The following is a 144179-nucleotide window of genomic DNA, read 5'->3' as shown; positions in this document are numbered from 1 at the left end:
ATGTAATAGGAGGCAAACGGGCGGGAGGCTATCCTGATGACAAGCTAGTGCCAGAGGGTTGGCAAGTGCGTTGCCGGCCTTTTAAGAACTGGTGCGCTCTTTCCTCGAAGGACCCTTAGTTTTGACCCTCGAATTGGTTACTTCAGTGGCAGTGGGTTCAACATCGTGGTGGTGCGCGGCAAGAGATGCCACAAGAAAAGCTCCTCAATTGAGTGTGGAACGACGAACATAGAGGTGATACGGAGGATATTTTGTATTCTGCCTTGACGTCCGAAAATGAAACTAAGCTGCAGGTGGTGCGATGGTAAATGCGGTAGAAGATACAGATAGACTTGTTATGTTCTTCAGAGAGTCTTAAAACTGTTTATGAATAAAGGCCTGTGTACATTCTGTTTGATAGTTGGTTTCTGACAAAAACAATTTGCCCATCTTCAATAAACACTAGAAAATAGATTTTTTTGTACATATTACAATGCTGCGGCATTTCTCTTATATATTACTCAAACTGAAAACAATATAAACCTAGTAAACTCTAGAATATCTCTGAAACTTAAATTTTAAAAGTGTAACGTCTTAAAACCTCTTTGTAACTCGTTAAATGCCATCTATCTATGTCCAGTAAGAAGACAATATATTATTACTCCTGTAAAAGTTGAAATGCTTTTGCAGGCTTGAATTTGCAGTCTATATATCTTAGGTTGCCTGAATAATCGCTCTGTTGGAGCCGTCTGCAATTAACAGAGATTTATAATTGCAGGCGCGTGCTAACGAATGTCGGAACGTTACTTTAAACTGGATTTTAGAAGTTTAAGTCAATCGGGTAATTGAGGTTTTGTAGTGGAATGATAGTGTTTATTAATTTAAAAGTTTATTGGGCTATACTTCTGACTTAGCGCGAACTAAGATATGATATTGACAGAAACATTTAATGAGGTAATTCGTAAGAAGACCAGCGTCTACATTGTGGGGGCTGTCGCAACATATACGTGGCGGTAACCAGGCAACATAGCGTGCATGGACCAGAACAAATAGACCAACAGGCTCCTTGAATGGAGACTTCGGCAGAACAAAAGACCGCGTGGCGACACATGAGCTAGTGGACTGACGACATCGTCAAAGAAGTTGGTTCCCAGTACTGCAGTACAATGGACCAAATGAAGAGGCTGATGATGATGATGGTTCGAGTTCAGACTTAGCGCGAACTATGACGTGATATTGGCTAATGCAATACTCCTATACATTACTTACATACCTAAGTCATATATATTGCTAAGTGTTGACTCTTAAATTGCCCATATGGCACTACCAGTCTTGAAAAGGTAATTTTTTTATGTTATAGGTGCGTTGCCGGCTTTACAGGAATTGAAGAAGAAGAAGACTCTGAGTTGAAGTGGTTCGGAAATACAGTTGGTTCCACATAGCGGTGAAACAAAAAGTTGTGGAACGATGGATGTCGAGGTGACGTGCCTTGACGTATGAAACTCAGCTACAGGTATTAGACCGAACAACTCCTATGAACACCATCCATGATAAATGCTATAGAAGATATGGAGAATATTTAGAAACTATGATATTAACAGAAGTATTATAATATCTGGTATAACAACGAGCAAAGTAAAGAAAATAGTGAATTGCATGTGTTTTTCAGATATTTTTTATAGGCGAGGCATACAAGACAACTTCAATCACTTAAATAGCTTAACGAGATAGTTAGTTTATTACCAAGTAAATTTATTCTAACATAATATGAATATAACTGCTGACTAAAACCTTTATCATCTATATTAATATAAGTACACAAACCTTTTGAATAAAGTAATAACTACTTGCCTAAATTTCAAATATAATTATATTTGAGTAGGCCGAAACAATAGCATTTCGTAAACATCCATCATTCTAATCTGAAAACAAATTAAATAAATGTTTATCGTCTAACAATAGCGAATCCTAAAATGGCTATTTGGTGCTAGACAGTTATTCAATACGTCAAATAAGGTTAGATTTCGCAAGAGATGGCGCCATAGTGCTGACGAATTGGATATTAAAGGTAGACTGTTATGGACAAGACTAAGTACAGAGCACACTTAGAGTTCAATCAATGGAACACACAACTTATACTTTTAAAAATCAAAACAAATTGGAGAATCACGTCAATTTATATACCCGTAATTAGTTAATATAGGCAAAGACGAAAAATGATGATGAAATGAAATCGTTAAACAAAGCTGTAATTTTTTAAACATTCACTTTAATTAATATCAGTATGATATGTGTGATTACGTTTCTCTTGTAGTTGCTCATCACAAAATATCCAACTCAAGATTCATTAGAACTCAGTATATTCTAGATATGATAGAACAATCCTTATGAATATTTATAAATCAGAATCTCTTATATAACAAATAAATCAGTGGCGCTACAACCTTTTTAGGTCTGGGTCTCAGAATGCTGTATTCTATTTCATGATCTATTGTCATTCTAATAGGCAAGTAGGTTCCTGACACGCACTATCGACTTTTTGGGTCTAAGGCAAGTGCGGTTTCCTCACGATGTTTTCTGTCAAATTTCTAGAGAATTTAAATGCGCACATAGGAAGAATGTCTATTGGTGCACAGCCGGGGATCGACCTCACTGATGAGGATCGCACGCTGAAGCTATTAGGCACACACTGCTCTCAGAAACAGAATCTCTTTCTGATATTCTCTTTCTGAGATTCTCTTTTCGAGATTCTAGAGCAACTACGAGAAAAACGAATTCACTTTCGAAATTGCTAAAAATACTTTATCAATATTTGGATATACATAAATCATGAAAAAATCGTTTAAAACACAAAGTATGTTTTAAATTATATAAATATGTACTTTCTATTTTAATATCATATCCATACTATAACCGTCTGCATAAACAACTTAAACCTACTTAAATCTGCGTAGGAGTCGAGATTTGGAACAAAACGAGTCGTACTATAAGTTATTGCGTAATTACTCTTCTGTTTATCTTTTACTATAAAATAAAGATCATATTGCTTACGAAATACAGTTAAAATATTGATTAAGTATTTGAAATTTACTATGTTTTTACTAAACGTGGTATTTTGATATTTGAGGCCATTCATATGTAAGCACTATACCCCCTATAGTGATTTGATGAGCTTTGATTTTTATATTTAGTGATTACGTCAACAGTAATTATTTACTTTTTTTACACATATTACGCGCACATTGTCTGTGCTTGAAAACGAATGTCATTTTCGAGCATTCCGACAAAAAAATAAATACGTATATGTACTATTATTTATGAGCTTTACTTACTTTTGATGACAGGAGGAGGAGTGGGGGGGGGGGCATAAAATCTAAATCTGCTTAGGTAATACTCGAAGGGACCCTTTCTCGAAAATATAGTAACGGTATTAGCAGTTAAAAAGTAATATAAAATTACAATATGGTTGAAATATTCAAGCTTACAAATAAATAAATATAAATAAATTTGAAAATTCATTTTCAACGAAAGTGGTACATTTATATCGATTAATTATAAAAATCCACACAAACAGCCTTATAAAAATAGGCATGCAAATGTCATATTCATTTTCCTAATAATAAGTTAAGTTATTGATGTCAAACTTATGGTGTAAATACTCACCAGGCTATAAAGGCACCGTGCCTTTAAAAATTCAATCACCTTCCGCTTGAAAGCATTACACGGCAGTAACTTGTTAATAACCTTTGTTCCTGTTGCAAATTAATTTATTATGTTTGTTCGAAAGGTATGAATAATCGAAAAACTACAGTCTAAAAGAAAACCTTCTTTAACCGGATTAAAGCTATTTGTATTATTATAAACTTATAATTATTTTACAACTTGTTTTCGTTCAATTGTAAAAGCTATGTTAACCAAAGACAATACTAACTACAGTCCACTTTCTAAGAAGAAGTTTGTCGTTTCGTTAATAGTTTCTCTTCTTACATGTCTTCTTTACTTATATGAGTTCCTCGATAAGTGATATTATGTAACATCGTGTTCAAATACCGCCTCAATGGCTCTATGCCGTCTATCAACAGAAACAGCCAGAGCTAATGAAATAGATTTCGTGGCGAAACGAAAACTATTTCAAGTTGATGGGCAAAATATCTCGTTCAAATACATCGTCCAAGGCTTTACCGGGTTAAAGGCCATTACATCAAAAACAAAAGTCACTCTTCGAGAGTTAAAACAATGTTTTATTGAAGTGAGAAGGAAGGTATTTTATCATTTAACCTTTCGAATTGTACAAAAACTTTGTCTTCAACTTTTGTTATCGATTCCACTCACATCCGAGTACTATTCTTTGATCTATTTTAAGTGCTAGATGTGACAGCAGGTATATTAGAAGTTATATTACAACCAAACTTTTTAAATTTGTTTTATTTTCTTATTAATAATTTGTATTATAACTGTGTTAAGAATATTGTAAATACTGTATTTTTGTGCTCCTATTTCACCATGCCTCCTGCTGATCTGACAATCTGAGACAAATCTTTGATTTTAATTTATTTTATTGTTATTTATTTACTTCAGATGTCATGTGTAACATGGTGTAATGGTTGCAGCTCCTTACAAACGTTGTGTAATACAAAAAAAAATGGCGATTAAAAAGAGTAGCGGAGAGTTTATTGCCAGTTCTTCTCTTCCGTTCTACGCCCTTGATTTGAGAACTGGCAGTAAATGTCAAATTAGAAGCATTTAATGTATATTACTTTTTTATTGACCTTTATAAGTGTACATTGTGTTACATAAATGATTTTTGACTTTGACTTTGATTGAATATTAAGGATGTTTGATTTTTGACTTATGCTGTTTTACGTTTAGCACCTGCATAGGTGCTTAATTAACAATTCAAGTGTTTCAACAAATAACAAATACACTATTTAACCAATTTATTAGTTTTTATTTATGTATCGTCATTTTTATACATTAAATTCGTTTGTTTATGGTATTCTCCAGTATATAATTATTAAGTTTATTTCTATATTAGACATTCGACTAACGAGAAGGGATTAAAAAGATAAGAAACAGTTTCATCTTATTGCCATTTATAATTTACCAATTTTACTACTTAAAACAAACTATAAAGATAGATATTTGTAGTATTTGGTTACAGTGTCAGGTGCACGTTTCTGTCTAATTTCATCTAGTAACTATAAGTCGTCGTTACCGATTTCTCGAAACCGAAAAGTTTCCCCTCCAACCAATTAATTATATCGTATAATGAGCAAGTTCTGTACGTGATTTGACGTTTTCTTTTGAAATAAATTATTACTTTACCCTTCGTCGTATTTCCTCTTAATTAGTGAAATGAATCTAATACATTAACTCTTATTCAAATCGTAGCATTGATAAATCGATCTGTCAGGTTAAGCTTAGATTATTAGTTGACAGCTAGAGCAAATCGTAGGGAAGTAATGAAAAGTATTGTAAAATAAATTAATGAGTACGTCCAATAAATAGTAAATGAGTTTTTGTGAATAATTTCCTATATTTTCTGAATGCAATAATCCCTTTTTAGAGGATGTGTTCTTTCTACAGTTGTGGTTTAAAGTATCGATAAACATTTTTTTTTGTAGATAAGGGATAAATTCTTCACACGAAATCATTATCAGGAGGTTTGCCAATATGAGGATATAAACGTCAAATGTCTAAGTAAATCTTCGATTTTCGAACATAAGAATAGTGTTAATGTACAAAAATTATATTGTCTGTGGTCAACGAAAGAGCAGTGTTGGTATTGGCTTCAGCTTGTCCAACCTTTCTATGTGCGAATTTAAAACATTGTCAGGAAATGGAATGGAAATGAGTATGTCTCTCGCGAATTTGATAGACATTGTCTTACATACTTTACATACTTGAACAAACAACATTCAAGAATATCTGTCCAGCCGTTTAAGAGTTTAATTACGAACAAATTCACAGAAGATTTATGTATATACCAGCCATTTATTTGCTCTATCGCAAAAAAACCTAGTTACCCAGTGCAGAGCCAAGTGCCGGGCTGATTGTGAATCTAAACCATCCAGGGCGCCATGTAAACGCATATAAAAAATAATTCCAATCGGTCCAGCCGTTTGAGAAGAATTCAGTGACATACACACGTATTGTAAAATTATATATAAAGGTTGGAGTGGCCCTTGAATATTAATATGTTGCCGTTATTTTATGTTTTGCTTACTTAATATGGCAATGATGATGTGTATCGACAGTTAGCAAATGCGTGGGATTTGACCCCAATGTATTCAAAGTTTCTGAGAACAATTCAAGGTCAGATATAACTGCATTTAAATTTTGTATTCACATCGTTCATGAAATGGATGTGGTATAAGATCTAAAATTAAAAAAAAAACAAAAGCATTGTACAATAATTAAATTAGATAAAGGTAAATAGTAATAATGAAGTCTATTTCTTGTTTGACACTAGCGTAGAGATACAAATGTACATTAAATAAAAGCAAAGTCGTTACCTAACACAAGGAAAATAACACATATTTTGTCCCTGTATAGGGTATAAACATATTATACTACTGCACCCGAGAGTCGTTGTACCAATTCTTAAAATGTCGGCAACGCACTCGCCAGCTCTCTGGCATGAAGAGTGTGGGCGGCGCTATCACTTAACATCAGATGAGCCTGCTGCCAATAAGTGTAACTTTAAAAAACGTGTACCTTGAAAAAAATAATAATCTAATTGTAAAACAATTTTTTTAATTGGTCCAGTTAGAACATTTATATGCAAAATAAAATTAATACATAAAGTAAATTATTCGTAAATTCAAAATATACATGTCATGATAGGACAGGCGAGGACAGGTTTATTTAAAAAAAATATACACTAAATCTACAAAGTAATATAGGTTTATCGAATACTTTGAAATTCTAAAAATAGTAATTTCTACACCATATCCAATATTCGCAGGCCAAAGCCAAGAATTCCTTACGAATATGGGTCCAAGTCTCGCTCTGCTTACCCCCCGTGGGAGCATCAAAACTGACGCGAAATATAACGCTATTATACGACAATAGCACATTGTCTAGTCAGCGTTATAAAGACAGAGCAAAGGAACACGTGTGGCTTATATGCGAGCAATTATTGGAATTAAATTGAGAATGAAGCTTTGTGTTTAATATTAAACACTATAAAAAATCTATAAGGTATATATATGGTCCTTCGATTTATTAGTCAGTGGGAAAGAAATCTCGGATTCAAGTAAAGTTACTTATATAATTTTTTTGTCAAAAAAAAAACAAATTGGTTTTGTTTTGTTATTAATTCATGGTTAGATCTTGTTTTGTGTATTTTAGTATGCGCCGTAAAAAGCCTCTTCCAGAACTTTCCGCTTGGATTCATTGCCATTAATTTCACGCCAGAAGTTTCTATTATGTCGCCAGGCCATCGTTTTTGTGGTACTGTAGATCAACGCATGGTATCTGGTAGATTTACGCTAAGTCTGGGTAAAACCGTGTTGCGCAGGCATTTGTGCGTTTTCCTATATCCCCTAGGTGAAGAAGAGCGTGTCCAGAATGCTTCACCATCATGTTCTTTCTTGAGCCACGCTCTTAACTTTGGACCACGTCAAAACAATGGCTCGTGCCTCGTATCATAACACGGGCCTAAAAATTTAGTTAAATATATTGTTAATATATAAGAAATGTATTAAAATGTCAATCAAAACAACATAGATTAAACGCTGTACTTCATTTGATCTGTAGAACGAAAAAAGTTATGCGAAGATTTATCACGAAATTCTTATCCTTTGCTTAAAAGTAGATTATGTGTTGACCGACCTTTATATAATTTTAATTTTGTCGAACGAGTAATAAGGTTGTATTTTTAAGCATCTAATATGAATTTATAAATCAATAAAGATTTATAGGACCACACAATGCTGTAGAGCTGATATTATTTGTCATTCGTTATTGCTATAGATTTGTTTATTGAAAATGTCAAACGATTTCGTTAGTAAGCATTGACAAAACATTCTCGATTCCAACTATCTATATTATGAAATAAAATTCTCGTTATTTTTCTATGTCGAATCATTTTATTTATATTGTGGAACTTCTATTAGGAATTCTTTTTGTGTGTTTTGTGACATTTATTATATATAGCTTTTATAATATTACTCTAAAGGAGAAGGGGCCAAAGTCCAGAGGCCAATGAGAGCTAAGCCAAGAGGAAAAAAGTCTTAAGGGAAAACTAAAATCTTTTGAAATATTTTTCAGTGTTATAAAATTTAACTAAAATTTGTGTTCTTTCAAATTATTTATTCACAATAGGTGTCCATAGGCGGCGACTTTCTAGGCATGCTATCCGTTAATGAAATAATATATGTTATAATTAGAAAACAAAACAATTACTCCACAGAATCAAAAGTATATATACATAGATATATATTAGTAGATAGATGTCTCTTGCAGAGGGAGATCAGCTTCATCATCAATAAAGGGCAATGATGTGGCACTAGTTTTCAGTGTAACATGAACAACTTTTCTTCCACAAATTCTCAATCGTCAAATAAATTTTGATTTTTATTACATTTACGACTATACAAATACGACTTTTGGTGCTTGAAAAAAAAGCATAACTCTACTTACAAGCCTTCTAGCAGTGTAAGTTTCCATGGGCTATCACCCAGATAAGCCTACTGTCCTATATTTAGGACAGTAGAAATAAAAAAAATATCAGAATACCCTCTTTATCTAAGATTATTTAGTCTTATGATTTGCAGTAAGAAACGTGTCAGCTTTATTAGAAAAAATAAAAAGACAGTTATTTTAACAGTTTTTACCTTATATTTTACCTTATAAGTGTGTAATAAAAGTGCGTTGCAGACATGGCAAATGACAGGTATGTATAAAAAGTTATATTTTACTCGTGAGTTGTTTTTTTCTGTGTTAATATCTAGTTGATAACCTTAACTTTTGTACTAAATAAATATTCTAGCAAAATAATATAAATAAATTACGTATAACTTGTTACAAATACTAGCGTACTATATATAGGACAGTAGGATAATATACATGATTTTAGTACAATAATACAACTTTTTCTTTACAGACCGTTAGCTGCGCATGAAATTTTAGATGCTTTAGAAAATGTTTCTGATAATGAAGAAGATTATAGAGAACGACTGATATGTATTCTACCTCCTCCTGTTGATCCTGACTGTCTCACTGACGAAGATTCGGGTGAAGAAGATAATGTAACTTTGAATAATTTGCCACGAAACATTCTGCTTCAACCGGCTGAAGTAATGATTCAAGGGCAGATTATGGTGAGTGATACAGAAGAAGAACCTTCTGATTCTACAGGTCGAACTAAACGTAGGCGTACCTACGCATGGAGAAAATGGGACTTGGCAAAAAATCCCGTGAATTGGCCAGATGTTCAAGGCGCTTGCCAAGATAAGCGCCCAATTGAGTGGTTTGAAAACTTCTTAGATGAAGATGTTATTTCGTTGTTGGTGTCAGAGAGCAATAAATATGCTGTCAAAAAGAATTTGCCTGGAGACATAACCACTGAAGATATGAAATGTTTCATCGGCATATTGTTGGTTAGTGGTTATTCATGGCTCCCCCGTAGAAGAATGTATTGGGAAAACTCCCCTGATACAAAGAATGAATTGATCAGCTCGGCTATGACTAGGGATAGATTTGACTTTATTTTTCGCCATCTTCATGTCAATGATAATCTGGATTTGCAAGACAAATACACAAAAGTACGCCCCCTAGTTACACTTCTAAATAAAAGGTTCTTAGAGTTTTCTCCTCTTGAAGAGCATTACAGTGTCTGTAGTGGTCTGATGAAAATATTTCACATTACCGAATTGGTATACGAGGTAAGAAATGGTACATGCCGTTGCTCACACACATGATTGATCTTGCCGAACATAATGCATGGCAGTTATATAAAATAAATCATGGAAAACTGGATCATCTTGGCTTTCGCAGAAGGGTAGCAATTGCTTTGATTGAATCAAACAGAAAAAATGCCAAAAGAGGGCCTAGCCGACCCTCCCATCATGAACGTGCTGATAGTCGTAAAGACCAAATGAATCATCTGGTTATTTCTCAATCGAAGCAAACACACTGTCGTCAATGTCACAAAAAATGTTTGACACGTTGCAAGAAATGTGATGTTGGAGTGTGTGTCAAGTGTTTTGAAACATATCATTCATAAATAGTGTTAATCTAGTAAATTACATATAACAATGGGTAATATAATCAATAGTTATCTAATAAACTACACTTTTTGATTACATTCTGTTTTGTCATAAATGGTCTTTTAATTCCTCTTATTATCCTACTGTCCTACATATAGGACGGCTGTTTCCCTGAAAGCCTTACACTTAATTTTTTTCTCATAATTTTTTTTATGTTGCATAAGATCTAATAAACTAAATAATGTAACTTTTTTCAAAATTTTCAGAAAATTTTAGTTTCAGGCTTATCTGGGTTAACATCAGACGAGCCTCTTGCCCATTTGTCTGGTTCTATAAAAAAGGTTAATTATCATATGTAAATCTGTCTGTGTCTGTATTAGGAATACTAATGTAATGTGTAAATTTGCTATTCTTTACACAAAGCAAACTGTAGCTTAGTACTTGCAATTGTAAAGCGCACTAAGTATGGTAATGGTACCGAACAATTACTCCATCTGTCTGGTAGAATCACATAACCGTTCGTTCTCAATTACACTACCGTGTAGTGTATAATGTCATCTGAGCACGCAAGACAAATACCTAAGAGAGCGTATACACTATACGTGAAAGCTTTACTGTAGTTTCGTCAAGTATTGGTAAACGTAAAATTCAAATTTTTGGACACCCGAAAATTACCCAAATATTATAATACAGTTCGTGATTTTAGTGCAGTTAAGCCTACAAAGCATTTTTCCAATGTAATAAGGCGGTTGATTATTCGTTGCATATGTTTTTGTTTAATTATTATAGTATGTGATTATAATATTAAAAAATATCTACAACCTTTTTAGGTCTTCGCCTCAGATTTCTATATCTGTTTCATGATCATTTACTAAACTAATAGGCAAGTAGGTGATTAGCCTTCTGTGCCTGCCGCTCGCCGTCGACTTTTTCGGTCTAAGGCAAGCTGGTTTCCTCACGATTTTTTCCTTCACCGTTCGAGCTAATGTTAAATGCGCACATAGAAAGAAAATCCATTAGTGCACAGCCGGCGATCGAACCTACGACCTCAGGGATGAGATTCGCACGCTGAAACCACTAGGCCAACACTGCTCTAGCTCTAACACAGACCAAAATATACGAGTTAATGTACGTTTAATCGATACATGAATTGAGTAAGAAAAATAAAATATTGTACATTTATATTAACTATAACGGCGGCGGAGGGTAGGTATAACAATTTAACTGTTAATATACGTGTTCGCCTCAAGTATGGTGTCGGCAAGGAGAGCTTTAACATCTGAGTTCCTCAGTGGAATAATTAGTGTATCATAAGTTTTAATGTTTTACTACCCTAAGTGCCCCTCAAGTAATTTTAGTCAGTTTATGGCTTTCTTTGATAGATGTAGATAGTTGGATTAAAATGTTTTTTATTGTTAACCAAATAATAAACAAATCGATTTAATTATTATTACTTAATTATATGTAAAAATTAGTTTAATGTTAAACTTTATATTTAGTAAATCTTTCTCAATAAATAACACAAATGAATTTATTTCCATGATCAGAACCAGGGATTTTTGTTACCTGTTTATGGATTAAAAAAATATAAACTATAAACTGTTCTTACGGCATATTTAAGTGGGCGTTTATGACGTATTAAAAATTAAAGTGTACAGACCCACTTACAACTATTATGGGATTCTAAGGTAAAACACTATTCAAAGTCAAGTATTTACCAATTACTTAATAAACCACGATTGATAAAGGATAGTAAGTATATTGATTTAGATATTTAAGTTTCTGCTAAACGAAATCGTAAGAACTTTTTATTTAAAGTTTTTAAATAACATTTTATGAAGTCCATTTTCAGAGAGTTCATTAAAATGTCTAAGTGATACCGACGCTTCAAGGCTCTCTCAATGCCAGAGGGCTCGCGAATGCGTTGCTGGCCTTTTAAGAATTGAAACGCAACAGGTTCCACATAGTGGTGGTGCGCGGCAAAAACTGCCTTCAACGCTCAGTTGTGGAAGGATCCTATTCTTCCCACCATCTTCTAAATATATAAAATCCTCCTCCAAAAAGATTGAATTTTGAGATGTTTTTCTATTGTTTTGTAACTGAAACTATATTTATAAAATGTTGTTTTCTATAAACTCATACCTGCTAATTATATTGTATGGTCTGTAAATCAATATATGTGAAAGTAAAAAAAAAACATTTTCTAATAAGAAATAGTGATTTCAGACTAAAATGACAATCATTATTGGTACGAGCAATATATTTATTTCTTGACAAAAACAACTGGATGACGCGCTTTTTACTTTTATCGGCAGATACCTACGGTTTTTTGCTTGTAGAAACCAGGCGACAATGTTTCAACCTTCCTTGTTTCCAACTTTGAACGTATAATTGACAAACGTCAAACTCAATGCTCCAAAAAGTAATTTGTCACGCACAGGCGACAAGCTTGTCTATTTCCAACGCTCGTCTGATATGTCATAGACAATAAACAGATTGTCTATGGATACGGTATGTAGATGAATGTGTTAAGATTTTGTGTTTAATGTATGGCAATCTAAATATTACTCAAGTATATATCCGTCATAAAATACTACATACAATTTGGTCATAAATTATAATTTATAAACGAATGTTATCACATCACATCAACTTTATCTTATAAAATGTCAAGTGCGACCATAAATAAATATTTTTGGAAAATTACTAAATAAAAACCACCTCGAACATTGTAACATTTATTTAATTTTTTTTCTTGAACAATATTGACGTTCAGAAGTTCAGTTCAGCCTTCATAATTTTACAATATGAATAAATTAATAACATAAACCAATTGCGAGCTGTCTGTAAACTACCACATCTACATTTAGCAAGTCCCCAATACGATGGTATCACGGTACACTCCGTTAACGCGTATTAGCCTCCTTGATCGATACAGCGGTAACGGGCTCCATATGTCATAGGACTATACACATCTATGCGTATTCTTACTGTTGATTTTTAGGAACAAAAGAGAAAATATATACATAGATTTTTTTACAGTTGTCATACAATTAGCTGGAAGCCATTTTAACAGTCTTAAATTACACGTCTTAAGTTGCTCTAGTGGGTGATCAACCTCCTGTGTCTGACTCACGCTGTCGACTTTTTGTGTCCAAGGTAAGCCGGTTTCCTCACTCCTAATAGACTTAAAGTCTATTGGTGTACAGTTAGGGATCGAAGCGACGACCTCAGGGTTGAGAGTTGCACGCTTAATTCACTTGGGCAAAACTATTTTTACTCAGCTATATTAAAATAACACATAGTAAAGATGATAGCGGACAAATTTTGCCGATAAATACGCGAGCTAATTTTGAGACAGCTCTTAATTAATTTTCCAAATCAAACTGAATAAGATAATTATCTTAATATTATAAAGGGCTTGATAACAATGTGATATTGTGACATTAGCACGCAGATCACGATCGCCTTTATAATATCAGACAAACATAATTTACTTGATAATTAATATTCAGCCTGAGGCAAAACGTTTAATATTTAAGGCTTAATAATTGTATTTAGGCTAAATAAACGTCCGCTGTATTAAGGCTTTTGAAGAGAAATTTCTATAAATTACTTAGATACTGTTGCATTGTAATATAAATTACTTATTAAAAATACACAAAACCATCATCAGAATGCACAAAAAAGTATTAATAAAAACAAAAAATACATGTCGAATTGATAAAATCGAATTTTGTGAGGTCAGTAAAAATGTATTCTTTGCAGTCGTGTTATAACTTATACAGGTATTAATTTTTTTTGTTTTAATTTTCAGTCACTAAAAATAAACAAATACTACACAAATGTCGAATAATATACTCTTATAAAACTAACACGATAACATAATTAAGATTAAGAAAAAAAACTGCGGTGGTTCGATTATCTCTAAGACTCAAATATGAAAAGACAAAAACCATTTGCGCTCAAACCTTTTAAGACTGAACCGTTTAAGTCATATTCTCTATTTATTTCGTGACAAAAATTATAATTTTTTTATAAAAAGATGTTTAAAACAAATTTTAGAAGATTTCTGGCTTTTCATCTGGCTGCACGTTAAGCGAGGAAATCACCAGCTCTGGAGTCACCAGTACTATTTACCAGGCGCTAACTTAAATCTTTAATTAGCACTTAAACTCTACGGCCCAGGATCTCTACTCCAAAGGGAACAAAATCGAAGTTGGAGGAAAGCCTCTTATATTTGAGCCGTCGTGCGTGTGAGGTGAAACGGGGAAAACGTGTCCACACAAGTATTATCCCATACTAAAGCCCGTCCCATCATACAAGGGATCAACCACATCCCATGCGCATGCTTGCCATATTTTTATTATTACTACGTAGGTATTTAAGAAAATTGTAAATACCGTATATTTGATTGTTGATTACTAATCAATACCTATATTTGTGATCATTTGCAAGTATCAACCTTCTGTTCCTTATACACGCCGTCGACTTATTAGATCTGAGTTAAGCTAAAAAAAATTTGGCCTACAAAAAGTTTTTAGGTAGACCTAAAGAAAACTTTTTGTACATATAAATAATAGTAGAACTTTTTCTTATGTGTAGAGTCCCCGTTAAAGTTATTAAAAGTGTCATGTTTTAATTATTTCAACAGATTGTGATAGCGCCGGTCTAATGCATACTTCCTTATTAATTTAAATATAACTGTAAAAATCCAGTTTAATATACCTGATTTAAGCAAGAAACTGCTTTCAATGTGAAGTATTGTGGCCCGAATTAGATTTATGATTACTAAAAAAAGTGTCGAAGATTTCCTTATTAAATATTGTCTTGCTGCCCAAGAGTTTAATTTAATTACTATTTTAAATATCGAATATCATTGTTTTACTCCTATAAAACCCCCTCCCGGACTTTTTATAATAAACTAAATCTGTCTATAAAATCTTGAATAATCATTATTCTTACCACCAAATAAGGTACTTTATTTAGAAAGTTCGAAAATGTCGAATATCTCAAAAACCGAGAGACTTTTACCAAATACTACATTTTTTGAACCCGCACAATGTCTTCTACGCACTATATTATTCATTAATAACGCCACACCATGTATATAAACGTTCTCTGTACCTGTTATTAAAGGAATGGTTTTGTGTGTATTTCAGGTGTGGTTTTTATTTACAATTAGTTTTTTGTATTTAAGACAGGTGTATAGGACGTGAGAGAAGTTGTTGTCAGACGTCAAGGCAGAATACAAAATATGGTATTTTGTATTGTCTGTCATATCGACGTACGTTATTTCACAACTGAACGTTTCCTAAGGCTGTATTTGCCACGATCCAGCTCCCCACTGAAATTGCCGAACCAATTCGACTTCGGGTTCTTCAAGAAAAGAGCGGACCAATTCGTACCGGCTCGCATTTGCGAGCATTCTGGCAATGTGAGTGTCCATGGGCGGTGGTTACACTTATGAGCCTTCAGCCTGTATGCCTCTTGTTACATAAAACATACGTGTGTCGGATCCGCTAATATATTATAACAATAATAATAAAATAAGGCTTTATTTTAAAGTGTGCACCTTTTTATCAAAATCGTATTAATTTTTTTTTTTTGGGCTCCAAGTTGTCAGTAACGTTTCTTTATTATTAATTATGATAATAATTAAAACAATAACGATAATATGCGGTCAAGTAATAAAAAGGCGTATCATTAACAAACAGCAAAGCGTACTTACTAATATTATTTACGCATGGCAATTAAAATGGAGTTACTGCGACTTGCCCCAAGCTCTATAATTAATATGCCACGTATTTTGATACATATTTCGTAATACATTTGTTTACGATAGGGAAATAGATGGAAGCCTTTTACTCAACTTTAAATCACAAGTGGAGTATCTTAGAGGGCGGTTTCAACTGTCAAATCAGTGGCTAATTTTTTACCTTGCAAGAAGATATCCAAATATCGAAAAAAATGGTTATCTGTGAGAGTACGGTGGATGTCTTGAATATTGAATAATACCGTGGAGACGTTTTGCCTTGTTATATTCCAACATAATTGTCTAAATCTATTTTAAAAAATATTAAAAGGCACTCGCGAACCCTCCGGCATCGATAGTGTCCATGGGCGGCGGTATCATTTAACATCAGATGAGCCTCCTGCCCGTATGCCCCCAGCTCTATAAAAAAATACTATTTATTTTTACCCTATGAAATCCATTAATTCCGGCAACACTGAGGCATTTGAGGCGGCTGTCTGCAAAACGCATTTAAAAAGCAATTATTGTTTTAAACAATATAAGGCGTTAAAATAAAAATAAGCAAAAAAGATCGGAAACTAAATATCTTAAAACTATGATTGATACAGGAAGGCTGAACTTATTTAAGGGAATGAATATATTCACGAGAAAAGCGTGTTAACTAGCAAAAGCGGACAGTCGCTAGTTTACTATGTGAATTTGTTAATATTTCGTTTCTATGAATAGACAGAGACATTACGCCAATATTAAATTTAAGCTGTATACATACTTCAAATAGATAGTAATATAAATTGTATAAGCAAGGTATGTGCCGGGGACTGCCCGGATTGTCAGGAAATATTATGGTGGAGTAAATTGACAGTTGATTGTTATTTTACTGTTACTTTAACAATCATAATTTAATCTGATTCGATTTGTGTTGTTATTATTTAATTGTCTCAAAGTACGAGTATTTTTACAACCAATTGGGCCGAGGAACTGCCTCGGGTAAGTCGACACGCCACCTTGACTTTGGACAGTGCGTTCAGGGAACGCAGGGTAGTCCTGATTGAGAATTCAGTGGTGATGACACATCGAACCGAGTTGGATCTATGTGATTTGTGGTGGAGTACATTGTGATTAAAAGTGAGATCGGTGCCTCGAAGCCGCAGCTTCTTTTAACTAAAGCTAAAAGTATTATTTGTAATGTTAAAAGGAATCAATCTAAATCAAAAACTGTGTGATTCTTGTATGTATTTTAATTTACTTTACTTTACGCTCATGATGCCCACTAAGCCCGCTACTGACGATATCTATACAGATGGACGGACGATAGCACTCCGACATATAATTTACTTACCTATAGTAGTAATATTTAACAACATATAACTACCATACATTCAGTCTTGTATGTATGTCGAGACAGCACTTCAATACATATTTTTAGCTTGTAATGTTTAGTACATAGTAACGTGATCCGAGCCCTGACTCTTTCTGAGTGAGCCTTTCACTCTTATGTGTTAAACATATTTGTACCGGAATCACACTCACCATTTTCATACAAATTTGGGTTTCGTTAGTGGTCACGACTATTTAAAAGTGATTTTGTCTACAGTACACTTTACGACATAGACAAGGCTGCTACTCGTGTATGGTGACAAATGAGTTAAAGTAACAATAGTGTTTATTACTATGGTTAGTATTATGGTATTTCCATTTAAAAATAATGGTTACCATAACAACTAATATTTTTTGTCAACGTTTTCTAATAGTGGAGCTATAAAGCTTGTAATTTAGTTTCAAATATTTATAAAATCGCTCTCGCTTCAGCGTTGATGTTACCTAAACTTATTTATCACGGAACATTGAATATTAACGCGCACTAATGTGCATCGTTTAACAAAACCATTTCCTTAATTATCTGTTAAGCGCACTTTTTAATTACCCGTTAAACACCACTTATAACACGGATTTAAAATATAATTTATTTTGCGTCGAACAGTTGTGATTTAAAAAATTTCTTTGAAGAAAATCATAAAAAAAGAAGAAAACACGACACAACATTCTTTTTCATTATTTTAAAGGTGTCAAGACCAATGTTCCATTTTTAAAAGTACCGCCAAATCTGCCTAATATCTCTTTTCCCCGCCGGCTAATAACCTTAAAATATGTGCGGTATACCATTGTTATTTGAGTGTAACTCGGGCCTCCCTTATATACGTGATTCGCGTACCAAATAATAATTATTTACTCACCCCTAGGGCCCAGTGTATGGATAATGTAGTAACTCAAAATTTAATTTTATTACTAGCCAATGGTGAGTAATATTGAGTTAGATGATAACTAGTTTAAAATAAATTGGCTTAGTAACTTAATTTCTACATCACTTGGATAGGAGCTTTTTAAATCTCAAATAAACTTCAGAATTATTATATTAAAGTAAGATTAAGAATTATGAGATCAATGACATTGTCATCCTAAAAGAATTGCAATAATACACATTTACCAAATTTATTGATACCCCTCCTAGTATATTTTGTTTATTCCTTCAAAGACATTCGAAGTCAATTGAAGTCATAAAGGCTGATCTCCGAATTATTTTTACACTACGGGGAACCTTTTAGACGTTATTAAAATACACTGACTCTTGAACCCATTACATTAAAGAATATTAACCCTCAGTAATCCTTATAGCAATCAATATGCGATGTTTTAAATTTGGTAGTATTTTTTAAATATTATATAACGCTATTATTATTTCTTTGCTTGTAAAGAGAGCTTGTGATAGACTATTTATTCACTGTTATCGTATAAATACTGTGGACATAGGGTTCACCTGGTGCAGTTGTTAGCTGACTAGACAGTACACTTTCATTAGCTTCAAAAGACTTTGTGTCAACACATTTTTTACTCATTTATGAGTAATTTTTGGTGAACTTTCATTGCAACACTCGAAACAGCCCGTCTCCTTTTCTGTAGTTTAACCGTTCTGAATTTTGAAAGCATGAAATGTATGAAATGAATGAAAATACATTAATAAAATCCTATTTATCAAAATGTTAGTAATTTTAGTTTATCTATTTGAGGCAACATAAAATAATAAACATAAACAACGACAAACTATTCAACTTGTCGCTCGATCCTTCTCTCACACGCTGACTTCTAAGTGGTGTCTGCTATAAGCTAAAAAAACAAACGCAAAGTAAAACGAGTGTTAAAACCCTGATCTGGGAATCACCTTTCTGTATCTGTTTGGTAATTATTTCTTATTCGTTATAGATAAGTAGGTGATCATCCTTTGGTACACATGCAGACGTTTAGGGTCTAAGTATGGCTTTTTGCTCATGATGTTTTCCTCCGTCGTTCGAGCGAGTGATCTTCGCAAATAGAAAGTTCATTGAGATGAGAGCCGCACACCACAATGCTTAGCTCACGTCAGTCGGTGCTTAGTTTACTGTGCTAGTGCTAGTTGGAGTCATAGAGAGCTGATCATGAGCTTGCTATGAAGAAAAAGACTACAGAAAATAGTAAGTCAGATGTCCGAAATGTATCTGTCTGCGCATGCGCTGATTACCTCCTTATCTAAACAATATCGAAACAGATGCAGAAATGTGTCTACCAGTTTCGGGTTGATGGGACTTCACAGCCTGGACTTCAAGTATATCTTAGTATTGCAAAACTCCATTATTAGTATAAACACTTACCCTCACAAAACTGTCATTTCGCGCCCATTCTTGTGCCATTTGAAAACAGAGAACGAATGGAGCTGTCATACCCTGTTTAATATTTTATGTAAATTAGTTTTGTATGTAGTATTTTATTGATCTTGTGGTTTAATTTATGTGCAAAATAATTTACCTACTAGTGATTTATTAAACTGGACAAAAACAATGAAAAGTGTAGGACTCAGTAGTCTGCCCTGTACAAGGTGATTCACGATGAAAATTTGCAGTGCAAGAAATGAAAATTGTTACTCTTTCAAACGTTCAGAACTCTAAAAGGTTACTTTTGTCTTCGTATACCATAGAACTTCGTATCTGTGCAATTAAAAATACAACCTGTTGTTTGTAGGATAAAGGCCGCAGGCTAAGACTAGTATTCTCTGTAGATATAATAAAAATTCGCCGCGAGGTTTATTGGTGCCTTTCATTTGGTGCCGCTCGTTATTATTTTATCAATATATTATGGAACAAGTTGTGTGATAAAGGTGGAAGTGGCTTTGTTTAATTAAGTTGAGTTATTATATATGTTTTCAAATTTTGAGAATTAATTAAATTAAAATTATTATGGATTAAAATTAAATTAATCCAAAATAAATGTAGTTGATATGAAAAAAGGTCTGAATATAATTATTGATTTGTATTTAAAAAGTATGTTTTAATAAATTTATAGTTACTGTGACTCAACAGAGTGTGGGTGTGTGCTCCAGGCACTTAAATATTACCGACGTAACTACTTAACTATTTGTAAAAACCTTCGCCATACTAGTTTAGCTCTACCAGAACGGAAGCTATAGTGAATTCGGTCCAGTACCCAACAATCAGAGAGCCAAACACATAATCTTATATGTCGCGTTGCTATGTTTTATATTATTTACGACTCGATTATTTAATATTTATTGCATGTGAAAATATTAACATGCGTGGCTTAAGCGGCTTAAAAATAATACGCAGTTTTATAAAAAAAAACATTAGCTTTATACAGTCGAAGCGCACCCTTACTATAACTTTCGATAGTGAAATTTTGTATACAATTAACTCTCAATATCCATAGCCTTAATGTCGCAACCTTGTTTTTATATACAAAATAAATTAATTATTGAGCTCGAGATCTCTCTCGGATGTCGCTGCAAGTTACAAAGTAAGAGCGCTTAGTATTTACAATTAAAAAGACGAAATACCCGAGATTGTAGATTTTTAAAATAGATAAAATTTTCACCTATACTTTTACATAAAGTCGTACTTTTGATAATGTTATGCTTTTTTTATACTTTATATTTTGACTTAGAAAATCTATCGAATATAATGGTTTGTCACTTACTTTTTTTAGATAAAGGACTGGACAGATGTTTAGCCACTATCCCACCTGGTGTTCAGTGAGATGCGGCCTATTGGAGGGCACGCCTGTCCAGAAGATACCTATGAAATGCCGCTTGAATAAACCCAACCCGACTAGGGAAGATGGCAAGAGAAACAATGGAACTGCCATTCTTTCTTCCTTACATTATTTCTTTGCTGTTTTTATGAGAAACGACGTTTCAATTCCTGCAGTGCGACACCAGGTCAAAAACGAAGGCTTTAAACTTCAGCGTCCTTTTAGATGAGCGTTGTTTGACGGAATCAGGTTGTGTAGTTCCATGGAACATTCTCCGGAGTGCAGTCTATGGAAGACTGAAAGGTAAACTGAATGGTGTATCAGTCTTCAAAGCTACAACTATACAGTTTTTATATGTATTAATTATTATTACATTCCGCCTTTATGGCTTAGTGGTACATTCTTAGATTTCCTTCCATAAAGTAATTGTTGTGGAGGCTGATCAACAAGGTATAAGACTACTGGTCTTAGAATTTTTTTTTATATACATGTGTCGTCACTACGACATCATGGAACATTACGATCTACCCTAACTTAAGATTAATAAGTAATTTAAGTCTAACCTAATTTACTAAAAAGGATTTTTATCATAAGTAAGTGTCCAATAACACTACTTATAGTCTCTATTAAAGGGAAGACACTCTGTTCTTGTTTTCATTCACTGTTTAGCACTTAAAATTAAAGTACACTAATGCATTAGTTCAAAAGGCTTTGTCCTATTCAATCTTCTCACTAGGCCCGTGGTGTCAAGGAGTTGAATAGCCTCGAAATTCACGTGATGGTGGAGCATATTCGTGTGCTCCAGTAGTCTTTTTTATTAATGTGGCGACGTCCTTTACATTAAGGTCCCGGTGGAGGTCGTAATTGCAAATGTACTAGGGAGCAGTTTTAGAAATAGATAAATAATATTCAATACTTCTTTCACTTCTATGTATTCTTCTTCTTCTATATCTAATTTAAATCATTAGCTGAGAAGCCATACACATAACTTTGCAGTAGTAATAAAATGCTTTTTATACGTTTTTGGTTTTCAACGTAGTTGTAGAGTAATTTATGGAATTCGATACGAGTATTTGTGCGGAATATCAATGGCTTCAAATTGATTAAACTGTTTGCTGAGTCGACGTAACGAGGCCGATTTCCTTAAAGCTCGCGATTGTAATGTACCTTGACTTTGTCATGTTTTTTGTAAAAGCTTATCCATTATCAAAAGTTTACAATTATATTGATAATCTTTTTATATGACACCTCATCTAAGACAAGACGGTTCACGCTTTACTTTACCATACGAGGACTTAATTGTGGGTGCAGAATTGTGTGGTTCGAATGCACGACAGCAGCGTTATAACACTTTGGGCTAAAAATTAAAAAAGGTAAAATGTTAACTTTTATAGGATAGTCATGGATGTAGGACGAGGAGTATGCTCTTTTTTGAAACAATTGGAGTTCGTATCTCCAAGGGTAGACGCTCCCGCTGGGAGTCAATTCAACAGTTGGCTAGTTCACATAAGAAAATGTCGTTAACCCAACAAACCACCAAATATTATTTTAATAACACAAAACCAAACAACATAAGCGTGAGGTATAAAACAAAAAGGGAACTAAAGAAATGAGCATGAATCCAGTGAAGAAATTAAACAGTACTGAGGAATTACACATTTAAATTTTCATACATCAAAGTGAAACAAGTCTAAATGTTTGAACGTCAGTATAAAAATAATGGTTTCACACAAAGTTCACATTTAGGGTCTACGAATGAGAAGAACTGGCAAAAACTCTCCATCACTGTTTTAAATGGCCAAGGTTGTTTTTTACAAAATGTTTGTAAGCATTAAAGGTTAATTGTTATTTTATTAATACTTTTATTGCTCGTATAATGCAATAAATATGAAGATGTTGAGACTACATTTATTTATACATATTTAGAAATGTAATGTATGTTTATTACAAAGATAGTATATCACCAACACAAATATAGAGTATTTACAATATTCTTAACCTACATAGTAATAATAATTTAAAATATGTATTTGATAATAAATACTACATTAATTAAGCAACGTAAAAACAACATTCTTTGAAAACTAAAAACTTTAAAAAAATATAATTTTTAAAGTAAAATTAATATATCATAATAGGAGTCCCTTCAGGCAAGGTTCCGAAGGTACTGGCAGCGAATAGCTAGACTAATTCTTTGTCCGAGATAGGTGCCAGGTCTTTGGTCTTCTGTGATGTCGAAATAACCTTTTTGCTATTTCCTTGCTATAAATCCATCCGCTAGGACCCCACGGACTAAGGGTCTCAACACCGAATGAGACAAAATCATATTCGGAACCTAGACCACTGTATTACCACTTAAGCTTTTTCAGCCGCTTCACAAGCTGCACCAGCTTTGCGTTTCTGTAACTCACTCTTCAAACTCTAACATCGGATTTCACTCTCAAATCATTCGTGAAGGTGTCATGTTACAATTTGGTATTCTGATAAACAATAACCACGACAAAAGCGCCAAAATGAGATTGTCTACATTTAGAACTATAATTTGACACTTATGCTTGCCTTCCACTGCGAGCGGAACGGACCCATTACGGACTCCGCTACACTCATTAAGATGATTTTCATACATGCTGTCTCTCGCTTTGGTGGAAGGCGGACATTATGCTCAAAAATTGTTGGTATTTGGCATTCTGATACCATTTGATTTGACATCTAAGTGAATTAAAATCGGCAGTGAAGTTGACTTCAAATTAAAAGTTGCTCTTTCCTCGGTGAAATCGTGATTTACCAGAGTGTTAGCCATTTTAAGCAACGTTAAATCTGTTTTATGTGAAAATATTCTAACATAGGGCAATCTATATGTATCTTGGGGAAAGTTTATAAAATAATATTTATAAATACAGCATTTGTTACGAAAATTAGTAAAATAGAGGTTTTTATTGTAGAAGGCCCCGTGTCCAATATAACTTTCTATTTCTGGAAATTATATGGTATTGACGAAACCTCAAACATTTGCTGCTTTATGAGCTGCTGAGATGAACGAAGAGTCTATTAAATACATATATTTCAAAATTATTTTTATTTTACAACCAATTTTTCGATGTAGTCTTGATCATGTTTCGTCTCCAGCAGAATTAAGTCGAGCAGAAAACAATAAATAAGTTAATATAAGTTTTTGTAAAATATTAGTATTTTTATATGTATGTATACTAAAATTATAAATGTAATAATTTCAGAGTTCCAAATGTTCAAAATTCCGTATTTTTCTGCCTTTGAAGGATATCACATTTGTATCAATGACAAGGCCCCTGGATATAGAAAGACACAATAGTGGATACATTTTCAAATTATTGAATTTCGACTACCCTTCAATTTATAATAAATGATATCACAGCCCAATTTCGATTCCTAACTATTACTTTTTATAAACTTATTAGAAAATATATTAAATAAAAATATTTTTGTCTACAAAATAAAGTAGAGGTTATTGATTAGCTTTATGTGAGGCTGGGTGTGAATTAGTTTTTTTTTTATACTGAAGTTTGAGTTTGTATTACTGAAAGTTATTTTGTAGTGTGTTAAAAGTTTATTATAATTGACGAATGTAATCCTCCTTTGAACTCTCGTCATAGCACGCCTCTTCTTCTATCACATCCGGATAACTCATCGTTCTAGCACAAAGTGACCATCGCTAACATAGTTTTAGCTTATGTTTTAGTGGACAGACAACTTTAGTTTAGTTAAGCTTAGTTTAGTTCGCTAAATTTAGTTTAGTTTAGTTTTCACTTAGTTTAGTTGGCGGTGGACGATCGGCTTAAGACATTCCATTTCTCGATCATAGCAAGTACTAACTACGCAGAAACAAAATCATTGGTTCACAGCCGAGATTCGAGAGCACGAAATGACCAACAATGCTGTAACACTAGAAATACCGTTTGCCCAAAACCGGAATTCAAAAAATCCTTTTAATCCTGTATCTCAATCGATATCAAAGCTACTACGCAACAGGTTAACATCATATTTTAATGTCGATACGAATCTTGAATTTATCTGAATAGCAACTTCAAATGAAAACGATCTCAACCTGATTTACAATAAAGATTAAATTCATAATTCAACCGAAAGTATAAGATTGTATCACCATTGTTTTCAAGAACGAACTCTGTCCGTGGCCCAGGAGTGATAGAAACAGTTGAAATAATGTAGCTCGTTGCAAGTGATATTCTTGTGTTTTGTTTATAAACATGCACAAAGACATCATGTAACACTTAGCCTAAAATAAGACTAATCAGTAATTTAAAACTAAGCTAATTTATTAATGGTGTGGTGTGGTTCAAGATAGGCGCTAATTAAAGATTTAAGTTGATCTGGTAGATAGTACCGGTGACTCCAGAGCTGATGCTTTCCTCGCTCAATGGCAACAATATACAGCGAGGAAATTCTGCCAGCGTTAAAGGTACACTGTCGCAGACACCAAACTCCTTAAATTTGCTTTAATTTTCGATTTTAACTATTATTATTGTTACTATGTACGTTAAGAATATTGTAAGTACAAAGTACACTTAATACACAATTTAGTAAAAAGTATATTTAACATTAGAAAGTGTCTAACAACACTTAGTCTCTATTAAGGAGAAGACACTTTGTTCTTGTGGACTATTTTTCCCACTTACCACTGTTAATGTACTACTTAAAACTAACGTGCACTCACACTAATTCACTAATTCGAATTTGTCCTTTACAATCTTCTCATGCCAATGTCAAGAAGTTGCAATTGTAGCTTTTAACAAATGTGCGAGACGATTGATAAAATAACCAAACGCTTAAAAATGATTACAAAATATATTTTTTTTTGTTCTAATATTTATAGTGAAATTTATATACTGTAACTATTTTCTTAATTTATTCGTATGCCAACTGTACAACTTAATCTGTGATCAACCTTTTTGTAGCAATTATTAGCCTCATTAATGATTAGATTAATGATATCGGAGAAGCCTTTGAAGCAATTCTATCATTAAATTACAATGTTTATTGTGAAGCGTTATTAATTTCTAAAAGGCACAATGATAAGAATTAATTTCTTATAATTAAATATGAATGAAAAGCATGTAATTATTCTTGTTAATTTAAATTTGGTATATTTTTAGATATGATTTAAGCTTGGGTACCGTGGGTTGATATTGATGACGTCATTGGGAAACTCTTTTGTTTTAATGCAGTGTATTAACAATTGCGGATTTTGTCAATATTTTACTACTCTTATTATTAGAGGCTATTGTATTGTACGTACGTTGTAACGTGTTCTATTTTAAATTGAATAAAGGCCTTTCTTGGCGTAGGTCATTTGATATATAAGTTGGGTTGCAAACGCTGTTAACGGGGCCACAGATTAAGGGCAACTATTACCCTGCCTCCTCTGCCCATAGGGAACAGATAAGGCCGTTGAGTTTTGCCCAATTGCGGGGTCTGATGCCACTTCTTACCAACAAAAAAAGGTCATACGATATACCTATTAGCGCTTTGCAAATCGAAATTGTCTATCTGCTTAAAAAAGTAAATTTTCTCGAGTAACCCACACAATAATGTTTTGAAGTCTTGTATACCTGAAATATACGGAAACGTGTCGCCGTAAAAAGATCATAAAAGCGGGCCATCTCCAAAAGTGAAATATTGAGGGGGAATTTGTCCACATTGTTGTGCTGCGTCCACACTAATTTTGTGTTTATATAGTTGTGAACTGAAACTTCAGAGTAGATCTAACTCTTTTGTTTGAGTGATTGATTCCGAAAGATCTTCTAATTAAATAAAAGTTTAGGGCAGCAGGCCCCTTAAAGTGACAAGATCTACAGCAATGAAGAATACGACTGAGAAAATAATGCAAGACAGCCTCGTGTTTCGTCATTGCCTTCGTCGACGTTTCAATGTGGTTCTAATGCATTCAAATATCCGTTTACATTAAAGTCGGGATTGCTATTAAAAGCTACAGTAAGTCAGCAGGTCTAGCCTAAATATCATTTGATGCAACGTTTATCGAGGTACCCGCTACCCGTCATAGTCAATATTAGACAAGACTGAGAGAGACTTATGTTATTGTTCGCTACAAAACAGAGCAAAGCGGTTGGTTTAAGATCAAAAGTGAATGCTTTTTATATTCTAACAAACCACTAACAATCATACCCTGACTCTGATGACTTCTTTTGAACTTTCAAAATAACCAATCCCCAAGTGTGGAGACAGCCGTACTTCACATACAGTTTGCGTTATTAAATTTTAAGTTTTGTCATATTTTTACCACAAGTGCAATCGCGAGAAGCGTGTCTTCGTCGATATAAGTTTCACATACTACTGTTAATTGTTTGCTCAGTGATAAGGACAGATTGGCAAACGGAAGCTCAGCTGATGTGATACCGCCACTCTTGGGAACTCAATGCCACACTGGCGAGTCCGTTACTAGACTTTCAAGAATTGGTACGGTCTTCTCTTCTAGGACCCTAAGGCGAATTGGTTCGGAAATACCAAAAAATAAATACATGAATAGATAAAATAAATTATTATACCTATTATATTATACAAAGTATCAGCCGAAAAGAATATCAGATGAGTCGTGGTAAGAAGGGCCGGGCGGGCTTCGTAGTATCTAAATGGTATTGAACCACGATGATGTTAGAATTGAGCCCCCTAAATTTGACAAAGTCCACGGTGAGCGTAGAAGTGGCTGCCTATGGTAAATATGCGGAAAGCAGTTTCAAACTTTAAAAGTTTTTGAGGGCAGGGAGAATCCGAGTGGTAATTTTGGAGCTCTATGGATCTGTAGTGAACCCAGATTCTCACTTAAGATGGGCAGGGAATGATGCGGCTAGCGGGAAGCATTCCGAATCCTCCCTTTGCAGCCTCGTAACCCGTTTGCATTGCACTTCGTCGTTATATCACCAGACCCCGATGCCAAAGAAGAACCATCACCCTCCACGGACCTATTAACTAAAAAACTTCTTTCTTTAAAAATTATCTAAAATGTTTGGTTAAATCCAAACACAACTATAAAGTTTCTAAACAATAAACGTATCGCGACAACTCAAGCGGCATTTATTGAACGGCAATACGTCCAATCCGAAATAGATACGAAATCCGACATAATAGCCTGATACAACCTCGCATACATATTGAAAACTAGCTAAAAACATCACACACCAACATCACCTCTATTCCATGTTATTAAAGACGTTTATTGTCTACATATTTTCGCCTGGTAATTATAATACGTTGTTTAGAATTGCGTATAGATTTTGTAGCAAAATGCAATTTCCAATGTTGAAATCGTTAGAGTCAGTGCGTAAGTAATGGATGCGGTATTTTTTGGTTCAATGGACAGCGTACATTGGCGTATTAGAATTAAATTTCGTAAATACAGTTTTCCATACGTCTCGGCTGTTAAAGACTTGCTTTCATCTAAATCTAGAACTTCAAGTGTGGTTTTTTCATAAGTGGAGCATTAAGACGTCTTAATACAATTATAATAGGAAACAAAAATTATAAAATACTAACCTACTAGCGTAGATGAAATCTAATCTGAGTTTGAATGTGTAAGTGTGTATTGCATGGCAGGCAACACTTGTCACATGTGAAGAAAAAAGTTTTTGATTTTGAATATTGGAATGCCTATTTAAATTTTATATAAAACTAGCGGACCCGACAGACGTTTTCTTGTCTTAAATTTGAATATTGATTTCGAATTGGTATACTTAACAAAACTAATTGTTTATCATTCTAATGCTTTATTGTATATCACAACATTCTTTGTTTGTTTTTCTGGCGCGTATATAAATAGTTTTGTTGGTATTCCGACACGGGAACAGGCGGCATATAATTGGCCATGTGAAAAAAATGCATTTACAAGATCAATGCCACAAACAATTAGCGACTGTAATTATTTTTTAGGCATTTAAACCTACCATCTTCCCGATTACAAATACATGCATCAAGCCCACTAGTCATGTCAATCAAAATTTATAATAAACTACCTGAGACACTAAGAAATGAAAAAAAAGATACATATATTTACAAACAAACTAAAAAAACTTCTTATACGTAAATGTTATTATAGCGTTAATGAGTACCTAGAAGATAAAAATACAGCTTAATTTCATGATTATTAATCCCTAAATATTCAAAATTAAATAAATAAAAAAAATGTTATTCTATGAAATTGGTACTAGCCTGGAGTGTGAAGTTTTATGTGCTATTTTGTTGCTATTAGTTATGTTATATAGGTTTTGTAATGCCTTCTTTTGCTGTGTCCTAACAGGGTCCATAATATTGTACCTAGCTTTAAGCCTCATAAACATCTTTTGTAACGTTATGGAATGCAAATAAATACATGAATACATGAACAATATAATAACTTCGATCGAAGCATTTGATTTAAACTATATTTAAAACATACTTTCTCTTTGGCGATATTTGCAGAAGGTATTCTGTCAATGTTATGTAAAATGCCATAAGGTTACATCAACAAAGTTTGAATTGTAAAAGCGCTAACGCGTAACAGAAGTCAGGATTACTTAATGAGATGGTAAAGTATTCTTAAATTTTCTAAATTTCCGCGCTATTTTCTAATTTTTTCCTTTCATAAGAACCTTCTCCTGACAAACGCAACAAAAAATAATTAACAAAATCAGTCCAGCCGTTTACGCGTGATGCCGTGACCTCGGGAAATAGGGATTAATTTTTATATCATAACATATATAATTGTTTTCTGTTATGAAAATGGACTTCTCTTCTAGAAGCGAACAGTGAAACATCCTAGGATTTTATAAACATAAATTATTGTAATAGTGTTTGGAATATATAATATATTAAACATGAAGACAGTATTTTAAAAATAGCGTTTGAGCGCTCCAGAGCCCAGTCCCCTAAAATTGGAACCGTCCAACATAATCTGTTTTATTATTTAATACAACACAATGCTTTTATTTAATATATGACAAATAAACTCATCATAAACTCATCTCATGTCCGGTACGTTCCTAACACGTAAAAAGGCCAATTAAATATATTTATTTTCCAAAATCTGCGAAACATTAGTAGTAGTAGCTTATACCTTAAGCTACTACTCCTACCAGGCATATAAATAATAGAATAAACCAAAGATTGAGACATACGAAATATAGAATGTGATAATGTTTATTAAACGAATATTTAATTCGTCAAGTAAACATTCAAACTTATTATTATAATTGCATTTACATTATCGACCCACGACGTAAATTGTACTTCCTATCTCCTAGTCCACGTATTCAAAAAAATATTTATTTATTTATATATTCACGCCTTATCACCGACTGGTTACGGATTTGTCGAACGAACCACTCGTTCCATTCACTTTCATGACATTCGCCATACTTGGTTAAGAAATATTTCAAAATATGGAACACATAAACTACAATTATTTAATAAATAATAATAAAGCAAACGTCTCCATATAACCGCAAGTGTGGCGTCTGATACAACAGAAATAAAGGAATGTTGATATACTTTCCGATCGACTGCATATCGACGAGTTTCAACACTATCGTATTACATACTGCATTGATCTGTGGTCAAACTATTGACGATATTCCGTTATGGTATCGATTAAAAACTAGTCTTTGAACTAAAATTAAACATTTAAATAGTCCTGAATTGTTTCTAAGCTAGCTTTTTTATCGTTAATAATATTGAGAAAATAAAAAGATAATTTGTGATTGTTAGTTTAAACTATTTTAAAGTGACTTCACTTTCTGATGAATAAGGGTGCATTTTTTAACCCTTTGTTTTTTTCCTGATGGACAGGGTCGCACGTCGTCCACTATTAGTTTTATAAATGCCGATTTTGCCAATTATCCTAAAGTGTTAAATGCGCACATAGTGTTAGTTAGCACTATGGTGCATATCCGTGATAAATCGGTATTAACGTTAAACTATGTAATAAGATTAATTCAGTTTCAGAAATATACATTTTATATTGCAACAGTTTACGCTTATCCATTAACATTAAAAAGTTATGTATTGAAATTTACCAATAAATAGTCTCCCTTATGTACAAAAAAAACTATTTATGCAGGAAACATTTACTTAGCCGATTTCCAAGTAAAAATAACAAAGTATGCATTACGCAATGGGTTAGGGACAGCAACGTATGTATAGAAATATGATATGCTTATTGTAACTGTTTTCTAAGAAATTCAGTGCACAATATCCTCAGATGTCCAGTAAGTAATTGAATTCTTGAAAACATCTTCAGAAGTATGTTCATAAATATATCCCTATTGTTTTATATTCCTGTAAATATTATTATAAGTTTGCACGATTAAAGAATATATCTCAGAACCGCTTGAACTAGCTAAGGAAGCTTAGGTAAGTATATTTTTTGATGGAACACCATATCCAGCATGATAACAGACCTACGGGAATCATATGTGCGCGAACTGTGTAAGCCCTTAGCTAGAGGGATGTACGTAGAGGCAAATCTTTCCTACACAGTAATGTGATGTAAATAAACGTTTAACAAATCAAGACAAAGCGTTTCGCACCTCACATGGCGCAGATCCTGACTGGCCACGGGGCTTTTGGACACTATTTACACAGACTCCAACTGAAGACGAGCCCCGTTTGTGACTGTGTCGACAGAACCGACCAAACGGTGCTTCATTTACATGTTGACTGTGCAACATTCGGAAGGGCCAGGTGTGATCTGGAGCTCGAGACTGACATGAGGGTATCCCGGGATGGGCTATTCGACATGTTGCTTAAGCACAGATCGCAGCTGGAAAAATTCTGCACGAGAGGTAACGCGGGTGGCGGCAGTCAGCGGGCTCCGACTCACCCATAAATATCATGACGATATTTCTGGAGTAGTTGTTGCCCGGGCCTGGCGTGAGACGCCAAACGCCTTAGTTAATAATGTCCCTTTTTAAGAAATACGACTTCGACACTCTCTCGCTACTCGGTCACATATCTGACTGACTGCGTGCCCGATAGGCTAGTACGTAGGAGTCCTTAAAAAAAAAGAACGTTTATGTTTAAAAATCAAATAAAACTTAGCTGTCGAACGTCACCATAGAACCAATTCGGCTTAGCATCCTCCAAGAAAACAGCGTACCGATTACTACAAGACCGGCAATGCATTTGCCGGCAACGCCCTCTGGCAATGAGAGAGTTCATGGTGAACCCGTTTGCCTTATTCTATAAAAAAAAACATTAGCTTTTTTTATAAATTTATATTTTATATAAAATTTCGTATAGTTCTATTTGTCTCACAGCATAGGGCTTCCTATCCACTGATTCATGTACCACTTTTAGTAAAATACATTGCGTTTACAATAACATATCGTAATGCCTCAAGTGAGTAGTTCCGAACGGCTACAACTCAACTATTCTCAAACAGAATGTTTAACCTTTTCAATCGTTAGAAAGAAAACCTCGGGGGTTCTTTGTAAACATTTTCTTAAGAAACATCCTATCTGTCTTAAAATGCAAGCCTTTGGGGAAAGGGAAATATCGATTTGTTGGTAAACTATTGCAATGTTTCACGTATGATACGATTTGTCAAAAAACATGATTTTAGTTAGATTGTGATTAATTTAAACTTTATTTGCGATACGGAGTCCATAATGCTAAGTAGGTGAAAATCTGTTAGGTTTTTTAATTCGTAGTTTCATAATCGGACGTCAAGGAATTTCCGTACCCGTACCCTCGACATTTTTTAAAGCATTTTTGTATGAAAGAAGTTTGTATCGAGAATATCTACGTGGGGTTTCCATGTTTTTCTTTCTTAGTTCAATCATCGATACGGCTGTTTTAAAGATTTAACAGTGATAAAAAATATATAAAGTTACATATTTTCTTTGATTTCTGAAGAATAATGTTGCTAAGGAAAACGTCTTAGTCAAATTGGCTTCTAAAAATATAAGACAAACGAACGAAATGTAAATTTCCAAATACATGTCATTGAACATTCTCCAGCAGAGGTACTCCGTAACTTACAAACGTAGTCTGTCACTTTCTCGATGTATTTAACTCATATAGCTAACTCAATATCTGGCAAGTACAAGGTTTGACGATTTGATTTTAATGGGATAACTATTGCTATTAGGAGTAACAACGTTATTATTATATGCATATCATTGAATACTCTTGTCATTAATAAAACAAGTCAACTAAGTCAGTCATATGTAAGAGATAGACATTGTATTAGAATAGTATTATTTTATTGCTTACAGGCATATAAAACTATGTTGCTAACAAAGGCAATGCCAGTCAATTGTCAAAGTAGAAGTAGGAACAGGGAATTATGAAATTTTGTATAAAGCAAGTGCAAACTTTGACGTGGTCTTGACCTTACAATAAATAAGACTTGTTAATATAGTAACTGTAAGGTAAATGCAATAAAAATTTATAATAAAAAATGATGTTCGATTCTCTCTTTTTTATAAACGGAGGCTCATCTGATCTTAAGTGATATCGCATCCCATGTATACTCACACTGCCAGACGGCTCGCAAGTGCGATGCCGTTGACGGCCTTTTCTTGAAGGACCCTAAGTCCAATTGGTTCGGAAATACTTCAGTGGGCAGCTGGTTCCACATAGTGGCGGTGCGCGGCGAAAACTGCTTTAAGAAACACTCAGTTGTGAATGAATTGGTACTATATTCCGGTGCCTCCCAATTCGTGAGGTCCTGGACTGAGTAGAAGTTGCTGTATCATAATGATATAACGACTGTTTTGACACTTATCTAATAAATGTGCTAAACTCTTTGTTAAGATTTGTGTACTGGATAGGGACATAAATAGAGAACAATTGAAAATCAAATCCTACAATACTACTACTTATTAAGTATGAGCGATACTAAGTATAGCTCATACTTAATAAGTTTCTAAGGCCGCCAGTTGCGCTAGTTTTTATTTAAAGTATGCCGTGTTTGATACTTTTTATTGCTCATAAGCTTCTATTTTAATACCCATCAACAAACCTTTTTGTAAATAAATAAATTCTATATTATTTAGATAAAAAGATAATAGAACATTGCTAAAATATTTTGTGCTTTAGGTAACGCAGATCGTTTAGTACAAAATTTGCTTTTATAATGCTGCTGTTAATCGTTCAATGTCAAGTGGTTTTTAATATATTAAATTAATTTTAAATCTATAATCAAAACATATTTATGGACACTTTAGAAAAAGTTCAAATTGAATTCTCTAAATTCGTTTTTATAACATCTTATAATATAAAGGTTAAGAGAACCTGATGAGATCTTCAAAATTAATAAAAAAACATTATGTCTTGTATTAAGTATAATACAAAGGTGTTCAAAACTTCGTAAAATAAATCTCTGTACAAACACAGAGACAATCTGTCTTCCAGTTTAACGAACTGTGACCTATTCAATATCCCACCCTAAATGCCATTTCCACAGTTCATAGAATTTTGTTAAATTCTATGATAGAATAAAAGTATCTAAATAATACAAAACATAATAATGAATGGTTGGTCATAGGATATGATTCAAAAAAGATACGCTTAGACTGTCTTCTATATGTACAAACTTCTATCTTTTCCGTCACAAATTAAATTGCCAGGGATTTTGGGGAAGTCATAGTTCACGCTGTGTCGTTTCTAAATCGTGCCCTTAATGTTTACAAGATAGTTTTTCGGATCAAAAAGTTCAAGAACCGTATTAGGTATATTATGACTGATAGGACAGGACTTATATACAATGTTTGAGACTAATAATAATCAAGAAGACTTTTAAACCTTGAATATATTTTTAAAGCACCGCGTGTTCTATAGTCTCACTATAATGCTATGTTCTGTGGCAATGCTTAAGATAAATCCAGATTCTAGACAAAGCCAACGATGATAGCAGGTCTTTGTGTCACTCGTTGATTAAAGTTTCAATGGAGGTCAGCGAATGGCCTGACTTAGTTAGTGGTTTATAAATCTATTATAAATATACTTAAAATGGCACATTGTTTTAGAAACAATTAACAGTAACTCCCACGATGAACTCCGAATTTCCAGGGTTTGATTCCCCGATGGCAATAATTATTGATTTATATTGATAAGCATAGACAGCTATATTCTAAGTATCTTAGTGGCCTTTGACCTTTGGTCTTTCGGACCATTTGTTTTCTTTTTGACACACGCAGTCCACTTTTTGAGTTTCTCCTACTCACGATAACACAACGCTCATAAAGACATAAAAGAGACAAAGATGCAATCTAACACTCAAGTCACTAGGCCAAAACTGCTCAATTATTGTTATTATAATATTTAATTGAATTATAAGATATCAATGGTGTTTCAAATATATAGATTTGCTAAAAATATTTTTCCTACCTTTTAACACGGCCATTGTGTTGAATATTATTTTTATGAGTGGTTGTATCACTGCTTAAAAAACATAACGCTTCATTAAAACATATGCTGTCATAAATACTTGTTACATCAACATGAAACGCATCTTAGCAAAAATTTAAACAAATTATCACTCCATTTTCCTTTTAAAGGGGTTTTTAACTAAGTTTTTTTCATGAAGTTATCAAAATAAGAACAAATCATTAAAGAGAATAATCAACAGTTAATAACAACAGTATGTACACTACACAGGGTTGCACCTTATTAGTGATTTGTTCAATACTTACTAGTTCAATATTTAATAACCCAGAAGATTGGGAATTCGGTTTCAAGAAACAAAAATTCTTGCAAAGAACGCCTATCAAAACGATACTTCTTTCGGCCGTTCACATAGACATCTTGAATTGTTGCCATTTATTGAGAACATTATTTTTTCTGAATAAAGTTTATTGCAAATATACGACAGTATTGGTAAAACTAGAAGAGTTACAGGTACATATAAAACCGAGCAATAGCAATCATAAAGACGTATGTCCCGTAAACATTAAAACTCCCATAGCAAATTCCCCAATGTAGGGGAAAATGTCGTAAGGTGAAACATTCGTTGTCAGCGGCGCCATTTTGAATTCATCGCGCGCAAAACGCCCGCCATTTTTGTATACGAGTATTGCTATCCTAATGCGAGCATAAATGTCAAATTGCAATGGTTGCCTGCAAAAATAACGGTCTCAACCATACGTGATCTGAACGAGTAATTAGTTTTTATTTTATATCGTTTTACCTAACATATATTCGCTCGCTACTGGCCATAAAAGGCTTATTATCTAATCCTATTCGTTTTCTAAACAGTTTTTTTTAATATTTTTTTTTAGTTTATAATACAAAGGGGTATATTTTGTATAAACTTACAGATTACATAACTGAGTAAAATGGGAAGGCTGCTCTTCCCCCGAGCTAAAAATCTGATCCTTTCTCAGTCTAACCAGAGACAGTAGCCTTAGCAGTTCGACTAACTTTGTTAGCGTGATTCAGGGAATGACGTCTTTGTACTGATTGCAGCCTCGTATTTCGCTACATTTCCATTGTACACCCATGTTCACCCGATGGCCTAAAACTTTCATTCAATATATCGAAATTGACAGCACCACGCCAATTAGTTTCTGCTATGACAATAGCATCATAATGAAACTTAAAATATGTAGTTGTGGATTTTTTTTATAGTAATTGGTTATGTATGTTCGTATTTTGTTGAAGTGAAACTTCTTTATCGGTGTCGAAAAAATAAGGGTCACATTTTTCTGTTACGCGTCACATTTTGCCGTTACGCGCCATATGTTTGTTGTCCCTACCACGGTTGATTCGATGAGATTCGTAGCCATTAATAACAAAAATCTATAATAACGATAACAATGATCAATGAAATTTTGTAATAATATTACAATTAATGAAATTTTGTAATAATATTAGTAGTAATAATGTAAAATGAAATAATTATATTATTCGTATTCATGTCTATTATAATAAAAGCCTTTTGTTAAACTTTATCTAATTTAACTTTATTTAACCAGTTTCTGTAAAGTTGGATATAGTTGATAAATTTTTCGAAAAATAAGGTCATAAAGAAGTTTCACTTCTTTCGCGTGTACACTAGTACATAGTTTTTTATAGTAAGTGGTTATGTATGTTTGTATTTTGTTTTCGCTATAATGTAAGTGCTTGCTTTTATTTCGACCCCTGATTGATAATTGTTACTATATTATTACATTCAGGTGAAGCATGCCGTAATGGTTGCAGCTTCGTACAAATTCACTAGTACATAGTTTTTTATAGTAAGTGGTTATGTATATTTGTATTTTGTTTTCCCTATAATGTAAGTGCTTGCTTTTATTTCGACCCCTGATTGCTAATTGTTATTTTATAATTACATTCAGGTGAAGCATGCTGTAATGGTTGCAGCTTCGTACAAATTCCTTATAAACCAAAGCTTTATAAGTGGCGAAGACTTTTTTAGATCCAGGCCAGTTCTTAGATCGTTAATTTTTTCTAAAATTCACATTATACCTTTATAAGTGTACATAGTTACCAAAATGATTTAATATATTTTAATACATAATTTTATATACAGTTGTATAATAAGTGAGCATTTATGTATATAATATCACAAGGACGAAACTAATTTGCATGGGAACAATCTTTAGTCCTCTCTAAGTGAAGGGATAAATTCTGAGCCGCGCCTATACCCCGTTTCCTTTTACAGGCCTAGAATATGCTAGTTGCTACACCTTTGGTACAGTTGTGGACACAATTATTGAATCTATTATTTGTGACGCTGTTAAATGTAGTTAACGGTTCATATCATTTCTACGCTGCGTTATTGCGAGTGCGGCCATTTAATAGTAGCTGTTGTTCGATATAAATTTAAACAGGCCATGATTATACGTGTATAATTTATAATTTGGTACTGTATTTAAATAATTCAATAATTTATAACTACTACAAACAATGTAGAATATTATGTATGTATGTATCATACGTAATTGATTTAATTTCTAACTTCGACTAAATAAATCGTCTTAAAATAATAAATATTAACAAGAGTTATGTAATCCAACATTGATTAAGTTACATATATTTTAGTTAAAAATTAGAAGCGTTAACAAATGTCTCTTCAATCGCACACTTAAATATAAGCCCTTTAGTTTTTTCCACACTTATCAATTCTATTTTAACAGTCTCGTTAAGTCTAAGTGTCATTTAGATTTATGAACCCTTAGATAAGCTAAGTTTGTTTTTGTCAGTGTTGAAATTGCTCTACCCCTAATTTTCAGTTAGTTATAAGCTCATATTTTATTTGAAATCATCTCCATACAAAAACCGCCACCAAACATAATTCATGTACCATGTCACCCATCAAATATTCCTCTTCTTACTGTAATCTTGAAAGGCTGATACCGTGGAGTATTTATTCACCACATCATAGCCACATTTGGTTTCTAGAAGAAGCTAGGCTGGCTTAATTATCCAGGAGTTATATAGCCCAAATAGGCGTCTAAGTACAGAAACTGAGTCTAAACTACAGTAATCATGACATCATAAATACAAGAATAAGTCACGTAAAAAAAACTCTTGTATATTTTATGTCCCAGATCAAACTTTCTATTCCATATTATTTTAAAATTTACGCCTATATACTGTCTTTATTGGTAGCATTTCAATGAAACTTTTGTCAATAACATGCCATACTGCATGATTTGTATCGTCGTTTCATGTAAAAACAGCAAAAGAGTGGAACTCGTTGCCACCTTCCATCTTTCTTAGATAAACATATGGGTTCAATAAAGCGGCGGTTTTAACATTTCCTGAACAGACCCCAACAGGCCACATCACAATTAACATCAGGCGGGATATGGACTAGTTATGTATTTAAAAAACCTTCGTAACACTATACGTACAAACTTCTGAATTAATAAACAATACCAATCGTTCTACAAAACATGTACCCAAGTGTAATCCTACAATGTTCGCAGCTCGGTACATTCAAAGAGATTTGCGAGATAAAATGCGATAGTAATATTATTTGCATTTACCTATACAGATTTAAGTTACGTGAGCGATGTTAGGTTTCTATTAGATTTATATATAATACAGCGATATTAATGGAATAAAATAAAGCTAAGTATACCTCAAACTCAAAATAACTTTCTTCATCTAGACTCGAGTACACTTGTGAACGTTAACAGAAAAGATGTTAAATTGATTTTAAATTTACATTTACTTTTCGCAAGTCAAGGGCACACGACGGGCAAGAAGAATTGGCACGAAACTCTCCCTCCTTTTGAATAGCTAAGTTTTGACTCATACCAATTGTTTGTAAGGCACAGTAGCCATATATATTTGAACAAGAGCAAATCAAACCTAAGGATTGGGATCATTTAAATAATCGTTAAATTTATAAAAAGCTTTATTAATTAATTTACATTTAACAACAGTTTTGAGTTTATTCGGTGATAATTCTCTAATTTCGCTTGGGAGTTTGTTGTAAAAACGAATAAAATTTCCATATAAGGAGTCGTTTATCTCCTGGGGTCTGGTTGCTCCTACGCATAGATTTCTTCTGTTTCGAGTATTATACTGATGAAAGTCACCATTTGTTTTAAAATTGTCTATATTTTTTTGCACATACAACAAGGCTTCAAGATTATATTGACCAGATGGTGTCATAATATTTAATTCCTTAAACTTAATCCGTACCGACTCCCTTGGGGAAACACAACAAATACCCTGAACAGTTCGCTTCTGCAGCACAAATATGGATTGAACCTTGGCAGCAGCACCCGACAGTAGAATACCTGATCAGTTAACTGTCGGATTTTCTTTATGGATTATGCTGCAGAGCTCAGCCAATTTAAAAATTTCTATGGGTCTTATGGATTTAGCTAACAATATACCCGGCTTTATGACGTTACTCTGGAGCATAAAGCAGCTGAAAGCTAACAATTAGCGGGTAGCACAGAACAGGGTGTGCTGGGAATTTCACTTTGGAGGCCATGACGCTTTTTAGGTCGCAACGCCGGCTGCGTGTGAGTTAGTGAGGAATTTGGAGCAAATGAATTTGTATAAAATCAGTCTTAACACTGATTTATCGTTCATCTTTTACTGGTGACATACATTATACATACTAAACATATAGCCATATACGGAAGACATAATACGTACAAAAGGATTCAAACATTTACGAAAGAAATAAATCAATCATTATTAAATATATTTAACTAAATAAGACCTAATTTGGCGGTGTTTTGTGATGGTGTGAAAGTTAGGGTATGTATGGGTTTGCCCATAATGAATTACAGCAATACAGCACAGCAAGCTGGTAGCAAGGAACACAAATGTGCAAGTTTTCTAGTAACGAATTCAATTAATTTTATCTGAGATGAAATTAATGTTAATTAACTAACCTTCGTTCGGCTATGCCGTATAAAACCGGTAGGCTTTTAAGGATTTGTGGAATAAAATATTTACACCTGTTTTACTTATTTAATACAATAATCAATTGTAACATATTACAAATATGAATTTTAGGCGGGCCTCTGAAACTCTTCATCAATGGTAATGTAGCAACTAGGTTTATGGTACGCTTGATATGCAGTTATAAAAAGATCCCACATATCTCTAAAAGGGGCATATTCATCAGTCAATCTTCGATGTTCATGCGTAGACTTATCGTCAAACCTGATGCAGTCTGTCTGCGAGAATAACGTTCCTCGTCCTTCGTCGATTCGACTACTCATGATGGCTGGAGCGGCGCACACAGAACAAATATACAAATAACACAATCGTGCGCCGCGCGAGCTACAGGTCGACTGAGTACCGTACGACGACACATTCAAAATTATACTACCGCTTTTTTGAGTCCGCGTCGTCGTTTTGACGAATTGGCCTAATGGTTTGAGTGTGCGACTCTCATCCCTGAGGTCGTAGGTTCGATCCCCAGCCGTACACCATAGTACCTTCTTTCTATGTCATTTAACATTCGCTCGAACGGTGAAAACATCGTGAGGAAACCGAGCTTGCCTTAGACCCAAAAAGTCGACGGCGTGCGTCTGGCACAGAAGGCTGATCACCTACTTTCCTATTAGATTAACAAAAGATCATGAAACATACAGAAATCTGACATCTCACACCAGGTTGAAGCGCTATTGATTTATTTTATTTTTATTGGAAGTATTGACCAATACGTTAGGAATAAGGATTATATTGTTAGTAAAAGTTATTTAATAAGACTTAGTTTTCATAAAGTTCTTATATCAAATGTAAAAATATAATATGATCGTTCTGCTTTAAGTAAAATCGAGGGAATGAATCTTTTATTTCTATGAGAACGAGGTTCTACTATTTTGATAAGTATAGCAATTGTCAATTGTGTGTATTGCCATATCCTGTATGGCAATGTGACGTAATAAATGGATATGTTCCTCGCGGATAGAGAGAGACAAAAAGCTGTTGATTGAAACAACCTGAATACAGTATTTGCAGCATTTAATACAAAATATATTTTTATTAGTAAACAGTTTTTTTCTTAACTATTAATATGCAGTTTATATTTATATTACGATGGTAAAAGGGTATCATCTTTAACCACCACAACGTCATACGCAACTATATTATCCATTTATTGCGCACCCTATATAATGCCAGTAAAATTTGTTTAACTCAAAATTTTAAAAATTCTACCTAATATGAACCTATAACATAAATTCTGTAATCACACACTCTTTAAATTGTATCAATAAACGATACAAAACTTATACAAGATAAAGTTTATTTTTAAACCGGCTTCAATCCTGTTCCGCAGGCTCTTACGCGTGGTGAGTGACAGGGATAGACATAGGACATCAGGCTATATATGAAAGGGACAGACAAAGTCGCGTGGCTGTAAAAACGGAAGATGCTTATTAAAGAGAATTGCAATTCCATCTGGTTATTCAAGATCTTTGAATAAAATTGTTGTTATGTGATGATTTACTTGGGAATATAAATTTGTGTGTTTTTATGGGACGGATGGCACTCCGCAGGGTGGTTAGTCGCCTATGGACACTTGAAATGCTAGGGGCTAGCGGGTACCTTTCGGGGCGGGGGTGGTCTGCACTTTTCTTTAAGATCGTTTAAAGGCAGCCAGTTTCCCAGATTTCCAGGTGTTGAGGCAAAATTAATCCTGCCTTGTCAGATGATGCAATACAAGAAAAAACAATTGGATTTTTATTTATTTTGTAATTTTCCACCTTAAATAAATTATATATAACAGAACAACTATAGTAAGCATGGAACTTAATATATTCAAACATTTACAAAACGAAAAAAAATATTAAATACATTTAACTAATAACTAATTCGGACGTGTTTGTGCGAAACTGAGAGTTACATTAGTGTGTGTATGTGCTCTTAATTCTCAGCCTTATACCAGTAATCCAAGAATTAACCGTGAAGTGTCAAATTATTTTAATCACAAAACAAATTCTAATGAAATTAGGATCTACAAACACCTACCGTGTTTTATGTATGTTAATGTTACAATAAACTTTCTTTTGTTTTAATGAATAGCTTGTCACTTGTCATATAATTCGTATGTCTTTCGCACTGCCAGAAGGCTCGCAAGCGCGTTCCCGACCTTGAAGGACTAAGTCCAATTTGTTCGGAAAACTACAGCGGGCAGCATTTGCCATAAGAAACGGCCAGTTGTCAAACGGATGTGACGTTGACGGACGTCAAGGTGACACGGCTGGTATTTTGTATTGACGTCCCACGGTGAAACACATCTTTGATATTTAAAGAAAACATTTTTTTACCGGATGAAAGCTATGTATTATTATAAATTTATAATTATTTTACATAATACAGCGTGCGTGGTCATGGCGACGGTTTATAATAATACATAGCTTCAATCCGGTAAAAAGTGTTTTCTTTAAATGTGTAAAAGCTATGTTACCTGTATTTTGCTCGCCAGTTATCTACCATTATAAAATCTAACAATTTGTTTAATAACTCAGGCAATCTCAAAACTTCCACCTACGTCGAGAGTTCTGTCCTGATGCAATCAATAGTTATTAAATGCTATTACTACTCTCGGCTAAACATACAGTCTGGTCTAGTAATACTATGAGAATATCAACCTAACATGGAATTAACTGTACGGAGAAAATAGACTGAATCGCCATCTTTGTCACACGGTGGGTTTCAACGGGTTTATTTCCAAGGAAAAATGCGTCAATTGTGAATCGCGCAGAAAAATCCATTCATTACGTAATTTTCTTTAACACATATTTTTATGATACTTAGTTATATCAATGAGTGTAATAATTTATACAATAAGAAATAATAAATCAATGGCGATCAACCTTTTTAGGTCTGGGCCTCAGATGTATCTGTTTCTGTTTCATGAACATTTGTCAATATGATAGGCAAGTTGGTGATCAGCCTCCTGGTCCTGACACATGCCGTCGACTTATGGGTTGTTTCCCTTCACCGTTTGAGCTAATGCTAATGTTAAATACGCACAAAAAATGAAACTGCATTGGTGCACAGCCGGATATCGAACCTACGAACTCACGCATGAGAATCGGACGCTGAAGCCAACACTGCTTTTATTATGGAGGTAACTTTGTAAAGATCTTAGGATAAGATGTAGTCGAGACTTAGCGCAAAGTAATCTGCGAACCGCTATAAGATTTCCGTATGTCAAATACAATTAATTTTGACCTATGGAAATCATACTTAGAGATATGTCTATCTTCGCTCCTAATATATAGAGATAACATTAATATCAAATATTTTAAGAATTTAAAATTATGGGGCTTTATAGACACACATTACGTGTGCCGACTCAATCAGTTACTTTCCAACTAATTATTTATTTAAATTATGACTTTATTTAAAAGTAAATAAAATAATATTTTAAATCTATGTACTTGTTCAATATATACACTGCAATATAATTTTCAGTATTCAAACATGTTATTAAATTTTTTATTAAATAATGTTTCAATTCATAAGTTGTTGTCTTACGTCCGAGTTCAACCATTCTTAATTACTACATCTTAGATTTTTTGAACAACACAGCAGTCAAATATCGGTTTAAGAGTAAAAGTTTACAATAATTTTACTTTTTTCGCAAGCGACGAATCTTATGGAGTTCGGAATTCAAAACACTGATTAAAACTTTTCCACTTCACAGAGCAGAGCATTAATGCTATGCAATAAAAAAACGTTAAAATTAATTCAAACTGTTCCAAGTCTGCTTAATGTATAGGAAAAATTTCTAATGCCTTGTACATTGATAACACGACGCGTCTACCTTGTTTTTGAAACTCTGCAGTGTGGTGCGAGCGAGACGGCGATATACAGCTTTCACACGCGTGATAGAGAGATAAATATTATTGCACCGGTAGTAAGGAGTGAAAGAGATCAATAATGAGAGGCACGAGGAGTTGAAAAGGGATTTCAGATTAAGGTCGTTTTCCAGACAAAGATTAGTTTGGTGTGAAAATCATAGATATGCTATGTCATGTCTTAATTGGTGGCAAAGAGTTATAATTTTATCGAATAATTTTGATTTCGTGCTGTTTATTAAAACAGCAATAATGAAGTCACCATTAGTAATAGATATTTACAGTTTACAAGACTATTAAAAGGTATTTGTTTAATTTTTTAGTACAAAAAATTATAATCGAAATATTATTATATATTTTGCTATTACTATTAATTACTTCTTAATTTTAAGTAAGAAATACCATCTTAGTCCTTTTTTTCTAAGTTTAATATACCTACTGAGTTAGTTTGCTATGTAATACACACTTATATGACAAGAAAAAAAATTACAAATTCTATCTTAACCTAACTATCGTAGACAATTTCATACAAAGTGACAAGATATCAAAACTCTTAGTGGTGGTTCTGTACATTATCGATTCTATGACAGTCAGCCTGGCCAGGGCAAGCGAAGCCTACACTACACCCTCAGTTACCGGCTGGGCGCAAAACATACGGTTGTGTTACATTTCGCGCCCTTTCGACGATCCGCGGCATTTTGAATTTTAAATTTCGAACGTGCGTCAACATACGAATGACGAATTATTATCTGTGGCTCTGTGAATTATTATTAAAACATTTTTGGTGAGAAAAAAATTATGGATATTGAAACTTTTTGCGGAAAGTGTTTTTTCTGTTAGCGCGTTGTGTTTTCTTTGTAAAGTGCGTAATGTTTATGGATTTTACTGACTTCTAGGTCGAGGTGAGTTTGCTTTTTAATACAGAAAGAGCTTTACAATATTTGCCAATATTCCGTTACAACGTAGAAACTTTTTGCATGCGTTAATATTATTTAAAATACAATAACGAAACTAGGAATCATTACAAATTATTTTTTTTTAAATAATAAAGAATTGAAATACCGAACTTAACTGTATGTTATAAAACGTGTCTATACAATATTAGCAATAGTAAATCATTAAGTAGTTTTATCACACTCTAGAATAATTAACAAATATAAGTGACATCGATAGTTAAACTTCTTTAAAAAATATCTCTTATAAAAATGAAATAAATATTATATTATTTTTCAATTATTACTATAAATTTTCGTTAAATATATAATATAAGCAATAATTATAAGTTGAGCCGCAGACAATTTCGATATTTTGTAGTACTGATGTTTATATATGTATACGTACACTTTCTGTTCAAACTTTTAAAATATACGGTATGGGGAAATCAAAAATTTATTGTGTACTGCTATAGTTACTTCAACGAAGGTTAATTATATTCATAAACACAGGGACCAAAGTTTTTAAATTAAAATATTCTATTTTTAAATCTAAATCCTTGAATCTATTGAATTAACTATGAAATTTAAATTAAATTAAGTTGTTTATTTTTAAATCTAAAATCTTTATTTATTTATTTTCTCCCATATACGATTTGCAACGATAATAAATACATGTATTTAGCTTTTACACTACTTTCGAAATATATGTTATCTCTGTTAGGTAGTTCGAACTAAGCTTTTAGGCTCAAACAGTTCATATCACTTAAGCCCATCTTATCACTATGCAAAGGACAACACACTTGATTGATGTCGTAACAAAGCTCTCACTGAGGATGAAGATTCCATTCCCATCCGGGGTAAATATTTGTCTAGTGGTGATGAATTGTAAACCACATATACGTAACAAGTTTTTTTTTAATTTTTTATCTTTGGTACTTGTATAGAAAATACTATCGACCACAGAGTAATTGAGTAACTTAACTATTTACTTAACATCATATAGGGGAATACGGTACATATGTTACAACACAGAAATAGTAGACATAGTAATGCACATTATACAATTAGCAACAATTATACCAATGTCTGTAGAATTATGTTACGTAGAAGTATTAATCTGTGTTACCATATAATATTCACACACACACAAATGTACACGCAGACAATTCATGCAAAACCTTATCTCCTAAAATGTTACTTATGGAAGAGCTGGCCCAATTATTGTATATATTTATAGTTTCTATATAATATAACTATTGATACAATATTACATTATATGCTTCCAATTGCTAAACGTATTTAAATATAATACAAATTTCCTTACATACAGTGTTGTATTCCTATTCAAAGAATTTATTGAAGTGAAACTTCTATATCGGCGTTGGAAAAAAATTACCGTCACATTTTTTTGATTCCAAACTATTAATAACAAAAATATATAATAACGATAACAATGATAGTAATAATTCTATTACAATTAATGAAATTCTGTAATAATCTACTAAGATTTCTACTAAGAAATAAGGTAAAATGAAATAATTGTATTATTTGTATTCATGTCTATGATAATAAAAGCCTTTTGTTAAACATTGATTCTAATTTAACTTTATTTAATCAATTTCTATAAAGTTGTATATAGTAGATGATTTTTCGAAAAATAAGATATTAAAGAAGTTTCACTTGAAGTCTTACGTGTGTACACTAGTTCACGCACACATTTTTATTTATTTATTAATACTACGTTGCATTAACAGAAATATAATACAATATAATAAAATAATAAATATAATAAAATGAATGGAAGGGCACTGGCGGCCTTACCGGATCAGGATAATATTTAAAAAAGGACACATGAAAAAGAAAAGAGAAATATTTAATTCTTTGTTATTAAAACAGAACTTGTAATGGCTTAAAACTTGACAAAAAGCTCTCTATCTCTAAGCTTTCACCGTATCAAGTTCAATCAGTATCGCTTCATTGGTTTCGCCGTGAAAAAGACAAATACTTTCGTTCGATTAGGAAATGACGGATTACGGTCAATGATGCGTTGTCGGTTTTTTAAAGAGACAGTAGCATCGATACTATTTCATGCCTTTTTGGCCTTTAAGACACAGGTCATTAACTCGAATATTTAGGAGACATGGTTATAGTTGGTTACTGAATAAATAAACGTTTTTTATATCGACATACTACATAGTGATCATGTTATTCGTAAGTTCGAGACATCTACAATCTTACCTACTCAGAGTTACGCATTAACTTATTAACGGCTTATACTGACGCCATTTAGTTATTTAAGTAGTCAACAGATTACATAAAATTTATGATTCTTAATTCAACAAATTACTAAGAACGACCTATAGTGAAATACAATGTTCTTATAAGTGCGTAAAGTACAACGTATAGAAATCCTCGGAGCAGTGAGGTCACTCCGTGAAGGCTGCGAAGTGCCAAGGAGACTTCGATACTTCTGGAATGAGTTAGGCTGGCTTAGTTTGCCGGGAACGCACAACGAACCTTAAAGTCTTAGTCCGGAAACTGAGTCTAGCAACCTTTAGGCTTTAAGAGTGTAATTATAAATAAGTTATAAATTAATAGAACACTCTAAAGGAAGCTCATTAAGGTCTTAGGCCAATAAAATAAGACAAGAGAAGAGTTGCACACTGCAAAAGAAAAGAGTAGTAAGAATTTATTCTTAAACACAATCAAAAAATGTGTATAGATATGTTTAACATTCTTCGCGCTATGTTACAAACCCATTGCATTTTAACATACAGAAGTCATATGACACAATTTTTTTTATATTCTAAATAGATATTGTATATAATAACAGACGTAAGCACAGGTTTAAATTTTTAGTTAATTCGTAACAGTTAAATCACCAATTTTTAATTTAACGTAAAGATAACGATTTAATATTAAAATTAATCCATAACATTCGATGTTTTGATACGAACGAATAAATTATTAACCAGTTCACCCGTTACTGGTTCTAATTAGGTGATTTAGTTTGAGTTCTACTCGTGTTTAATATGTTTTAACTGGTTTGAGAAAATGCCGAGTTGGGAAATTGGTTTTTAAATATGTATTAGCTACCGTTGAGGGGCTGTTAGCTATTGGATTGATATGGTTCCCAACAGAGTGGATCTAGTCTCACAGATCACATTATACATTTTCTATAATCTAATCTGTATTTGAAATATCAATAAAAATTGAATCTTGTTTCAAGAGGGTCAAACTATATTTTCTGTATGAAGTTTGACATATTTGACAGCGCTCAAGGCAAACTTGTCAAGACCATACGTTAGACCTAAGTCTAAGACGTCTAAACGTCAGACGTCAGATGTCAGACCCAGAAAACCATACCTATATATAATTTTCTATAAAACAAAAAACTTGTAAATTAAAACAGAAACCTATTAAGATGAAAGCATAAAGTGCGAGCATATTAAAATGAATTTAAAGGCCGCCAACGCACTTGCGTGGCCGCAGGGTCTCTTGACATCAGGTAAGTTTACTCCCGTCAAATAAAATGATTATAAATCGCAACAGGATGAATAACATTGAATTTATGTTCTATTTATAAATAGTTTTTTCAATACTTTACGTAATGTTAACCTTAGATTATTATATGTGTAATATATGTTCTTGCTCGAAGTAGACCGTTCTTCTTTTATTGGATGTGATATGTTTTTATAACATGTATCTCTCACACCATTATTACTATGTCAAAATCGCTACCACCTAACGATGACTAATATAACGCACTATAATCTCATTCACATTCATTTAATATTGGATATTTATTCGTAATTAATCCAGTTTTATCCGATACAAGCTTTGATACGAAGTAAACTATTATACTTATGTATTCCCGCCTCTTAAAAGTTATTTACGTTTTTGATTTACGAGTTGTATTTAGGCTAAGGGCTCGTCTCTGAATCATACCCAAAGATGTTTGGATCCGGCTCTGGGTTATACTAAACTACTAATATAATATTTAGGACAATATTGTATCGAAAACAAATCATATGTACTTATGATTGTCTGCTTAAATACATAAATTATTTTATAGTTATATTATGTTAACAGGTTTGTTTATAATATTATAAATCAGAGTTTCAAGGACGATCAAGGACGAGTAATAAACCTATAGTTAATGAGGTTGTTCAACTCATTATCATTTAAAATTTATACTTGTGAAAAAGACACACAAATTAGTAGATACATTTTTTCTTACATAATTAAAAGGTAGAATTTAACATTACAGTTACATATTAAATTATCATTTATCATTATCAATTACATTATTATCATCATAGTCAATTCTTATATCATTATTATATTTATTTATTTAGAAAAATATTTTATTACATTATCAAATGAATTATATTGTTTTACTTAAATAATAATTAATAGAATAACATTTTTTTTCCAAAAACAGAAAAAGTAGATTTCGTAAAACTCTAGTAGAAAAAAACAACATTGATTTCCACACAAAAAGTGTTTTCCCTTACAATTAATTACAGATACATTTTTGGCATAACCAATTACTTCCCATATCTATTTCAGCAGTTGTCTATTCTGGTTTTTTTTTCAATATATTTATGTTTAAGCGACGTATAAAAAATTTAAAGTACATTGTATTTCCGGTATAACGACGATAACGTCAACAATTTCGTCGTAATTTTCAGACGTCACTTCTTCAGTCGCGCTCTTCATTTCTGAAGGGCGTGACACACAACTTCTTTCCTGTCTTCGGTAAGCTTCTGCGCCTGGGTGATGCCTCGCCTTTACTCGATCGGGATGGGCCTCGAAGTCTGGTACCCTCCACTCTCCCAATCCCATAAGTCTTTCCAACCTCGGCACTTTGTTAGCAAAAGATAAGAATGTCTAAGCGGCGGAGTCTAGTCGCAATAACTGTGTGGAATTTTTGGAATTTCTTACAAATTATTTATTCAAAACAGTCGCTCGGGGCGGTATAAGTCTCTATAGCCATACGTATCTTGTTCTCAAGTATGTTTTAAATTAAAGGTATATTATATATGAAATCCGCTGTATTTGAATATTGCACAAGAATTAATGTATTTATGTATCTTAAGCGAACAAATATTGGCCTGCGAAAAATCGCAAAAAGTAGGCATTAAAATATGCTATTTGTTTAGAACTAAAATAGCAACCTGTTATTTACATAAGTCGCAACACTCAAGGGCCATCCAGAAGCGCCCTTGGACGAACAAAATAAACAACAGTAGCGCACCTGTTGGTCAATTATCTCAAGTCAGGAATCTCAACAAAAACCCGTTCTAACTTTTAACGTGACCGATCCTACTAAGGGAACTCGAACGAACTTATCATACCCGACGAAACACTACTGCACAAAATAATCAATGATACGTTTTAGATTCAACTCCATTTACTAAATTAAGCGTACTAGGTGAAACTGGTTAACAGTCCTAATTGAGGTTATCAAAAGAGTTTGTATAGATTTCTAAATACTATAAATAGTCACTCTCGTGCTGTATTGCGTGCGTGCGTATTTATTGAAATATACATAGTAAATGAATTTAAATCTGTCTACAATTTTATTACACGACTTCGCCGCTTTGAGACCGGAAAGGAAGCGTAAGTTAAGGTTCAGTAGATCTATCGAGTTTCAATAGTACTAGTACAATATCACATCAAAGGCGACTTTTTGTTAAGATCAGTGGGCCCTTGTTATTTTTTGTAAGAAATTTACTTTTTTATTTTATTGTGAGAACGCTCTCAAGTGACGCTCGGTTCGAATAACACGATTGTCAATTGTCTAGAGTACTCGGTACCGCAGTCCTATTCACGTAATATCGACAGTGAAATCGTAGCATAATCAACGTAAATTTATAACTACGGCCTCCGTTGGTTTGTTGTTAATTCGAAATGCACCCATTTATACCTTCTGAGAAATGATTGACGGCGTGTCAATAGTTTCTGTGTCTGTGTGTGACTAGGACGTCGCCCCATTTTAAATAACATAACATATCCATCAATTCAATAGTGTAATAACATTATAGCCGTTAATTCTTAATTAAATATTACATTTTATGTGATTTCATTATGTATCATTTACGTTATAATATTAAACTTTACTAACTTATGTAGTAATACGCTTAATTATCACAAACAATTACACAAGATATAATTTTGCGGTCTTGCTGCTAAAAGCATCATTCATGTACAGTTATAAAAAATGGGTTAGAGGAATATGGGTTATAATATAGGTACGAACGAGCCTTCTGAGAATAATACTGAGTATCCACTTATGTGCGCATTATATCCGATACCGGATCTTCATGTTCATGGGATCGTGTTCATAATATGGCTTTCCGTGAAATTAATATGATAGTTATTGGTAACTTACACATTACGTGCAACAATGACGTTTATCTAAATGTAATATAAACCTGGAATAGTTATAGAATGTTTAACGTTTATTAATAATTTCTCTCATAACATGACTTTAGGCAACAACTTCTTTTACCCTCTACTTCCTACTGCACCGAAGATTTTGTCGTTGCTACTCAGATAGACTTTACTCTCTGGTGAGAGACAGGTTTGGTTGCTATAGAGCAGTCATAAAAGGAACTACCACAGGCCATGGATACTCTTACGTTAGAGTGCTTCACTTTTGGATTTCATTTGAGAATTTGTATTTCCTCCGAAACCAGAATTACCTTTAAGGAAAGCATACTTTTTGTAATGGTTATTCATTCTTAAATTACCTTTATTTAAAAATATCTTCTGTAATTTTACTTCCATTTCTCACTGCATACGGCTTTATAGAGAAAGAATATTAAATTAGCAACACGCGTTAATAATGACTGGACATAATGGAAAATAGTTTTCAACTAAAATATGTGCTCTGTTGTATCTAACATATAACAAAAGTTAAAAATAACAATCTGGTATGGCATTAGTTAGAAAAGTCGTGGGCGTAATAGCAATGACGAACGTTCTTTGTAATAAAACTATTTTTTTATTTATTTAATAATGTTATTGTATCATAAGATATTAAATTAATTTACTTAAAGGTTTGTCCATGGGCATACTAGATGAGCCTTTTGCCTTCTGTTCTATTAAAATAGGTATTTGAAAAAAGAGACGTCATCTTTAATTTCTTATTTATTTATATTTATAAACTTTTATAAAATATATTTAATACTTTAGAAATTCACACTTTTACGGCATTTCACAAGGCATAAAGCAAAGAAAATCTTCCGGAAAATATAGGAGAAATAAATAAGGCTTCAAATTTTTTTATGAATCATTCTACGTTACATTTACGACCGTACCCTTTTATGATTTCCGGTTTATTACTTTCACAAGTGACTAATTTTCCTCCTAAAATCCCAGTGGGAGGCTTAATTAAATACGTTTATGGCTCCTGAAACTAATTAAAAATATTCAGAATGAACCTTTATTAGCAATAACATACATTTAAATTTAGTTTTTTAACTGACAATCTATGTCGCAATATTTCAGTCGGAAAAAAATAAAGAAATATTGTAAATTATGAATATATTATAATAAAATGTAAGTATATCCTCTGATCAAGAATTGAACCAAGTGAGACATATTTATATTTAATTTAAGGTCAGAAATTCTTTATGTTAATAGAATGTATGGCTTTTTTACAAGGGAGGGGCATAGAACTCATGTAAACGAATGCCTGCGCCAGTACTCTGTAGCTCACAATGTAGGCCAATTGGACTTCAATTAGTTTTTGTACTGATGCGACATAAGCGCTATTGCGCGAAATTGCATACGAAAGAGATCTATATCGCTATTGGAAGTTACATAGTACAGACGCCGATCAAGGATACGATATTATCATTCCTTGTCGATACTATTTTTAATACGAATTTTACTAGCACTGCTAAAGTTGTGTTGCCTATTTACGATCAATTTAATGTTAAATTTTTTGCATTTAAGATATTTAAAATTTCAATTTCAATTTCGTGTGGGTTCTAGGTACCCCAGGCATCCTATCATTCCATTTCTCTCTTTGGACAACACATTTGGTCTAAACCCAACGATGTCCAGATCGAGCATTCTGATAAACGAGCTGGGTTGCGATATCCATAGTTGCTTCCCTCACACTTTAAATTCGATTGTTGTTTAGTTTTTATACTTTGTTTTGGTTAATTTCTTTTTGTTATCTCTTCGTGTATGTTATATTAGCGTTTAAGTATTTCTCACATTAAAAATTGTATATATTGTTGTACCAATGTATCAGTGTGTCGAACGTTGGCAAGCCTTTATAAATTAATAAGTATGTTGTTCCTGGAGCTAAACAAATAAAATATTGCAAACAATTAGTATATCTATATTAAACAGTTTATACCTAATCTAGCTTCATTAGTAGTATATAACATCTCGATGATATCTCTTATTGGCTTACAGATGAAGCCTTCTTCTCAAACCCATCAATAATTTGACCAAAACACGTGCAATGTTAGTAAATTTATATATTAATATCTTGACAAATGCATTGACACCTGTAAAATCCACTCAACTATTAAAAGCTATAAAGTGGCCCAAGAACACAATTTTATTACAGGAAAATAAACCAATAAGGAAGCATAAATCAAAACTGTTAACATTTTCTCTTAAAGCTTTATTTAGCATTGTTTGCAACGAAGCGAACCTACTACATACTTTATCAGAGCTTAAATTACCTTGAAGTGACCTGGATTGGTATACATAGCATTTGGTGCCTTAAGCTCGAAATGATAAAATGCATTATAGCGTGTTTCCTTTTATGATATAATCTGAGAACCTGCATGTGTGTTTCGCTTGGGATTGAGCTTGTTTTGATAATAACAATTGCAACTAAGTATACCATTATGTGGCATTTTTCTTGACGATTATGACAGGTGTCTGGATAAAGTTGAATAAAATAATTGAATATTTCTAAAAGGAAATAAAAAATCAATGGCGCTACAACCTTTTTAGGTCTGGGCCTCAGGTTTGTTCCTGTTTCATGATCATTTGTTAATCGAATAGGCAAGTAGGTGATCAGCCTTCTGTGCATGCCGCACGCCGTAGATTTTTTTTGCGTCTAAGACAAGCCGGTTTCCTCAGGATGTTCTCCTTCACCGTTCGAGCTAATTATACTTGCACACATAGAAAGAAAATCCATTGGTGCACAGCCGGGGATCGAACCTACGACCTCAGAGATGAGAGTCGCACGCTGTAGCCACTAGGCCAACACAGCTCTCCTCTAAAAGGAAACAGGGCGAATTAAATCAATACGATTCGTAAATTATTTTATATACACTAAAATAAATTAATTACAGTATTACAGGATTGATTTATTATGACAAAGTGGAATGTAAAATAAATAGTCTCTACGCTTTACTGCCTTTCTGGCATAGGTTGTCGGTTATATGAAAGCAGAGACTGCGGAAACAGAAGCAGTGTACCAGTTAGACTCGTCATTTCATCTATAAACAATATATATATATACACATACTCTTAAGGGAAACAGCCACAGGGACCATACTTTTAAATTTGTTTTATTTTCTATTATTTTTTTTAATTCTTTTTAAGATTACTATGTATGTATATTCGATTGTTATGTTTAGATATTATATAAAAATAATCTTTTAAGTTTGTCATATTAAGTATCAAGATGGAATGGAGACTGGAATTGCGATTTTTTTTCAAACTTGCCCCGTTCGGTGGTTCACGTTATGTTAATAATGCCGCCCATGAACAGTCACATTGCGAGAAGGCTCGCAAGTGCGTTGCCGTTTTAGAACTGTTACGCTCTTGTCTTTAAGGATCCTAAGTTGAATTGGTTTGGAAATACTTAGGTAGCTTCAGAAAATAAACTGCTTTAAGAAACGCACAGTAATAACGCACAAGAAGTGTTGTAAAGGAAATTGCACTGCTGCGACTGAAATCCCACGACTGTTTTCCATCCGCTGACTTCAAGTTCAAAGTTACCTAACTAGATCATGAACCCCGTACCATAATTTGTTACTTATGACTTGATACCGAAAATAATATCCTGATTAATGAACACGCTTTCACTCGACAGAAGTATCATTATAGCATACCCTATAATTTAGTTACATGTCTAAATTCTACTTTATAAAAATTGGGCTTCATCTTTCTATAATGATTTGAACTTGAATTTTAAGTCTTTATATAGAGATTTTATATAAGAATACATCCTTTGAAATATCACATGCAGACAAGGCATCTACGTTTTAAAAATAAATTAGCTACAACCTTTTTAGGCAGGTAGGCTTGAGATTTCTGGATTTATTTCATGATCATTTGTCAAGCTAAAGGGCGAGTAGGTAATCAGCGATTCACTGTTCGAGCGCACGTATTCGAACATATAAAGTACACACATATGGTGTACAGCCGGGGCTCGAACCTACGACGACCTAAAGCCTAGGACAACACTGCTGCTACGTTTTAAGATATAGAAAATAATTATCTAATATTGTTTTTACCTTTTCTATATGCATTTTTTCTTCGTAATTGTAGTCGTGATTATTGCTTACCGCCCGCGTGTATTTCGTGCATAATGATACAACAATAATAGTATATTTTAGTAAATTTACCTAAAACCATATTAGACTGAGACTTTTCCAACACATTAACTGTTTATTGGTGATCGTATAATCGTTTATAAGTAATGAAATATCTTGTAAAAATCTTTTAACTTTAGTTTAAAGTAATAGTTTTGGAGTTTATCATGATCTTACTGAAGTTATTGCCGCCACTGATTTTGTGATATTTGTACTTAATAAAAATTTACTGCCGTAAATAATAATATAATAATAATTCACTTAATTTTAAGTAAATAAAATGTAGCATAACGTGTTTTTGTTATAAATGTCTCAAACAATGCCATACTTTTCCACTTAGCTTAAATATTCAAAAGGTTATTATTATGTGGTTTGAGAGAAACCTTGCGAAATGCGGTCATGTTAGGCAGTTGAAAAGATCGCCCACGCGCTAGAATATAGGCCTACCACAGTCTGTAACACAGAGAAAGCGATTTTTAATATCATTATAATCTTAACTTATTAAATCAAAATCAAAAAGTTATTTATTCATCTAGGTACAATTTGCACACTTATGCATGTCAATTCACACCATCTCACTATGTTATAGCAGCATTAGTGCCTACATATTGGTATCATCTGTTAGTTAAGCTAAATGATTGTTCTATGAAAATATATCTAATCTCTACATAAATATATATACTCACCTAAGTAGATCTGCATATATATAGTCACACAATTATTAGCCCTCATAACACAAATAAATTTCTATTTTTTTGCGCTGGATCAGTTTTCTTTAAAGCAGTGTTTAACAACGTGAGCTAACACCCCAAAGGATGGCTATACATACAATTTATTAAAATTATTTGGAAGTTGAACTTCACTTTTTCATTATAGGTTTTGAAAATTTACTGACTATTATCGTTAACAGTTACCTAGTAATTTCTTCTAAAACCTATCACTTAAGTGATTTGGGCAAACGAATTTTATAAAGGCTAAGGTGGGGCATGGTACAAAAGGGTTGGAAATCACTGTAAAGGGTAGATCAGCTTCGTGACTCTTTATCGTAATACAGATAATCATATTCTTACTAAAACACTGGTTTTGCAGCAACACACAAGCAAATTTGTAAGCAAGTATGTCATTTTTGTGTTAACCAAGAGGCTGTGTTATATTATATAAAATAAAGTTTATACACTGTGGCTTTATCTATGAATTATTAAAACACAGGGGCACGCTTTTGTTTCTTTAACCAAAAATGTCATTGTTGTGTTAGTAAACTTTCGTATCTATTACGTATTTATTTTGTTAGAATAAATCTAACTACATTTGTTTTGTATTTAGATTTAAATTATTATATGAATTAACTTTAAGACAACAAAAAAAGTTTTTTGCTAAAATTAATTTGCCTAATACTGCATAAATCTTTATATAAAATGTACTGTGTTTGAAAAGGATTTTTTTTATTAAGGACGTGCAAAGGCCAACGTCTGTCGTGTCCGATAATCCGCTACAAGTGTTCGTAAATTACTTGACAAATAGCCCTTCATGTGTATTCTCAGTTACGGAACTTTCGTAAAGGCATCGTGGTTATAAACAATTTTTTCATCACCGGCTCTGAAAGCTATTAAATCGCTGCCAAATATTACAAGACAGAGTGGGATTGTCGCCGTCACGTGGACACATGTCCATCACCAGTGACGCTCCCAGTGACTGGTCACATGACCAGACCTACTTCTAACTTAGGTCTTATTCGATGAAGATAGATACGTACCAACATTGATATAATTTCTTAGCCTCCTTGGTAACGTATCTAATAGCATGAGTTTTTAGTTATTTAAAGAGAAAAAGGCTAAATCCTTTAAATTGTTTTTAATGTTTCCGTTTGAAAAACCGCAGAGATTTTCGCTAATTAGACGAACACTCCCGCAACTTTCACAACTTTCTATTAGGTCCACGTTACACTCAATAATCATTAAACGCCATTACTAACCGCAAAACATTTTGAGTTCTTATCGTATTAGAGTTTTTGTGAACACCCACTCGGCTAATTGCTCTACGTTATGAGGTACTTTGATAAAATCGCTTTGAGTCCGGTTCTGACAGGTTTAAGCACAACGCCTGCCATCTTCTGAGATCTAGTGTCCACTTCAATTTATTATTTAGGCCATTATTCGATTTTTTAAAAATATTTTATGATATAGTATATCAGAAATCCTTTATAAAACAAAATAACACTGGCTGTTGTTAAGGCAGGATGTTTGGACATACTAGTCTATTTTTGCGCCGTATGGGCGCCAACAATTGAACAAATTATTAAGAGTTTTGTTTTTTTCTACTTACTTACCGTTCGATATAAACCTAAAACTCGATCTAGAATCTGCTTGAGAATGTTTTAAGTATTTTGGTAATATAAAAAATCGAATTAACTCATATATTTAACTGACTTCTAAAAACCCTTGCAATTGAATATTTTTGGTACTTTACTTAAACGCTTGGCTACTCCATTTCTTGGTAAGGTTTCGTTAAAGGTATCTAAAAAGACACGCAAATTCATGTTTACAAGAAGACTACAAGACTATACTTGCCAAATTCTTTCTTTTCTGTTTAGTATTTTTTTGTGGGACTGGTGGCAAATTAGCAGTCTGATCACTGAGAGTAAGTGCTTGTCCTGCGATACCAGGAGGTTCTCAAGGGCGTTGCCAGCCTTTAGGTGGGGTGGTACGCTCTTCTCTTCGCTCCTTAGTCGCGTTCCATTGCTTATAGTCATACTATAAGATCTTTAATTCCGTTTTAGGTAAGACTTTGCGACTGAAAAAAATGCTCTGTTAGGTTCATGTCTTAGTCAGCGAGTATCGCATCAGACTTGTGCCTCTCCAAAACACAACATCGATATGATGTCCAAGATATATTGTGAGTGGAATTGATAATGTTAAGTTTGTTATGGAAGAGCTCTAACCATTGACAAAGGTATATTTTACTTAAAAATGTCAATTCAACCAAGGCAATGTTTATATAATATATACTATTATTTCGTTAATTCAAAGTCAAAATAACTTTATTCATATTATTATTATTTCGCATTTTCTTTTGAAAAATACGCCCTTTAAACTGTAGTCGTTCATTTAATAGCGTCGCATTAATGATCACTCTTTAATGACACAAATTCATTGATACACTGTAACCTTTGCATTGTCATTAATAATAATATAACGTATTTGAAATATTTCGTAAATATGAAAATGTATCGTTGTAACATTTACGGAACTTGATTATATAAGCCATAGCTAGATATAATCTCCAACGTGCGACTCTCATCCCTGAGGTCGTAGGTTCAATCCCCAGCTGTGCACCAATGGACTTTCTCTCTATGTGCGCGTTTAACATTAGCTCGATCGGTGAAGGAAAATATCGTAAGGAAACCGGCTTGCCTTAGACCCAAAAAGTCGACGGCGTGCGTCAGGCACAGAAGGCTGATCACTTGCCTATTCCATTGACAAATGATCATGAAACAGATACAGAAATCTGAGGCCCGACCTAAAAAGGTTGTAGCGCCATTGATTATTATTTTTATTATTATAACTTAAACGTCTTAATCGTATGAGTTTCACTTCTTTCTTGTCCAAGATCGAAATTACAAAGCCGTTTAAAATAGGTTTTCGCCTTGGAGTGGTCCGAGCTCCAATCGCCAAAAATCTGGTCAATTTATAAAGTTATCCATGTGCGTTACATAATTTTCAATTATTTTCGCTTTACATTATTTATGAGGGCCTACAAAAAGTACAGTTTTGTTATCAATACTGATAGTTCGAAAGGAAATTTTGACATTTATAGCCAGTATAAAAGAGTTATAGGTCTACCTCCCATTTTGATAGAGCGGAGGAAAAAATAAAACATAATTTACGAGCCTTTTTTGCGGTTGAAGAAATCAATTTTATCTGTTTTATTACTTCGGCTATATGATATAAAGATCAATAACGCGTTACTTTTTATTATGGCTCTTAGCTAGACGACTTGTGTTATAAAATAATTATTATGCCTTATGTATTTAAGCGACGGTGTTAAAGCTAACTTTATTTTGCAATGTTGATTGATTTATTAGAGGCCGTTCAAGTATTATGTAAGTAGATTTACTGTCTTGTATCCCCTCTCCCTCTTGTCAGTACAAGCAAAGCTCTTATAATAGTACATAAATATATTATTTTTTTGTAGGAATCCTCGAAAATGCATTTCTTTTTCAATCATAGACGATGTGTAATGGGTGTAAAAAGTAATTAACATTTTTAAAAATAGATTTTCTTATTTGGTGATTACGTATTGACGTAAATAAATAGAAGACCCACCCCACCCCCTATCGTTACCCCCTTACGTTATACTTAAACGGCCCGTTGTAATGTCATTTTAAATTTATTTCAGCGAGTTCTTTCCTGACAAACAATATAAATACCAAGAACGTAATTAGCCGCATTTATAGGCCCCGTAGACAATTTTCTATTATACAATCGTTTATTAGAAGGTGCTGTTAAGGTTTTTAGTCTGTGTATGTTATGATTACATAAATTAAAGAAATTTATTAGAAAATATACGAAAACAGGGGGACAGCAACCCTCTGTTTTCTGTTTCTTGATATTTTATTTTTCTTTATAGGCAGCTCATTTACGCCGTAAATATTTGGGTCTAAGGCATACCGAGTTCCTGACTATGTTTTCCTTCACCGTACGATCGAGTATCAAATGCGCACATAAAGAAAAGTCGAATGTTCTAGGCCTGTTATTAGTTTCTTATTAAATATATTGTTTTTACCGTTACCGAACTATGTTATACTAAAACTATTTAAGATATTACAACTCCTTACTCCTTCTACACCTCCTCCCCTCCACCTTCCCTCCAATCGATATTGAGATATTTCTCTTATATGTACGGATAATTAGTACAATGTTTTTTACGAAAATCGTATGTAATATTATGCATCTTCAATTATGTATAGACATTACATAAAAGGACAGATGTGTCCCGTTATAACATCTCTTAAAATTAAGACAAGTTTTTAAACGGCATTTATTTATTTCCAAATATAGCGTTGTTGTTCAAAAAAAGGTTTACGAAAACGCAATTATATTGAGTACTGTTGTGACGAAAAGTGATTGTAACAACCCGTTATTTTAATTAATTTTGTATTTTTATGACATCACTGACCAGACCATAATTCTGAAACAATTTGAAAACAATTTATTAGCTTTGGGTGCTTTAATCTTTAAACATAATTAAAATTACATTATGTTAATATTATACATTGTATGTATATCACACGAGTAATTTCAATAATAAATTCTATATAAAAGATGTTCAATTTGATGATTCAAATAAATGGACAGAAAAAAGGACTGACTTGTAACGTGTATTGACAGATCATAGAGCAATATGTTACTGCGCAGATTTTGGAGCTTCACATAAAAAAATAAAATACAATGCTTAAGATACATTAAATACAAGACACGATAAACATTTACAAACAAATACACTTTTCTACATAACAGTACCCACACCAAATAAAACTGTCACGCAATTTATATCGTACAATTGGAAAAAAAATCTACAAGCTTTGTTGTAAGATTATTCTTTTAAATGAAGTGTTGGGTTTTCCGGGTTTTTAATAAGGATTTGTGTCAGAAATAATGAGATCTGAGCCGAGCTGGTTTTGTTTGTAATTTGACCAGATTTGTGTTTATAACAAAATATTACTCGAAGGTACGTTTTGTTTGATGTTTTAATATGCAGTGTAATTATTACAAATATAAATGTTTGTTAATACATACTTACAATTAATTTCACGAAATCTGAACCTGTATAATACTTTGCAAAATACCTAGACCTAGCTGAAGTAAGACAGACCAAAACCAGAGCTAAAAAAAACACGTTTAATGCAGATTTAGCATTCAATTAGTTAATTGTCCATTAGACTCGGATCTCTGACGGAAAACAGACGCGGACGTATTCAATATTACATCACAAATATCCCTCAGAATTAATATCAAATGACTCATTCATCTGTATTAAATATTCTCAGCGATAATGAAAAAAATCTTGAAACATCTAAGAAAAACGAAATGTCGCAAACAAGTTCTTGGTACGATGCGCGTGGCTCTTATGCTGAATTCATTGTCTTAACTGCCAGTACTTTTCCAAAGAAAATTAAACTTTAAATCAGTGTAATAAAGTGCAAATTGTCGTGAACAGAAGTACCTAGAAAGCCAACTAGCTTGCGGTGTTAAAACTTACCGTATTCGAATTGCAACCTTTTTGTCACGGTTTAAGATACATAATTCCATGTCAGCTAACCTGAATAAATTGTCTGGTGTTTTGCGACATTTCAAAGCTTCATTTTACCAGTTTTTCTGAGAGTGCGTTAAACTTGAAGTATTCTTGTATGCATATATAGAGTGCAGAGCATTTGAGTCATGAAAAACTGAAACGTTGGACGGAGACTATAGAAATCGCTGTCTCGTGGACTACAACAGAAGGTTTAATATAAAAACTTCTCGATTGTTGCGCTACTTGTTTTTATATTGGACTCACTTTTCTATTGCTTCTATATAGAAAAGTGAGACTATCATGCTGCAAATCACGGATGGGCACCGACAACACTAGACACAGAAAGCTTATCACTTACAAGCATATGAAGAAACGGGGCGCCAATGATTTCTTCTAGCTATGATTGAGACGGAAAACCTTAGTTTAAAGTAAAGCAGTCATTTATTATTCCAACAAAAATCACTCATTTAAATAACATAAGATGCTGAGTTCGTAGATAAATAGAATAAAATCTCGCATGGCAGGTGCAACCTGACCGGACATAGAACCGGCCGTTCGACCGCAGTAGAGTTGAATGCATTCAAATTAATTTTATGTACTTGAGACTCCGTTATAATATTACGCTAACTGCGACTGAAAATAAAAATTATTCAGTGAGCTAGTGATTAAAATCTTTACTAATAATAATCTCAGGAACTAGGAGTCCGATCGAAAAACTGCTTTTGTGTTCGATTTTATCTAAGAAGGCTTTTTAGAAAATTTAATAATAGATTCTATGGAATATAGGCCGATATAAATAACACGCTGATTAAAGCCACGATGATCATCTAAAAATCATTTAAAATAAAAATAAATCAATGGCGCTACAACCTTTTTAAGTCTGGGCCTCAGATTTCTCTATCCGTTTCATGATCATTTGTTAATCGAATAGGCAAGTGGTGATCGGCCTTCTGTGCCTGACGCACGCCGTCAACTTTTTGCGTCTAAGGCAAGCCGGTTTCCTCACGATGTTTTCCTTCACCGTTTGAGCTAATGTTTAATGCGCACATAGAATGAAAATCCATTGGTGCACACCCGGGGCTCGAACCTACGACCTCAGGTATGAGAGTCGCACTCTGAAGACACTAGGCAAACACTGCTAAAATCATTGAGCCTTATTAATTTTATATTAAATAAGGTGAGTTACAAAACTTAAATATAATTACTGAAGTTACTTCTAACCCATCCCCATTAATCGCTTCTGCGGCGATCTCCAAAAATGTAATGGGTACATTTACATATTATATTATAAAATGATCGCATTATATGGTACTCTAATAACTATATAGTATACGTAGTGCACAGTTGCGTAGTTATGTGCACATGGCCTGAGCGAAATTTTAAAAACAAATATGCATCTTAATAAACTGTTAATAAAAATATTAACTCTATTGATAAAATCTGAATGATATGTATATGAATTACTTGACTTTTTAGCTCTCGTCACACTTTAAATATAAATATTATATATGAATAGTATGCTTATAAGTGTTGTTCAATGTTTTGTTCAATTAGTAGCGTTTGATTTGAAAGACGAATCGATGATTGGCCTTCTTTCACCATTCGAGTTATACGTCAACAAATATATTTTATTATTAAATACGTTGAGAAATAATTTATTTAACGTTTTCGTAATTAACGTAATAGCAAGTTAATTGCAGCATTTACGAGGTTTTCCTTCGCGATTTTCCGATGAAAACGACGCAATCGAAAGATCTTTTTTAATTGCATTTCAATCGCGACGTCCCGAGTTTCACTCAGCAAAAAACTTGCTGCAATCAAGAAAATACACAAATGTCCATTAACTTTTCTTAGTAAGGGTTGGCTTCGGGGAACTAAATTAAAAAGCCCCTTATATCAATAGATCAGACGGTCTAAAATTATCTAACACCAAGACTGGAAACTGCTATATTTAATGGCAAGTTAATTTAGTTTGTGTGGGGATTTTGGAAGAGATATGAGAATTTGTAAATTGACAATATGTGAAGTCAAACATTTGGTAAATAAAATTAAAAAGTCTCTCATGTCGTTCCCAAGATTAGTACATATGATTTTGGAAGAATGATAAAAAATATTTTTTCGTTTAAAATAACAATAGGTAGTTGTAGATGCTTATACGCGTTACTATGTGTATTTTTTTCATATGTTTCGGTCCGATCTGGATGGTCAAGGTGTGTCTAATTAAAATTATTTTAACTAGGGAAAACTTTTATTAATTAATTATTCGCTTTTTATAATTTATGAAATCCCAATAAGGTATTGGGGGCAAACACATTTCTGATCTTCTTTATAAGTAAGTAGATTACCACTAAGCGCGAATTACATACATAGAAGGAAAATCTATTAATATGAAGCCAGATCCTACGATTAAAGTTTTACAACTAAGACTTCAAATTTCAATTCAATGTCCGAATACCTTTTAAAAGACAGCGAATATTCGATTTCTGCAGTACGCTTGTAGGTATCAATCATTAATTTTGATATAATAAAATTCTGAGAGTAATAAAATATGACCTGCGTGGGTTGATAGTAGCAAGTCAAAAATCTTGTGGGTGTTTAAATTATAGGAAATTCCCGCTTAATGTATATCCATCCTAGACATGATTATACATATATGTGTATCTATAATAAAAAGTAAACAGAGTCACTGTGGAATTAAAAAAGTCACTACGGTGACGATTGCTGAGAGTCGAAAAGTTATTAAGTAGGGAACTCAAAAATTAAAATTTTACAGCGAGTGTTTTACGATGCTATAAGTCATAGCTTTGTGTTGCATATAATATTGGACCCTGGTAGACACCAAGTCCCAAAAACTGGAAGCGTTTGAGAGCTGGATATTTAGATGTAAAATATCTTGAAGAGATCATATACGACTGAAACCGCTGAACAGAATGAATAACAAAGAAATGCTTATGACGGTTAAGGGATGCCCAGGGATCCAACACGGCTGTGGGTCTGTGCATGTTGCAACACGATGTATTCAAGAAAATTGTTACGCCATAGCTATCAAACTTTTTAATCACCTTCCTGGAGTTATAGATCACTGCCGTGTAAGTCTTTCAAGGGGAAGGTGATAAAAAATTTAAAGGCAAGGTGCCTTAGCGTAGGCGAGTATATAGACCATAAGTTTGACATCAATTCTAAATAAATTAGCTTATTATTATGAAATTATGTTAATGTTTTTTTTTATATATGGTTGAATGTGTGGATTTTTATAATTAATCGATTCTATTGTACCACTATCTTACCAAATAAACGATTTACAAAAACTAAAAAGAAAACTAGAACTAGGATACGTCTTACGTAACACCAAATTTAACTAATCATTCATGGCAAAGTGGCAATTAGAAGGAGACCTGGCCGAAGACGCTCGTCTTGGTTGAACAATCTTAGGCAATGGTTTGATCAAAGCACCAAGTCATTGACAATAAGCGCGGCATCCAAATTTAAAGTACTATCAGAGGAAGAGAACTTCGTGTGAAAAGTTATATTTATAATAGTAAAAATAGTTTCAAAAGCTTCATTGGAATCATTTTACCGACATTTACTGCTCGGGAAATAATCTTAAGATTCCTACGCATCTTTTGATTATTCCTATAAATTGATGTTAATTATGAACTTGGAATTAAAAATTAAAATATGACTTTCATTTGATTTTAAACAGGTTTTGTCCGGCGCCAGACAGATCGTACGATTAAAGATCATAAATATTTATTATTCCTTTCACTTGACAGTTAGATTTATTGAGGCTGATTTTTTTTTAATCCTGTTAGAAATTTTAGTATGTCTCAGTTATCATAAAAACTTTGTTCTTGTGCTAGTTATACTGTTCTTTATAGAATTGGCACTTTTTGCTTGGCCTTTTTTATACATTTACAAATAACCGTAACCATGGCAACAAAATAACTTCCACGTTTTGCATAGCACCGCTTTTGATACAGCAAGAAGCGTATATAAATTAATAATAAACAATTACCTTAATTGTATTTCCAAAAATTGCCATTATTAGGCATTACCAGCCAGACTGTATTGGTATCTAAATTGCAGTAATCTAGATCTGGAGTCTTTAACTCGACGAAGACGCAATAAAGATTTTAAAGTGCTCGATTTTTCAGTATAATATTTTGACGTCAGAAACAATTAGGACATAGGCAATAACACATCCGTGAGATCTCTCGTCAGATAGCACAGTTATTGATACATTACCATATTAATTAGATGTGCTCGGCCGCCTGCTGCTATATCAACAACATGTCAATTGGGATATACACTCCAAGGCATTGATTTTGGGACACACAGCCAGAAGAGTATAATTTAACTACAACGATTGATTGACGTTTCATTTGGATAATCCTTCCTTATTTAAACATGTTATATTTAGGGTTTAATTGATAGATTTTGCATGCCTAAATATATTTTTAGACAAATTGTATTGAGCATTTTTCTGTAGACTTAGTGTTCTTTAGTCGCGTTCTATATGGCTGAAGGTCGTGTTGGTGTTGCATATCTTTCTCCATCACCCCTGTGTGATACTAAAACCTGTGAGGACCTTAACTTAGTTGGTCCCGTGAGTTGGAAATCAGCCTCGGGGTATCGTGCCTTCAACTCTACCGGTCACCACAAGCTTCTGCATGTTACCGAGACCTCTGCGAGCCGTAGTTCACATAGACATGTCCAAAGAAACTAATGATCCTTTGGTTACTAAAGAAAGCCGTTTCGTCACTTGTGGTTCAAGCTAACACATTTCAACGGCAGATCTATCCTTCCCTTTCTTTTCTTAGTGTAATCTAGGCTAATAAAACTAAAAATATATTTTATTTTACCTTATCCACTGAGTAGTATACTGATAATACTATGTTTTAAACTGAAGCCTTAAAGAGCTAAGTAACGGCTACATAAAACGAAAGCTTATAGTTCATATTACAAATTAAAACTCGACTTTCATTCGCGTAAAATTCATTTGTGAATACCATAAAATATTTATACTTCCTATGAATTAATATTATTCAGTTCTTTATTACAATAAGCCGGCATTTATGGCTCTACGGTTATTAACATTTTTATAACCGTTCTGGAATATTTGCTCGCGAGTGTATACGAATAGGTAACAGCTTCACAGTTTAAAACATTTTATTAATAAAGGAAGTATTAGTAAAGTATTTTACGCTTTTTCCATTAATAAAGACATTTCTTCGGTTAATGGTTGACTATAAAACCGTTTAGGAACATCTTAACCAATGGTTTATACCCATTTGCTTGAGTAAGTTGGATAATTAAAAGAATTGAACGGTAGCCAATGCTTAGAGATGGCTATGGGTATTAATGATTCTATTATTGAATATTTGAATTTGAAATGGATAGATTTAAGTAGTCTTGTGTATTGATTTACATTTGATACAAGCTTGTCATGTTATAACAGCTCCTGCCTGCTATTTTTCCTTTATTTTCCTAAGATTTAAACCCTTCCTTAGGAATCCAATGTAGTGGTGAAAACCTTTCATATACAGTCATTAGTTTGGGGTTAATTGTATGTACAGCGCTTTTAGGTCTGACTAAAATTGGGTAATATTAAGAGTGTTAATAATAACAAAATATAATTATAATTGCATTGAAATACAATTATACAATATTTTGTTTTCTGCTTTTAATAATGTATACTTGCTTTTATGCGAGACTGATGACCTACTTATATTACTATACCTATTAGATTTACAAATTATCATGAAACAGATATACGAATCTGAGGCTCAGACCTAAAAAGTTTGTAGCGCCAATGATTTTTTTTATAAATCCTGTAATAAATAAATAGTGTAAAATAAGTCTTAAAGATGTTGTCTCTCCTGATTTAACGACCATTGAATGTTCCCACAAGAAACCTGTTTATGGTTATTGCTACCAATCACCGAGACATAAACTCGATCGAAATGTGAGATGAAGTCATATTGTATATATTAAAAATAATATCTACCTTTACATTGCGTATTAAATAGAGGATTAATGACCATACAATTAGTTTTTACTCAGAAGCGATCTTTTTAGTATTATAGTTTCCTGAACTACTAAGTTACAATCAGCGTCACAGACAGTATTGTATCGTTTTTTGAACCTTTCAATGACAAATAAATTATGAAATAAATCTGTTACTTTAGTTGGAGAGGTTAGGTACTGAAATATATGTCAAGAAAACATTTGGTGGTCTCAATCAAAGAGTTGACTTAGTTTTAAATTGTTGAGACGTCATGGTCGTCGGCACCCATAGATACTGGTGTATAAAGTTATAGACCTTTGTACAGCTAAAGAGGTTGTTTGGTAAATCGCACTAAGCAAGAAAATATTTCCTTACTTATTTCGTGAAAGTTCGAATTCCTGTATAATTTTTTTGTTAAGTCCATTCATTAAGGATGGGTGTTTAGCTGTATGCCTATATTATCTCACTGGGACCGAAATAGTAAATAAACCAATTCCTCTATACTGAAGTATATATTTTTAAATTAAACGATGAACAAGCGCTTTCATCAGTCAGCCCTAAAAAGACGGATGTCAAAATTGACCCGTATAATGAAATTTCACCCTCCTTGTACGTTTCGTCACGATATTTGTGTACACAAATATTGACTGAGTAGGGATAGAAGCGTAATGAGGGACGTATAGTTTATTTACATAATTTTGTTTACAATTACGGCATTTGGTAATTACAAGTTTATGTTTTTTTTTTGTATTGAACAGTGAATATTATCCAAGTATAATTGATAATAGATTTTTACATGACAAATCAAATGTAAAAGTTTTCAAATCAAATTCAAGTAAGTATTGAAATCCGTCTCTCATAGCCGTACTGATATATATTTTTGTTTCTTGCTGTAAATTTCCCGACCCTTTTGTATGACTTTATGACCTTTAGTAGATTACGTTATTTTATATGTGGAGAAACTTTCCTACTTTATATCACATTCTCATATACATTTGATTTATATCATATTCACATATTCATCATCGGCATCGAGGCAGAATACGAAATACCACCCGTATCTCTGTTCCACAACGGAGAGTTTTTAAGGCAGTTAAGCACGCATTATCACTATGTGGAACCAGCTGCCCACTGAAGTATTTCCGAACCAATTCGACTAATCTTTCAAAAAAAATTGTAGTCGTGATTTTAAATTCGTAATTTTAGTAGCAATTACAACGCTTAACACGGTTTTACGACTACAATACGTATAATAGATTAGCTTCGGTTATTAAGGCCCATCGAAACCGCGAGAGTTTATATCCTAGGTCTAGAATCTGGTTGGAACGACCTCAATAAAAGTTGATTGCCTGAAGTTAGGCGTATGCATACGAGGGTTATTACGTTTCGTAAAAGATGTGAAAGTGAGATGAAAATTTTACGAAATTTCATATTTTAATTTTAAAAGGGTGTGCAGAGTTTTTACTGTGTGATGTACATGTAAAGATTTTATTTTTTTACTGCATAGCTGGCGCATGCGCCGCGGTGATATTCTCCTAATACAGTGAAATCTCTATAACTCGAACCTCGTTAAATCAAAATCCTCAATAAGTCGAAAAAAAGTCGTCCCTTCCTCTAAACCCAGATATAGGCGGTATCTCGAATTATTTATACTTTGTAACTCGAACAAAATGTCATTTCCCTACGAAGTATTGATAATACATATTTATTTTCTATAACTTGAATTTCACAACGGTAACTCCGTATGGTCGTAGTTAGTAAAATAAAATTACGTCTTAGTAGGAATTCCCCGAAATAATAGCAATAAAATACAAAATGAATGTTCGGGATCGGGGCTTCTAATCTATTGTTAATATGTAAAAAAAATATACTACAAAACTTAAGTTGTATTGTTATTCAAATTCTACTCTACAAATAGAAAAATACACTTAAAAATTGCGACTCAGTAAGTCGACATTTCACCAGTTAAATCATATAAATATCTCGAAGTCTTGTTAAGTCGAACACTCGATTTTTTTTAATTTCTCTTGACATTCGAGTTAAAGTGATTACACTGAATAATAATGTTGTAATATAGATTATATAACAAACCGGCAGGAGGCATCTGATGTTAAATGATACCGCTGCCCATATACACTCACATTGCCAACCCCAGTGCGTTGCCGGCCTCTCAAGGATTGATATGTTGTAACTCTTTTGATAACAGATCCTAAGTTCAATTAAGTACAATAATGTAGCTTATTAGCGTAATTTTTTGCACTTGTTCGTCACTTAGTACGGAGATATTTACAAACAATATTTTAAGTTTCAACTGAAACTCTAATACGTAAGTAAACCGAGCGAAGCAGAACCGTAAACTTTTCTTTTAAATATCACACAATTTTATTATAGATAATAAATTAAATATATTCTCGAAAATAAACCGCGATGTAATTCAAATAAAATTTGCATTACGTTGTTTTATCTTGGCAATTTGTGTTTCCTTACATAATAAATTCAGGAAACATTTGTACAAAAATAAATTGGAAATCGACAGATCCGATTAAGGGTTTGTCAAGCCACCAGGCACATCATTAAAACAGTTTATTTTCCATGCGAAAAACCGTGCAAGCCGATGTGTTCTTTATGCTCGGGTGTTGCGTGTTTAAATCCCTTGAAGTTTTTATCAAAGGCTGTTTATAAACAGATGCCCGTAGCATCCGTTCCCAGAAGGATTGTGGATGGCAAAAAATTGTAAAAAATACCATGAGACAGTGATTTCGCGGTTGACACATACTACAGCTTAGGTATGTTCGGTTGCGTTTTACATCTCTATAGTTATTATTTATTGATTTTTGAAAGTACTCTTACGTACACTTTCGCATGTAATTTATAATACGGTATGTACTTTTCATATATGTTCATATATACTTTTAATAGTAGGAAAAGTAAAAGTTTCTTGGGCGTTTTTATGTCCTAACCCAGATATGGAAGAAGATCTACTTCTACGATATTACACCAAACGCGATATTTTGTATGCAATTTCCTTTAATTTCATTATTGTCGCAACCTTGGGAACCTGCGGTACTCAATACTGAAGGTGGCAATATCTACCGCTAGAAGTTTGTTTGTTTAATTTATAAAAACATCTCAACTTTTTTGCGAGCTTTTAAGAATTCGTAACAGCTTTAAAAACCGTAATAATGAATACCATTAGATATCATACCCCATTAGAATTAGATACAGACAACGTAAACTTAAAGGAAATAAATTAACCTTGTTAGGTTTTATATGAGAAAATCAGTACCTTTTAAACCAACACATGGTAGGTAATAAGGTAATTCGATCGTGTTCGTGGAACGTTACCTTCATAATTGAACTTGATTGTACGTTAGTGTACATCAATTCTGTTACATGAAAACTGTCCCTATTTTGTTTAAATTTAGGTTGATATTTGAATGAAGACTGAAAACTTCTTAGAAGTTCTGTTTCGTATATTGCAGTATATGAATTGCGTCATAAGGAAATTTAAATTTGACCAATTTAAATAGACATTTTTACAAAAATTTTATATATACTTTGCTATAAATATTTTTATACAAATGTATTTCTTAACGAGTAGTAGCTTATCTCTGTAGACAGGATAGTTATTTCAAATAATTTTATTTCATCGTTGATAATACGCCTTCTACACCAGGTAGTCGAACCGGATATAATCAAAAAAAATCATCGAAATGAAACTTTTACTTAAACGTGGTATTCAAGTCGGTATTACTAACATATTCATCAATCAATTTCAATCATGACGATTTTACCTTTCTAAGAAAAAGCTGGTAGCAACGGTTTCCTAACTGACGTTTTCTACTGGCAGTAAATGTAAAATTAGAAGCATTTTTTTTAATTTTACATTTACTGCCAGTAGTTCATTATTCATGTATTTTTTGACGCACATTGTGTTACCTTTATGAATAAATGATTTTGATTTTGACTTGACTAAACCATATTCAATAAAAAATCCATTTTTTATTCGCTATTTCATCAGTATACCCGAATACATTTAAAACGATTTTCCTTTAACTATTATGTGTGCTGGGATACAAATTCCCAGAAGTTGCATATTACACGTAGTTGCTCCACTGCAAATAACGAAAACTCGAATCACTTGTCAAATTCATTTACTACGTATTTTACAATGTTGACACTTACAAAACATCCATGTACATACACAAGATATGTAATCTTTTACAAAAAATTTTTTCAAAGAACCTAGAAAACATTTGATTTTTTCCCCTTTCGGGATACTATTATATTAGACATGATGTGTTATTAATCCCTATAACACATGCTAGTATATCAGACATTCAAATGCCTGTAAAACGTTAAAATAGTGCAAGACTGGAGTAATCATGTTCTAACTCCGATTTAGATAAACGGTTCAATATGTTACAGTTTTGACATTCTCTCATCAATAGCAAATATTTTGTCTATTTTTTAATTGTTTTTTGTCCTTTTTTCACCGGCGATATAATTGTTAAACATATTGTGATAACCAACCTGCGGTGCCGTAAGCTATAGATACTTAGTCTGAGTTTTTAGCTTCCGGTCCCGCCTTTGTAGTAACAGAAGCAATCAGTTAAAAGTTGTAATTGATCATTGCATCGTAATCATTCCTTCTAGCACGCCGATCACATGAGATTAGTCCATCAAGAGCCTTAATTGCCATAGACTAATTGGGGGTCAGTTAATTATCTACGCATCTGATCACGCTGACAGCTCTGTAATTTGTAGCTATGGACATTTGTGGCAGTCTATTTAGATGTCATTGTCGATGACTTTTATTGGGTTCTAAGCTTTCAAAAACGATTAATGAAAGAATAGATCAAATAAGTGTGACTCGATCAGATTATGGGATTGTGTCATTACTTTCATTGCTGTATTGTTCTAGAATTTACAAAAAATATTACTTGTTGAAATGAAGCTTTGCTTTTAACAAAAATAATAAAACTAAGCGAGTTCGAAATGCATAATTTTACTTTCATACATTTTGATGAGCGTGATCTAAAATATTTGAACTCGGCCGATCGTCACTTGTTTTGATTGATTTACTGCTTTGTTTCGTTTTGATGTTTTTTTTCTTTTGTTTTCCTTTTTGATAATTATATTTGTTAGTATGTAGTTGCGGCAATTTTATAATTTTGTAGTAAGTATTTTGTTAAGAATTTCTCCATATCCTTACGACTGACAATTGTGAGCCTTTCTTCTTGTTAATGGTATACCGAAATAAGGTTTTATTTTAGTATAAAATTGTGTACAGACGGCCAATTAACCGTTCTTAGTGGCACAAAGCGTTTACTGTTAAGAAAATAAAGACATTCGTCAAGGAGCTTTTAGACGTGATTAAGATCTCTATTTTATCAATCATTTTATTAACATTTATTATTACTATGTAAAATTGTTATAAAGGTATATTTTTGTAAAGCAATTATAAAAAGCTAGAACCGTTTTCAATGCATAAATTAATATCTAGACCAAGATACTGTATCGAAGGCAGGAAGACCGCCAGCTTTAATTTCCTCTTTGAGATTAAATACATGTATTTCTGTAATGTAGATAAAGTGTGTAGTGTTTTTTTTACTTTACTTTTTTTATAAAATGATAATATAACATTTTTACCAATATTTATAAAAAAATTAAATACCTACATATTTGTTCTCTAAATAAAACATGCGACTCCCATCCCTGAGGTCGTAAGTTCGATCCCCGGCTGTGCATCAATGAACTTTCAACGACGTTTATCAGTCACAGGAGGCGGATCACCTACTTGCCTATTAGATTGACAAAATATGATGAGAGATAAAACAGATACAGAAATCTGAGGCCCAGAGCTAAAAAGGTTGTAGTGCCACTGATTCATTTATTAATAATTCTATAAAACGCTCCATAGATCGAGGTTAATTTAAATCAATATTCGAGTTTCTCATCATGCGTTATATATAAAACTTTATAGATGTCTATCAACATTATAAAGGACTTATATCGTATGTTATTTCGTTTCCGGTTATTCTGTCTGCTTCTAAATTTAAATTTGCTAGACAATGAGTTAATGGAATGGAATTCACAATTCAATCTGACTGCATTTTAAAAACTTTGTTGTTCAATGTTACGATATTTAGAAATGACTAACTGTATATATTGAAGCTAGTTAAGCAGCTGCTAAGTTCATGTTGTTAATTATGCAGTAAAATTATTATGATGTTTTTTAAGTTGACGTAAAATAACGCCTAAAATATTTTGTGACAAAAACAATATGATTTTACGTGAAATAAATTAATTCTCTGTATATTATTCTGTTAATGTAATAATTTATATATTGAAGGTATAAGGTACATATTTTAAATACTTTAGTTACGCGAGATTTTCTTTCAAGCAGGGGCTAGTTATTTTAAGTCACATTAAGTCTGAACTGGGGTGGATATAAATACATACAGGAGTAGTCGTCGGAAACATCAGTGGCACGCGACTGGCTTATTATTACGGTTGTGAGTTAAGTGATTTTGATGGAAATCTAGGAAATATTGTGTTCATTCAGGTAAGGTAAAATAAATCGAACTTAGGACCATCAGACGAGGGTCATATAATGTAATACATAGTTAAATTACACGAGTATTAAAAATAAATAGTTTAAAAATATTAACTTTAAATACTTAGGTCATATATCCTGATCTTTAATAAACAATAAAAAAACAAAATCTTATTGCACCGTTTCAATAAAACTACTTTTGTCACTTCTCATTGCAGTGTAAAAACAAATAGTCAGAAAGAGATAAAAGTGTTTTAGCCCGTATGGTAAAATATTGGCCAAAGTTTGAATTTTACGCCAGTCAAGTTGTGGGAGACAAGGTTTTGAAGATTGGAAAACGGTTTTTCTCGTCTTAAAAAGATAAAGCCCACTAAGGATTTCACTCACGCGTCTTAAGTGGTTGACGCCTTTGAGTTTGAACTTAAGTGGTTCTCGAAACACCTTTTCCTGTTTGATCAATTTATATACGTAATCTTATATAATAAAATTGAATTAAAAGGAATCTAAAAATAAAAAAGTAAAATGACTTAACAAAAAATTACATAAGCCGCGTACTGATTTTAAAAATACAATACGAAACTATTCTTGTGCGTTCCAGCGAGTTATGTATGTAAATAATATAAATATATATTTACATTGTAAACTAAAATGTATTACTTGTTAGCTTGATTCTCTGTCTACACAGAGACATGGGGTCTATTTGCGGATTTCATTAGCTGGAAGTCTTCCACTTCACTATGTTATTGTCAACCAAGTGACATTATTCTATTGTAGGCCTTGAAATCATGAGGTAGCTCGCATGATTTCATCGGACAAACAAAAGGACAAATTGATCTTATACTAAACCTGCTCGGAAAATACATCGTAGCTTTTGATAATGAAGAGCAGACATCGTTGTCGTAGTCGCAGAGAGCGAGTTCCGAAGATGGATGAAAATTATTTAACGTAGTGTTTTTTTAATCATGACATGGTTTATCTTCATCAATACTGGCCACTTAACAATAAAAAAGAACTAAATAAAATAATCGCATTTCAAACATGTCTAGGATATTCCAATTTTAAATTTTGCACGATTGCATCATATTTATATTTAAATTAAATTCTTCCAAATAATATGTAGAATTTCCGAACCGTTAAATAGATTAAAACGCCCGAGTTTAAAATAATTACTAAGTATAACTCGCTCAACAAGCTTTGATTCATTTAATCTATAAAATCGGATGTATACAGTCAAATCCTCGATAAATTAATTAAACGTATAATTAAAGATAGCGTATCTTTTAAAGGTGCCGAAAGATTAATATAAACAATATCGACGATTTTAATGAAACTATATACACGTCACCTTATCTAAATAGAAAGATAGATAAGAAGATTATATGCTACTTTTTATAGTTAAATCTAAATTACATTGTTAGTAGAAAAGTATACTGTTAATGGTATCGGATTAGAACGCATTTGAAAGGATTTTTAATTTGGTGTGTTTTTAAATGAGTGGTTCAAAATCTCGTTTCTTGTTAGTTAATTTGGACATACAAATTTATTAAATAAAATAAATCAATGGCGCTACGCTACGCTACTAGCTTATATATACTTAATTTGTATAAGGTAAAATAGTTTTTGTTTTGTCAGGTTTTTAGATATATAAGAAAATTTGGCACGAGTAATGGATGAAGTAAGTCAAAACGCTATGATTTTTTAAACGTGACTCTTTTTTAGCGTCATGTTTAAAAAAGGTAACATAATTTAACGATTAACACGTCTAAAACGATTTAAATGTTGATATTACCTCTGATCTAATTACAACTAAGTAAAATATTATAAGGCAAACTAAGCTGACGGTAGTTGTAACTGGTACGTAATCTGGTAACTTTTTTGCAAAAAAATACCAAATAACACGAGAATAATCGTATAGGTAATATACATGTATATGATAGTCGTATATGTCGATGTCGAATCAACAGTCCCAAAAAAAAGTAAAATAAAAAATATATTGCGTTATATATATATCGCCTATATATTATATGTGAACTAATCAATCCGAGATTACCGTAATGAGCGAATGTAAGAAATAATATGCTGGGAATGAGAATATCCCGTACAGTCTAGGAGTTACAGAATATCTCTCTTTATATTTATTTTGTTTTTTTTTTAAATTTACAAATAAACTTATAAATGTACAGTACCGTTGGCGTAATGGCCAAATATATCACAATTAATACAATTCCAACTGATAAGAGGTTAGAAGTCGGTCAAAGGCTGATGTAAAGGCTTTTTAGTACCCAAAGTGTATCCATATAACTTTACGAGTCTAAAATTTCAAAGCTTGCCTCTGTAATTCTTCATACAATTAATTCTGGTTAGGAAATTGCACTTCTATTTAAAGCAAAGTCTGTTTAAAGTGGATGTTAATCAAATCGCTATCTTTATCAAAGAGAGACGAAGAGAGAGTATCATGTATACACTGATTGTTTAAATATTTTGTAAATTATAATGTATACTGTAATTTATACAGGTTATTTCAAACGTAACGTATATGTTGACGTACATGTACCAATAGTAAAGTAAAAACTTTTTGTGAATTAAAAAAAGGCTGTTTTTTTAATAATTTTTTTATTGGGCTAGGGCTACTGTCGATTGCCACGGATTAAGGATTACCATGCTTCCCGTTCATAGCGAGCAGATGGGGCTCGGTTTTAGTAGGTACTGTGCAGACCACGCCCCGCGTCACTTTTAAAAGTTGCCCCGACGCGGCTCTTAATATATTATCCAATAATAAAATAGGACTACCTGTAATATAAATCCCATCATAATGTCTAACTAAAATGTCATCAATATATGTCGAAAACTCAAGCTTAGACAAAGGTCATTGCATCCAAATTATATATGTATCGAATAGTAGATTGCCGTAACGCATTGGTGCGACTCTTACGCTATAACTACATAGATAACAGAAGTTCACTACTGGTTATAGTTACATCATTTCCGGGATACAACAGTAGTAACGTGGTATTAAGTATTACTTCACATGTCAGTTAAAAGCTTCTTAATATATTATTATTTAATGGTGTTGACTATGGACTTTCTTGAATAACGATCAGAATTTCCAAGGATCTAGTAAATTTCATTGCATTAGTTTATCCTTTTAAATTTTATGAAGAATAATGTAGACGGAGGTGTTATTCGGAATAGTTCCTGCACCTGAATTCCCGCATTACCTCGTCAAACAGTTGAGCGCTTTTTAAAAAAAAAAACAAATGCTCATCGCCAACATACGCCCGTTATGACGAACCGTCAACGTCAAATTACCATACCATATCCATCATTCGGCAACTCGCTTGCGAGTCCTCTTATATAGGACAATGGGCGGTGGTATTACTAAACGTCAGGTGAGCGTCCTGTCCTCAATAATTAACAATTTCATTTAAAAAATAACATTACTCAAATGACGAAACCCTAAAACAAGATGAAAACCACTTAAACTCAGAGTAATTCGAATGAACATGACTAAAAGCGCGAATCGCGTTAAAGGGACAACAGTTTGGAACTTTAAAATTATTCTCAGACTTCCTAACTTATTTATTTGATTAACCCGCCTCGTTTAGGTGTGGCATCCAGTAATCGCATAGCTATATAAAATACTTAAATCTTTCATTATAATTATAATTTTGTATTTTACGCATTGGCGAGAATAGATAAAGTTTTGCTATCGTACATTCAAAATAAACAACTATAAAATGATAATTGTCAACGCGATGGTATAGCTGATGGTTTAAAGACCACGGATTTTCATGAAAATTTCATCCGCTTTTAAAATATAACACTATTTCTTCCAAAAACCTTATCCTTAAAGAGTGTATTAGACTTTATCTATAAGTTATTATTAAAATCGATTGCTTATTCCTGAGAGATATCAATTTACATACGCAATACATTTTTGGACGACCGTTTAATACCTCTCCAATAATAATACAGTCGTCGTCAAAAGGAGACCAATTTAGTTTAAAAGGAAACTATTTATAAACATATCTGTCTTCAATTAACCATTCTATTGTTTCAGATCCGGCCACCAGAAATAAACATGGCGCCGTTCAAAATAAAGGAGACGTAGGGAAGCGGACATCCCTCCAAGATGTAAATAGATTTCCTGAGGATATGAAAATGTCGAGTTATAGATCGCGAGTGTTGGGTGTGCCGTTATTTCTCTTGTTGCGGACTATGTTTGTGATCAGTGGGGTTGAGGGTTTGCAGGAGCAGAAATTCGCGATGGAGCCTCAAGATCAGGTAAGATGATCATTTACTAAAAAGCTAATTTACTGATATAAACATTAACAGTTTTTAAGTATTTTTGCCTTGACTGTAGACTACTGAAACGAGAAGGTTTTCTTTGGTAGATGAAGCAGAATCGCCCGTCGTATAATTTTACATATATGTAAAATCTACAACGTATACTAACTACTACTAATCACACGGTCCTTTTCTACTTGCAGTAGGCTATCAGCACCTTTCATTATCTACGAAAGGCGCATCAAGAGACACAGATTATAATAAAAGAAAAATAGGTGTTATAAATAAAATCACATAACATTGGAGTTCACAATATTACACATCACAAAAAATTGGTCCCGTTCAGTATAGTAATAAAAAATATATTTGATTATAGAAAATAGTTTTTATTAATAAATAATTCTTATACATTGTGGTTTCCGTATGATGTTTTCGTTTTCCGGGTTACTTTAATCTTAATTGACAATAGAAAGGTTTCATTACTAGACTTATCCTTTCTCTCTTTAAACCGATACGGACATATATCACCAATGGACCTCTCGTCCCCCTATTACCATCGTTTATGCGTCATATATCATAGCTATCAGTGGCAGACATTAAGTAAAATTTCGTATTCCTTAATATTTTCCAGTACGAATAACTCAGATTTTCAGAACTAGCTGCGGGATTGTAGGTTTAATGGAGTTTGCAAATAATCGCGCTAACTTGATAAATTCAGTTTAGTTATTTCGGTTCTAATTTGTGAATTATCTCGCGCTGATTAAGTTTGAAATTAATTTTACATTAAATTTATGATGCCAAAATGCCAAAATTGTCATTTTTGAATATGTGTTTCAAAATTCTTAAAGATAACTAAGTAGTAGAAGTAAAATATTTTTACATATAAGTATACTTTTAAAATTCGAATTGTATCAGTTTGTTTTTGCTAATTAAAGAATATTTAAGATTAAGATTAAAGAAGTTGGTGCCTGTTAGATATTACCGGAAACTCCATAGCTGGTGCTTTCCTCGCTAAACGAATAAGTATCGCAATACAGCGATAACGTACTGCCATATAAATAGGGACCAAACTTTTTAAATTTGTTTTATTTTATTTTGTATAATTAATTTAATTATTTTGATTACTTCTATTTAGGTTAATAAAGTTGTAAAGACTGTATATTTGATTGTTATGATTACTAATAAACATTATTTGGAATATCAGTTAGTTTAGATTATATAAATACTCAATATTAATATTCGAACCAATAATTTGACTGAGGGTAAAGAACAGAGCATAGCAATTTGTAAAAGGCTGGTAATGCACTTGCGTGCCTTCTAGGAATGTGGGCGGTATCACTTAACATCAGATGAGTTCAATTGTGCCCTGATATATAAGAAAAATATATTTAATTATTATAGCTTTAATAAGTAAATCTTTCTTGGTTTTACTAGTTAACTCATAATGTAAACTCGGGGTACTAGATTGGATGTACGGCAATAATTGTTTCGGCACAGAGCCCTTTTGCCACTAAGAATCGGGCATGAGTCTTAAGGAATAAAATGCTTTAAAACACAGTTTAATAAAAATGTGTGCGTGTACACAGGTAAGAAGTGAAACTTCTTTATGACATTATTTTTCAAAAAATGATCTACTATATGCAACTTTACAGAAATTTGTTAAATGAAGGTAAATTAGATAAAGTGTAACAAAAGGCTTTTATTATCATAGACATGAATACAAATAATACAATTATGTCATTTTAGCTTATTATTATTATCTTATTACTAAGATTATTACAGAATTTTATTATTTGTACTAAATTCATTACTATAATTGTTTTAATATATTTTTGTTATTAATGGCATCGAATATCTTCGAATCAACCGTGGTAGGGACAAGAAAAAAAGGCACGTAACGGAGAAGTGTGACGAGTAACCCAAAAATCTATATAATTATTGCTAAACTATATCACAGCACCACAAAGCATTAAAAAACCTTCAATCCATTTGTACTTTCTCGTAAGCCTTAGTAAAGCCTTCTCTACTCAACTCTAATGTGAGGCTGCATCCACAAACGATTATCAATACTTAGATTGAATGTACCAACTTTATCTTCGCTATTATTTATTGATGAAACTAGACGAAGATTCTTTACGACTAAGATGTAGGCATCTGACGATATATTACTGTTATTAAGAAATAATACCCATTTTCACAATAAAAAATATAAAATAAATATTAAAAAATAGATATCTCCGAAAACAATTTTTACTAAACCTTTTATAGATATAATTTATGAAAGGAAATTTAAATACTATTTAAAGAGATAAATTGGTGTTATGACATCATTAAACGTCAGATAACCCACTTATTAAAAACGAAATCTACGCATTTTTCCTATTTTTACAAAATATATCTGTCTCTTTTTAAAACAGCGAAAACACAATTTGACAGAAAGAAACAAAAGAGTACTTTAGTGTTTATAAATAATTTATTAAAACACCCTTAAATGGTTTTAAGAGAAAGTTCTTATCTGTCCCTTTTCATCACAACATAAACATAATTGAACATAATCAGTCGAAAAATTTCTTAAAACAGGTTTTTTCAATAAAAAGTATCTTTTATATAATATTTTCAATAATTTCAGCAACATACACTAAAACATATCATAAAGCCTATGTGATTGTTAAAATAATTTTAACTTAGAGCTTCGTAATAATAAGCTCAAACCTAAGCTTTCAGCCCAGTTTAAACAGTGATTTTGTTTTGTTTTTTTTTTCTCGTTATTTTTAACAGGCCTCATAAATAAAGAATCATCAACAAATGTTACTAACAATTATTTTACATTTTGACGAAAGATAAACGCTAAAAGTTTATAATATAATAAACACGAGATAAATCAACATCTGTTCAATTTCCCACGCAAACTTATCATACAAGTTTAACATCCGATCTGTATTTTATCAAAGCTATTAATCCAACATTTTATTAATTTACTTAGATTCAGGTGACGTTATGTAGGCATAGAGGTAGGCGATAAAAGTGTGATAAAGTAGATAATTTTAAGTGAGGCGTAATTACAAGGAAGCCAAGAATTACTGTTAGATTAAATGGTGACGGTGTCTTCAGTTGTAAACAAGTTAGAAGTTTTTTTTAAAGTATCTTAGTATATGCAGAGTTTTCTTCTAGTTCTTAAAATATGTACCTGCGCTGTAATGTTTTTTTTTAAATTGATTTGTAACTTAAAATAAAAATTTGTAGCGATGTTAGCTTGGCTTCAGCTTGCGATTTTCATCCCTGAGGTCGTAGGTTCGATCCCCAGCAGTGCACCAATGGACTTTCTCTGTGTGCGCATTTAACATTGAAGGAAACCAGCTTATCTTTTACCCAAAAAGTCGAGGCTGATCACTATTTGCCTATTAGATTGACAAATTATCATGAAACAGATACAGAAATCTGAGGCCTTAAAACAAAGGTTGCAGTGCCACTGATATATTGTAATTATCTTTAGAGTAACTTTTATCACCTGCCAGACTATTATGAGAATTAATAATTATTTTATAGTATTTTTACAATCGATTTTGATCTGCAAACTGTTGAAAAGAGATATTTTATTCCGTACTTTAAATATAATAAATTCTATGGTACCCAAAACTAGCCTTCCAAATTGTTATAGAAAACTAGGAGTTAATGTTTTTGTTTATCCAATATATATATATCGAATAAATATTAAATCATATGACTACAATACTTTTTGCGTCATCAACTGTAAGCATAAACTTTATTAAAAGTAAAACTTTACTAAAATATTTTTTACAGACTGCAGTCATAGGATCAAGAGTAACCCTACCATGTAGAGTTGAGAACAAAGCAGGTCAACTTCAATGGACTAAAGATGACTTTGGATTAGGTCTTCATAGGGATTTGAGTGGCTACGACCGGTATAAAATGATCGGGAGTGATGAGGAAGGTATGTGTCAAATATATTACTATTGACAGCTTTGCTTCTTTAGTGTTGATTATGACAAACAAAGCAGATGCTAAGGATTCCTTGGACAGTTAAGGAAATAAATGTGTCCATACTAAAACGAACATGTAAAAAAAATCGTCTTTCGACGTTTTGTTAATAACGCAACTTGAGTTTTTTGGACATGTAACACGCCGAGATCCAGAAAGCCTAGAAAAACTCATCGTTACTGGCAGAGTGGAGAGCAACAGACCTCGAGGCCGATCTCCGAGTGTAGGAATGATTTTAAAATTATTCTTTAGGAGTTGTTTTCATATATTCTTCTATCAATTAATTTATGAATCAGAGGATTGATAGATTTCAATTAAAAACTGACGATTCACCTTCCATAAAAACTGGTAGTCATAAATAATATTGTAATCAATTCACAAGGACAAAGAAAATTGGCTGATACTCGTATACTTTAGCAGTCGTCAGCAAGAAACCCTTTGACCTTTCCTTTGTATCAAAGCTCTTATTAAAAACTCAAAAAATATATAATAGATTTTGAACAAAAAAAAATGGACAAAACTTCGATACAAATTAATGATATCCTAAAGATAACTAAATGAGCTGACACCAGTCAGCAACAAACATGCTAAGTTTCGTCACAAGTTTCGAGGTTGTAAGCTCCGTAGCAAACTTCGGACCTTTGTTAGCTAAATGCCTTTATATTAAGTTTAAGTAACGCTTGCTCTTGCCTGCTAGTTTGCCTAAATAAATTATCTATATTTGCGACACAATATACTAGTAATACATTTACAACATTTTAAGTTTATAGTGGGTACTTAAACCGGGAAAACTCGTGCCATAAGTACCCACAAGCTTCCGTTAGAAGCGTTCATAACATAAACTAGTTGAACACAACATTATATAGCCTTTTAAATTATTTTCGAATGTGAGAAGTAATAATTGTATTTGATAATAATATTTACGTGTCTAAGTAAACTGAATGTTACGAAATCATAAACATACTTGTTATGTTCAAGAGCCTAGTCGTACCTTGCCTAGGCAATATTAATTTTACATAGAAAAATGTTGCCCTACCTGGATTTGAACCAGAGATAAATCCGCCGTCGAACTTGCTAATCAAGAAATTATAGTAGTCATCCGAACAAAATAGATTAGCGTATACGTAATTATTTACTGCGTTAGACAATGAGTAACAGTATTGGGACTAAGCAAGTAATGTGAATCACTTTGATATTATGGTTTGAACCCCGGTTATGTATCAAAAATTAATTCTTTAAATAAGATGGATTTAAATAAGGAATATTTTAGTTTTATACAGTTTAGTGTATAATTTTATTAGTGCATTGGACATATTTTTAAATTAATTGTTTTTTTTAAGTTAAACGTAAAAAATTAACTCTTCCTTATATAGTTGATAAGATTACATTGTATAATATTTCAACTTAAAATAGAAATTATTTTACAGTGTAATATTAGTCTAAGCACTAAGTAGGTCTCTGGAGAAACTTAGTGAACAGGTATAATTATGACCTAGTTGCATCATGATAAAGGAATTTACATTTTACACGTAAAAGGCTAAACCAAAACAAAAACTTTTTGAATTTAAACTTGGCTTTAAAGCTGGGTTTAGCCAGTAACCTAAGGTACGGGCATACATTTTCGCCCTATATAAGTATATGCCACATAAAAAACAAATTTTCCATCTGTTATCGATCATATTTACTCTAGTTGCGGTGCCTACTATGGAATGCGATTTTTGTAAATTCCGTATTTATTTTCGTGAACGATAATTTTATACTGATTTTTTTTGAGTACTCTTAAAATTAAATGAGTAAGTTTGATTAATATTCAAATTAGATTCGGCTTCTCGCGATATAAATAACTATTGGTATATTGGGATTGGGGAAATAAATTTTAATTTAATTTTCAGGTGACTATTCACTGGACATCCGCGACGTCACATTAGACGATGATGCAAAATATCAGTGCCAAGTCAGCTCCGGGGCAAGAGGTAATGTCTAATACTTGATTTTACTAGTTTGTGTGAATTCCGAAGGGAAACATACATTAGCATATGTTTAAAAATTGTTTTAGAGGGACACAATTTCTCTACGTCTTTGTATTTATTTTCTTTAAGGCTAAGTTCAAATAAAGCTATATAATCTAGGAAAATTTATCATTATAACAGATAAATAATAAATGTATAATATAAATTATATAGGTAGTCAAAAAACACCTTCCATTTGTCGCTATTTAAAGCACATGGGTCACCTATGCAATTTTTTTAAATATTTAATTCTGCTGTAATCTAGCCTATTCATATTTATGCTGATAGTTATAGTCTCACAAAAAAGTGTTTATTTTTTAAATTTAAAGTCGGATTGTCTTATAAACATACCACTTATGTTCCCACTGTCCAGTGTTCACACTTAAGCTTCAGAGTTTTATTGCGAAACATTATTGAATTCATCATTGATCGAATCTAGGCCTGAATATACACCACCCGCGTTAACCACTACGCCGTGATAGCATTTCATACTTAACAAGCCTTACGTGATTCGGAAATACTATCAATATTAATCACACGAAACAAATAATAGGTAAGTTTCACCGTCTCCCACGCTGTGGTGTGTAATTTGGGGTGATTACGTTGTACAAACAATAAGTATTAACAAGGCGAGGATATATTTAATTGGTTCATTCCATTGGTGAACGATGGATTTTATTAATCCTAGAATTACTTTCAATGATGAATCGAAAATATTAGTAAGATGCTGCCATCAAATTATATTATACTATTATAGTTATCTAAGCAATTACATTATACACAAAAGCCAAAAACAGAACACACATGTAAACATAAACAATTAACTATTATTACAGATATACAAATGAAACAATATAGTTATTAAAATTATATATATATATATATATATATATATATATATATAATTATCTATAATCTTGCTAGACTATTTTGTAGATATTGATGTCACTTAACTTTTTAGAAAAACTCTCGTGTCCATCACGGTTAACGGAGGATTCTAATTGCGTAAGAATTGATAGAAACAAATGCAAACAAACAAACAAACAAAGTAAAATCTTTTCTCTTTATATAGGTATATTTCACAAAAAACACCAACATGTTTTTTAAGTTTTTCTTAAAGCGTAAAGACGTACTCTAACAGGCCTTATTTTAAGCACTTTTCTGCCAATCTTCCCAACTAAGATCTTTAAGGTCGTCAGTCCGCCGTGTAAGACGACAACCGCTCTTTCATTTCCCTGGTGGACCTTTCGATCTTGTGACATTGTTTGTCCACGTGTCCTTGTTCACGGAAGAGTCCCTTCCACTTCCACGATAAGTTTTGGCAATGTTATAGTGCATCAATAATATTTGATTTCGTTCTTATTTCTTGACTTCTTATCTTCAGTTCAAAACTTAGTACACTCAGTACAGCCACATATAAACAGATAACTTATAAAGAAATATATATCTAATTAAATATTTATATATATGTACAATATACGTATATCCTATATCTATTATATAGATTTATTTGTTTTAATTTTTAATTTAATTATTTTACTATTTCTTTGTAGGTTATGAAAATTGTAAATACAAATTATACGTATGTAGCAGATTCAATGATAATACGATCTATTACAAAATACAATGATTATTGTATTTAAAAGAAGCCATTTACATCAACTTACATAAATTTATCATAAAATATTTGAAAAATTTAAATTAATCCTATAATTCATTGTTTAGCTATCCAAGTTGGAAGTTCGCGTTTAATAACTTTGCAAGTATTTTTCAATTTTCTCCGGTTTATACAATTTTCACTTTTAAATGGAGAATGATTTATTTATTTAAGTTCAACGGATTATTGCTTTTAACCATATTTGTTATATTAATGTTTACTCAAAATTTTCAAGTTTTAAAGCATTTGTCTGAATATAACCAGGTTTTAATTTAAAACAAATGGTGTAACTTACATTATTTGTTTTTTTTTTTCAATTTATTCACCAGAAACGTATAGATCTGTATGTATCTACGAATAGATGAACTCCCTATTTGCGTTTTTCAAACGCTATGTGCACGGGTGCCTTTGGAACTTTAACTCCTTTATCAGATACAAAATTTCCCAGGATCTTATCCTGGTTACCTCATGATTCAGCGAATTGTTCGTAACAGTATATTTTCCGGGTAGCTAAAGGGTAAAACATAACACGCCGTCGACTTTTTTGGGTCTAAGGCAAGTGGGTTTCTTTACGATGTTTTCCTTCACCTTTCGAGCGATTGCTTAATGCGCAGAAAGAAAGAAAGTCCATTGGTGCACAGCCGGGGATCAAACCTACGACCTCAGGGATGAAAGTCGCACGCTGAAGCCACTAGGCCAACACTGCTCTTTGATTTTAGTAATAGCATGTAAAAAAGGACAAATTAAGAACTCCATCCTACATATTATATATGAAGCACACATTTACAAGTATTGTAAAGTACAATTGCCGTCTTAATAAGTGAAAACTACAAACTCTGTAATTTTATGTTTGAAATAAAAATGTCGACATTTTCCCCTGTTGGGAGCAGAAATCACGTCATAAGTTTAAAAAGGAAAGCAAATGTAAGAACATAAACGCATTTTATCCGCATCTGATGCTTTACTTAGGAAAATTGTGCATTTGTTTCCAAGTTTTCTTGAGTATTTTTTATTGTTTCATACTATCTTCAGTCGTAATAGCTACAACCGTAAAAGCTTTTTTGTTTGGCTTAAATTACTTCTTGGTATATGATTTAAATCGTACTTCTGACTTGGACTTTAAAATTTCCAACGAATTCTTCTTTATTCAAGTGATTGATGTTATCCAAATGTAATTTTGCAAAACAGAATAATACAACTGTTTATTTATTTACACTTCGTTACCATATAAAAAAATGATACATATAAAAAAAGGTTACATAAGTTATAAGCAACGGGCGGCCTTATTGCTAACAAGCGATTACTTCCAGGCAACCCTAGTATGGAATAATAAAAAGGAAACACCTACAGAGGGTAAAGTACGAAAAGTGCATAATAATAAACAATACATTTCAAAATAACATATAACACTATTTCTACAATAAAGTTAAATCTAATGAAAAAAATGAACAATAATATTTATAAACAAAAATGTAAAAGCTAATCCAAGGATTAATCGAGTCAAAATGTAAATATATAAATTGCTAATTATATGAGTTTATAATTACGAGGCAGATGATAATGATAAAATGAAGATTTTTAAATAAATTTGAGCTCGTCTGATATCAATAGCTAAGGAATTCCATGTTTCTCGTGAAAAAAGCCGTCATTAAAAAGCTGACTTATTTTAAATTTTATACCATGTATCAGACGTATTATACTGTTATTTTATTGACTCACCATCAACCCAAATTCGCAATAGTACCCGTGACAGTATCATAACCACCTACGAATCTTGGCAATAGTCCAAATTTATCACGGAGGAGGACTTTGTTTTTATGATATGTAGTGATTTGTTCTTGTTAATTTGTGTGTACGTTGTTATGAATATAAGATTATATGTATGTATGATTAAGCGAGGTATATGCAGATGAAATCGGGTTTATATCAACGTAGAAATAAATTTTAATTTAATTACTTTCTCACTTTGAAAGCATTTGTAAGCTAGCTTTATAACTCTTTTGTCACTTCACAAAGAGATTTGACAATTTTATTAGCCGGAATTACAGAGAAATTAACATCCCGTAGTTCGAGTTCCTTCAATGTCAACGTTCTATTCATATGCAAAGGATCATGAAATTAATTTACATGGCCCTTTGTACATAACCTTTTGATAAATTTGCTCCAAATATCTGCTGGAATTTCCTTTAACAGCAGGGCTGTCGATTTGAATTTAAATTACGTATATGTACTTTTATCGCTGGGATAAAATTTTACTAATGGAAAATATTCGGTATATGTCTTTGAGGAATGAGATGATTATGTGATCAGTGAGAGACATCGGTGTAAATAATTTGATATAACGTTTGAAGCTAAGTGATATGTTATCGCCCAGCACCTATCCAGCGATACCTCGCCTATTAAGCGTACACGTAAACCAAAGATAATTTAGTTCGTGTGTAGTAAACGGTATTTCTTATCACTTACTTTTATTGCCACCATTATTATTACTACGCGAAAAGATTACGCAAAAAGCAGAAACAAAATTATACGCAATTAAAAAACAATGATTAACGGCCCATGTATAGAGAACATATAAAAAGACAAAAGAAGACATGAAATTATTACTATTTATTTATATTATTTTCTATCATTAAAGTAAAACTAATTTGATAGAAAATATCATAATAAATTAAATAAAGCAAATATTTTGTTTTATAAGTAAATGTACTTACTTGTTTTCTGTAACATATATATTGCTATGTAATCTGTTTTGGCTTTCTGTATTGACTAAGTGTTTTGTTTTATAATGTGTATGTTAGCTGTAAGATTACTACTATAGATAAATAAAATAAAACGAAATAAACATTTTCATAACTTTTAACAGACTCTTTATGATGTCAAATAAAAAAATATTTTACACGAACAAAATTCTACTATTTACCACAAACTCTGTTGTGTGTTTTATTAAAGTGTTCTCACAATTGCATTTTCCAATTATCTCGGGCTCTCGAAGCAGTTGACAACCCTATTTATCAACGAAGCTGCCTCATGGCCCATTCGGCTTTGTTCTAAGATTTACATTTAACTCTGTATTGAGATAATCGACTGCTCCTTTTCGTTTGAGCCTTATCTTAAAAGGATTTAACCCAAGTCGTATTAAATTATAGGAATTAATATAAAATGTTTACGTTTATTCTAATGTTGCGAAGACTTGTTTTAATGAGTAGAAATCTGTGAATTTGTAATGTAATATCTTTCTCTCATTTACCTCGGAGAGTGTTCAGAGGAGTTCGGATTAATACCGGCTACAGAGCTTCATCATCGGACGTCGAGGCAGAATACAAAATTCCACCCATAACACCACGACATTCGTCGTTCGATAACTGAGCGTTTATTAAGGCAGTTTTTGCCTTGCACCATCGCTATGTGGAAACAACTAGATACCTACTGAAGTATTTCCGAACCAATTCGACCTAGCGTCCTTCAAGAAACGTGCGTACCAATTCTTAAAAGCCCGCACCTCACTCGCGAGTCGGTTGTTCGGTGTTCTATATTAAAAAAAAACAAAATTCTACATTATGATACTAAAAGTTATACAGTTCAATTCTAAAAACTCCAAGGCTTTTATTATTACTAAGAAATATTCACAATGCAAATTCTTGTACCTATAGACAGAAATGAATATTTCTTAGTAATTATAAAAGCGTTGGAGTTTTTAGAATTGAGCTGTATAACCTATAGTATCATAATGTAGAATTGAGAATCATCTATATTTAATACGCGTACTAAAGCTTTATTCACAAGTTGAACCTGATATTTTTAAATGTATGGTAGGTAAGAGTTAAGAAACTGAAATCAAATTTTTACTAAAAAGTTATACTCGTAATTAATCAGAATATTTTTAGCCGCTGCTGACGTATTTTGATTCTAAATGCGGAGACTTTTTCGGTAGCTTTCGTTTTTACTCCTTTAAATGTAGCTAATCAGTAAATAACACAATCTATTTCTGTATTGTAAGTGAATAAATAAAAAGTATGTTTCACTGAACTATCAGAATAATAAGCTAAGAGGTCTGAAATGAGACTAATTGGATGTTCCGGACACGGCTCATAGTGCTATTCACGTAACGAAATTGCTTTATAATCGAAACTAATATTAACATAGTCGATTTCGTAACTTTCGAATAACAACGTTTATGACAAACATCAACCATCGGGGTTGTTCTAAAAAGAGCGTACCAGTTCGTAAAAGGCCGGCAACTCACTTGCGATCCTTTTGGCGGTAGTATCACTTAAAATCAGCCTCCGTTTATCCCCTGTTACATAAAAAAATGCGTGCGTGTACTAGTGTACACACATAAGAAGTGAATCTTCCGTATGACCTTATTTTTCGAAAAATGATCTATTTTATGCAACTTTACAGATTGGTTAAATAAAGTTAAATTAGATAAAGTTTAATAAAAGGCTTTTATTATCATAGACATGAATACAAATAATACAATTATTTCAAGTGTACAATTTCGTATAAAAGTTATGAGTAAAAATAAATATTTGATGTTAGTATAAAGTGTTGTAGTAAATACTTTATTATATGATCTTGTGTAGTTAATTATCATGGCTATTATTAAATAGGTAATATATAGATTGTTTTGACATAAATTCATGTAAAGACTATTTATAGATAAAGACTAATTAAGTTAATTTGACAAGCAAACTATAGATTTATACTCGTACTACGATTTGGTGTTAAGTATCGTTAATTAATTATTATAATTAATATGGTGAAATTGCTTAAACACTCGAGTATTACACGAATAGCTCTTCCAGTAATTCTGAAGCTTATGTAATAGAAATGATACTGCAGTACTATTGCAGAAATCACACAGAATTATCTGAAGTGTTGAGGACTTTAAAAAGGCTGATAATATGGTTATCATTATATTATTCGTCATTATATCACGTGCGTTACCATAAATCAATTAGTAATAGTTCCTTGGTTCATATAATATATTTCCTTAGTATTCTGTGTTAATACAAATATTTAATAAGAGATTAATAAATGAAAGTGTTTCACCAATTTTCTTTACATCAAAGACTGCGTCTTTGCCCCTATCGATAAAAGCATTTCCTTTAGAACTGGCCGTATTCCAACTGATGATATACCAACTCAATTAAATTGATAAACCGCAATTATTCAATGTATCCTTCACATTAATTACCAGAAGCTAATTAAATCACTTTGAAAGCTTATATGCGAATTGACTAGTGGCGCTACTATCTGGTCGTTAATATCTACAAATATTTTATACATACCCGGCGAACGTACGGGTTCGCACGGGTATGTATAACACTCAATAAACGTCGTGTAACATATTAGTTGAACTTAATGTATGGTTTTATTAAAATAATACAATTAATACAAAATAATTCAATAACGTTACAGTGTGACTTGATTTTCCTAATCCTTTTAATTAGTAATATTATTCTACCTTTTTCAAATTGTTAAATACGCTAATCGAATTGTGGATATATCATGTCTATTCCAAACCTTTATTGAAGCACATTCATTACTTTGATGGAAGAGCTTAACGTATTGACAAGATGAACATTTGATCGTTCTCGTTCTCGATTTGTAAGTGTTAGAACTAACCTGACTTTGTTTTATAATAACATGATTATTATTAATACGCAAGCAAGTGTTTAGATTTATGTACGGCTTAAACATGGATCTGTATGAAAAAATTGTTACATATAAAGAAACCTCCATTGATGCACAGGCTTGGTTAACGAGGATTGTATTGTATGGAATATTAAAAATTATGTTATTGTATATGTATTTATGATTTTACACATTTATATGTTTTAGTATTGGAGACGTTGTTCAGGAGATAAAGCTTTTATTACTTCAACCCACTATATTATAATATATAATACACATACTGTTTTGCATTCGCCAATTAGCAATTTAGCCTTAACCAGCATAAAATACACAAAAATGTCACTTGTTTGTTTAGCAATTTGCTAGATAAATGAAAAGAAGATTACCAGCCAATCCTCAAAGGGGTACAAAATAAAGATAAAAGATTTACATAAAACTAATGGAAGTTTTTATCAAGCGAAACTACAATGGACAAACTGGCTTGCGGGAAAATTGTGCAACTTTGCACTATTTAACTTGTAAAGTTTATAGTTTGTTATAGAAACTATGCGAAGAGTATCTCATTGTCTTTTGGTACCATTAAAGAGTGATCTGCGTGGTCCGCTCGCTTTGAGGTTTGCGCCTTCCAATTGTAAACTTCCGTATATGCAGACTTTCCACGATTTATTCGTTTGGGTTAAATGTTTATCTCTTTAGTTCCTACTTTAATTGCGATTTAATGTTTCTTAGATAACTGATCTAAAATACTCTTACCTGTAAGGAATACATATTTATCAAACTGATGGTCGATATGTTATGTACAGGAAATATATTCACGTGCTTGTGTATAAGTAGTATTTAACTAAGATTTAAAGAACACAAAAAGCAACTATCAATGCCAACTGTCAAATGTCAAAATAAAAATGTCAGACAAAAGAAAAAATATTCGTTAACGATATAATATTGTCTCTCTCGTCGACGATATAATCATTGACATCAACAAAACATCAATTTTTTTTAAGGAAAATTATGTTTGATCCTCAAAAATATAGCCTTCGATGATGTATATAAATGATACAAGTAACGAGGTATCATTCCATACTAAACTCAAATAAAAACTCTTTGTGCAGGTGAGCCAGCAATTAGGTCGCGTTACGCCCGCCTAACCGTAATAGTGCCGCCGGAACCACCCAAAATACTTCAAGGAAATTTCCACTCTACAACCGAAGACAAACTGATCATATTGGAGTGCATATCCGTGGGTGGGAAACCTCCAGCTGAGGTAAATATAATAGATAATAGAACTTGTGGCTTATAGAATAAAGATGGTTTTTCGATGAAGTTATAAAGCTGATTGTGTGAACACACAAATTATGGACGTTCGATTGAAAATGGATTATTTCACTCGTCCTACAATATCATTAATGTGAATATGTCCAACAAATTTTCAAGAAATTGCTAGAGGTGAAAAGTTATAAGTATTTTCAAATTATAATGACTATTTATAGTATTGTCTCAACATAGCTTTTACACATTAAGAAAACACTTTTTAAACGGATTGAAGCTATGTGTAATTATTATGAACTTATAATTGTTTACCTAATTTTAAATTTTTCCGACGTTTCGCGTGCTTTACAGCGTGCGTGGTCACTGTGACCTTCTAATAATAATATATAGCTCCAATCCGTTTAAAAAGTATTTTCTTAGTGACTATTTATTTCACTGATTTCCAAACTTGTATCTACTATGCCCCACTATAATTCTTATGTTAATATTAAAAATCTAAATGTTCACTTAAAAAATTAGGTAGGTTTTAGGAAAAATATGTATTGATAACAAAACAAGGTAAGTAAATTTTCAAAACATATATTTAAAAACTGAATTAGAATTAAAATTCCAAATAATTTTAGTAAATTTTACAATAGAACTTAACAATCAAATTGATCCAACGTGGGGCCCACGCCCTTACTTCAACACTTATTGAATTAAAAGATCAGCAAATGATTATATGTTGTTTCTAAAAAATCTAAGCGTATGTTAAGGCACTTTTATATGTTTATTTGGTAATTTGTGTTTGTTAGTATATTTTTCAAAAATACAATTCGTATTTCTTACCCCAATCGGACATACAAACCCTTAATTATAACTTTTATAAGTCGGAACTAAACAGTTTTTATTAAAATAATGGTGTGTATTTGAAATTGTATGTTAAATTACTGATCATTTGCATTAGAAAGTTAGAAAAATACAAATTCATCCAGTGTTGTCATTTACAACTAATTAAAGTTTCTGAATTTTAAGCGCGTTCAAAATGACATGCAAATAACTGTTCTGTTTCGGAATAATTTTGCTTATATTTCAAAATTGAAATATGCTTTTAATATTCAAAAAATTTAATTTGCGCTGATATTTTGATAAACATAATATTAAATGGTTAAACATTTCTAGAACCCTGAACTAAGCTGGAATTTAAATAAAATGTGTGTTTAACCAAAACTATTTGCGTGTGATGAACAAATGAAAATTATAAACTCACCCTCTCGTTCTTCTTAGAGGTTATCAAGTTTTTGTGTATGCTGTCTGTGGACAATTCTGGAGGAGCGAGATGAGATATTATTCGTAATGATGTACTGAAAAAAATTTACGAATACAAATAAATGTTTAATCCTTTTTTTAGTGAATTTAGAAGTCGGTAATTTCAAAATGCATGTTAATTAGTTACATAAACTCCATTGCATTACAATAACATAAATTTATCTCGTGAAAATTTTACGTTTTATAATATATGTATACAATCTATACAATTTTCATGAAAAAAGCGTAAATTACTAAGATACAAATTTCTTGGCGTAATGACGCTTTGTGTACAAACTTAATTGACGATAGGGACTATATTCTTTCGTATAGAGTCATTTATTGAAATTCCTCTATGTGATCATACCCATATTATCAAAGTAGTGCAGTATATGACTTCGGGATTAAGAGGGGAATTCACGGTCTTTCGAGTGTGTCCATCATTAAAAATCAGTTAAGTTGTTGCCCTTTTCCTCTTGTCCTATTTAAACAGCATGCCTATATATTCCTATATTTAGCTGCATCGCCCGGTATTATAATAACTTAGGCAAAATCAAGATCAAACTCATCAATATTCATTGAAACCTCATCTTTAAATATTAGCAGCGATTTTGGAATCAAGCTGATAAAACAACAAAATATGCTGATCATGCATGCTTGAAATTAGGAACTTAATTTTAAGTTCTTGAAATATCGATTTTTGCCTAATTTAAATAATTTTAAAATTATACAAAAGTTAAGCCAGTCTAATTTGAACGTTAATTCAACAGTTGCACTTGCGAGCCTTTAACAATGTGAGTGTCCTATTAATTAACATCAGATGAACTATTTGCCCGTTTGTTCCTGTTACATAAATGTATATAAATATAATCAAATTACGTGTCTGAGCATCGTCTGATCGCGACCTCTTCAACAATAATCATTATTTTATTACATAAAAAGCCACAGACTTTATAATATATTTTCATACTCAAATAGTTGCTATACCGACTAACATTGACATACTAACATGAACTTAATTGTTTGTGACCAAAGATAAAATTACCCATAGGACAACTTGACAAAACTGAACTCATTTGTGAGAATTAATATTGTGCCAAAAGGGAATAACAATGCTAAGAGATATGAAATTAATACTGACCCTTTTTCAATACAACAGTTATTCTTTTAATATAGTATATTTGTTTATTAACACTTCGTTGCAGAAATACAATACAATTGACATAATTAAATGAGGGCAACTGGCGGCGTTCTTGTATTCTTATATACATACAAGGTCTCGAAAAGACGTAAAATAAAGGAAACATAGGTTTTTTAGTTGAGCTTTTCAAGCTCCATAATTTTAACTAGATAACTTCGAAACTTTTAACTAGCCAATTGCGTATGTTAATATCGTCGATTTAAGGTTATATTCTTTAAGTATTACTACGTATTAATTGCATAAAAATCACGCCCGCTTAAATGGCATACTTCCGAACCAATTTGACTTAGGGTCCTTCCAGAAAAGAGTCTTCCGGCAATGTGAGTGTCCATGCAGTATAATTTAATATCAGATGAGCCTCTTGCCCGTGTTCCCTATGTTATGCATAAAAGTTGTCCTTTATGTATACAAAAAACCAAATTGTGAAAATATAAACCACTCTGGAATCCAGTTGTATACACAAAAAAATAACATCAAAATCGATCTAGCCGTTCAGGGTAATTTTAATTGTATTTACACGCACATATTTATATTTACAGTCAAAATCTATTATCACGACATCGAAGGGACTCCTCATACTTGGTCGTAACCGCCGATGACGTTGTTATTAAGTACGTTATACTTTAACCCGCCGGGACCTTTGAGTTTGGTCAATTAAACCGGTGTGTTGTTCTAAACGATGTCGTCGTAAACTGTTTTGACTCTATAAAGATTTTCTATATTTTCTTTTTTTTAAATTTATATTTCCAACTACTAACTTAGAATCAAGAAATAGCGTACATTGGTTTGCAACGCTTGCCAGTGTTCTGGAATTGACGTATATTAAAATGTATGTGACGAATAAAAAAATATGAAATCCTTAAAGCACTTAACACCATTTGTCATTTATAGAAGCTTGTCATGGCGAATTCTGCAATCCCAAAGCAATCATTAATATTTCCTTTCAGATAACTTGGGTGGACAGCAATGCCGGCGTTTTGACGCAGGGTGTCACTTACACCGTAGAACCGTTGCCTGATGGACAGAGATTTACTGCCAGGTGAGTAGATCGTTGAGAACCCTACCTATATCAGTGTCAGGCATTTCTGTTAATTGAGCTTCATCTTTGAAATATTATACAGCTGTTAAGAATTTCAAATGTTGTAGTTGGAGGCATATTTTTATGTCAAATACTAATACTGACTGCATTTTATAACCTATCTAACGTATGTCTAGTATTTACGTATTATATTGACATGGATTTTGATACTAAAAAAACTCCAGTCTATAATGTGGGAGTTCTAAGGTCCTCGTCTTGCGCGCTGTCAAAATATAAACTTCATATAGACAATATTATTTGACAGTTCTTGAAACTAGATTTTAGTTTGATTGACTTTCTAGAATACTCCACGGATTAATTTAGTTTAGTTTTGAGATTTTGACATGTGACAATATATGACATAATAAATAACAGAATTGTTCATAGTATTGTATTGTATTTAAATTTAAGTAAATAATTATAGTTTATACATAGCTTCAATCCGTTTAAAAAAATTTCTTAACCGAATTGTTTTTAATAATATTTATTTGCATTCCTAATAGATTGTTTTATTTATATTATGTAATGATTATAAATAAAAAAATAATTCATACAACTTTCAAGGCAAATAAAGAATATATTTATTTTTGAAACATCAATCAGAACACGGACGTTAAAAGTTCTAATTATTTATGACCCAAATAAGTCTCACTTTATTTTATTCCAAGAAATCTACGTTTGTTTGTTCACTTGAAATTATAGTGTGTCTACTGATCTACATAGGCATCACTGTTAATTACAGGTTGTACACCCACAATTATAGTTTTCGAAAAGTCTAACAATAAAATGGGGTTTCATTACTTAGATTAGAGCTTTTTAACTTAATTAATGCCAGACACGAACGAAAGAGTTATAAAAAAATCAAAATACAATTTATTCATAAACGTAACGTCAGGTTCCATTTATGACTGTCAGTAAAATACAATTAGCTAGTTCTCAAATCAAGTGTAGAAAGGACATGGAGAAAAGCAATAAGGAGTTCGCTTTTAATCGTTAATTTTTTTGTTCCACATGAATCTAAAAACAGTATTAATTATAGTATGCTATACCTCAAGGATATGTGTATCCCAGACAGTCTTAATGTTCTTAATTATCTAATGTATCTAGTTGGAAAGGTTAGGTTGTGAGATGTATATAAGCAAAACGGTAAAATGAAAAGAGACTTTTATCGGAATTTGTTTATAATATAACTTTAATAGAAACCTATATAGGGTCCTTCAAAAAAAGAAGCGTTCCAATTCTTAAAGGGCCGGCAACACACTCGCGAGCCCTCTGGAATTTATAGTGTCCATGGTTGGCAGTATCAACAGTCGTAGTCAGCGAGTGGCAACATAGAACATGATAATATATTTTTTATGATTAACAGGTCGGTGATAAAACTGTTACCAAAAGAGGAGCACCATAACCAATCGTTCACATGTCAGGCGCAAAACACGGCCGATAGAGCATACAGAGCAGCAAATATTCTGATTGAGGTGAGTGAAATCACCATGCAAGGAGCGCAAAACACACTTGTAAATTTATTGCAATTGCCTTTATTCACAAAACAATTGAATTAACATTGAACAAATTAATTCCTAAAAAGGATGAGCAAATCACAAACAGATTTTATGCATGATTTTATATGAAATGAATCATTCAGAAACAACCACGTTTTAGCTAAATTAAGCTGTTACCATAACTAGAACTCCATATATAAATTAAGATTAATCATTTAATTTGAAATGAATCAAACATGAGTTAAAACGCGGGAATTAGTGGTATACACAAATTTATAACGTTTTTCGGGTTAATCTTATAAATAAAACTATATATATATATATATACATATAGCATTTATAAAAGGAACCACAATTAAGCTATCTAGCACAACACAGTAACTAAAATAGTAAATAAACTAAATCTTATAATTAACTTAAATAAATGAAGGTGGGCGCCAGGAAGATTTTGATTTGTCCTACCTATTTTTATACCAAAGTCAAACATCATTTATTCATATAGTTAAACTTATGAACGTCAAAAAAAGAAATATACATTAAATGCTTCTAATTTTACAATTACTGCTAGTTCTCAAATCAAGGGCGTAGAATGGAAGAGAAGAACTGGCAATAAACTCTCCGCCACTCTTTTTAATTGCCAAGTTTTTTTATTTTACACTGGTAAGGACCTGAACCATTACATCATGTTCCACATGACATCTTAAGTAATAAATAATAATAAAATAAATTAAAAACAAAATTCAAATTGCTTCATAACAAAATAAAATTAAACCCTAAATAATAATTAAAGAATACATTCCCAAAGTTATAACAAAAGTCCAAAATTTCATATAACGCAACGAACAAATTTATAACTCACCATCCGTGTTTGTCGTTTTGTCCCTACACTCAACCGTAATAAACGTAATTTTTAATTTTCTTTAAAAAATCAACAAAATTAAATATTATTATATTTCCTAAAGTTCATATATATATACGTTACTGAATAACTCCAGCGAATTATTTCATTAATATTAAAAAAAAACAAGTGGGTGCAGTTTTTGGTACTGACTTGGGGCTAAAATTGCATGCAAGATAAGATCTTTTTTATACCACTCATAATATCTCAAAACTATGTAAAATCTAATAATTTAATTTAATCACAATCGGAAAGGCTTCTAACAAACGAAATTTTAATTTTTATAAAATAAAATATGATTTTTTATTATGTGTACTAGCCAGTGTTCGTTCACATAATGTTGAGGTCAAATCAATCTTTACTAAACAGTACAACATGGGTTCATTCAAGCCGAGACATTGGGGTTGAAAGCACGCGTTCAAATAGGTATATAAATCATTGCGATTGTATTAATATTAATGCATCAAAAAGTTCGTGAATTGGGCCTTCCAGGGCTTACAAAAACAAGCGGTTGCGAGAAGCTGGGAATACTAAAGTAGGACAGCAGAGCTCAGCATTTCTCTATAAAATTGGAGTCGGTTACGGTGACGCCGCTTTTAATGCGTAACCTAAATATGCGCTTTGTTTCTTGAAAATGTTTAAATGGGAGTTGAAATTAAATCTTCATTTATACACGAATTCGAAAAGATACTTCACTCAGTTTATGTCTAGACAGACGTGTCGTGTCTAGTGATTAAGTTACTTTATACAAGTTACGTCTATCTTAATAAATAAGAGTGTTTTTGACGTAATGGTTTTAGGGTGTAACTCATCGCCGAGGTCGCAGGTTCAGTTCCCAGCTCTGCAATTGACTTTCTGTCTGTGTGTGCATTTAACACTCGCTCGTTATGGTAAAGAAAAATATCGTGAGAAACGGGAATGACCTTAACACAAAATGTCGATGGCGTGTGTCAGGTACCGAAGGCTGATCTTGCTACTTGCCTAGAAAATACGAATTATAACGAAGCATATACAAGAATCTAAGACCTAAACGGTAAAAGGTTGTAGCGCCAATATTTTATGTGCACTAATGGAATTTTGTTATGCACAATTCACTTGTCTGTACGGTGAAGGAAAACATCGCAAGGAAATCGGAGCGTCTTGTGCCTAATCCGCGATGTGTTAGACGTAGAAGGCTGATAAAGAACATCATAACAAAAAAAACAGACGAAGGTAGCCGAGTCTAGAGCCATAATCATTTTATTTTCTAGACGAAGTAATTTTTAATATAGAAATATCGACGGTCCGCCATCCAGATAGTTCTTTCAAAGAAAGTTTTAGAGTCGATAATTAGAGCCTAAAAGCCAGAAATTCTCGTAGCAATAACAATTTTATGATTCAAAATCTTTAAAAATATTATCAGTATTGATAATTAAACCCAGATTATACCGAATAATTTAATCTTATTGTAAATTATCAAACAAAAGCTTTCCTTTTTGATCAAAAGCAAATCTGTAAATTAAGTTCAGACCTATTTGTACGTAAACAAAACAATTAGATACGCCAAGTTCGGCTTACGGCCAAAGTAAACGAAGTCAAGAAACTACTAAATAGCCCTATCAAATTGTTGGAAACAGTTGAATTGTCTCATAGAACGAATTTGGTGAATACTCAAAGAAAGGAAGGCATTGCAAATAGGAACTCACAGTAATACATATGAAACAATCTGCGTCGCTATTGTAATTTTCTTATGGGAAGTATTTAACAAATGCCATGTACCTAAAACCATGTTGATCTACATAAAGCTTTTTTACTTTTATGAATGAATTATTCTCATCAGACATGTTAAAACGACGATAATGATACTTATAACAATATGTTATATAATAGAAAGTTGTGTGAATATGACATAAGAATTTGATAAGGCCCAGCGCTAACCAGATCCAAGCAACTTCCTCACAACCGAGTAGCACGTAATTTCGCAGTACACAACTCACGAGTAGACTGTTTGTATTCAAGAAGTCGCATGGTCGCCAATATACATTGTAAATATGTAGGAATAAAGAAAAAAATAACAACAAATAATTAAAACGACAAGGTTTCTAAAATTACAATCACCATGATGCAGGTGATTTTGCGCTATGGATACTCATTTTAACCATATTCCACGATAGCTTAAACGATTTTTTTGCATAGTTAGTGTTGACGTGAGGAACATGAAACAAATTATCCGATCCTCTGCGTGCTGTACGTCAAAAGAAGTTCAGAATTCTTTGGTACCATATGGAAGAAAGACGGATCGTCACTTGTAGTTATCTGAAAAATAAATAATGACATACTACCAAAAACACTTTCATCGCTTCAGGCTTGGAGTTTTCTGATCTCCGAAAGCTCCAAAAATGCCCAAGTTCTCTAAAATTTTATAAACTCATCCTTAGCCAAATTGTGGCCTTATATAAAACTAATTTATTAAAACATTTCATTAAAACTACAAGCAAATTCATTGTTTTGCTGTTTATTTATTCCCGCAGCGTGTTTTCGGACCTTTTTCGATTTTCAGATATTCAGAACACAACGCTTACTTTATTTAGTTGGGAAGTCGAAGGGAAGCGAAAATTTCTCTTTTCTAACAAATGTTTTTGCCTAACAAAGCTGTTGGCTATTGGGAAGTTGAAAAACTACAATAAATTCGGGTATATATCAAAAATTCAACTAGTTAAAACTCAACAAATAAATCTAGTCTTTTAAGTCTGACAATTCTCTACATGGTGGTTAACGTAATGAAAACTGAATTTTTGTATTACAGTGGCGCTCCATGGTAGTAATTGGAACTAAAGTACGACATAGAACGAAAATTTATGCGTTTGAAGTGTCAAAACCATTCTGCTATCGTTCTTACTTACAAAGTCGTATAAAAAATAAAATATATAATTTAGTGGCGCTACAACCTCTTTAGATCTGGGCCTCAGATTTCTGAATCCGTTTCACGATAGTTTGTCAGTCTAATGATCAGCCTCCTGTGCCTGATACACGCTATCGAGGTCTATGGTAAGCCGGTTTCCTCACGATATTTTCCTTCACCGTTCGAGTGAATGTTAACACACATAATAGGAAAGTCGATTGGTGCATAGCTGGGGATCGAACCTACAACCTCAGGGATGAGAATCGCACGCTGAAGCGACTAGGTCAACTCGGTTATATATTTAAATCAAGTTGTATACTTTAAGAAGTTTACTTCATAGATTTTGCATATATGAAATAAAACCAAGTCAAAAGTCGAAAAACTTCGTTAAAATTCGAGGAAAGGTATTGCTACATGAACTACATCATTTCAGTGATAAATGCTAAAATAGCATAACGCGCTAGGTGAAAATAGCATTTTAACTAAGTTGCTAAACGAAATCGTTTCGTTATACAAACGCAAGCGGAACCTCTAATTGGATATAAGCCTTTGATTTACGATTCTGGACTCATAGAGTATTAATGAAGTTTTCGGCTTGGTCCCACAGTCTATGAACTTGTATTGAAACTATTGAGCTTGAATTTATACCAAGTAATTACACTAAAATTAAACTTTTAGGTCATATAAGCATCAAGAGTTAATCTCTTTAAAATACTTGCATCTTTCATTAACACAGAGTAGACTCCAGTTTATAAACTACAGCGGTTAGTAATTTGGAATTTAGGTGGTTTATATATTTTGGGATCGACTAGGGATATTTGGAAATTCCATCCTTTGAGGGATTTTGGTTGCCTGATATAACGCGAGAAAAGGCATTTTAGATTATACATCTTAAATTTAATCATAGTTTGCGTAATAATGGATAATGTTATATTTTAATCTTGTACACGATCTGCCTGACACTCTAGTACTTTCTGTTTAGTTAGCATTTCCCACCAAGAGGTGATACGATTATATTAAGCTAAAAAAAAGTTAAAATATGATCCTTCGATTGACATTGCCACACACTTTTGTTGGCTTTCATTTTAATATTTTGTAAGCTATTATTATTAACTAAAAGTTTAATTGTATCTTTTTAAAAACCCCAATAAACGGGACCATCCTAGCAATACGTTTATGATGAAAATACAAATATTGAAGTTCAATGTATATATACAATCAAGAAAAAAGAATCAAGCAATTTCTTTACTATTTTTTGTAGTCTGTAGTATGGCAAGCCGCACCGCTTGATCGACAAATAGCCGTATTAAATAGTCCATCAAGTTTTTACGATAACATTAATTCTAAATGTTTTTAAGTTGGTCGGGTTATATTGGTTATACCATCCGGTAGCCGTCGACATTAATATTTTAAAAGTAATAAATACAAATCTATCGCGTAGTAGATATAAAGCCTCTTTGGTTGTGTTAAGATTTTATATGCTGGCTGGTTAAAGCCGAAAATAAAATGTTTTTAGAGGGAATGTTTCATAATTGAAATTAGGAATGAGTAGCATATTCTGAAGGCATTTCGTTGTAAGAACCGCCACCCAATTGTGAACGTATTTCTGCGTACTTTTTAAGGACAAGATTAGGTTAGGAGTGATATTTTCTGTTCATAAACCGTAACAATCATTGTTTCACCATGTATCAACTGACATGTTCGTTCATAGACAATCATTAACTGCCTTGATATGTGTACGTTTTAATATTACAGCGATCTCTATGAGATATATTAAGTTTATCCATCGAGGAAATTAACTCTAATTGTAATAAAAAAATTACATTATTCAAATGGCTTTAACATATCAAACGGGCAATATTTATAAAGTTTTTGACCACTTAATGCTGGTAGCATGTTCAAATAAAACCTACTTTATTACTCAATTCCGTTTTTACGATGGATATTAAATGTTTTTGAATTTTTGAATCACGGCTCATAATTCACATATGAAGGTCCAAATGAAATATGGTTTTATCAGATTGGAATAATTTTTTTACATAGCATAAGGACTAATAAAATTTTAACTGAATATTTGTATTAACCTAGAGATTAGGTGACATTGAAATCTGAGATGCATCAGGCTATCTCGCTTTTACAATTTAATTGCTAATATTGAGAAAAAATTGATATATAGTATTATACAACAGTCCATAACTTTGTGTACCGTACTCTTTATTAGTTTTGTTATTATTTTTTAATTTTTTCCTTGCATGTGTAAAATTTGTGATGTCATATTTTATTTATACGCGTTGTTTTAGAGCATATAAACAAATAAATAGAATTAAGAATATATATTGCGCAAAATCACGTGCATCATGAGCCTACCCCACATAGACACCTTCACGTACTTTTACACTATCAAACAACAAAGCCACTTAGTTATTTGGATTGAATAATTTTTGTTTGTTTTTTTTTCCTTTTTTTCCTTTTTGTAGTTAAATGTATTATGTATTCCATCTCTGGCTATATTTTCGGTGTATCTGTTTGTTATTACATATAATTTATGTTAGCTGTAGGATTACGAAATAAATATACAATTTCAACCTAAACTTAATTAATCTTGATGAGTGAATAGTTTAGATAATTATGTATAGCAATCATTTCTTCAATATATGTTAGATACATAAATAAAACACAATCGGAAAATATCCTAAAATACTCACGTACGTGACATTACCTAAATAAATAGTACAAAATAGGTATATTACAGAGAATAGTAAAAATTATTGTCCTTCGTACGGCAAAGGAAATTACTATTCCGGTCGCAGGATAAACGAGCCTGGAAACGCTTTGTACAATTGTTTTGAAATGAACAAGTAAATGCTCTCTTTAGCTTTGGTCGCGACTGTACTTATTGCAAAACGTGTATCAAACTTACCCACAAGTCTGGTTGTACTGTCTCTTGGTACGAAACGCTAAATTTGCATGAAACATGTATAGTCTTACGCCGTAATACTTAAAATCAGTGGCGCTACAACCTTTTTTGGTCTAGGCCTCAGATTTTTGTATCTGTTTCATGATTGTTAATGTAATAGATCAGCCTCCTGTGTCTAACGCACGCCGTCGACTATTTGGGTCTAAGACAAGCCGGTTTCTTCACGATGTTTTCCTTCACCGTTCGAGCAAATGTTATGTGCACATAAAGAAAGTCCATTGGAGTACAACCAAGCATCGAATCTACGATCTCAGGGATGAGAGTCGCACGCTGAAGCCACTATGCCAACACTGTTCTTATACTTATCAAACAAATATTATCTAGCCAACAGGAAAAATGATGAAGCGTTTTGTTTGATTGTGATTGGCTGAACGGACACGGAACGTGTCACGTGTATGAGGTGGAGCTGTCATGCTGTTCACCAGAGTAAAGTGAAGTTCATTATTGATTCATTTAATGGGAAGCATCTGTCATTCAAGGTATCACAGATGGAAGCTATTTTCGAGTAGTGTGCTTGAAATTATTTCAGTTTTCAGTGAAATGCGGGGCAGTATTATGGACATACTACGTGCTCTGTGATTCATAGATGAAAATAGAACCCAAAAGTTGACGTTTATAATATAATAACGTGAATTTTATATTGTTCAAGTGGTTTTTTGCCAATCAATATTTCCGAACAATTTTGAAGGTAATGAATATCCCAGATATACATTTCATTGACCTCGAGTTTTAAAAATTTCAAATTTGGAATAAGGCAGCTTTTGTTTGTGCCGAAATTCGAAATCAGCCGCATTCATTGACCGAGCATAATTCATACTACATATGTAGGCTGTATACTATGTGACATAAAACCTCTTTTTAGAATAAAGAATGAAATACTGAAACACTCTTCACACATCTAGACGAGCGTAATCGTCATTTCCGTTATAAAAGTCGTTTGTTTATCATATATTTTTTGTTGGTCATAAAATAAAAACCCTTTACGGTCTACCCAATTACTTTTTATGGGCAGGGACGATCTCCGGTATCGAGACCGGCATTTGTATGTCAATGTTGTGTGACCGTCCTATATGCTTTATTGACTTACGTGGCTATTTGGGGTCCTCTGTAATGTTTCTCATTTATTAAACTACTTTTGTTCCCATTACAGGTTGATACATTTATCGAATGAAAGCGGTTCAAAATTAAATGGCTGCGTTGTATAAGTATCAATTTTTTTTTCATAAGCATTTATAATGAGTAAAATAAAAAATATGTTTTATCATTTTATTTTTCATTGGTCCAAAAGAGGATCCTGAAGTCAAAAGTATGTCTAACTAAGCACTATACAGGAAATATGTAGCAGTTTCCACAACTTGCGTGTTGCAAATCTTTACCAATATTCTAAAGCTGATGAGTTTGTTGAAAAGGATATTTTTTATGTAATTGGAGCCAGACGGTCAGGAGGCTCACCTGATGTTAAGTGACACCTGATGGAAACTCACATGGCCAAAAGGCTCTTCTCTCACTTCCTTAGATAGACTTTACAATTGCCGCTAGTAATACACTTACATGTTTTACTACGTTTTTCTCCTTTTACATGAACAAATATTGCGTTCGCAATAGGTACTGTACCGTGTATATTGATAAGATTTTTGCTATTACTTTTTATAGAACAGCCTTATTTGACAATAACAGTCTAAGTTTTTAATACCACAAGTTTTTGAATATATTACAATAAAGCTTAAAAAAAATACCATGCTCTATATACCATAGACACAATGGTACATAGAAAATGTTATTTTGAAGCTAAAAACGTAGTAAAATATGCTTTTACGATTAAATACTTAATAGGTTCACGCACTGTTACCGTTCATAGGAACGACAATCCGAAGATTTATATTGTCGTCCAAAAAACTCGTAAACTTTACCGATTCTGTATTTGCTATAGGTTTGTTGGCTTTAAAAATGCAGTCAAAACGAACCATATATTATTCGCCAGTTTATGGTAGCTCAGCCCACTCCAATATTTATGGGAGTTTTTTAAGGTAATGAATTTTGTTTATTGTACCCTCCCAGTATTGAATGCGTTTAATGAATTTTCGCGCTTTGAATTTATGAACGTAAATAGAATTTCGGCGTGAAATTAATTTCCCGTGTTTTAGTCACTTTATTTATTTATAAAAATATGTATTTATACACGATTTGCTTAGAAAAATAGCTGTTATCTTATTATAGTTTTGCCCTCATATGCTTATGTTACGGAAATGACCGTTTCCTCACATTCCTTCACCATGGATCGACACTCGAAACATTTGTGAGAATAAGGTTAACATCTAATATTTAGATGTTCGTATTTTTTGGAATATGATTCACACTGTTTTTAGACATAGTATAATATTCTGTATATAGAAGTCAAATGTCAAATTCCATTTTCTCTTTGAAATACGAAAATTATACTTAGGTTTCCACTCTGAATATGTGTGAGCGCTTGTAATCAAAAGAGTACAAGGGCCATCAAAAATTCAAGAATCTTACCGTACCACTTTCTTAAAGGACAGCAACGCACTGGCAAAGCTTGGGTGTTGCGAATGTCCATGGGCGGCGGTGAACACTTAAGTTTAAGTGCCGCGATCGTTTGCCTCCCGTCTCATAAAAAATCAAAAGAGCTTTAAAACACTATACACACTTAGGACGATGCTTTCATTTAACAAACCTAACTATACTACTAAGTAATAAGTTATAGAACGGTACTCCATGTTATATTATCAACAGTATTAGAACCTAAATGACCAGCTTCAATCAAATCTTCGGAGATAATCCATCTCGCAATACAATTACGATTTACCTTACGCATTATGTTATACTATTAATGACATATTAGTTTGTTTGCTATGAAATATTATTGGTTACTTATGTTTAATTAAAACAATATGATCTGTTTGTATACGCAGTAGTTAAAGCGTCCAAGATCAATTTCCAGTTTAACAATAATTGGTGTACGTATAGAAGACTTATGAACAAAAACATATCAATATCATGCCCTCTATCGTCAAATTATCAGTCTAACCGTCTTAACAAAAGTAATGCTTTGTCTCTTAGCATCACGGCGTTTATGGATTCGTCAGAAAGAGACGAATGTGTAATTAAAATTATGATATTGTATTACGTTTATACATAGTTTATTTTGTTTACAGGTGAAATTTGCGCCGAAAGTGAAAATTCGCATAAAAACAGGAAATAGGATAATTGAGGGAAAGGATGTTATGCTTTGTAAGTATTTACTAATGTTATAAAGATATGAGTTGAGTGTTTGCTTTTTAACGCGCTAGGAACTCAGGAACAGGAACTCAGCTCAGGAACTAGTTATAATTTACAGATTATGTATTAAACAGTTTATTGATAATTCTCAGCTTTTAAACAAGATAATTTTTATAATTTAAAATTTAGTTAAAACCGATTACACCATATAGTCGACGAATATTATGTACTAACAAAGACAGTGACAGTGTGTAGTAATTTGCTAGTCCTTAACTTGTGATGAAATAATATGGAGTAAGTCGAGGCTCGCGTATCCCTTAACAAATTTCAGTGGCGCAAATTCAATTTCTGAATCTGTTTCATGATCATTTGTCAAACAATAGGCAAGGAGGTTCCTGTTTATGACACACACCGTCGACTTTTTTGGGTCAACTGGTTACCTAACAATGTTCTTCACGGTTCGAGTGAATGTTATGCGCACATAGACAGAAGGTCCGTAGGTGCAGGTAGGGATCGAACATACCACAGGGATGTGAGTCAAACCTCAACGACAGAGATACTTTTCATGTGATATAAATCAAGAGAATATACATAACATTTTTATACTAAACTTATCTGACGAAAAACGAAATATGACAATTATTTCGTCTTAACAAAGGCCTTGTTTAATTTTAAATCAAATGCTTTACAAAAGGGGGTTTAAGCTGGGACGATTAAATTTCACTGCAAATACTAAAATTCCATTTTCCATTTGACGGTAGTCCACTATTATTTCGTATTTCAATGGGATTTACAGTCATTACACAGCTCCCTGTTTCTCGTTGGATTATTTCTGTACAACTTGCTAGAAGTTTCTTTGAATGTTTTAAAGATTTCTGTCCTATTTTCGTGTGAAATTTATCACTCTGTACTGTAAAAGGATTGTGTCTGCGAATATATAGGATTAATAAACAATACATTAATTGGAATGTTTAGTCAATACAGACAATAATACAAATATGGTTCTCAAATTAAAGAATTTGTGTGGGGTTTTGGGAAGCCGTATCCTCGAATCAAACCTTTGTATAACTTTTGTTTCGCTGGTTTACTATCGCCAGCAGAATTTGAACAAAGGAGTTTTAATGCAAATCTGATTAGGTCTAGCCTTTGCTGGCGATGGTGGTTCATGTCCCTCATGCACTCGACCCTAACCTTCTCTCTAAGGTAGATTGTGAATAAATATGGTCATCTAAAATAATACGAAAATTTTGTTGTGCTCCAGCCTCTTACGTCTTTTCATGTGTATGTCAAAATCAGACTGACATTGTCACCCGACATTTGACATTTGGCAGTGATTTAGCACAGACAAAAACACATTTTTTTGGTTTATTAATTTAGTACTTTTTATGCTACTACTAAATATATACTAAATAATACTAAAACTTGCTTGCATTAAATTTATAGTCCATAGACTGTAGTATGTTATACAACCTTACCTCATATGATGTTCTTATTTTGAAACACGATATTTTAAATAAGAATTATTTTATTGAAATGTTGGATTTTATGTTTTTAATAATAAATAGTTTCATTATATCTGTGATAGTTGTCATAGTCATAGCTTGCGTTGTCTTTGTCCTAGGACACATCTGTCTTTGAAAGAATTCCAAAATAAACATCAATTTGTGACACCTACAAAAATATGTTAAACTATTTAAATATCGATCTCATTTCGATTAACTGTCTAAAACCTGAGTGTTACGGGTTCAGACTTTATACTGAATTCGTTTACATTTTTAACAGTTAGAGTTCCAATCAATGACACAAACATATTTTTTCAGCGTGCACAGCGGACGCGAACCCAAGTAATTTGACATTCAGATGGATTTTAAACGATTCCATAATTGGAAACAGTTCCGAACTGGTGAGTATCTATTGAAGTTTTTAATTGCTTCTGAATATTAATAGATTAAGTTATCAAAGAAGTTTTCAATTTACAATTGACAAAGTCGATTCATGTCAACGTGATGTTATGTGACAGATGATAAATTTGTCGCGTTACTTTCAATTACTCGTGACTTGTCCATGGCATAGATAAAATATAAGGTTGTACGAATAGCAAACTGAGTATTTTGTCAGTTGTCGATGCATTTTTCTAAATCTTTGTCCCACGAGATTATGGTAACTGGAGATTTTTTTTTAATAATGGCGTTACCGTCATAAGCTAGAAGGGGAATTTTCACAGATACGAATAAGGTCGCTAGTGTAATTGTCGACTTTTGTACTCTAGAACCCCTTTCCGCTTTGACTTTAATTTCACACTTATAAAACAATTTAATATAAAGTATTCTTGTTTTGAAGTTGCGGTGGGTATATTCTGATAGCATAGCCAAGAATCATGCTATTTTTCTCAGAATTCTATATTTTATAAATTTTATATTAAGTCTGTTAATTTCCTTAAATTTAAAATTTTATTAATATTACTTAACAACGTGCTTAACATAAACATAAATTACGGAGAATAATTGTTCACTGTAAAATCAATAATTGCTCTTACCCAGTAAAGTGGTAAGAGCAACATTAATTATAACTAGTTTTATTGTTTTTAAAATTGAAATCGTTTATTGCTTCCTATGGTAATTGTTATTTCATATGGAAAACCTTAAACGAACCGCGTTGGTGCTTACCATAATATGTTTACGTTATTTTTTTATATTGTGCAAGAATAAATATGACATACTACAACATTATATGGGAATTGCAATTGTTTCGTTGACCATTTCATTATTTTTAGACTGCCCAAAAATTGCGATATATTGCTTATACGTTGTCACAAAGAAAACCTCAGGGTTGAGACGCCAACATTCTATCATTTTATTTTTAGCCAAAACTTTTTTCTTGATACACTAATATCTGATTATCCTGTGTTAGTAAATATTGGTAACAGTTAGTATGTATCAGGAACCCTCTCCGGTAAAGGCCTCCAAGGCTTGCCATCTTTCTCTATCCCGAGCTATTTGTATGCTATCCATTGAGGAGCCGCGACTTTCTTGATCTTATCATCCCATCGAGTGTCGAAGGTCTGCCTCTGTATCGTTCGCCTGGGCCTCTCCATGAAGTTACTATTTACGTCCACCTGTGAGGCGCGCTACATGATCCGCCCACTTCTACTTCACTTTTTTTGCGTGGCTCTAAGTACAATTCTTTCGTCTCTGATCTTATTTTTATGTGTCTTATCTTATGTACCTTTCTAATATATATATAGGCCAACATTATTTAGAGACTGTTACATATATAACTCTTATGTATAACTAATAATAATTTCTTAATAATAACTAATTTCTTTTAGTTCATACCGAATATCACCAGAAGTTACAATGGCGCAAGAATAATCTGTAAAGTGTTTAATGAAGTTGGTAAAAGTGAAGAAACAATATTACTTGAAATTTCCTGTAAGTTTTTTGTTATTTTTTTGAGACCTCATTCATGATGCTAACGTATGTCTGTATTTTTGGAATATTTTCTGTACCTTTCAACTCGAAAAAGTTATCCTTTCGTAAATTGAATTGAGGTCGTCCGCCATCGCAATTAGTTTTTTCATATATTTATTCATTTTTTATAATAATTATACAAAATCATACAGACGCTCCAACGTTTCGAAACCGTCCTATGGATGTGGAAGCTGAGTTGGGTAAGCAAGTGACGCTCAGCTGCGATGTGGATGGGTTCCCGGCGCCAGAGTTTAAGTGGCTGCATTTGGAGGAAGACACTAATATCGTAAGTTTTCTAATGCTAGAATAACACTTGCGGGAGCTTTGTGTTATTTGCCGAGATTAATACGTTTCAATAATAATTGTTTTGCAGAATGTGGGTAAAACAGCTAACCTCACACTAACAGCTGACACGCACACATCAGGGCGGTATATGTGTATAGCCTCCGTCGAAGGGTACAAGGAGATTGAGGCAGAAGCCTCCATATTTATAAAAGGTATGTCAAACTTTTATTTGAAATCGATAACATTACATTGCAATATACAAACAATGTAATAGAAACGGTAGAGAACAACATTAGATGCACCAATTTCATGAAAGGTCAAGTTAAGTTAAAGTAAGCAATTTATTAGTTATCTTTATGTAAATTTATTAAACCCACAAAGTAATAATTAAAATTATTAAAAATAAACTCACAACAATGTCAAAAAGTTTGGTCCCTGTGGCAGTGTACCTTTAACGCTGGCAACATTTCCTCGCTGTATTGCGATACTTATTGGTTGAAGGAAGCAAAGCACCAGCTCTGGAGTCACAGGTACTATCTACCAGGCGCCAACTTACATCTTTAATTAGTGCCTGCGCACTTAAACCCCACGGCCCAAGAGTCTCTACTCCAAAGGAACAAAATCGAAGTTGAAGTTAATACTCTTATATTTGTGCCGTTTATTATTTTCTGCCTTCTCGACGGCTGCCCCAGCTATGTTAATAGATTTATCTTTAAGTGATATTGACTTAGCTCCGATTTCATATGACCTGTCTGGTGTCTTTTATAAAAATGTTTTCCAGGTAACATGTGTCTTGATATTTGAAAATACAAATGTACAAATTTTATACAAAGATAATTTTCTATGTTTGTTTATGTATGTCTATCTACTAATCCCTGTTCCTCCTATAATCTTTATAGGAGGCTTCCTTCTTTATTTCAACTGAAAAATGTTTTGAAACTTCAAAGTTAAACAGCCATAATAATATGATAAAGGCAGTACTGTGTAATTATGCTTAACACACAGCTATTGATTGATATTCTAAATTTGAAACTATATAGTAATCATTTCCATTCATCAGAACTCTTATCTTACGATATAGATACAAAATGTAATCGCATCTGAAAATTATGCTCGGCTCTCGCAATTAAAAATTGGTCGTACATTAAAGTGAAACAAAAGAATTACTCGCAATGAAAAAAGAACTGAGAGATATGAAACCAATGCTTTTAGTAGTGCTACTAAGTATATGATCCTAAATTATTTTTTTTAAGTGAACACCAGCTAAAATTCTACAAAATTATCTGCTTTATATTTTGTTGACTATGATTAAAATAAAATAAATATATTAGTTGCTTTCTGAATCTGTTTCATGATCATTTTACAATCTAATAGGCAAGTAGGTGATCAGATTCTTGTGCCTGACACATGCTGTTGACTATTTGAGTCTACGGCAAGCCGGTATCCTCATGATGTTATCGACCGTTCGATCAAGTGTTAAATTAGGCAGATAGTCCATTGGTACACAGCTGGGGATCGAACCTACGACTCAGGGATGATAGTCGCACGTTGAAGCCACTAGACCAACATTGCTCTCTTGTCTACCAATATGACGTAAATATTAGAATTGGTTATTATCTTTACCACCAAACAAAACCTATTTCTGGTAGAATGACGATACATTGTTGAACCTTGCTACCCAGACGAGTACTGATTCGTGGGAAATAAATTATACGCCTTGTAGTCTATTAAATTTATAAGACGCCTGGGCAAATCTTATGTTCGTAATATAATCTTAAAGAGAAAAAGTATTCCTATTAATTACTCAACAGTTATATTACATATGTTATAATTGAGATAAAACAGCTATAAATTTAGGATTTGGGTCGCAATTTATACAGTAAAAGCGTGGACTGCGTAAACACTTTTCTCGAAGAACTTAAAAAGCTCGCTCAGCTTAAATAAAAGAGTGATCGTATGAATTTTTAGTCTTAAAGTGCTGAGTCTACTTTTAGGAATTTTGCTTAAATCTTTTGTAATACCTGCTTTCCTCTGAGAGGTTAGAATTATCCTTTATATTTTGTGAATTTTTAGAGTTTTAGATAGAAATTTTATAGAAAAATCTTCGGCGACGGTTTAAAACTAATTGAATGGCAATGTGTGTTCTTCCGATCTATGGAATGGGGGCAGAGACACTTCTGTGTCTGTTTCACTTTTATTACAAGTGGCTTCTATGTCAATGATTTTTTTTATCAAGGAGTTTTTGGTTCTTCAAAGAATTAGATAATTTTCTTTTTGTTTCTTCGTTTTGCAAATTAGAAGAGAAATGAATAATACACCGGGGTCCAAACGCTCGTCTTCACGGTCAAAAGGCTTTTGTTACTTGTGTTACTGCTCCATAGTTGTAGTGATATGTCTTATTAGATTATAAAACATTTTGTATGAGAACAAAAAAAACTCAAACTCTAAACTCTATCCCACGACTTAAATTAAAACATAAACTAAGCTGCCTCATTTGTTTAATGTATTGAAATCAACTGAACTTTACGTTAAAACATACGCCCCTACTCGTAAATAATAATGCTTACTTACTACCAACCATACACTAAGAAAATGTTTCAATATACCGCACAATTAACAAATTTTAGTTAAATTCAATAAATAGACCAAAATGTATAATAACAATCTTTGATTACCGATTTTTGCCGTAAATCGCTGACAGGAAAAGTTTCAGTGTGGTAAACACTATTAAATTGAGAGCATTCTTCCGTTGTTCCCTTGATGCACGAACATTCTTGGATTTTGTTCAACAATCAGGAATCTTCGAGAATCTGGTTCCTTATACCCCTTGGTGATTTCGGTGTATACTTTTTTAAAGCCAGTTTGTCGTCTTCTCCTTGTATATTGGCTTTATATGATCAATAAATATACATACACTGTTACCAAACACTATATTATTCAAATTTAAACCTCAAAAATCTTGCCTTATCCTTGATTAATATTATAAATATTTGATCATATATGTAATGTATTTTTTTAATGTAATGTCATTGTTCGCTACATATATTATATGTCTTAAACTAATTGTTGAATGTCAAACTTCACAAATCACAATGTTTCGACAGTACACAATATTGGAAATATAATAAAGGATAAGAATTTATGTACAACTGTCACATTTATATACGAAATACATCAAAATAGTGCTACCATTATATAACAACAATTCTTAATCTTAGTTCATTCTTATAATACACCTACAATTAACAATTCTCACTATAAATCAAAAAAATAAATCCACAGACCTTATTTGGTTAAATGGATTAAAGTTTTTAAACGCAGTAAGCGTCAAAATTAATCAAGATTAGAAACGATAGTTGGTCAGGTGCCGATATATGAATAAAATTATCGTAAAACCTTAAGAAATATGTTAAATTAATTTATCCCATTAAAAGTGCTATAATCGTATTAAATTGATGAAAATAAAAGCCTCTTGGTAATTGATAGGTTATTCGAAACATGGGTTTTACTTAGCGTATCGTAGCTTGATGGGATTCAACAGCCAACCTCAATTGGACCCATTCCAAAAATAAAAATGTGTGCGTGTACTAGTGTACACAAGTAAGAATTGAAACTTCTTAATGACCTTATTTTTCAAAAAAATTCTCTACTATATGCAACTTTATGAAATTGGTTAAATAAAATAAAATTAGGTAAAGTTTAACAAAATACTTTTATTATCGTAGACACGAATACAAATAATACAATTATTTCATTTTACCTCAATACTACTAAGATTATTACAGAATGTCATTAATTGTAACAGAATTATTACAATCATTGTTATCTCTTCGAATCAACCGTGGTAGGGACAAGAAAATGATGGCACGTAACGGAAAAATGTGACGTGTAACCCAAAAATGTGACGGTAATTTTTATTTCAACGGCGATAAACAAGTTTCACTTCAATAATCATAATCTGATTAGATGGAGGAATGATAATATCGCTCAATAACTAGATATTACCTACTTCTAGAGTTCTGTCTATTTAAATTAAATTAAATTTAATTCATCATCATTAAATCATATTTATAATATATGTTCGTTACATTCGTCATATAATTGTGTAGTATTTCTTCTATAAGAATGCCATTGTTCCCAGGTCCACCGAAGATATTATCAAATCACACGCAATTCGGGTCGCAAGGTGACACAGTGAATATTGAGTGTGCCGCGTTCGCAGTTCCAAAAATCGATAATATCGTTTGGACATTCGAGGGAAAGGAGATTGATGGTGTACATGATCAGGTGAGATTGTAAATTAAGCTCTCAAGGACCCGGCTACAGCGGCTATTTTCAATTATGATTGAACATTACGCAAAGGCACGAATGAGTGATTGATTGAAACTGTATTCCATAACTATTACATTTACACATTTATTGTGATGTATTAAAAAATAAAATCGTTTTGAAAACTAGTCTAAATTGGCTAAAAAGAGACTTCTGTAATTGTATTTGATAAAAAGTTCTAGGAAAGGTTACGTATCTCGGAAACACTTTAATGTAAATTAAACTGGAAGCTAAAGGCAACAGAATATTACTCTCTAGAATTCTTACAACAAGATATGCTTTATATTAAAATATTGTTTTACATTGAGTCTCTAGCTAACCATGATTGCTGAAAAGTAATTAAAACAAATTATTTCCTGTTTATGTCGGCACATTACATAAAACTATTTTAGTTTTATGTAATGTCCCATATTTATTACTTGGATATATTTGACAGTGTCAGTTTTATTGCTCTAATTTGATTGTTAGAACAATTAGATGGTGTTTCTATTGATATTACTTAAGGAGGTCACTAAAAGAATCGCCTAGTATGTATAAATTTCTAAACTAAACAAATTGTTGTTCACGCCATTTTTCTTTTATAAAATTTCACCGTTGGTATAGCCAAGACAGCTTAATATGGATTTAAAAACATGCATTTGTGAAATTTAATATACTATTTTAGGACTATGCCTTTCAAGAGGACATCCAAGCTGGTGGTGTTGTAAATTCGACACTTATCATCCGAGAGAGTCAGTCCAAGCACTTTGGTGTCTACAGATGTAATGTGTCTAATGACTACGGCAGTGATATAATTGATATAGTTTTGAGGCCTACAAGTATGTAATTTTCAAATTTTTCATTAAGCTCCGAAAACGCAATTCCCATTATAGTTGAATATTTTTTCTCACGTCTTCACAGGGAAGTTATATGTTTATAAAGTTTGTAGGATTATTGTTTACTTACTTTCTTACTTGTATTGTGTTTTAGAAAAGGAGAACGAGTGATTTGGTCCATCTGAATTGTGTAAATATTTTAGTCTCTGTGTTTCGTAATATTTATTAATTATTTGTTTTCATAACTATAGTATATATATACATGTTTACAAGATATCACAAGATATGTAAACATATATATACGTATGTTTATATGTTTAGTATATATATATGTTAGATACAGGATCATTTGTTAATCTAATATGCAAGTGGGTGATATGCCCTCTGTGCCTGACGCACGCTGACGACTTTTAAAGTCTGAGGAAATGTTTTCTCGCGATGTTTTCCTTCACCGTTCGAGCGTTAACCAGTTCTATATCATAATTAAATAAAAAATACAGAATTAAAATAAAATAAACTTTGCACTTTCATGATTAAAACCACAATCATATGTTTTAGAATCATTTCCACTTCTACTAATCCTATTTGGCATAACATCTGGGACCATCATGGTGGCAGCAGTCATAATGCTGGTGATATTGTGTCAACGGAAACAGCGGAAAAACAAGCAAGCACAGGTGACGGAAAAGCCAGATGTGACAGTGACTGCCGAAGAATTGTATAAAGAGAATGATAGGAATTCTAATATTAGTGACTTGAAGTTGGAGTTGCGACAAGCAAATGGAAGCTGTGAAATTGTGAGTAGATATTTGTAGCATTATGATATTACTCTCAACGAAAATGTATTTGATAAGCTTTTACTTTTAAAGAAAACACTTTTTTAACGGATTGAAGCTATGTGTTATTATAAACTTATAATTATTTTACATATTTTTTTCCGACGTTTCGCGTGCTTTACGCGTGCGTGGCTATATATATTATAATAATACATAGCTTCAATCCGTTAAAAACATTGTTTTATTTAAATGTGTAAAAGTTTGTAAAGTAAGAGTATCTGTTTTGGTAATTTAAAAATGTATAGTTGTCGGAATCAAAGCATATTTATATTAGTTTTTATAATGACATTAGTTTTTAATGTGATATGTGACATTGAAAACATTTTAACTTAAAATTGTATGTCGTGTCAACATAGTACATAAAGTGATTGAGAAGTTAATTTTTAAGAGTTTATATTATTTTATTTGCAAACTGGTACTAAACATGTTTATACTAAATTACAAATAAATATCTAACCGATAATGGTAATTTACTAAAGCGCTTATTTGGGACTTCTAACTCTAAAACTGATCTACCATCTGCCATCTGATTTTAGAAAAAACTAAAATAGACAATAGACATATTTCTGCCCCAACACCAATTGTTAGACTGCAATACTTAAAATTAACAGCAAAAGCTCTAAAGAACTTTTCCTCTTAGGACTATTCAAACACGGGATCTGACAGTACACTTTGCTCTAATGCGAAGCTTGGTAGTGGCATACCTTTGGCTGGTACTGTACCATTATCAGTGAACCAGGCAAATACATTCCCATATAGATATAGCAATGACTATAGTGATCCTGCGTATTCTGATTATAAGGTAAATAATTTAATTAATTCTCACATAAGTTTACATAAGCACTACATTATTTTGAATGACATTTCATACAACTTATGATGATTTTAGTCCTGGGAGAAATAATACAGATAGTAGATACTTAAGCTACGTGTAATACCATAAATATAATGAAATTATATCCATCATTTTCTTTGTAAATTATTAAAACTCGGTGTCAATTATCACTACATGAAACCATTGACCAAATTGCATAAAAAAATTCATACTATCTTTCTATATGTTCACATAGCGAAAAGAGACAGCAATATTTAAAATTTCTAAATCTTTTACTCTATATATTCATACTTTAGTATGCCATTAAAGCAACATTTACAACAGGTGAATGGTTATTCCACGTACGTCCATTACGGTCATGATTACACGCCCGGTTCTTTGAGGGTGCAGTCACCCACGATGGCCGCTGATAAGCTCACACCGAATAGGTAAGTCTTTGAAAGCTTCTTGAATTTAGAACATCGTTAGAGTTGCCAAAAGTGTAAAATATTTGCTTTAAAAGTCTTTGATAATGGAATTTCAGAGGAATTTACATTAAAAAATATACTTCAAATTCTGTAATATATAAAATTAAAAAATGTGCGCGCATTCTAGTGTACACACGTAAGAAGTAAAACTTCTTTATGACCTTATTTTTCGAAAAATGATCTACTATATGCAACTTTACAGAATTTGGTTAAATAAGATATAGTTTAACAAAAGGATTTTCATAAACATTAATACAAATAATAAATTTCATTAACTGTAGTATAATTATTACTATCATTGTTATCGTTATTATATATTAATGGCTTCGAATCTCTTCGAATCAACCGTGGTAGGGACAAGAAAAATATGACGTGTAACCGATAACTGTGACGGTATTTTTTTTACAACGCCGATAAAGAAGTTTCACTTAAAAAATATATATGTTTTGTACGTATGTATAAATCAATGTGGTTATGCCATTGAGTTGTTATACAGCTGTATAGTATTGAGACTAGATTTGAACGTAACCATATACTATATTCATTGCGACCGCTAGTCGACTAGCTGTTACATTAAATTATTTAATTCCATATTATATTTAGCAGTATTGTATCTAAAACCGTTAATTTATGTTTCTAACCGTCATAGTATTAATTTATAGTTATTATTCTAATACCTGTTGTTTAACTTCGTAATACCTGTTATCTCAAGAATCCGTTATTAAAATACAACAATTTCAGATCAATAAACGGCAGCCTACCAAGGAGTATAGATACGCCGTCTGTGCAATTCAGTGGGAATGGCTCTCAGAACAATTCCTTACAACGATCGGCCAAACGCCAAGATAGTTCCAATGCTCTGAATAATTTAGGTGTGCCCAGTACTGAAGGTAAGTTTAATTTTAAAATCTTTTTGTTCGACATTCAAAATTTAAATGTTCTAGCTATAAAATTGTCATCTAATGTTCTTCTATGTGGAGTAGGATTGTAGTATAATTTAGGCTCACAAACGCGATGAAGGTATAAAGCCTGACGCGTGATTATAGTCAAAATCTGTTGTAACGACATCGAAGGGACTATTCATATTTAGTCGTAAAACCCGATGACGTTAAGTACATAATACAATAGAATTTCGCCTGGACCTTTGATTTTGGTAATTTAACCGGTATGTTTTTTTATTGTGTTTGTTTGTTTTAATTTTCTCCTTTGATAGATTACTTATGTTCTAAAAATTGTTGTGTATGTGTGTTAAACTTGTGATGTCATTCTTGTATTTTTTAAGGCATGCACATTGTCTTAGAACGAGTAAATAAATAAATAAACGATGTCGTTGTAAACCGTTTTGACTGTATTATTCTTGGAAATCAAAGCGGCTTCACTTGTTTAAGCCATTCAGTTTATTAGTTAGGTCTAGATAACTTGACTGTTTATAGACTAACTACAAGGTATTACTCAAATTGTTTCTACTACTAGCTTACTTACTTACTAGAAGCCTTTTATGAAAAAAAAACACATTATAATATCTTTGCAGGGAACCGAATTCCCAATGGAGGTATAATCCATGGCGTGGATGTCCGATATGCAGCGACATACGGAAACCCGCACCTTCGAAGTGGTCTCGGGTTTACAGTAAATACAGCCAAGCCTGCTTCCACGCCAGCTCCACCGCCTTACTCATCTGTTAGAACCTCAGTTATATTACCGTCAGGTGAGGTATTAAAACAAATATAATAAGAGATATTTTTCATTACAACGTAAAAGAATCATTATCTTTGGATTCTGTGGAAGGTCATGGGCTGTGGATGTGATCTTCATTGGCTACAGGCTCGTTTTTTCGTTTCGTCGTCGATTTCGTTTTAATCATCACAGTTTAGTCTCGTTAGTTTGTCTCGTTGAACCCAGCTCATAATTTCAATTCGGATGTAGACTAAACATTTCTTTATAGGTACCTCATCCCACTCCATAACGTCTCCTACAAGTCTTGCGTCCCCGCAATGCGCAACGAGTCCTATTACTAACTCCACTATGTCTACTGACAGTGTGCAACCACCTGTGAGTATAAAAATAACTATAAAATGTATAACTTTAATAATCAAAGACTTGAAATCAATAATAAAAACTTGTTAATATTCTAGTTTTTACATACCTATAAAATTGTCTATAAAGGGACCAGAAGGATATCTGGCCCTGGTATTAATAATAGTAATAATTTTTATTTTTTTTCAATTTCCAAATTTAGTTGCGAAACTGTTATCTATTTTTAAATATAATTTGAAATAAACATTAAATAAAATAATACCACATTCAAGACATGCCTTGGTTGATTTAAAAATATTTATATGCCAGCTTTTCACTGTCCACTATTCCATCTGTCTGAGAAAATGTACAAAGTGAAACTCTAGTAAATTCCTTTTATTTTAGCTGGGCGTGGCCACATCTTCCACCACACCTCAATCGCCCAGTTCCCACTACATATTAGCACCATCAAATAGAACATTGAGTAATTCTACCGTTACTAAAAAAGGTAAGATCTGCTTCCCCACGAGACTTGTACCTTACAAGTAATATACACATTTTTAACGAAGAAAAAAATTACATTTATATATAACTGTAACATTAATTATTATTTAATTAAACATACAGTGTTAACTCTATAGAACGACGCTGTGCATTTTATGTTTTTTTATAAATATTTCTTAATTGAGACAAGAAAAACGTATAGCCATACTCATTTGCCATGGTCAACAACTGTCTACACGTGCAAGCAATCTGAATTTGTAATCAATAAACGAATTTCTTAGAAAGTTCGTATGCATGCTACCGACAGTCGAGTTTATAAATAATATAATAAAGCGACAATAGTACGTTACAAAGCTGTACAGTTTTTACTAATTTCAGCAAAAAGATGTACTTTATTACGATAACACTTTTTAAACGGATTGAAGCTATGTATTATTATTAAAAACTTATAATTATATAAAACTTATAATATAGTACTTTATGACTCAATTGTTGTCGTTATTGAGAGTGAGTGTAATGCTTTGTAGACTGTATGACAAGCTAAACCAACCAAAACCAATTGATATCGACGCTTTAGAGAGTTTGTCGTTAAATCGACGAACGTTACATTGAGTTTACACTTAATTAGTATTCTTAATATTTCTTAATGTCGTTAAAATATAAAACATTGGTTTAGGTCTTTTATTACCGGTGTTTTATTATTAAGTCTACTTATCAAAGAATATTTTTACAGGTTGCACGATTCAAACTCCACTAGCAACACACGTATAACCGGCAATCCGGTAAATAGACTTTGCTGAAGTAAAAAGTGACAAAACTAGTGAATAGCGAAACATAGTGAACTTTGATAGTGAAAAATAAACGATTTAAGTGAAGTGATAAGTGGTTGCGATTTCCTAACTATAATAGTTGTTAATGTGGGTTTTTTAAAGATGTTTGTACATTAGTTTTAATTTTTATAGTTTATTAATGTTTTATTGTTGGCATGAAAATGTGTAATCTAATCTATTTTTTTCATCTAAATTAATTGCTTCAATTGGGATCTTATTTATAAACATTCTTGATATGTCCCTTTCATTTTCAAAATGCTATAAAAATTAAGGGACATTCATTAAAATACATTTTTTATTTAAATGTGTTTATAAATAAGATTTTTAGTGCTTTTATGATTAGAGAATAAAATTCTAATAATTAGTCAATTTTATATCTGACTGAATCTCGTCTACGTTGTAAATATTGTACGATATATTCATTGACTTCACTATTTGATAGAATTTATTAGTTAAAATTTATCGTAAAAGGAATCTTGATATGAAATATACTAGGAACTGATAACTTGATATAAAAACGATATAATAATTTGCTAAGAATAAAACACGTCAAGATTATTTAAATCATATGCAACGCCTAAATGACAGTAATTTAAACTAAAATAAATATATCAACGTTAAAATATATTCATTTTCAAAAAAAGAACAAAAACTTTTAATGGCCTTTCGTCGATATGTGTTAATTTCATTAGTAAAGCATCACATTTTATTTGATATAAATACAAAAGAAATATCTGTTTGGTGATTCATGCATTGAAACAAGGCTTAAAATATCAAATAAAACAATAATGAGCAAATAAATATTTTTAGTATTTTATAAACAATATTTCCCCAGTTATTATAGAAGTTTTAACATTCTTCTAATAGCGCTTAATAAGCTTGGCTTTTTTAATATAAATTTTCTATCAATTTCTTCTTTCTCAAAGCCGTACCAATTCTTATAAGATCGACGATGCACTTGCGAGTCTTCTGGCATTGGAGTGTCAATGGGCAGCGGTATCAGTTAACATGCCTCATAAGGTGAGCTTTACGTTTGTCTCCTGTTATAAAAAAATCTATAAAAGTTTATTGTATAATTATTTTTATGATAACAAGTTCTTCTTCTTGGTCTTCATCTTGGCCTTAGACTTTGGTATTTGTCTCATTGGACAAGGCGAGTGATACACGACGTCGATTCTATAGATTTAGATATGTCGATTTCCTTGCAATGACGTCATTTGCTGATGATGATTGGCGTACATATATACAGGTTTACAGTCACGACTTCAGGGATAACTCTGCTTTAAAACTATGGTAAAATGTGTTTTAAATTGCTGTAATAACTTAATTAATTAATTGTTAACTCTCTTAGTAAATTTATGTAAACTTTTTAATTTGGATATAACTTCCGAAAGTATGACACTATTGACATTATTAGTTTTCTTCGCCAATTGTGCTTTCCACTACTAACTACTTAGTAATTAAATTAGAGACAGCTCAATCGATTTTTCTTCTCATGTTTTTACACGTATTTGGAACGATACGCGTTCGGACTTCCGTTTAGACCCAGAACCTCCCACTCCTAAGTACATTACTATTTTAAAACAATATATGTATGTGTATACATAAAAATTTAAGTTAAAAATACCCTACGAAACGTCCAATTCAAGTTTAAATTAAATTCTGCTGATATGTCGTTTCCACGTCAATACTGAACTTTGCGGTATTGTTAGTATGACCTAAATAAACCAATTCGCTTGACCTACACCGAGTTGGAATCTACTTAGCGTATAACTGACGAACTTTTCTTCATAATGCTGTAGATGCTGGCTCTTAGGTTCTTGCAAACTTAAAGTTCTAGTTACAAACTATAACAATTTAACGTTCTACTGAATTTTTTGTTTATTTGTTATAATCACTCTCTATGTGCTTTATGAAGTCTATCATGAAAATCTATTATCATTCCTTACACCGGTATTTAGATTCCAAGGTTGCTACATCAGTGCTATATGTTAAGACCTATATCGAAATTGTTTACAAGAAGTCGGACTATATATTGGACAGGTAGCGTATGTGTGAATTATTACAATGCGTTTAATACTTTGTCCATTCATAGTCTTCAATTCAAATGGTCATAAATAAAATCAATCGCAGCTGTGAAAATGTAATGAATCACAAGATAAATTTGATTATGAAGTTATATTTCGAAAAATTGTATACTAAGTCAAATTCAGCAAAACAAAAGACGTGACTGGTCAACTTCTACACACAAAGTGATCCAATGGCCGTTGCGTCTGCTTAAAATTTTCACCACTCTAGGAATTATCTTCTTCTTTTGGTGCCTCTCCATTACTAGAGGTTGGCCGTCAGTCTCGTGAACCGTGTGAACCGGGTCTTATCTTACGCAGCTCTTTTGCAGTCGAAATACGCGTCTACTAACGTTACGACGATATGACTTTTGTCTTCTACACGTAGTTTGAATGAATTTGAACCCTTATGAAAGAGTGTCATGCCGCACCACCTGGCTCAGGTACACACGGCTGGAATTTAATTAAAATATTTTTGAGCCTTTTCTATTGTCACAAAGTATCGATTAACTCAAATACCTCTCATTAAAATTAACGATACCGGTCTAATATCGGTTAATTGGGGTCGGGTTGTCTGTTGTAATGAAACTTTAATAACTTGCTTTATCGACCATAAGTTACGCCCGATAGGCCGAGGGTACTTTTAAGATATTGTATGTCAACTATCTGACCCCGGAGCTTGGCTGGTCACGTACTGACTTCTCCTATAACTCCTGGTTTATGTCTGTTGAATAAATTCTTTATGCAGCCGAGTTTCATAATCGAACTACAAGACAGTATGCGAAAATCGTCGTATTATCTATATGTCCGTCGTTACGATTTAGGGTTTAAAAAGCCAGCAACATACCTGCGATCGTGTACTTCGTGGGCTGTTATTACTATAGATCTGGTAAGCCTTTGTTGGTTTACGAAAAATTAAATATCGCATAGTTATTTTGATCAAAAAGATTATAATTATAAACTAAGCGACATAAACATATCATACCTCTTTTTCAAAGGAGACGCAACATATCATATGACTTCAATTTATATGTACTGCGTTTAACTGGCACACTTATTCTTTAGAGTTCAGCAATCTTGTAGTATCTAACTCCACCGGCCTATTTGGCTGTTTTTGTTACCATGGTTACCGTTACTATGGTAACAGGAACGGTACAATCCACGTTTTATATAGGCCGCATATATCGAACTTATATATCGTTTGCAACGAATAGGATCTTTCTTACTATTGTCAATTACTGTTGCAAATCATACTTCTAGGATTAATTCTATAGGTTTTTTGAAGCTCAGTATTCTTTATTCTGTTTCTTGACGATATCAGTCGTCACATCAAATACAGCGTCTATATTAACTATAGATTGTATAAAGATGGCCACATATAAAATGTAATAAAAGTTAAAATACCCAGTATGAAGTTAACACAAATGATAATATAAAATTATTATCAAGTTGTAGGTCAATAATTTTAATCTACGCGCGTCTATGTAACGTAATTATCGCGCGTTTACTCGACATTTAATTTCTCAATTGATTACTTATTATAATTTTCGAATTCCCTTCTTTCCTAGAGATTTATTTATTGCATACTGAGCTTCGAACCGCTTATACTAAAGGTACTAAAGTATACTGTTAGTCAATTGTAAAAGGCCTAGACAAATTAATGGATTTCTTTAATTTTTTAAGCACGAGTATGTCAAGCATCGATACTAATTTTAATTACAGAATTAATTTTGTATTATATTAAAATGATAATATTTTACGAAAATATTATTCCTGTAGGAACAAATATTAAAAAAAAATTAAACAAAAAAGATAAATGTTAACTGTAAATTTGTTGTACTACAACTGACAACCTGTACTATAAAGAGTATGACAGTTTTATCAATACCTCGCCTTGTAAAAATCTTTTTAATATACATTTACTCTTCTAGATTCGAAGGTCATGCTTTGTGTAAATAATTATTTTTCTGTGATAAATAGACTAAATTGTATATAAATATGTTGGGATATGTTAGATTCAAAATAAGTGGAACTTTTTTTTAACGAAACTGTAAGAAAAAGCCCTGGGTTTCACAGTGTAGATTTGGATACGGAATTGTGGTTTGATTGTGATTGGTTAAACTGTGTGACCAATCAACCGATTGGATATTCTGTTCCTTAAAAGCGCTTGCTATCGGATTTATTTAAAGCACATGTACATCCCTAAATGATCGTCACTAAACTATTGAAGAACTACCTTAAATTGGTCTGACGACTTCTATATTCAATCAGAAAGCAGACCTTCAAAATCAACGCACAACTATTGTTCTTTACTTTATACTTGAATCTAACATATGTAGCTTTCGATTTTGTGAATTAGTATAGACTTGAATAGATAGAGTAAAGGAATGTTGACTTTTCAAAACACTAAGTTAGTGATATTGTACAAAATACTTTTCTAAATAAAAGAAACTTTGGCCTATGTAAATGAAGTTTTAATGCAATTTCCCAAATACAGTAAGCGGTATGATAAACACGTGTTACAAAGCGCGTTTAATCCAACGTGACAGGATGTCAGAGGACCTTGGCGCCTGTAGACACTGAGGCTCTGGTTCGTGTCATTTATTAAAAAGAATAAAGTTTATTAATTTAACAATTAATAATCCTGCATCTTTACTCGGACCAATTGGTTGGCGAGTCTTGTTCTCAAATATCTGTATCTGTTTCGTGATCAACTTTCTTCCTTAATATACAACGTGCTGTCCTTTCCGTGCCTTCGGGTCTTTCATTTATATATTTTTTTATAGATCTGCTGCCGACATCTTCATACTTCAAGAGTAAACAGGCATAGTACAAAATTTTTTTGCAATGCTATTTATGTACTGTGAGAAATAATACTTTTTTATATATATTATAATTATATTTTATATCAATAGAAGTAACTGAAACACAAACTCAAAATATCTTTATTCATATAGGTCAACAAGTACACTTATGAACGTCAAAAAGAAGTTAAATTAATTGTAAATTTACATTTACTACCAGTTCGCAAGTCAAGGGCGTAGAGCGGGCAAGAAGAACTGGCAAGAAACTTTCCGCCACTCTTTTTAATCGCTAACACAACTACCTACACTACTAGCACTACACACACATATTTTTTTTGTATGTTAGTCGTTGGTCTTGTACACACGTCTGACACAAAAAATCCGATCCGTTAATTATATATAAGGATAGACATATTATAATTATGATTCATATATCAAGTATGAATTGTTTGGTACAAAGCTATCACGTTACTGTTATGTCATTGTCACACCTGATATGCCTTCACTGCTTGTATTAATCACATACAATATATTATATATATACAGATGCATATTGTTTTGATTTGCATTGCATTTGTTTAGACTTTATATCCAAATTGGATGTAGATGTTTCTTCAGAAGGAGACAACTTTTAGATACAGTGAAAAGTGAGTAAAATATATGTACTTGAAAAATACTTTTTTTACTTGACTAAGTTAATCAATTTACTATTTTATACACAATTCTATTTTGTCCCGTTATGTTCAACAATCATTTTCATTCATTTGTTTAATTTTCCTTTAAAGGCAAAAAGTGAGCGAGAAAACTCATAGAAATAAAAATGCATTGGTTCGTCCGAGTGTCCAACATTTCCTTAACGCTGAGAGTCGCAGAGTTACTATTTCAGCTAACCATTAATTAAAGACCACTGAGAAAATAATCTTTGCAAAAGATTTCTACATATATATAACTCTACATACATTGAATAAAACAAACGAATGGCGTTACCTTCACAAAGATACCTCTATAAAGTTACCGTTAACTTTATTGGAAACGCTAAGAAAACAATTGCAAACCCACATTCATTTCGGCAAAAGTCCACGAAGCGTCGGTAGCCGTTGTCAAAAATATCACGTACCATCTTTATGAGGGCTCTATATGAACGTAAAAGAACTTTACGCTCTACCGACACACTGGCTAACATATTGTTCGTACCACAAACGTTTACAACGCACGGAATTATGGACCTAATATAAGGGAGTATACTGGTCAAAATTCCGTGTACAGTTGTGTATGTGCAATTGTATCGGAGATAAAGGCAAAACAAACCCCAATTCAGTATGGGTGATGATACTTTTTTCGCTATCGTAATGTTGCTGCTTTCACGTGAATATGTTCTGTTTTTATCGTCCTATATTTTTGACTTATGAGATGGTACTTAATTTTTCTACTTTTAAAGCATGAATCACATCTTGACTAAAATATTAGATTTTGCCAACAGTAACCCTGGAAATGTGCTCGCTATTTCAATTATATCTCATATTTTTAGATTTACTTAAATTTAATCAAATATATTTGTTTAATATTTTATAAAGTAAGATCATAATTGCTGATAAGCAGGGGTAACAGGAAATACAGTACCTATTTCAGTTAGGACCTTTCGCAAGTCTGTTTTAGAAAAATAATGATGATCTGTAACAACGGAATCTACGTAAACATCATAAAAAAATACATCACAAACTCGGAAAATATTTAATTCCGGGCCAATAGAGCATTTTATTAGCTTTGTTTAAAATTCGCTCCAGCGTCTATTTGCGAGAGGTTGAAAGTTTCCAAACAAAAAACATTTATTTGAACACCAGATAATATCAATAAAACCGGGAAACTCATAAAATTTAAATAGACTTTAAAACTGTTATAAAAGCCTCCTTTTTGTATTGTTTAGCGTTTCCAAAAAATTCAGCTGAATTTACGATTGCTAACACATGACTTTTATGGGTGGTAAACAATTGTGAGTGTTTTTTAACTTTTATTGTTTTCTGAAGAAAGTGATTTGTGATTTTTATAACTTTCAATCTTATTATGTGCAAAGCCATTCTAGGGGAGTTTTAATATTCCTGAAGACACATTTTTGCGTCTGATTTATAATCTTTTTTACTACTAGTTAGTGCTGGAACAATTAGGATAAGATAAAGAATGATACTCAAGACTCAAGAAATATTTAGCGCGATTTTTAAAAATATATCAGTAGAATAAGTAATCGAATCGAAAACGATAAACCCTTTTTTTAAATTAGGTTTGAGCATAGTTTATATCGTTTCATCTTGAACGATAATATAAAGGTAGATAAAAAACAAATAGGAAATTGTTTATTTTACTTTAAACGTATTAAGTACCTACGTTAAGTTTACGTTAGATTAACATTTTATTATATTTATCAATTCTTGATTACATTATATATTACTACAGGGAAGTATTTAATGAGGACTATGAGATTCCTTTTCAGCGAATATTGAGGGTAATTTAGGAAAGGTACAAATTTACCCAGGCTTTGGTAAAAAAACGATTTTAACTTTAATAAAAACGATTCTGTGACATGGGCTCTTTTCAAATTTGTTACTTAATATGTTTATATAAATCCTATGACATATTTAAGTATAACAAAATATTAATATAGATTATTCTACTAAAATTAGACTTTGATGTGCAAGTTTTTTTAATTTAGTATAACAATTTTCATGACGTAAATACCTTTCGTTTTAGATTGTACGATCTTTTCATTTGTCATAAAATAAGGAAAAATTTAGAACATTGGAACAGTACAACAATTGACTAATTAGTATTGTATCATATTTAGTATCCATTCCAACACCAAGGGTTCAATTTTATGAGGAAAACAGAAATCATACTTTTTCATTAATGTCCAGGTAAGGTTAAGACAAGTTATTTAGTTCTGGTTTTTGTCTAACTAATGTCATTAAAATAATAACAAAAAAAAACATTATTCATTATTAATTACAATAATTTATGGTATCTGTTTTTACTATTATATAATCCGTCTTTTTATTTCTCTGATGTTATGATTGATTTCAGCAGCATAGCAAATAAAAAGAATTTAAGTTCGTAATTGTCATTAGTCATATCAAAGTTTTACGTTGAACATCTCAATATGCTTAAATAACTATGTACAACGTGGCAAGAAGTGGACGGCTGAGAAACGCTTAAAAATCATCTGCTTGATAAGAAAATTTATGCTCAAGCAGTACTTCCACGATTTATAATCAAAACTAAGCTTGAACGAAGTCCTGGAATATGCCCCTTAGTCCTTCAAGTCGGGAGTAAAACCGCCGCGTCGCACGCACATCTAGACTCAGCCTCGCAGTTTAAGAAAAGTCGTACTGACTTTTCTTTCAATTTGGACTTCATTAAAATGTTGATAAGACGTACGCTATTTCTATTGCAGTTATATTTTAAAAACAAACAAACCATATAACGATTTATTTGACCTACTTACAACAAAAAAAAAAATCATGACGTCCCACTAATGTCGCCGCAATTAAACGTATATTTTACAAGCGGTTAAAAGAAATCTCAGTCAGCGCCACAAAAATTGCATCCAGATTAAAAAAAACGTCAACTGTAATTTAAATTTCGAATTCGGTCAGTCGGTGCCCGACTCTGCTATGGTTAGCACGTTTTTAATGAAGTGCATTTGCCAGATGTTGTCTGAAGCCGTATTTAAATCACTTTGTACCTTCATTAGGGAGTTTTTGCTCGAATTTTCAGCTTATCTCGCAGATAAAGACGTTTCATTATCCTTTCAACTTTTATTTTTATTTCAGCCGTGTGTTGCAAGCCTCATTATAAAATACTTCCAACAGATTTTCTGAAGCCTTTGTAAAATATAAATAAAGTTGTGTAGAAAGAATCCACATATTTTCTACGATTTTTAATATTACATTGTATTTACATTAACTTAATTATGATAGATTAAATTGTAACTCGTTAGAAATGCTAAATTCTATTAATTTCAGATATTGTAAAATTTACCCTTTTTTGGAAACACTTTTACATGGCAACACAGTTCATAGTGTTAATTAAGAGCTCTCGTCCAAACCATTCGGCGTGTCTTTGATGAAGTTGATTTTGTCTTTTTTCGATGTTTTAAAAATGAGAGGGATGGCCTAAATGACACGACCCCTCGGAATTTGGCTTAAGTAAGACGGAATAAGACACTTAATAGGGGTGAAATTGTGAGTTTTATTTTAAAAACAAAAGATAGGAAGACCCTTTTGCCTTCTGTGATTTCTTTAATAAATCAACCTTTTTGTAATGAGAGGGTATTCTGAGTATTCAAAGGAATAATCTGTTCAAATCATAGACCACGCTGTAGTAAAATTTGGCTTATTTTATTAATAAGCAAGTCAGATATTTTATTTCAAAGCAGTTGGATAATATAAGTAATATCCTTATTTATTTAGAACATAGCTAGAAGCAGTACTCATGCTTATTTTTATTTAGACTCAGTATAAGCTATTCTAAAATATAGTGGACTTTAGACGCTGAAAAACGTTGAAATATGGAAAAAACCTAGAAAGGCAAACCCAACCAAGTCGAGTCATTTCTAGGGCTTGTAGAGTTGAATGCTGCGCCGTGGGTTTATACTGTAATTAAATTCATGTCAATTATACATGGGTTTATACTATATATGACATGGCACAGAGATATTTCAAGCAAGAAAAATCCGTTGGTGCACAGCCTGCGTTCGAATGCGTGCGTGGGAGAATTTGAAAATCACGTCTAAGGTTTAGACAGCAGTGCGCTCATGCAATCTCTCTATTAAACGATTTATATTTTCAAATATTGGATTTGAAAATGTATATTTAATCGATAAAAGGAAATTACAATAAAAATAAAACATGACTTTCCGACAAAAATAATTTATACGGTACTTACTCATTCATGAATTAATTTATAAGGCGTCCCATTAGAATTAGCATAAAATACGAGGCGAAATCAAATATTTTCCTCAGAAAGACAAACCAACTTTCGAAGGACCCTTGGCGTCTGAAAGTTCGAATCTCCAAGTCAATTTGACTCACGGTAAAAAATCGAACCGCGTATTTCTTTAATCACTTTTGAATTTGAATTCGTATGCTCTTTTGATATGACCCACGATGGAATCTCTGAAGGATACAAACGTGTCCATACTAAGACGGTCTAAAAAATTGTCTTTAGACACTTTGTTACTAACGCATACTGAGTTCATTTGAACATGTAACACATGAAGTTTCTCTATTCAGAAAGTCAAGATAAAGGAAAAAGACTGGCAGAGTGGTGGGCACCAGACCTCGAGGCCGATCCCCTCCTCACTAGACCAAATAATTAAAGACTCGTTACGTTTTCCTCCTGATTACAGTGTGCAACAACATCATGAACCCATACTCATTGAGAACTTGTTATATTTGTTGATTTTATAAATTAAAAAAAAAATTAAAAACTTTCTCTCTAAGATCTCTTCTCTCTTTAAGATCCCTCATCTGCATTAGAAGAATAAGTCATTATTAAGTTTTTTCGAGAGATGTTACAAAACTGTACAAAATTAGAATATGTGATGTGGTCTGCTTTCAGTCACGAGAATATTTTAAATAATCAACAATCTGAGTGCTTATTAACTTATTAACAAATTTGAATATAAGTAATTTAGAGAGGACACTCTCTATCCAATATTAAAAGATTTAAAATCTGGACAAAAATAAACAAATTCGGCAGTATTTAGATAGTAAACTATTTAACTATAAAAAAGTATTCTTACTGCATGTGTAAAGTAATGTAATCGTTCCCTTTATCATATATAAAATTAAGATGCAATCTGAGGCAAAATATTGTGCTGTCATTGGGATAATAGGTCAAATAATAAGGCGCTAAAACAAAATACCATATTGTATAGACATATTGACTGACAATATCCTTTTTTTGTAAAATGTATCTGTATATGTCATGCATACTTTTATTGATGTAGTATTTTAGAAAAAAATTAGCATTCATATCAGACACCACAAAAGTGTACAACAATTTTGCATTTTTCTTACATAATCGTCTGTGTTTCTCAGTCAGAGCTCACATGAAAGCTCTCATACCAGTCATAAGCAGAAAAATCATTTAATTTCCACTTGAAAAGCGAAAATAACCTCTTTTAAATCCAGCCGTCGGAAAATTATTCAACCGCCATATCTGGACCGATAAAGCGTAGTTATTTCAATAAAATCACCACAACTCGAGTTGAAAGGTTGAAAAAAATCACGAACTCACTAACAAACCTTGTTCAGAAGTCTCTAAATCGGGCTATTTATAGGCACACGGTATTTAAATGGTACGATACGTTTGCTATACGATATAATATAAAACAATGTTTATTTAGTTTCTTCAATGCTCATTTGGATCTCATTACAAATTTTAATGTATACCAAATAATTCTCACGACTATGGCTTAGCGACATTAAAGTAGATGGTGAATGGAGGAGATAATATCCTCTATGTCTTCGATTCCATACCTCTGAAAATCATTGAAACTATATTGTATTGTAGTATACTTCTTGTATTAAAATTATTAAAGCAACACACACATAAATGTCTCCTCTCTAAGAGCGTCATGCGAATTTCATCTTCATATGACAGAGGTTCATGATATAAAAATAAATTCAAAACACTAATAATTAATATATTTTATGTCGTATTATGTGAAAATTTTTCGAGGTTTCCTATTACTAACTTAGAGTTAAGCAATTCTAAGTTACCCATTTGAACTTGTCTCGTTACCAAGTTTACATGGACTCTGAAATTGAAAAGAGACATTTTAAAAAGGCATAGGTAACGAAAGTACTTAGCAAGTTATGGAAATATTCTTTGTTATTTTATAAATATTACTCTAGTTAAAGATTATAATATACATATTATTATATAATAATAATAAAGCCCTTAAGAAAACACTTTTTAAACGCATTGAAGTTATGTATGATTATTATAAACTTATAATTTTTTACACAATTTTAAATTAAAAAAATTCCGACGTTTCACGTGCTTTACAGCATGATTTACATTCAAATTATGTAAATAATTATAAGTTTATAATAATAATACATAGCTTCAATCCGTTTAAAAAGTGTTTTCTTAATGTGTAAAAGCTGTGTTAACAAAAGACAATACAATAATAAAGCCCGTTTAATTCTAAAATCGTTACAAATGTTAACCATATATAGTTTAAATTTGTTATGTAAATTATTATTGATCGGAAGGCCTTCTCAAGCCTTTTCCAAATGTGTCTATGGATGGCTTTTTTTCTTTTAAGTCCAACTTTTATCTGTCATCAACACTCGCACGTACAGCAAAGGAAAATATCGCTAGGAAACTGTATGACAGGCATAGAAGCCTGATCACCTACTTGACTTTTAGAAAAAAACAATCACGAAATAAGTATATATAAATACAAAACTAAAAGATTTTTTATTTTTTATGTACAGCTTAGAATATAATTTCATTTATTGTACATCAATTTTAAGTTTTTAAATAATAATTATAAAAGTACAAATGTACGTTTTACTACACCTTGTTTTTTTGACCAATAACGAGTTTAACAGAAATATATGCTTACTTTCAAAGCACAATTAATTGGTTTCAAAACAAAACATTGTTACGTAAAAAAGGAATTTAGATAAATAAATCAACCTCCTCTAATCTACTAACACAAAATCAAACCTCTAACTTGTCTAGTCTTTGCTAGGTAGGCTAAGGTAAACTGATAACACCTCGTCGCTTTTGCTGTCAAATTATTATAGAAAGATATTTGACCTGTAGAAATAAGAAGTAAGTATTGCCTTACATACTTACTCTTGGCGTAACATTCAATTTATAGGAGTTATAGTTTTCGCTCCTTCTAAAGTTATCTAACTAGTAAAACAATTATGTTTATTGATTGGTTGTATATATCATAATGAGAGTATTCATAATAGAGCCTGTTCCACTATGTCCCAACAAAATGTCCATCTAGTACTAAGTGAAGTTGATGGTTTTTATTTCAGAGGATATAATAAAGTCCACAAATCAATAAACAAGTTTACATCGTCATCAAAATTATGTGATAATCATTTGAGAATCTGGTTGAACCCATATCACGATCATCCACGGCACGCGTTACCATTGCAATTTTTCTCAGTAATGTGATGTAATTAAATAGCCCTTTTGCATTATAAAAGAACTGTTTTTTTTTCATCGCCAAGAATATACTCGAAGGTCTGATACCGTTAAACTCCCAAAGCGTTACTAACGAACACAGATCTCTGTTACCTTTTAAATCGGAACATTGTATTCAATTTTGGTGCAAAAAATCTATTACTAAAAAAGCCGAATGAAACTAGCCGAATAAAATGGCCAGCGGAAATTCAGGTGCAAAGGATTTTTTTCTCGAACAAAATAAATTGACTTTTCTCACCCTGGCCATATAACCGTATATTTAGGTGAGAAGTTGTTTTTGCTTAGACCTGAAGTTTATTAACATTTTACAGACGGTAGGCTTTTTTACTTAGGAATTAACATATACTGGCTTAGTTCTCCGTAGTTGCTTTTTTAAATACTTGATACTAGAGTAATTCGAAGTGAATTCCAGTAATAATCCTATAACCGTTGTAAATGACCTAAAATGCCTGCCCTCAACGAATCCTGGACCTCTGACAAAAAGGGCAGATCTCATAAGAAATATTTAAGAATGCATAATAACATACGTTTTCATACGAATATTTCGAATTTATATATAAAATACTAAGAAAACACTTTTTAAACGGATTGAAGCTATGTATTATTATAAACTTATAATTATTTACATAATTTTGAATTTAAATTTTTCCGACGTTTCAAACCGTTTAAAAAGTGTTGTCTTAATGTGTAAAAGCCATGTTAACAAAAGACAACACTATAAAATGCTGTAATAAAATAGATATTTAAAGTAGTGGTTGCGTAATGTCTATAAGAAATCAGTGCGAGATAGAGGAATGATGTTTTCATTTCGTCTCGAGTTCGCCTAATGACGCTATCTTAATTCAATTGTGGCCACATTTGATGGAATAACTTCGTAGTGGTTGGGTATAGCAACGAGAAAGTTTTCCTATATATACTTTTACTTTGCTCTTGCCGTCAAATTGTTATAGAAAGATCTTTGACGTGTATAAATGAAAATTAAGTATTGCCATACATCTTGGCGTTACACTCAATTTATAGGCATTATAGTTTTAGTGTAATCTAACTAGTAAAATAATAAAGTATATCATTTACTTTTACCTAATACTTGAACGGATATTGAGTAAGTTTGTATACAACTAATCGATGAGAGATAAGAGAGAAATCTTAATAATAATTTTAATGTACTAGTTAGTGCTTGCAATACATGTTACGATGTCTTTAGTAATTTGTATAAATAATAATGGACTGCCGCCCATGGACATCACCAAAAACCTCGCAAGTAGGTTATCGGATTTCAAATAATACGCTCTTTTCTTTATGGACCCTAAGTCGAATTGATTGTCATAAAGTGCCTTAAATCACTGATTTGGAACGACGGATTTCGATGTTGATGTTGGTGATACGGGTGGAATTTCGCATCACTTGATGTCCGATGATGAAGCACAGCTGCATGTATTAATCTGAACAAAGAATATATAAGAAATAGGAATATTTAAATACTCAAAATACTGCCTATAACAGAAAAAGTAAACGCCTTCTAGTCGAGCAAATAACTCGACTAAAATCTGTCAAAATTCATTTATTCATATAGGTAACACAGTGTACACTTATGAACTTCAAAGAAAGAAATATACATTAAATGCTTCTAATTTTACATTTACTGCCATTTCTCAAATCAAGGGCGTAGAACGGAAGAGAAGAACTGGCAATAAACTCTCCGCCACTTTTTTTGATGGCCAAGTGTTTTTGTTTTACAGAACCTTTGTAAGGACTGCTGCAACCATTACACCATGTTCCACATGACATTATTATCACATAATAAATATTAATACAATAAATTAAAACAAAAATTTGTCTCAGATTGTCAAAGATCCTCTATCAGCAGAAGGCTTGGTGAAATAGGAGCATGCACTTATATTCTCTAGAGAACAACACGCAAATACATACAGTCGAAAAAACTAACATCACCGCATACACGAATTCAAGTACGACCAGCATGACGCATGGCCAGCCATCGGCCCCTTCGCCATATTTAAGTAAGAGAGATAACCCGACGTATATACGCCATTATAAAACTCTGTACATCGAGAGCAAACAACGTATATGGCGAGAAAACGTTGAGGTGTTTGCTACCGCGGCTAATAAATGATCTCCCCAGTCAGATATTAGACGGCGGTTTTCTAATATAACATATTTTGATTATATTATATTATTGTAAAATAATTAAAAAAAAACACTTATAATTAAACTTTCTTGTTTCCATACAACAGTATTACTCACGCCTACCGCATCAAATAGCTAATACCAACGTAATTATTACGGTAGCTGTAGAGCACTTTTTATAAACATCACGATTTTTTATCTTCAAGACAGAGATGGCTATACTAGGACGTCTGAAACGCACATGTTTTATAAAGAAATTATACTTTTATAATAATATGTTTGCTTTTATACATAAATCAATATATTATGTATCTTAATAAGATTTCTTGAAGATTAAGTCATCATTTATAAATTATGGCAAACATAATGGAGCCTAAAAATGTACGTAAGATTTGAAATTAAGCTATAAAAACTATTCGGAGGTATATGAAGTTTTTCAATACCACAAATAATATAGAGATTACCCCGTAATGTGTTTCCATTACGATTTTCACAATTCTCTTGAGAAATCAACCGCAGATGTGCAATAGTATTCCATAACTCTAAATAATTGATAGCGTTGCGACAGGGGAAGAATGCGCCCACTGATAAAATGCTTATGGCTTTGTTTATTTTCCAACAAATTTTGTTAATAATTCACACGTTCATGTAAATGTGATATGTTTGGATTGTTTGGGGTTGGTTAACCTACAGTTACAACAGCTTAAATAAGTCCTTTTGTTACCAACAGAAGATCTGAGTATAACAGTCAGGTTAGGGTTTAAGTGTTTTACCAACTGCTGACAGGGCTCACGTGTGTTCCAAATCTTAACAGTTGATGAGAGCTATTTTATTATATCTATAGAGAGTTATTTTAAATATATTATTTGTATATTGATCCATTGCTGACACGGCAACCATTGTTCTAAATGTTTAGTTTAATAGCTGAAAGTGCGCAATACACTAACAGCTCACTAGAATAATATCAAGTACAATAAATCAGATTTGAACATTGCTTTATTTTATGCATTTTTCGCTTCCTCTCAAAATGGAGAAGACTACTTCTAGTCCTTAATTATCGTGGTGAGTTTGCCCGATAGCTTTGAGATAATCCCACCACCATGAACCTTTGATCCTACCCGTAGGGCTCCGTCTGTTACCTTAGGTCTCTTGGTGCAGACATCCCGTACTTTTTTATATATTTATTTATGTGTTAGGATGTCTGTAGCGTTTGTTAGGTTTTTACATCTTACCCTCACTGGTGGAGAGTTTCATGTCAGATCTTCTCGCCCGCTCATGATTTGGTAATATTGACGTTCGTAAATAAATTTTGATTTCATTTGATAGACTTGATACACAAATCCACCAAAGACCCTTCGAACCTCATTAACTTATTCCACGTTAGATCTATATGGAAATTATCTTTCTAAAACCCGTTTAATTAGCAGAGACCGTTTAAGAAAACACCAATTTGGGGCAAAGCAATTAAGGTGCAGAATTTTATTTTGTGCAGTGCCAAAATTAAAAAAATAGCTTGAACCTTCGCCAAAACCCGCGTTAGATTAACTGATGTTAAAAGTTCTGAACTGGCAACACGCCAACGTACTTATAGTTTGACGGATTTATTTAGACAAGGAGAACTATTCGTCTTTGGCGAAAATTCATTGCACTTGCAAATGAGATCAAATTACTCTAGAAAGCGATGGTAGAAAGTACCTAAGGTACTTGAACCATTGTTTGTATTAATACTATATGCTTATTAGGTATATTTATTATTTATTTATTAACAATTGTAAAAATACAGCATAGTTTAAATTAAATAAAAAGCAGGACAACTGGAAAGAACATAATATGAAGAACTGGGCAAATAGAAACTCCATAGGTATCCTAAATGTAATATATAATTTGTATAGCGTTCTACTTGTTAAAACGCCTTTTAACAAATCAAAAGAGGTTGAAAAAATGATTATTATAGTTTAGTTATTTTAAAATACGTTGTCCAAATATTAGCTGTTTATGTTCGTATTTAATGATAACTACACTCCAATTATTGGATCCATATTCGAAATAAAAACTTAAATCTATTTTCAAGGGCTGTCAAATCATTTCTTCTGTATGAAGTTTAACATATACAGTGCTTATAACATATTGTGTCCTTACAGTTATGATAAATATTGTTGAAAAACTGTCTTATATGTTAATATAATATTAAAAATTAATACTAATACAGTATTTTAAACAGTTTGGTCTCTTTACCAGTGTACCTTTAACGCTGGAAGCATTTCCTCGCTATACTGCTATACTTATTCGTTGAGAAAAAGCACCAACTCTGGGGTCACAGGGGCTAAGAGTCTGTACTACAAAGGGAATTATTAATTAAATTTATTTTCCAGTATTTTAAAGAAGTGAAAATAATTGAAATTCATTTACTACCGTGTACCGTCTGGGTGTCTTGAAGAAGGTATTGTATTGAGTTTTAAGAAAAAATAAAATACAACAATTAGTCCAACATTTGTAAGCATCAAGAAAAATTAGACGTTTCATAAATTTCGTTTGAAATGTAAGAAATATGAAATTGCATTTGTAACTATTTGCAATTCACGAGTTGAGAATAAAAAAACTGTTTGGAACTGCATATAAGTAGTTTCGAAGGAAAATATTCGAGAGCCACGATTTTTCATATTAAATAAGAGTTTGCATTTCAAAGTTAAACATTTGCAATATCGCAAGTTACAAATGAAGAGGGAATCCCTGGCGTCACAGTTTTGACTAAACAGTGGGTTGAATCTTAAACTAACCGAAGGTGATGGACTATCTATAAAATACTTTATACATATATATAGAACAAGTAGAGCAGTTTTGGCTTCAGCATATGACTGACATCCCTAGGTTCAATCCTGTTCTGTGGACCAATGGACTATATATGTGGTTTAACACTCGCTCGTACGGTGGAAGAAAACATTGTGGAGAAACCAGCATGCCTTAGACTCAGAAACTGTGTCAGGTCAGGTGTCAGGCATAGAAGTCTGTAAAAAACCTTTATATAAAAACAAATAATCATCCAACAGATAACTCCGATAACAATTCCGAGGCTCAGACCTAAACAGCCTTTTTATTATAATATTAAACAATTGATTACTGATCTATTAAAGCGTAACAAATCCTTTTAAAATTATTTATTAAATTATGTATTATTAATTATTGATGAAATAAATTACCTGTCTGTAGGAATTGTGCAGTCTGTAATGTATTACAGAAGGTCGGCAGTTTTTAGATTTTCATGGAGAGTACGTAGCGTAAAAGCTTGTCAAGTTTTTAATATACTTGGGTTTGTTGACTTTAGCCTTCGTTTTAGCTTATTTCACTTAATTGCGGTAACTACTCATTACTGGTCCTAAAAGTATTGTGTTCACAAAAGATATTATAGTTTTAGTTATTCCTTTAATTTAAAAACAGTTGGTTCCACCCACATCCACACAAATGGAGGAGTCTAAACAGAGTATATAATGTTAGACACGCAGTGCAGCCAAGTTAAATTGTTTTTATGTCACAGACTACAGCAATTTCAGTACTGGTAGCAAAAATATGTAAACTCCTATAAATTTCTTATAATAGATCTTTCATTCTATCATAATGAATATTATACTATTATTTCCTTCATCCAATGACAATTGAAACTATAGGATAATATTCATTTAGTGGGCATGCCATATCATATATGCCAGTTGGAACCACAGCATAACAAATTAGTGATCTCTTCCCCGGGATGATATTTAAAAAGCAAGTGATTTTATAAAAATATATTGTATTTTATTAATTAAGTTCTTTTCTGTCATATAGTATGTATGAACATGTAATAAAATCTATTTGACTATACTATTTGTATCTGGCTGGTTTTGGTATCATTAAAAGTTTAAATTTTAAAGAAGATAATTCCAAATTCATGAAAATGTGTGTTTTTAATTATTTTTCATACTGTCAAGACGATTCTAATGACGCATTAGACGTATCTAATGATGAAATTCAATACATTTTAAAATCTTAATGACGTAATGAAACCGAATCATTGAAGAAGCTGATAACTGGTGATGAAAAGTGGATCACGTACGACAACAACGTGCGAAAAACGTTGTGGTCAAAGGCCGGTCAGGCTTCACTTGTGGCGAAACCCGGGTTAACTCGCAACAAGATGATGCTGTGAGTGTGGTGAGATTGGAAGGGCATTATTCATTATGAGCTATAACCACCAGACAGGACCATCGATTCTGAACTTTACTGCGAACAACTGATGAGATTAAGGCAAGAAGTTGGGAGAAAGCGGCCGATTAATTGGTGTGGTTTTTCATCGTGATAACCCTAGACCTCACACATCTTTAGCCACTCAGCAAAAATTAAGAGAACTTGGCTGGGAGGTGTTAATACATCCGCCGTATAGTCGTGACCGGTTCGGTTGTTTCGGTCTCTTCATAATTATTTAGGCAACGTGAGGTTAACATCACGAGAGGTCTGCCAAAACCAATTGTCGCGGTATTTGATCGGAAGCCCCAAAATTTCTATAGCAATGGGCCATGTCCCTACCTACAAGATGGCAAAAAGTTTTCGAACAAAATGGTTCCTACTTTAGTTAAAAGTAAAGAAACTATTAAAAAAGTGTTAAAAATTTTCTTACAAGATGCGGAGAAACTTTTTCCTCAACCTACTACTAAAACTTTTTTATATATGCTAAAATAATGATATTTTTTAGTCTGTAAATACGGCGTACATTCCTTAGGTGTGCTGTATAATGACGTGTCATTAATTTTTTTGACGTTCGGAATTCAAATATTATGATATAGTTATTATCAGGCATGCCTCGCCTAAATGTATTGTACAGTATAGACGTACGTTCTAGTTTACTAGTCAAAGGAATTTAAACAACACAGTAAAATTCAAATTCTTACCCGCATGGCACGGGCGGGACGTAAGGGACTTCTTTATAATGAGCCCTAGATTATGGTATAGGCTGAAGCGAATCTTAACGTATTCCTATTTAGCTTAGGATTTGGCCTCTAGGAAATAATTATTAAAATGAAGTTACATACACTTTGTTGGCCTAGTGGCTTCAGCGTGCGACTCTGATCCCTGAGGTCGTAGGTTCGATCCCCGACTGTACATCAATGGATTTTCTTTCTATTGCATTTAACATTAGCTCGAACGGTGAAGGAAAACATCGTGAGGAAACCGGCTTACCTTAGACCCAAAAAGTCGACGGCGTGCGTCAGGCACAGAAGGCTGATCACCTACTTGCCTATTCGATTAAAAAATCATCATGAAACACATACAGAAATCTGAGGCCCAGACCTAAAAAAGGTTGTAGCGCTTTTGATTTCTTTTATGTATTTACATACATTTTGTAAGTTTTGCAATTATTAAGAAGTATGGGAATTTCAACGTCCACCTATGTTTGCATTATCCTAATCATGAGAATACTTAACTAAACGAATTATAAATCGTTGCCTGAAAGAGATCGCTCAAAAGCGATAAGGCTGCTTGCTCCATTTCATTTATTAATCTTAATTGTATCATACTTCCGTACATGCAACGAAGTGAAGTGTAGAAGGTAATTCTTAGTTAAGTTTATTTCAGAGGCCAAAACATAATATCTTCACACTCTAATATCAAATAGCATTACAGTAATATTAAAACATATTTTCACTTGGACCGCACCCTCACAGTTACACACAATAGGGTCTAACACACGAACTATGTCGTACGTATAACAGCCAGCGGAGTTCTATGACAATGTTGCACTTTTACAGCTTTTACTTCTAATTTTATTTGAACGTAACGACCGCTGAGGGACGTATAAAGTTCAACAATAAAGGGAGGTATTTTCGTTACGAATTAACTGTATTCGAAATACACGGTTTACAGCTTTGCGGTTTTAGGTTTCCCGCTCCTTGACTCAGTAACTGGCTTAATCTGTGTAAGTCAGAAAT

The 144179-nt window shown here is 32.4% G+C and overlaps 1 protein-coding gene across 2 annotated transcripts; it reads left to right on the top strand.

Annotated features, from left to right (window-relative positions):
• Positions 1–44959: 44959 nt before the first annotated feature.
• On the top strand, positions 44960–123146 carry LOC123720751 (irregular chiasm C-roughest protein-like). Of its 2 annotated transcripts, none has more exons than XM_045677498.1 (22): positions 44960–45199; positions 78733–78956; positions 82761–82911; positions 84851–84931; positions 93374–93525; positions 96966–97057; positions 98463–98571; positions 108528–108603; positions 110412–110494; positions 111920–112022; positions 112214–112347; positions 112435–112558; positions 116488–116633; positions 117340–117493; positions 118049–118287; positions 118967–119128; positions 119486–119589; positions 120370–120518; positions 121160–121336; positions 121574–121680; positions 122050–122152; positions 122882–123146. In XM_045677498.1, exons 2-22 carry the CDS (start codon positions 78828–78830, stop codon positions 122917–122919), a joined length of 2613 nt encoding a protein of 870 aa, XP_045533454.1. In that variant the 5' UTR covers positions 44960–45199; positions 78733–78827; the 3' UTR covers positions 122920–123146. The 2 variants fall into 2 exon arrangements, with proteins under 2 accessions (XP_045533454.1, XP_045533455.1); XM_045677499.1 differs by lacking the exon at positions 44960–45199 and adding an exon at positions 75256–75278.
• Positions 123147–144179: the final 21033 nt, after the last annotated feature.

The sequence above is a fragment of the Pieris brassicae genome, chromosome 2 (assembly GCF_905147105.1).
Source record: "Pieris brassicae chromosome 2, ilPieBrab1.1, whole genome shotgun sequence".
Classification (NCBI taxonomy): Eukaryota; Metazoa; Arthropoda; class Insecta; order Lepidoptera; family Pieridae; genus Pieris; species Pieris brassicae.
Note: the sequence above shows the minus strand (reverse complement) of the source record. Positions and strands in the feature narration are given on the sequence as shown.

Bases quoted from the DNA above. Each gene is read 5' to 3' on its own strand.
- LOC123720751 (XM_045677498.1), top strand. From the start codon at position 78,828: ATGAAAATGTCGAGTTATAGATCGCGAGTGTTGGGTGTGCCGTTATTT. The intron at 119,590-120,369 runs GTAAGTCTTTGA...CAACAATTTCAG, and splicing joins GATAAGCTCACACCGAATAG to ATCAATAAACGGCAGCCTAC. The intron at 122,153-122,881 runs GTAAGATCTGCT...ATATTTTTACAG, and splicing joins TTCTACCGTTACTAAAAAAG to GTTGCACGATTCAAACTCCA.